General features: G+C 42.0%; 2 protein-coding genes across 4 annotated transcripts; one reads left to right on the top strand and one right to left on the bottom strand.

Annotated features, from left to right (window-relative positions):
- Positions 1-13,469: 13,469 nt before the first annotated feature.
- LOC123756156 (protein CLP1 homolog) lies at positions 13,470-73,757 on the top strand. 3 transcript variants are annotated; one of them, XM_069336576.1, is made up of 9 exons: positions 13,470-13,733; positions 62,504-62,596; positions 64,523-64,684; positions 65,395-65,629; positions 66,564-66,734; positions 68,123-68,310; positions 70,085-70,304; positions 71,097-71,187; positions 72,865-73,757. In XM_069336576.1, the coding sequence occupies exons 2-9, from the start codon at positions 62,507-62,509 to the stop codon at positions 72,974-72,976; spliced, it is 1,269 nt and encodes a 422-aa protein (XP_069192677.1). In that variant the 5' UTR covers positions 13,470-13,733; positions 62,504-62,506; the 3' UTR covers positions 72,977-73,757. The 3 variants fall into 3 exon arrangements, with proteins under 3 accessions (XP_069192677.1, XP_045595178.2, XP_069192678.1); XM_069336577.1 differs by lacking the exon at positions 13,470-13,733 and adding an exon at positions 47,657-47,719; XM_045739222.2 differs by lacking the exons at positions 62,504-62,596; positions 64,523-64,684; positions 65,395-65,629; ... (3 more) ...; positions 71,097-71,187; positions 72,865-73,757 and adding exons at positions 41,756-41,919; positions 42,256-43,402 and having other exon boundaries at positions 13,488-13,733.
- A 21,057-nt stretch (positions 73,758-94,814) lies between these two features.
- Positions 94,815-105,328, bottom strand: LOC123751408 (protein CLP1 homolog). The gene is made up of 8 exons (XM_069336399.1): positions 105,236-105,328; positions 103,153-103,314; positions 102,197-102,431; positions 101,062-101,232; positions 99,483-99,670; positions 97,882-98,101; positions 96,995-97,085; positions 94,815-95,595 (listed from the first exon to the last, which is right to left on the bottom strand). Exons 1-8 carry the CDS (start codon positions 105,323-105,325, stop codon positions 95,484-95,486), a joined length of 1,269 nt encoding a protein of 422 aa, XP_069192500.1. The 5' UTR covers positions 105,326-105,328; the 3' UTR covers positions 94,815-95,483.
- Positions 105,329-121,896: the final 16,568 nt, after the last annotated feature.

Below are 121,896 nucleotides of genomic sequence, written 5' to 3'. Positions count from 1 at the left end.
TGTTACTGAACCAGTATTTACCCAAGTCTTTCCTAAATCTAAACTTATCCAATTTATATCCATTGTTTCGTGTTCTGTCCTGTGTTGATACTTTTAATACCCTATTAATATCCCCCCGGTTATGTCCATTCATCCACTTGTAAACCTCTATCATGTCACCCCTAACTCTTCGCCTTTCCAGTGAATGCAACTTAAGCTTTGTTAATCTTTCTTCATATGAAAGATTTCTAATTTGGGGAATTAACTTAGTCATCCTACGCTGGACACGTTCAAGTGAATTTATATCCATTCTATAATGTGGCGACCAAAACTGAACTGCATAATCTAAATGGGGCCTAACTAGAGCAAGATATAGCTTGAGAACCACACCAGGTGTCTTGTTACTAACGCTGCGATTAATAAATCCAAGTGTCCGATTTGCCTTATTACGAACATTTATGCATTGATCCTTTTGTTTTAAATTCTTACTAATCATAACTCCCAGATCCCTTTCGCAATCCGACTTCGCAATCACAACACCATCTAGCTCGTATCTTGTAACTCTATCATCATTACCTAACCTCAGAACTTTACATTTATCAGCATTAAACTGCATCTGCCAATCCTTTGACCATTTCAAAACCCTATCTAGATCAACTTGAAGTGATAGTGAGTCCTCCTCCGAATTAATTTCCCTACCGATTTTCGTATCATCGGCAAATTTGCAAATGTTGCTACTCAAACCTGAATCTAAATCATTTATATATATTATAAACAACAGAGGTCCCAGGACAGAGCCTTGAGGCACTCCACTTACAACATTTTCCCACTCTGACTTGATTCCATTTATACTAACTCTCTGTTTCCTTTGGTATAGCCATGCTCTAATCCAGCTTAATATAGCACCCCCAATACCATGAGACTCTATTTTTTTAATCAGTCTTTCATGTGGCACTGTATCAAAAGCTTTGCTAAAGTCAAGGTATACAACATCGCAATCCTTACCACTATCAACTGCCTCAACAATGCTAGAATAAAAAGATAACAAATTTGTTAAACATGAACGGCCATTTATAAAACCATGTTGCGACTCAATTATTAATTTATGTTTTTCAAGATGAAGACGAATTTTATTTGCTATTATAGATTCGAGTAACTTTCCCACAATAGACGTTAGGCTAATTGGTCGATAGTTAGACGCAAGTGATCTATCTCCTTTCTTAAAAACTGGTATCACATTAGCAACTTTCCAAAACTCTGGCACTCTGCCTGACTCTATTGATTTATTAAATATGGTTGACAGTGGGTCACAAAGCTCCTCTTTGCATTCTTTAAGCACCCTAGCAAACACTTCATCCGGCCCTGGGGATTTGTTTGGTTTGAGTTTTACTATTTGTTTAAGAACATCCTCCCTGGTAACTGCTAAACTCGTCAACCTGTCCTCGTCCCCACCCACATAGACTTGTTCGGCTGAAGGCATATTGTTAAGTTCCTCTTTAGTAAATACAGATACAAAATATTTATTAAAAATACTACTCATCTCTTCATCACTATCTGTTATTTGACCTGTCTCAGTTTTTAATGGACCTATCCTTTCCCTAGTCTTAGTACGATATAACTGAAAAAACCCTTTAGGATTTGTCTTTGCTTGCCCTGCTATGCGAACTTCATAGTTTCTTTTTGCTTTCCTTATCTCTTTTTTAACATTTCTAACCAGTTGTACGAATTCCTGTTCTAAAGTGACCTCCCCATTTTTAATCCTTTTGTACCAAGCTCTCTTTTTACCTATAAGGTTCTTCAAATTCTTTGTTATCCACTTTGGGTCATTAGTATACGATCTATTCAATTTGTATGGTATACTACGATCCTGTGCTTTGTTTAGAATATTCTTAAATAAGTTATATATTGAATCCACATCGAAATCCCCATTTAAGTCACCTATCGCTGGGTTCATGTCTCGCTCCAAGACCGGCCCACACCCCATACCCAAGCCTTTCCAATCAATTTGACCCAAAAAATTTCTTAGGCTATTAAAATCAGCTTTTCGAAAATCTGGCACTTTAACAGAATTTTCTCCTACTGGTCTATTCCATTCTATGCTAAATCTGATTTCTTTGTGATCACTGCTCCCTAGCTCACTCCCTATTTCGATGTCATTAATTTGCGTTTCCCTGTTAGTTAACACTAAATCTAAAATATTATTTTCCCGTGTTGGTTCCTTAATGTGTTGCGTAAGAAAGCAATCGTCAATTAATTCTAGAAAATCTTCTGCTTCACTATTCCCTGTTTTGTTCAACCAGTTTATTCCGCTAAAATTAAAGTCACCCATGACATAAATACTGTTAGATCTAGATGCTCTAGATATTTCATCCCATAGATGCTTTGCTTCCATTCTGTCTAAATTTGGTGGCCTATATATTACTCCTATTATAATATTATTAGCTTTTTCGTTTAATTCAATCCAAATAGTTTCTGTGTGTGGCTCTGTTTTGATTCCCTCTTTGAGACTACATTTCAAATTGTCCCTAACATATATGGCTACTCCACCTCCTCGTCTAATATATCTATCTGTGTGAAATAGTTTAAATCCATATATTTGATATTCAGCTAATAGTTCTCTATTTTCTACATTCATCCACGTTTCGGTAAGTGCAATAATATCTATTTTTTCTGTGCAGACAAGAGCATTTAATTCGTTAATTTTTTTAAAATTTTAACTCTTACTCACTCTTACCCACTCTCATACTCACTCTGACTCTTGCTCTCACTCACTCTTACTCTTACACACTCTCAGTCACTCTTACGCACTCTCAGTTACTCTTACTCACTCTTACTCTTACCCACTCTTACTCACTCTCAGTCACTCTTACTCTCCATGTCCCTGTAAACCTGTGTCTCAAGAATATATGTTTTTAGTTATATCAAATGGTTTTAAGGGCATCAGAAATACGTATTTATGTCAAAAGTTACAGTATTACCTTTGTAGCACCATTTTAAAACGTCCACAAACGTTTTGTGTTTACTGGGTAGTACATGTTCTCACAATACAAGTACATTAAGTACTAAGTACAATCAGTGTGAATTAATTGAAGCTATTCCATTTGATAGCAAAGAAATGAATATATTGTAATAATGCATATGTATTACTATTATAATACATCAGGCATATAAATGTATACATAGTACATGCCAATACATAAAGTTTGTTATATACAGTAATGCATAGAATTCAATAATATTCATAGAATTCATATAATCATATTTCAAGAAACATTATATTAGGCTATTCTGCCTTATTTTATACAACGGTATGATCACATCATACACCAATCATACTTGGTGTATGTGGGGTCATAACACATGTGCAGAAGCATGTCTAAAATTAGTTAATTCAGCTTGGACTTCTCAAACTACACCTACAGCTTGGAATAGGTCAGACATAGTGCCGATCCCAAAACCGGAAGATCCAGCTAATCCAAGGCCTATCTCTCTCCAAAGCTGTGCAGCCACGACGGCTGACAGCTAAACTGCACAAGGATATGTATGCCTATAGAAAAGGAGTTGGCACAGTAGAATGTATTACAACTCTGTTTGCCTACCTAAATGACAGACCAGGAATACTGATATTCCTGGACCTCGAGAAAGCCTTAATTTGAACTGGCTAGCACCCCAGCTGTCTGCTGCCTCATCGACAAAGAGGTCAAAGGCAAGCTGCTCTTCTGGGCCAAAAACTGTCTCACAAACAGAGAAGCATGAGTGAAACTTCATAGCAGTCTCTGAATACGAAAGACCTGAAAATGGTACTCTGCAAGGAGACATTCTCAACCCCCTTCTCTTCAACTGTTTAATGGAAATAATAATGAAGCTGAAATTCTTACAACACTGCAGGCTGCTAAACAATGCGGACGACTTTGTCATCATCATAAAAGGAAAGGATGCAGCGTGCTTTGCACCCAAATGCTTAGACTGCATAAGTGAAGAGGCAAAGCAGATTAGTATCACACTTAACCCCACAAAGACAAAATCCATGCCCATAAAAATAGTGAGGCCCAATAATCAACTCAAAGTACAGGGTCAGACAATTGAATGGGTGAACACTTATCAATATCTGGTATAATCTTAAACACAAATTTTAATGCTGAGGTCACTTACTTGCGAGAGAGAACTGCGGCCCAGGTGGCAATCCTCAGGTCACTAACCTTCCTCTCTGTAAGTGCCAATCTGCAAGTCCTTCACACAGTCAGATCAGTGATCGACTATGCTGCACGTGGAATCACAAACCTATCACAACAACAGTGGAGAAACGTTGAAGTAGCACAAAACAATGCAGTCCCTGTGGCACAGTGGTAAGACACTCGCTTGGCGTTCCGCAAGCGCTTTGGCCTGGGTTCAAATCCTGGCCGGGGAGGATTGACGGGGCGCCAAATCCTTAACTGTAGCCTCTGTTCACCCAGCAGTGAATGGGTACCTGGTTGTTAAACGATTCGGCGGGGTCTTATTCCGGGGAAATTAGGGTTAAGGACCTGCCCGAAACGCTACGCTACTAGTGGCTTTGCAAGAATGTAAACTCTTGTTGATTGATTGATTGATTGATGAAGATTAAGCCACCCAAAAGGTGGCACGGGCATGAATAGCCCATAAGTGGTGGCCCTTTTAAGCCATTACCAGTATCAAGAGCTGATACTGGAGATCTGTGGAGGTGCGAATGCACCCTGCATGACGGGAGATGTTTCCCTTATGAATGTGTTAAGATGAAGATTAAGCCACCCAAAAGGTGGCACGGGCATGAATAGCCCGTAAGTGGTGGCCATTTTAAGCCATCACCAGTATCAAGAGCTGATACTGGAGATATGTGGAGGTGCGAATGCACCCTGCATGACGGGAGATGTCTCCCTTGTGAATGTGTTAAGATGAAGATGAAGCCACCCAAAAGGTGGCACGGGCATAAATAGCCCGTAAGTGGTGGCCATTTTAAGCCATCACCAGTATCAATAGATGATACTGGAGATCTGTGGAGGTGCGACTGCACCCAGCGTGACGGGAGATGTCTCCCGGACCAAATGGTGACTAAACTCTTGTATGTAAAACTCTTGTATATATGCTATGAGAGCTGCCCTGGGAGCCCTTATGTGGACCAGGCTTGAAACTCTAAGACTGGAAACGGGTTTGCCCTCTCTTCAAGAAAGAATATCTCAAAGAACAAATACTATTATCAGTAAGATAATTGCTTCCCCTGATCCAGTCCCAGTACGACAGGCCTTGGTGGTTGGACTTTGCCAAAACAATGGTAACTCTTGGGCTGTTAGAGCGGGAAAAGTCCTAAACAGACTACAATTAAAAAGCATGATTCTGGATAGAGGTGATCGACCACACCCAAACTATACTTGTTCCCACTGTGGGAACCTACTTTCAAAATAGTAATAGAAGGTCTTCCGATGAAAAGGGCTGCCTATGATTCAACAATTCTAAGGCGCATCATGGAAAAGCACATGAACAGCAATGCAGTAGCAGGAGCCACCCACATCTTCACAGACGGATCGGTTGACACAGAATATGAGAGTGCTGGCGCTGCTCTTTGCACGGATAGCGAGCAGGCATATTGGAGACTGAGAGGACCAGTATCAGCAACCCAAACTGAGCTGTTTGCTATACAACAGTCGCATATGTGATTACTCAAAACACTCAAAAGGCAATCATACACACAGGTTCAAAAGCTGCACTTCAAATATTAGGAAAAAAGCAATGGAAAGATAACGTGGAAATAATTACCACAATTTTGTATCTAGGAGCAGTATCTAAAGGCAAAGGACTCAACATCACCCTAAACTGGATCCTATCCCATGTTGGAATCACAATAAATGAGAAAGCCGATGAAATTGCTAAATTGGCAACTTGTCATCCAGTGATCCACAAAAAAATCCAAGCTAGCCTAGAGTGCATAAAAAACATCATCACCAAAAAACTCGCACACCTCAACAAAGCCTATCTACACCCGACAGTAGCAGAAGGTTCGCCCTCTGCAATATGATATCTTCATGCCACCAAGTTAGACAGGTTAAATATCCCGAAATTAATTCACAGGGAAATAGCAGTTCTGTTATATAGACTTCGTCTAGGTTACAGATTCAACTGAAAAATTAGTGAACCCAGAGAGTGGGAATGCATCTTCTGCCAAACAATCACAGAAAAGTCAATACTTCACTATCTCCTGGAATGTGAAGACACAAGGACCTCTGAAGAGATTAAGAGTCCCTGAATTTTGCAGTAACTACTCCGAAGCCATCAACACTTCCACTCTTCTGGCAATGAAAAGTGTCTAGCAGCTGGACACCCTCATAAATGCTGTCAAACAATATTCTCCGCCGCGATATCAACCACATAGTAAGGGACTGACGATATAAATGCGAGCACAGCACGTATTATATCCTTTCACGACCAAAGATCACATTCACTCCCCAAAAATCTAACACTTATGGCTATTTATGCCCGTGCCAGCTCTTGGGTGGCTTAATCTTCATCAATCAAACAAAAGCCATTCAACATTTGTCTGATCCTAAAGAGACTACGTAGTGGAGTTTCTAACATAACACGATTTATAATTAATCCTTCAGGATGGCAGATATGCCGGATCAACCGTCCATGTTAAAGTATTTGCTACTGAAGGATGAGGAAGACCCTACAGCACACCTCAATAATGACGAGGATGACGACGATTGCGACTGGCATTAACTCTTCATAGCATGCTTTACGTCGAATATTGAACCCCCATCGGAAAGTTAGTATATTTGTGTTTTAATTTTTGACTTATTAATTTTGAGCTTCAATTATGCCACCTAAGGATTTATAATAAGAATACAGGAAAAGAAAACTGTGTTATGATTTGCATCTTTATCTCACTCCGAGGTAATTATGAACTCTCTAAATTATCCCCAGTTATTTCCTCCCCCAAAACCGTGTCTTTTAGTTAGCCAGCCTCAAGTCTAATTTACTGTTTTACAACGTTACGAAAAGGCATTCACGTATGTCAGATATTATAAATTGGCATAGTTTATATTAGAATTCACAATATTAGATTTTTTATGTAGGTTTAACACGTGGTCTCCTCGAGATATTTGAGACGATGACATTGGCGCTGAATGGCCAGCCCAACGATGTTCTACAGGAAACCAATGAGAGCGCCTACACTGTCTTAGAGTCACACAGTTTCCAGTTTAATGTCCGTAGAGAAGCAATCTTGCCAACAATCATCAGTTCTCCAATGTCTTACTAACGTGCATGTCGTTTAATATTCGTTATACATTCAGCAGCGAGCCTATTAAAGTTGTAATTGGTGGGGTTAGTAATGAGGACGTAGTCCAGCAGAGGGCGGACGAAGTCGAGGAGATTGATGACAAAGTGAAAAAGGATGCGGGCAAAATTAAGAAAAGTGTAGCAAGTACAAACAATATACTCACTACAGTCTCTCATTATCTTAATGGCATAACTAATTAGCACTAACTACACAAGCTATAATCCTATCCCTATTTACAAGTAACATTCTTTCCATCCTGGTTGGAGGAAGCTGAGGTGCAGTTACCGAATATAAGCAAGCGAATTGCGAATAGCCAACAGTACAATTTCCACAGTCAAGAATGAAGCACTCGGCGTATGCAGTTCTAATCGACCCCAAGAGGCTACAGCTTCGACACAGAACAGACAGCAGACTAGGACCGCATTGAGCTACAACGCTCTCCCCAACCCGTTCTCGCACTTTTGTATAGTCAATATTGACTTATTAAATATGTGCATATATGACATACTAAACATACTAGTTTATCTTGAAAAGCTTCATAGAAAACCCCGACCTTACCTAACCTTCTTAGTATGTTAAGATAAGCATCTTATTGCTTCGTAATTACAATTATTACTTAACCTATTATAGGTATAGGTTAAGTAATAATTGTAATTACGAAGCAATAAGATGCTTATCTTAACATACTAAGAAGGTTAGGAAAGGTCGGTGTTTTCTATGAAGCTTTTCAAGGTAAACTAGTAAACTTAACCTATACCTATTATAGGTATAGGTTAAGTAATAATTGTAATTACGAAGCAATAAGATGCTTATCTTAACATACTAAGAAGGTTAGGTAAGGTCGGTGTTTTCTATGAAGCTTTTCAAGGTAAACTAGTATGTTTAGTATGTCACATAAGCACGTATTTAGTAAGTCAATATTGACTGTAAGAAAGTGCGAGAACGGGTTGTTCTCCCACATAGAGCTCCCCGACTAATTCGGCCTCATTTAGCTCTCTGCTCTGCTCCAAGCTCGGTCTCAAAGTCTACGACACTGTTGTATCCAAGACTACTAAATAAATATGAAAACCCACTAAACACTGTGTATCTAATCTACTCAAGAACGTGACATAATCATACGTTACACCAGCAAAAACCGACGAACGTCAGTCACCATATCAAATATTTATGCCAGAAAATTTTCTCTCCTGTCCGTCTTGCGGCGTTTTTGTAGCCTCGAAAGGTCACTTGCAGAGGCACCAATCGACCCATGGTGGCAATAAACACTTCAAATGTTCCGTCTGTGACTGTTCCTTTACACGGAGGGAGAAGCTGAGGGAGCATCTTCGATGTGCTCATGCAATAATCCCAAAATCCCAAAAAGTGGATGAAAAATTTATTGATGTTTCATCTCCCAGTGATTTAACTCCGTTAATGTAACCAATTAGTGGCCTATTAGTTCTGATCATGGTACGAACATTACTTCTGTCCATGGTAATATAAGAACATTACTTCTGTCCATGTAATATAGAAGTAATGTAAGAACATTACTTCTGTCCATGTAATATAGAAGTAATATAAGAACATTACTTCTGACCATGGTAATATAAGAACATTACTTCTGACCATGGTAATAAAAGAACATTACTTCTGTCCATGTAATATAGAAGTAATATAAGAACATTACTTCTGTCCATGTAATATAGAAGTAATATAAGAACATTACTTCTGACCATGGTAATATAGAAGTAATATAAGAACATTACTTCTGACCATGGTAATGTAAGGTTCTTCTTCACTTTTGTTTTTAATGGTCCATTTCAAGTCCACTTTCTCTAGAATCTTGACCAGACTATCCGTCCATGCATTTGTTCCATATTGAAGGTTTCTATGAAGCTTTCTGTGTATGTTGTCTTTGATTAACAGTCTGGCGGTGGTTCAAACAGATTTTGTTGTTATGTTGACTATTCTTTGATCGATCCTATTTTCTAAGACTGGTAAGTTGGTTTCCATTCTTAGATTCTCTCGACACGTCCATAAAGGTGTTCCCAGCATTGCTCTGTGGACATCATTTTGTGACACCTCCAGTTTCTCCCATTGGTTATCACTGATGGATGTAAGAGCAGGAGCAGCATAGTAAATGGATGGCCTAGCTGCTTGAACGTAGTACATTTTAATTACTGGTAGAGATGCACCATCTCTAAGACTTGTCACGGATCGCGAAGCTAAGTGTCTGACTTTGCAACGTTGCTGAAGATATTACATTTCTTAAGTGAATTTTAACTGGCTGTCCATTACGACTTCAAGGTATTGAAAAGAGGTAACCCACTCAATTTCTTGTTCTTGTATTGCAGGTCTGATGTCTTGAGTTCTCATTTTAACGGCCATTGCTTTTGTTTTATTGCTGTTTATTTTCACTTCTATGCGTTCCGCTTCCTTGCTGATGATGTCTAGGCATTTTTGTGCATGGTTCGTAGCGCCTTTGCCATTGATGATGACCATAAAGTCGTCTGCAGAGTTAGGCAGCTTGGCATTTGGTAACTTGAGCTTCATGAATTGTTCCATGAGACAGTTGAAGAGGAAGGTACTTAGCATTCCTCCATGCAGAGTCCCATTTTCCAGTCTCTCCGAGGAGGATGTTTTTCCTTGGAATTTGACTTTAGCTTCTCGGTTAAAGATACATCCTTCGGCAAAGACAAGAGCGTGTCCTTTGATTTCCTTATCCACCAGGCAGCACAGTGCAGCTGGAGCATTGGCTAACTCAAAAGCTTTTTCTAAGTACACAAAAATAAAAATTCCTAGTTTGTCCTTGATTTGATCCAGGAGGGAGGTGAGGCATTCTGGGGTTATCTTGAGGTTATCTTGAGATGATTTCGGGGCTTTAGTGTCCCCGCGGCCCGGTCCTCGACCAGGCCTCCACCCCCAGGAAGCAGCCCGTGACAGCTGACTAACACCCAGGTACCTATTTACTGCTAGGTAACAGGGGCATAGGGTGAAAGAAACTCTGCCCATTGTTTCTCGCCGGCGCCCGGGATCGAACCCGGGACCACAGGATCACAAGTACAGCGTGCTGTCCGCTCGGCCGACCGGCTCCCAGGGGAAGCCGTAGGTTTAGGGGCCCCTACACCTTTTATGTAATCAATAATAATTTGGTGCAGTGCATTGTCTTTCCTTTTAATTCGATTAAGACCCATTTTTTCCGAAGTTTTGGCCAGACAGCTTGTTAATGAGATAGATCTTGGATTTGGGTTTTGGAATGGGAACTTTAATTGCACATTTCCAAGAGAGTGGTCGAGTCCTTGTCACCCATTCTCTGTTGATGAGATTCAAGAAGGCTTCTTCGCCATTTTCTTGGCCAGCATGTTGATTTTGTCGTCACCTGGAGCTTGGTTTTTTAATTTTCTTTGTAGCTCTTCTGAGTTCTTTCAGACTGAAAGGTTGGTCTAGTTCGTCGGGTAAGGCTAAGCATCGTCTATTTTTTTTCCATTATGCTGCTTGAAGTCTTTGTTGGTAAGTTGCTTGATGAAGTTGAGTGGAAATGGTTCTTGAAGTAAATAGATTTGCTATGATTTCTGGTTTTTGCTCTGCATGTACATGATGGAGGCGAAGCAGGGGGCGATTTTCCTTTGGCCTTGTTGATCTGCCTCCAGATGTCATCCAAAGACGTATGCTGATTTAGCTTGGCACACCACTCGAGCCATTTTTATTCTTTTATTTTTGCTGTTTCTTCATGTACATGATCTTGGACAGCTTTAAGAAGTTCTTGATTAGCTTGGGTTCTGTCTCTTCTGAAATTCCTTCGCGCACAATTTAGTCTGTTATGAAGTTCTTTGATCCCATTACAGTAATGCCAATGGTCTTTATGTTGTTGGATAATTGTTTTCTTTTATGGGGATGGAGTGATTTGTTGCTCTATGTATTACATTTACTAAATCTTTTTCCATCTCTTTAGCGTTGTCTGGCGGAGTGTAGTTTTGGTGCCAAATTTCAAGAGATTCCTGAAATTTCGTTCGATCTGCTTTGATAAAATCCCATCAGGGCTCGGGAACTGGAGGTCTGGAGCCAGATTCACGAAAGCACTTACGAACCTGTACATCTTTTCTCAATCTTTGGCGGCTTTGTTTCCAATAATTAAACAGTTAATGAGCTCCGAAGCACAAGGAGGATGTTTATAACAATAACAACAGTTGAATGGGAAGTTTTCATGCTTGTAAACTGTTTAATAAATGTAACAAAGCCGTCAAAGATTGAGGAAAGATTTACACGTTCGCAATTGCTTGCGTAAGTGCTTTCGTGAATCTGGCATCTGGGTGGTAGAGCTATATTAATAACTGTTCTTGTATCAATGTGGTCACTAGTCAGTGCGTAGTAAACTGACCAATAACACAACTCATAAATACTGGTGGAGAAAAACGTGAGATCTAGCTTCCAATATGAGTTGTTCCGTCGAGTTAAGTAGACGGACTTCAGGCACTTCATCTAAAAGGTGTTCGATATGACTTCTATTGGCTTCGGTTCTTGGAGAATCACGCAGCAATTTATTATGTGATAATGCGGAATCTCCTTCTTATATGGCAAACAATGATGCGATATTGAATGTTTACCATAAAATTGTTCGGTTTGGTTTTTATGACGTCACTTGCCCGTGACCAAACCACTCATCAGAAGATGACGATTCGGTCCAGAACGAACCGAAACATCGCCGTTTCGTCATCTTCTTATGTGTGGTTTGATTACCATATCTTCAGCCACGTTATTGTGACTCTTCGTCTGCGTCACTTGTCCATGGCCACCGTTAATGTTATAATATCTGTAATTGGTCACCGTAAAATTATAATATCTGTAATTGGTCACCGTAAAGTTATAATATCTGTAATTGGTCACCGTAAAGTTATAATATCTGTAATTGGCCACCGTAAATGTCATAATATCTGTAATTGGCCATCGTAAATGTTATAATATCTGAAATTAAGTATAATGAAACAAAATAATGGAAGAAACGTTTTTATTACAAATTGTTTGAAATCTTTTTACTGTTTGTGAGTTAAAGGCTATCAAATTTGTCATCCGAAGTTTTTAACACATAACAGGTATTTATTGAATTAAATAAATGACTGAGCCATTGTTCAATTTAATTACAACTAATGCTTATTAAAATAATAATAAATTCAAAGGATGAAATTATTCAAAATTAACCTAATTAAATTAAATCACCATCATCAGAGTTTTCGAATTTTTATATCATGTAAGAAAATTTGATATTATTTGTCTCGCCTTTCTAAACATTGGGTACCATAACCTAGGTAATTCTAGCAAATATGACAAAGCTACGAGCAATTGGTACATTTGTTGATACACGACTGTAATGAGCCTTAACTGATCTACCTGAAATAATTTTTTTTGCTTCAACTGAGCTACCAGAGTAAACCACTGAAGCAAAGAAAATGGTCTGTATGCCAATGTTTGGCATGATTTACCTATGCCTAATTATACATAGATATTTAATACAATAACATTGACTTATATGTGAGAATTTTTTTTAATTCTATGTTAAAATTGATGAATGTGTCTCTAAGGGCAGTCCGTCCTCGCATACAAAGATCCAAGCTCGTTAATCCAGTCACCAAACCCCCTGTTTATGAATGAAAAGCAATTTACACATGACTCACAACTGATGAGGTCCGAACACTTCCGGAACAAGTGCTTCATTCACGTCCTCTGTTCGAATTATAATTCTATAAATGCTTCACCCACGTACTTCAAATACATATAATCGCCAACAAAACTTAAACACTTAACCTAACCTAACCTTCGTCTAACTATATATATAATTGTTATGTATTACTATATATATATATATATATATATATATATATATATATATATATATATATATATATATATATATATATATATATATATATATGAGAACAAACCAATTTTTAATATACAGTATGTTAAAATTGCTGAATACGTCTGGGGAGGACGTCCGCTGCTTTAAACAGTCTAGTGTGTGGACGGATGAGAATGTACTCTAAGGTAGTCTCGTTAACGAGCCTGGCCTGAGTATACAGCTTGAAATACAGATAATTGTAAACGGAATCAAAACAACAAACATAATTTAGGCAAACTAAATACCAAAATATAATCATAACATTATTAATATATACGTAGCAAAAATTACGATTTTGAATACACATTATGGAAACATTGATGAGTCTTTGGAATTGGCGGTTGCCAGACAAACCCAGCCCGAGGACGGGTTGGAAGAATGGTCAGTTAGTTACCGGGTGACAGTGTCGCCACATGGTCGTTCTTGCCCGTGACTTTCGGTACAGCAAGACGACCAAGTGGTAGAACGGGCGATCACAAATACAGAGTCGGGCGAGTTCACGTGATCTCCAAAACACGTGTAAGGAGCCAGTAGTTTCTTCATATAATAGTTGAAATTGTCTGGCCATTCCCAACGCCATAACTCCAGCAGGTAATTAGTTCCTTAATATGTATTTGTTTATTCAGAAGTTACTAGACATTAATTCACCCCTCATTTGATGCATTCCTTCCAACTTTTTCATTCTTCCGAATGGTGAGCCCAAACTGTTACTCGAAGTGCACTAGAGCGTGAGAGTCCCCTGGTGTGTACGTGAGCGCCCTGGTACGTGAGTGAGCGCCCTAGTGCGTGAGTGGCCTAGTGCGTGCGTCAGAGTCCTGATGCGTGAGTGAGTGCCTTAGTGCGTGAGTGCCCTGGTGCGTACGTAAGCGCCCTAGTGCGTGCGTGAGTGCCTTGCTGCCTACGTGAGCGCCCTGGTGCCTACGTAAGCGCCCCGGTGCGTGAGTGCCCAGATATGAGCGACCTAGTCTTGGTGCACGAGAGTATTCTTGTGCGTGAGTGTCCTGTTGAATGAGCCCCTTAGTGCGAGAGTATCCTGTTGAGTGAGCCTTTTAGTGCGTGAGTGTCCCCTGGTGTGTGAATAGCCCTGGTGCGTGAGCGCCCTACTGTGTGAGTTTTCTGGTGCACGAGAGTACCAGTCCGTGAGTGACCTAGTCAGGGTGTCAGGGCACGCGCGCCCGTGTGTGCGTGTGTACTCACCTAATTGTGCTTGTGGGGGTTGAGCTCTGGCTCTTTGGTCCCGTCAATCAACAGGTGTACAGGTTCCTGAGCCTACTGGGCTCTATCATATCTACACTTGAAACTGTGTATGGAGTCAGCCTCCACCACATCCTAATGCATTCCATTTGTCAATCACTGACACTAAAAAAGTTCTTTCTAATATCTCTGTGGCTCATTTGGGCACTCGGTTTCCGCCTGTGTCCTCTAGTGCGTGTGACCCTTGTGTTAAACAGCCTGTCTTTATCTACCCTATCGATTCCTCTGAGAATCTTGAAAGTGGTGATCATGTCCCCCCATAACTCTTCTGTCTTCCATCGAAGTTAGGTTTAATTCCCGTAGTCTCTCCTCGTAGCTCATACCTCTCAGCTCGGGTACTAGTCTGGTGGCAAACCTTTGAACCTTTTCCAGTTTAATCTTATGCTTGACTAGATATGGACTCCATGCTGGAGCCGCATACTCCAGGATTGACCTGACATATGTGGTATATAATGTTCTGAAAGATTCCTTACACAAGTTTTTAAACGCCGTTCTTATCTTAGCCAACCTGGCATATGCCGCTGATGTTATCCTCTTGATATGAGCTAAAGAAAACAGGTCTGGCGTGATATCAACCCCCAGGTCTTTCTCTCTGACTCTTGAAGTATTTCATCTCCCAAATGATACCTTGTATCTGGTCTCTTGCTTCTTACCTCTATCTTCATTACATTACATTTGCTTGGGTTAAACTCTAACAACCATTTGTTCGACCATTCCTGGAGCTTGTCCAGGTCTTTTTGAAGCCTCAAGTTGTCCTCCTCTGTCTTAATCCTTCTCATAATTTTAGCGTCGTCAGCAAACATTGAGAGGAATGAGTCTATACCCTCTGGGAGATCATTTACATATATCAGAAACAGGATAGGTTTGAGTACAGAGCCCTGTGGGACTCCACTGGTGACTTCACGCCAATCTGAGGTCTCACCCCTCACTGTAACTCTCTGCTTCCTATTGCTTAGGTACTCCCTTATCCACTGGAGCGCCCTACCAGTTACTCCTGCCGGTTTCTCCAGCCTATTCATCAGCCTTTTATGGGGTACTGTGTCAAAGGCTTTTCGACAGTCCAAAAAAATGCAGTCCGCCCATCCTTCTCTTTCTTGCTTAATCTTTGTCACCTGATCGTAGAATTCTATTAAGCCTGTAAGGCAAGATTTACTCTCCCCTGAACCTATGTTGATGGGTTGTCACGAAGTCCCTTCTCTTTAGATGTTACTCGTTTTTTTTTCACGATCTTCTCCATCACCTTGCGTGGTATACAAGTTAAGGACACTGGCCTGTAGTTCAGTGCCTTTTGTCTGTCACCCTTTTTGTATATTGGGACTACATTAGCAGTCTTCCATATTTCTGGTAGGTCTCCCGTTTTCAGTGACTACTATACACAATGTAGAGTGGCAAACAAAGTGCTCCTGCACACTTTCAATACCTATGGTGAGATTCCGTCCGGCCCAACAGTTTTTCTCACGTCCAGCTCCAACAGGTGCTTCTTGACCTCATCTCTAGAAATTTCGAACGCTTCCTAGGTCACCTGGTTTGCTGCCACCTCTCCTAGCACCGTGACCTCTCCATGGTCTATTGTAAAGACCTCCTAGAACCTTTTGTTGAGTTCTTTACACACCTCTTTGTCATTCTCTATGTACCTGTCCTTACCCGTCCTAAGTTTCATCACCTGTTCCTTCACTGTTGTTTTCCTCCTGATGTGACTGTGTAGTAGCATTGGTTCGGTCTTGTCTTTATTAGCTATGTCATTTTCATACCTTTTCTCGGCTGCTCTTCTCTCACTAACATACTCGTTCCTGGTTCTCTGGTATCTCTCTACTTTCTGGTGTTCTGTTATTACGGAAGTTCCTCCATGCCCTTTTGTTCAGCTCCTTTGCTTTCACACATTCCCTATTGTTATGATCCCAGGCAGCCGAAAAACGAGTCTCCCCTTTGAGAATTATTCTATCAAGCCTGACCTGACTAGAAGGTCTAGGAAATATAGAGGTGAAGATACAGATGTAAAATAGTTGGTTGGATATGATGAACAATTTGAGATTATGGGCAGTGAATAAGAAAATAGATGAATGACTGGTTTGGAGATAAGGATAATTTGCTGGAGGCGTGAGGCTTGCTTCTGGAGGGCTTTCATCTCACTTGAATGCCAGACATCGCAAGGGGAAGCCGTGCTCCATTTGAGCTCCCGTCAGAAAGGAACCCGTAGTGATACATCTCCAAGAGAGAAGTGTGCAGACGTTCCAGCTGTGGAATCGAGCTGGGAACGTTGTGGTCTCAAGTCCTGGACGGCGAGGAGTGTTTATTAAACCGCCCAGAGACATTATCGTGGGCCGTGGGAGTGCCCTGACCAGACTCCGTCAGAGGGAGGAGCGCCCTCGACCAGGCAATTTGTGGTAAGCACGATTTTGAGCCAGTCTATAGCGATTACTTGTAGTTGGTCGTGTGCCTAGCGACAGTAGCAATGTTTATTGATAAGTTAGACATGTTTTGATAAGGCAGAAGGCATAAAATAAGAGACTGGAGAGGGAGGAACGTCCTGGAGGGCGGAGCGACATCCATCTCCTCTGAGCGCTGGCAAGTGACTGAGGGAGCCCAGCTCATCAGGGTTGCCAGATCCAAATTGCTAAAAGTAGCAAGCTGACAGTCAAAAAGTAGCGAATTTGCAAGTAGAGTAGCCCAATTTTTTAGTCAAATCGAATCAAATCAAATGTTTATTCAGGTAAAAGTACATACAAGATGAGTTACAAACACAATGTTAGATTTCTAGATAGCGACAGTACATACAGACAGATGACATTCAAATTTAGTAAGTTTATCTTCCTCCTTTGATAGAACAGACTTGATGCTCATCTGCTGATGACTTACCTCCGATATATTTTGTCTGTGTTTTAATGTTTCACTGTGTTTCTTTAAACCACTTCTATGAGCTCTTATCTCAGTTCTACAAACTTTACAATATGCCTCATTTCCATGTTCTTTCACTTCAGCCAACCACTTTCCAAACACGGGATCATTCAGCCAGGACATCTGAAACGCTTTCTGGTATTTAGACCACTTCCCCATTTTACACTTCTTTATCTTAACACTTAAGCAAATTCTAAAAGTAACAGCAGTAACTTCTTTTCTATATGCGGTAACTTGTGTCGAACTATCCTCCTGGAGGTCAGACCCACACTAACAATGAAAGCACAGATGAAGGTGCCAAGTTCACTGTATGCTAATCCGCTCTAACGACAGTCATTTGATTCTTGGAAACACCTAAAGAGAAACCTAATATTTATAGTAGGCAACAGTGGGAGGTCACTTAACATAGACAGTACCCGGGATGAAGTATTAATGGCAATTAAGGTTGGGAAATATATAGCCCCTGGGGAGGATTATCTTGCCTTGCGGTTACTTTTTCTTTGGGAAGTTCCTAGGATCAACGTTCCCAGGGGATCGGTCTCTGACCTGGCCTCCTGCGGTAAGTGGTCTATTCAATCAAGCTGTTGGACGCGGCTGTGATTTGTACACATGACATTATAAAAAGCATAAAAATCAGCATTGAGTTTCTTAACATTAATAGTCCAAAATAGACCAACTTGTTTTTAAAGTAGCCCAAAAAGTAGCAAGTAGCGAAATTAAAAATTTGGGAGCGCAGGGCTCTGAAAAGTAGCCCAATTCGCTACTTGTAGCCCAATCTGGCATCCCTGCAGCTCATGGCGGTGGAGGACCTTCCCAGAGTGAGTGAGGAACGCCGGCCAAGGCGGAGTATGGACCAGCCCAAAATGGGGAAGTCCACTCTCACAGTATGTAGAGAGCAGATAGATGTTGGAGGCAAACATAGTGTGTGGTCATTTTTCTTTGTGTTTAAGGGGAAACATTTTTATTGGAGTGTCAATGGGTTGAAGGTTTGTCTTTGGGGAAGAAGTTGCCGAGAACTTTGAAGCCAGCACAGAGGGAGTAGTTGATGAGACTCCAAGGTAGTGGAGCAGAGGACCTCGAGCTGTGAGGAGCAGCAGTGAAGAGGAGTGTCACATGCTTCTGTAGAGGTGGTGAAGCACCATAGTTGTTCGAAGAAACTTCATGGTGTAGCAGCCAGGAGAGCTGTGGAGGACCCTAGTAGAAGTGGCGGAGCACCGTAGTTGCTCAAGGAAAACTTCATGGTGTATCAGCCTGGAGGAACTGCAGAGGATCCTGATAGTTAAGCCCAGAAGAACCTGAAGATATCAGGGTAGTGAACTTCCAGATGTGGAAGGGAAGTTCTAAATGATTACTTGTAAGGAGGTGATAGAGCGTTTGGTTGTCATTAGCATGCAAGATGCAGTGAAAGGCGAGTGGTAGTTTGCCATTTTTGTACCAAGGAGTTTACACTGAAGTATAGAGTTACAGTCGTAGGCTGGATTACCTAGAAATGTATGTGTTCTAGGACTGATTGGGTGATCGATTGATCATTGTTGTTTATCAAGGAACATTTATACTGATATGTTATTGCATTCATATGCTGATTTTCCTTGTACATGTTTATAGACATGTATTCTCTTGCTGATAGTGCAACATTGTATTATAGGACTTGACCTACTTGAGGAGGTTGGTAATATTAGGTGGTGAACCAGGAGATAGGATACCACTTGGTAAGCTGATGATAGAGTTCTGATGGTGTTGGAGTGCAACCTGACTGAAACAGTATAGTGTGTAGGATTCATTATTATTATTATTATATGTGTGTATGTGTTTGGTCCAGTAAATGTATTCAAATTTGCTGGTGTTTGCCCTTGTCATAGTGAGGCTTCCGAGGAGGTAGTAAAGGAGGAGAGAGAGAGAGAGAGAGAGAGAACCAAGAACCACTGCTGTGGACAGGGTAGGACGGAAAACTAATAAGTCGAAGGGGATTGAGGAGATCATATCACCTAAGGAGAGAGTGGGGAGTCACAGCGGCTCGAGTGGGTGTGTGCACGTGACAACGAGGCTAAGTTTTGGAGCCGCATCCCCTAAACGTGTGACGTTGAGCCTCTCTCCGAGAGCCAGAAGTGGCCAGTGTGATCTCCTGGTAAAGTATAAGCACTCTACCGAGTTGTGGGTTGGGTTGTCCAGAAAGAAGGATCAACGACAACACCACCAACCCACACTATAATACTATTAAACCACGGTTTCTTCTTTTGCTTCTGTTTTTTTCCTGTCGGGCCGGAACAAACCTGCTTACAGCCTCCTGACACTTTTGGGTGACATAGTCCATTATGTCTTTGTAATAAACCCTAGACCTATACCCTTGTTATAACAATTTCTCCTTGCTTCTCTCAGTTCTTTCATCCAATACCCCAGCTTAACACTGTTACAGTCCAGTATGACACCTCACTGGACTGCCACGAATATAAGCAGAGTATAAAATGAGGAGGACACCACAAGAATAGGGGTTATTAATTTAGAACTAATAATTAAAATCATTAAACACTGCCACCCCCTTCCCGAAACATAAATGTGTCTAAATTATTGCTTCCCCAGGAAGGAAGGGACTCAATAATCATGGAACTCAAAGGGCAAATAAATGAATCTTAATCGATTAGTATCGTAATCATACTGAACTGAAAGGGCGATTCAAGAGCGACTTTAATATTCATAAGATGGAGAACACGGGGGAATTTCTAGCACAGCAAATGAAAATCACAAGAATGAATAAGTCATTAATCAAAGGGAACAGATAACTAAACACAAATACATTAAAATACTCTATTATTGGAACCCGTATATTTAAATCAAAATTGAAAACATAGCCTACTCTAAATCCCTACGAGGCAATGGAATGTAATACTGAAATATACATAAACTCAAGTGCACAATTACCTTCAATACTGCAGCTTGCCAAAGGATGTTGATTGGCTGCCTGCAGGTCACCTGACCTGTACTTCAGTTGAGGCCCCAAGACACACTGACTAATATTTTCTAAAAGCGCTTACCACAGGGACAGGCTCCACCCCCCCTAGTTCCTAGGCCCAAATTAACTCCGCCTATCCCAAGCCTGTGGCCAATGGATTTAAACATAACTAGGTGCTCTAGAATCCGGGGCAAGGGCATGGCTAGGCACTACCCTTTGGGGCCCTGCCTCCACAGGCCTACATGTCTTCAACCAATCCGGATCAGGCTTGACCATAAGGGTCAATTCCTCTTGACAGAAAACTCCAAACACTGGGACAGCACCACGACTTTTCTGTGGGAAAACGCCGGCCAGGCACTCAAGTGTTACTTGAGAGCGAAAGGGGAGGGGGGGGGGGGTACTGGAGCGTGAGGGGGAAGGGCCCCCAGTGCATGATTCGGTCCTAGCTGTAGCGTGTGAGGGTCCCCGGTGCTTAAGGGGGTCCTGCATGGAGCGTGAGGGGGGACCCGAGCATGAGCGTGAGGGGGGTGCTGGAGTGTGAGAGGGGGTGCTGGAGCCTGAGGGGGAGGGGGGTCCCCAGGGAATGAGGTGATCATGGGGCGGGGGGGGGGGTTCCCGGTGCGTGAGTCCTCCCCCCCCCCGGTGCATGAGTGTCCCCCCCCGGTGCGTGAGTGTCCCCCCCTCCCCCGGTGCGTGAGTGTCCCCCCCCCCGGTGCGTGAGTGTCCCCCCCCCGGTGCGTGAGTGTCCCCCCCCCCGGTGCGTGAGTGTGTGTCTTCCCCCCCCCCCAGTGCGTTAGTGTGTGCGCCTCCCCCGGTGCGTTAGTGTGCGCGCCTCCCCCCGGTGCGTTAGTGTGTGCGCCTCCCCCGGTGCGTGAGTGTCTTCCCTCCCCCGGTGCGTGAGTGTCCCCCCCCCCGGGTGAGCGAGTGTCTTCCCTCCCCCGGTGCGTGAGTGTCCCCCCCCCCAGGTGCGTGAGTGTCCCCCCCCCGGGTGAGTGAGTGTCTTCCCCCCCCCCAGGTGCGTGAGTGTCTTCCCCCCCCCAGGTGCGTGAGTGTCTCCCCCCCCAGGTGCGTGAGTGTCTCCCCCCCCAGGTGCGTGAGTGTCTCCCCCCCAAGGTGCGTGAGTGTCTCCCCCCCCAGGTGCGTGAGTGTCTCCCCCCCCCCAGGTGCGTGAGTGTCTCCCCCCCCCAGGTGCGTGAGTGTCTCCCCCCCCCAGGTGCGTGAGTGTCTCCCCCCCCCCAGGTGCGTGAGTGTCTCCCCCCCCCAGGTGCGTGAGTGTCTCCCCCCCCCAGGTGCGTGAGTGTCTCCCCCCCCCCCCAGGTGCGTGAGTGTCTCCCCCCCCCCCAGGTGCGTGAGTGTCTCCCCCCCCCCCAGGTGCGTGAGTGTCTCCCCCCCCAGGTGCGTGAGTCTCCCCCCCCAGGTGCGTGAGTGTCTCCCCCCCCAGGTGCGTGAGTGTCTCCCCCCCCAGGTGCGTGAGTGTCTCCCCCCCCAGGTGCGTGAGTGTCTCCCCCCCCAGGTGCGTGAGTGTCTCCCCCCCCAGGTGCGTGAGTGTCTCCCCCCCCAGGTGCGTGAGTGTCTCCCCCCCCAGGTGCGTGAGTGTCTCCCCCCCCAGGTGCGTGAGTGTCTCCCCCCCCAGGTGCGTGAGTGTCTCCCCCCCCAGGTGCGTGAGTGTCTCCCCCCCCAGGTGCGTGAGTGTCTCCCCCCCCAGGTGCGTGAGTGTCTCCCCCCCCCAGGTGCGTGAGTGCCACCCCCCCAGGTGCGTGAGTGCCTCCCCCCCCAGGTGCGTGAGTGTCTCCCCCCCCCAGGTGCGTGAGTGTCTCCCCCCCCCCAGGTGCGTGAGTGTCTCCCCCCCCAGGTGCGTGAGTGTCTCCCCCCCCCAGGTGCGTGAGTGTCTCCCCCCCCCAGGTGCGTGAGTGTCTCCCCCCCCCAGGTGCGTGAGTGTCTCCCCCCCAGGTGCGTGAGTGTCTCCCCCCCAGGTGCGTGAGTGTCTCCCCCCCAGGTGCGTGAGTGTCTCCCCCCCCCAGGTGCGTGAGTGTCTCCCCCCCCAGGTGCGTGAGTGTCTCCCCCCAGGTGCGTGAGTGTCTCCCCCCCCCAGGTGCGTGAGTGTCTCCCCCCCCCCCCAGGTGCGTGAGTGTCTCCCCCCCCCAGGTGCGTGAGTGTCTCCCCCCCCAGGTGCGTGAGTGTCTCCCCCCCCAGGTGCGTGAGTGTCTCCCCCCCCAGGTGCGTGAGTGTCTCCCCCCCCAGGTGCGTGAGTGTCTCCCCCCCCAGGTGCGTGAGTGTACTCCCCCCCCAGGTGCGTGAGTGTACTCCCCCCCCAGGTGCGTGAGTGTACTCCCCCCCCAGGTGCGTGAGTGTACTCCCCCCCCAGGTGCGTGAGTGTACTCCCCCCCCAGGTGCGTGAGTGTACTCCCCCCCCAGGTGCGTGAGTGTACTCCCCCCCCAGGTGCGTGAGTGTACTCCCCCCCCCTCCCCGGTGCGTGAGTGTACTCCCCCCCTCGGTGCGAGAGTGTACTCCCCCCCCCCCCTCGGTGCGAGAGTGTACTCCCTCCCCCTCGGTGCGAGAGTGTACTCCCTCCCCCTCGGTGCGTGAGTGTCTCCCCTTCCCGGTGCATGAGTACTCACCTACTTGTGCTTGCGGGGGTTGAGTTTTGGCTCTTTGGTCCCGCCTCTCATCTGTAAATCAACTGGTGTACAGATTCCTGAGCCTACTGGGCTCTATCATATCTACATTTGAAACTGTGTATGGAGTCAGCCTCCACCACATCACTGCCTAATGCATTCCATCTGTTAATTACTCTGACACTGAAAAAGTTCCTTGTAACGTCCCTGTGACTCAAGTGGGTACTCAGTTTCCACTTGTGTCCCCTTGTTCGTGTCCCACCCGTGCTGAAGAGTTTGTCTTTGTCCACCCTGTCAATTCCCCTGGGAATTTTGTAGGTGGTTATCATGTCTCCCCTTACTCTTCTGTTTTCCAGGGATGTGAGGTTCAGCTCCTTTAGCCTTTCCTCGTAGCTCAATCTTCTCAGTTCCGGGACGAGCCTGGTGGCATACCGCTGAATCTTCTCTAACTTTGTCTTGTGTTTAACTAGGTATGGACTCCAGGCTGGAGCTGCATACTCCAGGATTGGTCTTACATAAGTGGTATACAGGGTTCTGAAAGATTCCTTACACAAGTTTCTGAAGGCAGTTCTTATGTTGGCCAGTCTAGCATATGCCGCTGATGATATTCTTTTGATGTGGGCCTCTGGGGACAGGTTCGGTGTGATATCAACCCCCAGATCCTTCTCTCTATTTGACTCTTGCAGGATTTTCCCTCCCAGATGATACCTTGTGTTCAGCCTCCTGCTCCCTTCGCCTAATTTCATCACCTTACACTTTCCCGAGTTGAACTTTAGCAGCCATTTTCTAGACCATTCCTCCAGTTTATCCAGGTCATCCTGTAGTCTCTGTCTATCTTCATCCGTCCTGATTCTTCTCATAATTTTTGCATCATCAGCAAACATAGAGAGGTGTGTGCCTCCCACGGTGCGTGAGTGTGTGTGTGCCTCCCACGGTGCGTGAGTGTGTGTGTGCCTCCCACGGTGCGTGAGTGTGTGTGTGCCTCCCACGGTGCGTGAGTGTGTGTGTGCCTCCCACGGTGCGTGAGTGTGTGTGTGCCTCCCGCGGTGCGTGAGTGTGTGTGTGCGCCTCTCGCGGTGCGTGAGTGTGTGTGCGCCTCTCGCGGTGCGTGAGTGTGTGTGTGCCTCCCACGGTGCGTGAGTGTGTGTGTGCCTCCCGCGGTGCGTGAGTGTGTGTGTGCGCCTCTCGCGGTGCGTGAGTGTGTGTGCGCCTCTCGCGGTGCGTGAGTGTGTGTGTGTGCCTCCCGCGGTGCGTGAGTGTGTGTGCGCGCCTCCCGCGGTGCGTGAGTGTGTGTGCGCGCCTCCCGCGGTGCGTGAGTGTGTGTGTGCGCCTCTCGCGGTGCGTGAGTGTGTGTGTGCCTCCTCCCTGCTGCGTGCGTGTGTGTGTGCCTCCTCCCTGCTGCGTGCGTGTGTGTGTGCCTCCTCCCTGCTGCGTGCGTGTGTGTGTGCCTCCTCCCTGCTGCGTGCGTGCGTGTGTGTGTGCCTCCTCCCTGCTGCGTGCGTGCGTGTGTGTGTGCCTCCTCCCTGCTGCGTGCGTGTGTGTGTGCCTCCTCCCTGCTGCGTGCGTGTGTGTGTGCCTCCTCCCTGCTGCGTGCGTGTGTGTGTGCCTCCTCCCTGCTGCGTGCGTGTGTGTGTGCCTCCTCCCTGCTGCGTGCGTGTGTGTGTGCCTCCTCCCTGCTGCGTGCGTGTGTGTGTGCCTCCTCCCTGCTGCGTGCGTGTGTGTGTGCCTCCTCCCTGCTGCGTGCGTGTGTGTGTGCCTCCTCCCTGCTGCGTGCGTGTGTGCGTGCCTCCTCCCTGCTGCGTGCGTGTGTGCGTGCCTCCTCCCTGCTGCGTGCGTGTGTGCGTGCCTCCTCCCTGCTGCGTGCGTGTGTGCGTGCCTCCTCCCTGCTGCGTGCGTGTGTGTGTGCCTCCTCCCTGCTGCGTGCGTGTGTGTGTGCCTCCTCCCTGCTGCGTGCGTGTGTGCGTGCCTCCTCCCTGCTGCGTGCGTGTGTGTGTGCCTCCTCCCTGCTGCGTGCGTGTGTGTGTGCCTCCTTCCTGCTGCGTGCGTGTGTGCGCGCCTCCTTCCTGCTGCGTGCGTGTGCGCGCCTCCTTCCTGCTGCGTGCGTGTGCGCGCCTCCTTCCTGCTGCGTGTGTGTGCGCGCCTCCTTCCTGCTGCGTGCGTGTGTGCGCCTCCTTCCTGCTGCGTGCGTGTCCGTCCGTCCTGGTGCGTGTGCGCGAGTGTGTGTACGTCCATCCTGGTGTGTGTGTGTTTGCCTGTGGGAGTCCGTCTGTCCTGATAAGTGTTCGGACATGTATCAGGACAGGACGGACGGGTGTCCGTCCGTCCTGGTGCGTGTGTCCGTCCGTCCGTCCTGGTGCGTGTGTAATTCCGTCCTTATGAGTGTCCATCCGTCCATCTTGGTGCGTGTGCGTTCGTCCGTCCTGGTGCGTGTTTGTTCGTCCATCCTAGTGCGTGTGTGCGCGCGCGTATGTCCGTCCGTCCTGGTGCGTGTGCACGCGCGTCCGTCCTGGTGCGTGTGTGCCCGTCCGTTCTGGTGCGTGTGTGTGCTCGCGTCCGTCCTAGTGCATGCGTGTCTGTCCGTCCGTCCGTCCTAGTGCGCGCGCGCGTGTCATTCCTGGTGCGTGTGTGTCCGTCCGTCATGGTGCATGTGTGTCCCCGTCCGTCTTGGTGCGTACGTGTCTTTCCGTCCTGATACTCTCCTAATTGTACTCGCCTAATTGTGCTTGTGGGGGTTGAGCTTTTTCTCTTTGGTCCCGCCTCTCAACTGTCAATCAACTGGTGTACAGGTTCCTGAGCCTACTGGGCTCTATCATATCTACATTTGAAACTGTGTATGGAGTCAGCCTCCACCACATCACTTCCTAGTGCATTCCATTTATTAACAACTCTGACACTGAAAAAGATCTTTCTAACGTCTCTGTGGCTCATCTGGGTACTAAGTTTCCACCTGTGTCCCCTTGTTCGTGTCCCACCCGTGCTGAAGAGTTTGTCTTTGTCCACCCTATCATTTCCCCTGAGAATTTAGGAGGTTATTATGTCTCCCTTACTCTTCTGTTTTCCAGGGACGTGAGGTTCAGCTCCTTTAGCCTTTCCTCGTAGCTCATTCCTCTCAGTTCCGGGACGAGCCTGCTGGCATACTGCTAAATCTTCTCTAGCTTTGTCTTGTGTTTAACTAGGTATGGACTTCAGGCTGGAGCTGCATATTCCAGGATTGATCTGACATAAGTGCTATACAGGGTCCTGAACGATTCCTTACACAAGTTTCTAAAGGCAGTTCTTATGTTTGCCAATCTAGCATATGTCTCTGTTGATATCCTTTTTGATGTGGGCCTCTGGGGACAGGTTCGGTGTGATATCAACCCCCAGATCTCTCTCTCTATTTGACCCTTGCAGGATTTCACCTCCCAGATAGTACCTTGTGTTCAGCCTCCTGCTCCCTTTGCCTAATTTCATTACCTTACACTTAACTGAGTTGAACTTTAGCAGCCATTTTCTAGACCATTCCTCCAGTTTGTCCAGGTCATCCTGTTGTCTCTGTCTATCTTCATTCATCTTGATTTTTCTCATAATTTTTGCATCATCAGCAAACATTGAGAGGAACGAGTCTATACCCTCTGGAAGATCGTTTACATATATTTGAAACAGGATGGGTCCAAGTACTGAGCCTTGTGGGACTCCGCTGGTGACATCTCGCCACTCTGATGTCTCCTCACCGTTACTCGCCGTTTCCTGTTACTTAAGTACTCCCTTATCCACCGGAACACCTTCCCTTTTACTCCTGCCTGTTGTTCCAACTTTTTTAGCAGGTTTTTATGGGATGCTGTGTCAAACTTTCTGGCATTCCAGGAAAGTGCAGTCGGCCCACCCTTCTCTTTCCTGCCTATTTTTTGTTGCCTGGTCATAGAATTCTATTAAACCTGTGAGGCTCGATTTACCATCTCTGAACCCATGTTGGTGGTGCGTTACAAAGTTATTTCCCTCCAGATGCTCTACGAGCCTTTTCCTCACGATCTTCTCCATCACCTTGCATGGTATACAAGTTAGGGAAACTGGCCTGTAGTTCAGTGCCTCTTGCTTGTCACACTTCTTGTATATATGGACTATGCTAGCTGTCTTCCAACTTTCTGGTAGGTCTCCTGGTTCCAGTGACCTGTTATACACCATAGAGAGTGGCACACTTAGTGCTTCTGCACCTTCCTTTAGTATCCATGGTGAGATTGTCAGGTCCACCAACCTTTGTCACTTCCAGCTCCAGCAGACACCTTTTGACCTCATCACTGGTGAGGTCAAATTCCTCCAAGGTTGCTTGGTTTGCCTCCTCCTCATCTAGTGCAGGGGTTTCTTTTTGTTCTATTGTGAAGACCTGGAATCTCTTGTCGAGTTCTTCACACACCTCCTTGTCATTCTCTGTGTATCTGTTCTCCCCTTTTTTCAATTTCATCACTTGTTCCTTCACTGCTGTTTTCCTCCTGATGTGGCTGTGAAGCAGCTTTGGTTGGGTCTTGGCTTTACTCGCTATGTCATTTTCATACTGTCTCTCTGCTTCCCTCCTCACTCAGAGGTACTCATTTCTGGCCCTCTGGTATCTCTCCTTGCTCTCCGGTGTTCTGCTATTTCTGTACTTTCTCCATGTTCTTTTACTCAGTTGCTTTGCTACCTTGCTTTCCTGGTTGAACCATTGGTTTTTCTGTTGTTTCTCTCCATTAGGACCGGGATAAACCTGTTTGCAGCTTCCTGGCACTTCTGGGTGACAAAATCCATCATGTCCTGCACATTCTTGTCTCTAAGTTCTGTTTCCCATGGTATTCCCCCTTAGGAAGTTCCTCATCTCGTCATATTTTCTTCTTCGGTAATTTAGTCTTTTTCCCTCCGATCCCATCCTTGGATAGGTTATCCCTACCTCCACCAAGTACTCAAAAGTCAGTACACTGTGGTCACTCATTCCTATGGGGGCTTCAACTTTGACTTCCCTTATTTCTGACTCATTCAGGGTGAATATCAAATAGTCTAGCTGGTTCATCATTGCCTCTCACTCTTCTGGGTTCCCTGACATGCTGGCTCAGAAAGTTCCTTGTTGCCACTTCCAAGAGTTTAGCTCTCCATGTATCTGCACCACCATGAGGGTCCCAATTCTCCCAGTCTATCTTTCCATGGTTGAAATCGCCCATGATTATTAAGAGTCTTGAGCCATTCCTGCAGGCAACTGAAGCTGCTCTCTCTATTATATTATTGGTTGCCATGTTGTTCCTATCAACCTCCTGTCTGGGTCTTGTCCCTCCATGTGTCCGGCCCTCTGTCCTGGTGCGTGAGTGTCCGTCTGTCCGTCCGTTCTGGTGCATGCGTGTCCATTCGACTGTCCGTTCTAGTGTGTGTGCGTCCTTCCTGATGAGAGTGTCCGTCCGTCCGTCCTGGTGCGTGTGTGTGTCCGTCCTTCCTGGTGCGTGTGTGTGTCCGTCCTTCCTGGTGCGTGTGTGTCCGTCCGTCCTGGTGCGTGTGTTTCCGTCCGTCCTGGTGCGTGTATTCTCCTAGTTGTATTCACCTATTTGTGCTTGTGGGGGTGTAGCTCTGCTCTTTTGGCCCGCCTCTCAACTGTCAATCAACTGTTTCTACTACTACTATTTTTTGTTTTCGTACATCACACACACACACACACACACACACCAGGAAGCAGCCCGTGACAGCTGACTAACTCCCAGGTATCTATTTACTACTAGGTAACAGGCGCATAGGGTGAAAGAAACTCTGCCTATCGTTTCTCTCCGGCGCCCGGGATCGAACTCGGGACCACAGGACCATGTGTCCAGCGTGCTGTCCGCTCGGCCGCCGGCTCCCTTGTGTGTGTGTAATTACCCTAGTGTAGTTACAGGATGAGAGCTACGCTCGTGGTGTCCCGTCTTCCCAGCACTCTTTGCCATATATAACACTTTGAAACTACTGACGGTCTTGGCGTCCACCACCTTCTCACCTAACTTGTTCCAACCGTCTACCACTCTGTTTGCGAAAGTGAATTTTCTTATATATCTTCGGCATCTGTGTTTAGCTAGTTTATATCTATGACCTCTTGTTCTTGAAGTTCCAGGTCTCGGGAAATCTTCCCTGTCGATTTTATCAATTTGTTACTATTTTGTATGTAGTGATCATATCGCCTCTTTTTCTTCTGTCTTCCAGTTTTGGCATATTTAATGCCTCTAACCTCTCCTCGTAGCTCTTGTAGTGTGTGTGTGTGTGTGTGTGTGTGTGTGTGTGTGTGTGTGTGTGTGTGTGTGTGTGTGTGTGTGTGTATGTGTGTGCGCGCGCTTGCGCATCCGTCCTGGTGCGCATGTGTGTCCGTTCGTCCGTCCTGGTACATGTTTGTGTGGTGTCCGTCCATCCTAGTGCGTGTGTGTGTACTCACCTATTTGTGCTTGCGGGGGCTGAGCTTTGGCTCTTTGGGCCCGCCTCTTAACTGTCAATCAACTGGTGTACAGATTCCTGAGCCTACTGGGTTTTATCATATCTACATTTAAAACTGTGTCATGGGGGGTTATCTTGAGTCTTATCTTATCTTATCTTGAGTTGAGTTGATGTGTATGGAGTCTGCCTCCACCACATCACTGCCTAATGCATTCCACCTGTTAACTACTCTGACACTGAAAAAGCTCTTTCTAACATCCCTGTGGCATTTGGGTACATTTAGAGTTTCCACCTGTGTCCCCTTGTTCGCATACCACCAGTGTTGAATAGTTTATCCTTGTCTACCCAATCAATTCCCCTGAGGATTTTGTAGGTTGTGATCATGTCTCCCCTCACTCTTCTGTCTTCCATTGTCGAAAGGTGCATTTCCCGCAGCCTTTCCTCGTAACTCATGCTTCTTTGTTCTGGGACTAGTCTAGTGGCATACCGCTGAACTTTTTCCAGCTTCGTGTTGTGCTGGACTAAGTACGGGCTCCATGCTGGGGCCGCATACTCCAGGATTGGTCTTACATATGTAGTATACAAGATTCAGAATGATTCCTTACACAGGTTCCTGAAGGCTGTTCTGATGTTAGCCAGCCTCGCATATACCGCAGACGTAATTCTTTTTATGTGGGCTTCAGGAGACAGGTTTGGTGTGATATCAATTCCTAGCTCTTTCTGTCCGTTTCATTAAGTATTTCATCTCCTATTCTGTATCCTGTGTCTGGCTTCCTGTTTCCACCGCCTAGTATCATTACTTTGCATTTACTCAGGTTAAACTTTAGCAGCCATTTGTTGGACCATTCATTCATTCAGTCAGTCTAGGTCGTCCTGTAGCCTCCTGCTGTCACCCTCTGTTTCAGTCCTCCTCATAATTTTTGCATCATCAGAAAACATTGATAGAAATGAGTCTATACCCTCTGGGAGATCCTTTACATATATCAGAAACAGTATAGGTCCAAGGACTAACCCCTGTGGAACTCCACTTGTGACGTCACACCAATCTGAGACCTAATCCCTCAGTGACTCGTTGTCTTCTGTTGCTTAGGTACCCCCTTATCCAATGGAGTACCTTCCTTTTCACTCCAGCCTGCATCTCCAATTTTTTTCACTAGCCTCTTGTGTGGTACTGTATCAAAGGCTTTCTGGCAATCCAAAAATATGCAGTCTGCCCACCCCTCTTTCTTGCCTAATTTTTGTTGCCTGGTCCTTGAATTCAGGTAGCCCTGTGAGGCAGGACCTGCCATCCCTGAACCTATGTTGATGCTATGTTACAAAGTTCTTTCACTCCAAATATTCCACTAGCTTTCTTTGTGCAATCTTCTCCATCAGCTTGCATGGTATGCAGGTTAGGGATACTGGCCTGTAGTTCAGTGCCTCCTGTCTATTCCCCTTTCTTGTATATTGGAACTACATTAGCTGCTTTCCAATTTTCTGGCAGTTCTCCTGTTGCCAGTAATTTGTTATACACTATGGAGAGTGGCAGGCACAGTGCTTCTGCTCCTTCCTTTAGTATCCGAGGGGAGATTACATCTGGGCCTATTCCCTTTGTCTCATCAAACTCTAGTAAACACTTCCTTACTTCCCCACTGGTAATGTCAAACTCTTCTAGTGGTTCCTGGTTAACTATTCCCTCTCTTATCTCTGGAATTTCTCCTTGCTCTAAGGTGAAGACCTGGAATTTCTTATTCAGTTCCTCACACACTCCCTTGTCGTTTGTAGTGAATCCTTCTGCCCCCTATCCTTATTTTCATTACCTGTTCCTTTACTGTTGTTTTTCTCCTGATGTGGCTGTGCAGCAATTCAGGTTGAGTTTTTGCCTTGCTTGCGATGTCATTTTCGAATTGTCTTTCTGCCTCTCTTCTCATCCTGACATATTCCTGGCATTCTGGTATCTTTCTCTGCTCTCAAGTGTCCTGTTATTTTTATAGTTTTTCCACGCCCTTTACTTTGCTGCTTGGCTAGCCTACATCTCTGATTAAACCATGGGTTTCTCATTTTCATTTCATTGTTTTCCTTTTGGATTGGGACAAACTTGTTTGCTGCTTCCTTGCACTTCTGCGTGATGAGGTCCATAATGTCTTGGGCCGTCTTTCCCCTGAGCTCTGTTTCCCATGTTATATCCGTGAGGAATTTTCTTATCTGCTCAGTTTCCCTCTCGGAATGCCAGCCTTTTGTTTTCAGTACTCCTCCTCGAGTTCACATACCCGTTCCTCAACCAGATACTCAAACGTCAGTACACTGTCCTCGCTCATTCCTTCTGGGGCCTCAAAGTCGATTTCCCTTATGTCGGAGTCGTTCAGAGTGGAGACTAGGTAGTCTCTCGCTGGTTCATAGTTTCCTCTCATCCTAGTGGGTTCCCTGACATGTTGGTTTAGAAAGTTTCTTGTCGCCTCCTCCATTAGTTTGACTCTTCATGTATCCTCTCCTCCATGCAGTTCCTTGTTCTCCCAGTCTATTCTTCCGTGATTGAAGTCCCCCCCATGATGAGCAGATGGGATCTATTTCTACAGGCAGCAAAGGCTGCCTTCTCAATTATAGCGTTAACTGCCATATTGTCATACTCTTGCCTTGGTCTTCTGTCATTTGATGGAGGGTTATATATCACTGCTATTACTACTTTTGGTCCTCCCATTGTCATGGTGCCTGTTATGTAGTCTCTGAATCCCTCGCAGCCCGGGATGACCATCTCTTTGAAACTCCATTCCTTTCTCATTAGTAGGGCCACTCCACCTTCTCCCCGTCCTTCCCTCTCATTCCTTATTACAGTGTAGTGCTGGGGAAACACCGCATTCGTTATGATGCATGAGAGTTTTGTTTCTGTGAGTCCGATTACATCTGGGTTCACGTGTTCTTTCCCGTGGCTCACTTACCTTGCTTGTGATCCCATCTATTTTCGAGTACATCACCCTGAAGCTGACTCTCTTCTGTCCTTCCTCAGATCCTATTGCTTTCCCCTGAAGCAGGGAAACAGGGAGGGACCGGGATGGGAGGGCCTATAAAGGGAGACCTGGGGTGTGCAGGGGCTGGGAGGATCTGGTACAGGGAAGGTGGTGTAGGAGGGAGGGCTTAGGGTGATTGGGGAGAAAAAAGGGCTTGGAGAGCAGGGGAGGCTGGGGAGGGGGATGAGAGGGGGAGGCTTTGGAGAGTGTGGGAGAAGGGGAGGCTTGGAGGGGTATGGGAGAAGGGGAGGGCTTTGGGGAATGGGGGTAAAGGCATAAAAGGAAGGAGGGCCTGGGGAGAGCGGGAGGTTGAGGGGCTAGGGAGGGCCGAGGGGGATGAGGAAGAAGGGAGGGCTGAGGAGAGTGGGGGAGAAATGAGGGTTCAGGAGGGTGGATGATACTGGAGGGTTTAGGGAGGTGGGGGAGAATAGAGGGCTTGGGGATGGGTGATTCTGGGGAATGGGGGGTGCCCAAGGTGGGCACCTTGGGCACCAGGGGTTGGGGCAGGTAGGGCATCTATTGGGTGGAAGATGGCAGAGGTGCTTCTCTCACTGTGTTGAACTGCTTGTGGAGAGTTCACCGCTCCCCTTTGGGATTGTAGGGCTCGGGGTTGTGGCTCCCTGATTTCTTTCTTTCTCCCTGCGCTTCCTCCTTGTGGCTGCTGCCCTCATTCTCTCGTCCCTTGTCATATCCCTCTGTAGGAATACTTTTTTGAACTTCTGAACATTTGCTAGTCCACTCTTCCTTGCTAACAAGTCCTCTTTTGTTCTCTTGCTTTTGAATACCACCTTTATCACTCAGTCTCTGTCCTTGTTGTACTGTCTGATTCTGAAAACCTTTTCACTATCTTGGTCAGCCCTCTTCATCTTTACCCCTTTAAGGATCTCATTAACTTCATTTTTGTCATTGTCTCTCCTTTCCACTGGACCGGTTCCTATTTGCTCCTTAATGCCTACTATTACTACTGCTCGTTTTTGCTCTATTAGCTGGCTAGTACATCTAGCTACTTCCTGAAAAGAAGCCACTTCCATGGCAACTTCCCTAACTGCAGACCTAGCTTTAGGGCTCTTTTTTTAAGCAATTCTGCAAATTAGGGATGTTTTGTAGAGGTTCCCTGAACAGTAGCATCACCATCTCCCTAAGGGATGGTCTGTGTCTGGTATTGTGGAGGAGTCTCCTTCAGGCTTCTTATCTACTCCTTTGCTGCCCTTAGTTCATCCTGCAGGTTGGTTACTGTCTCCCTCATTATCCTCAGCCTTTTACTGAATTCCTCCCACATTTGCTGGAATGTTCCCCTAATCCAGGCTTCCTGTTACTCCCCATCCTCTGAATATGTCCCTACCATATTTGTCTCCCTGCGGTTGCTTCCCCGAGTTAGTCTCCTATCTCCTGTCATGTTTTCTCCCAGAGAGGGAGGGAGGGAGAGGGAGGGAGGGAGAGGGAGGGAGGGAGAGGGAGGGAGGGAGAGGGAGGGAGGGAGGGAGGGAGAAGTGTGTGTGTGTGTGTGTGTGTGTGTGTGTGTGTGTGTGTGTGTGATGGGTTTTGTATGGTAGGGGGGGGATTGGCGGAGTGGTGTTATGACACTACAGTGTAAAGAAGTAGTGCACACATGAGCCGTATCATTCAAGATTATTTACGTTCTTTTGGCTGATATCCAAGACTACTTGTTATGCTAAAACACTGCACACCGTTAATTGACATTAGAGGCTCTTACCAGCCAGCTCAACCACCAGAGCATAATAGGTGAATATGAAGCATCAGAGGCAGCTATTGTTGTTGATGTTGACCACACCACTGCCAGCTCCAAATTTCCTCCCTAGTTGCACAGATGTCGTACTCCTATTTCAGTTGTCCACTTAGCACAATCCAGCACTTCCACTAAATTGCTATTGTCTATGCGTTGTCTTGTACACCGTATTATCACTACACACTGACTATTGTTATGATCCCAGGTAGCTGAAAAACGAGTCTCCCCTTTGAGAAATATTCTATCAAGCCTAACCTGACTAGGAGGTCGGAGACATACAGACATGAAGATACATACATGAAATAGGTAAAATTCGCTAAACAATTTAAGATAATGGGCAGTGAATAGGAAAATAGATAAGTGATTGGTTATGAGATGTGGATAATTTGCTGGAGATGTGTAGCTCGCTTCGAGAGGGCTCTGACCCCACTTGAGTACCAGACATCATGAGGGGAAGCTGCGCTCCATTTGAGCTCCCGTTCCCCTCCATGGTGCCTCCTTGCCGTGGTGAGGGGCTCACGTACACCTCCCTGTGTCGGAAAATCCGACACCATTTTATATCATACAGATAATAGCTGTGTTGTATAAACAAGTTACCCATAGAAAACGTAACTTGTAGTGGAATTACCGTCTAAGGAAAACGGGATATCATCACCACATACTATTATAATTCACCAGCTATTTTGCTGGGAATTGTTCTTAAATACATTAGTCTTTGGACTTTACCATCATAAAACATCTTATATAAATTAACTTAATTATCAATATTAAAGTAGAGTAAATGTGATCCTTCTATCACGTTCTGAAATCTGGACAAGTAGGCCAGGCGTCAGTGGGGAAGGAGGGCAGCCATTGTTGTGTCACCTCCGAGACGTGTGGAGCAAATTCGGCTCCTATCATTCTGGACAATGTCGGCCAGTAACGTCAATAGTATGGAGTGTTAAACAGGCATTGATATACGAGACCAGAGGCTCACACGGGAGCAAATTCGGCTCCTGTTAATTTTACTTGGACGTAGTGTTATGGATACCAAAGGTGTACCATCTGTCAACACGCTGTCAACAAATCAAGTTAAGTGTTCTTTCCGAAACCCATTATTTATCATTAGTGGCCATTAATGTCATTATATAGGGTGACCCGGTTAGATCACATGGAAGCCTCAAACTAAAGGTAATTAAGCCAGGTCTTCATGTTCCATGTACTGTTTTCTCTGATATACTTGTCATATATAGGATTCTGGCTTCACAGCTAGCGCACTTTTGACAGGTCAAGACGAGGATGCAAGATTATGTGCACCAGTTACTGGGTGATAGAAGCTACCTCAAAGAGGATAATTTGGTGTCTACACTCTAGTTATACCTGGTGGACTAACCTGCTGTACTATAAGAGAAGGAACCTCATCAATGTATGTAGCTATTACTGTAGTTTGATTGGCTGCATATATATTAATTTAATAAACCCCCCTAATGTGTAGAGGATCGATTTGTGAGATTGAGATTATTGCAGAAATACAGTCCACTTATCATTATACAAATTGCTATCGAAGTATACAAATTAACGTAAATATAAATTCATATAAATTAAATAAATATAAATCTCACAGGTCGGTTCCCACACCCTGGGACGGGTGCGGGTTGCCTGTGCCCCCTCTTTGGGTGGTGTACGTGCTGAAGGGCACCATGTAGGGGTCTTGTGAGCCATCGGACCACCCGCTGGAGGGGTCGCTTGTGAGAAGCCGCCCTGAGTGGATGGTTGGGTGTCCAGGCTGGGACGACAGGGGGACTGGGGTCTTAGCACCAGTGTGGGAGAATGAACGAAGTAGTAGGACTCCCCTGTTGAAAAGGGGGAGCACCGCTGGGGACGACACACCCTTCCTGCACTGGCCCGTGCTCGGCCTCCCTGGTAGGTGGTATCCCTTGGTTCCGGGTCCCATCCCTTTTGTGTTGGTTTGCTATATGGATGACGACTTGACTACTACTAACCAGGCTCATGGGGTGGGCGACCAGGCCCCTGAGTCGGACCGTCCTGGAAGACCGGGATCTGTAGCCTCCGCTACAGAGCCCGGTTTAGGCCCAGACCGGACTCTTCCTCCCTGCTTCCCTCCCTCCTCTGTGGTTGGGTCGAGCCCCAAGCCTGCTGTGGTGACCGTCTCGTCCCCTTGCACGGCTCCATCTCTTCTTGCGACTACTGAACCTTTCAACCCGTCTCTCTCTACGGGTTCTCATCGCCGTACCCGCCACGGCCGCTCTCGTATGCTCCCTTCCCATCCTCCTTCGTTCTATGCTTTGTTTGGTCCTGCTACATGGACTAAATACTTTGACCTCCAACCTTTGGACTCAACTCCTCCTGATGATTTTTCCCTTCATAGGCATCTTGTCGACTCCATGGATGCCTCTGTCACCTTCAACCCCACTCGTCTTGGTACCCGTGTCGTTGCTGCTCCTTCTCAGGATGCGGCCACTTGCTTGGCCGCCTTATCCTGCCTTGGTGAAACCCCTGTTCAGGCCTCGAAGAACGCCCGGTTGAATACCAGTGTGGGCACTGTTCTCCTCCCGCACCATGTTGCGACAGGTGTTAGGGATCTCGGAAACTGCCACGAAGATATCAAGCATGTCCTCGAGGCCCAGGGTAATTCAGTACTCCAGGTGGATACATTTACTCGTCCCTCTCGTGGTCATTGCCGTCTGCCCCTTAGGGTTGTGAAGGTTACCTTTGATGGTAGGACACTTCCATCCTCTGTTATTCTTGCTGGTGCCAGGTGCTCCGTTCAGGAATATATTCCCTCTCCGAGGCTCTGCGGTAAGTGCTGGAGGTTTGGGCATGGTACCCTCAAATGCTCTAGTCCTGTCTCTCTCTGTCCCCTGTGTGGAAGTGAGGGTCACTCTAAGTTGGAGTGCACTTCTCCCCAGGCCCGCTGCCTCAATTGCGGTGAGGCCCACCCTACCTTCTCCCGTGCATGTATTCGTTACAAACTTTAGGCGGCTGTCCTCAACTTGAAGCACCTGGACCGTTTGTCTTTTCCTGAGGCTCGGCGCCAAGTTCATCGTCTCCCCTCTTTCGCCGGTGTCTCCTATGCTCGCGTGGTGCGCTCTTCCTCTCCTCGTCCTTCCCGCCTTCCTCAGTCTCACAACCGTTTCCGAGCCTTAGACCCGGACACGCCCACCACCACCTCCCCTGTTTCCCTCCGTTCTGTTCGGAAGGGTCCCCCTCCTGGTTCTCTGTCTAGGGCTCCCCTCCTTTCTACCCAGTCTGTCACGTCTCCTGTGTCTTCTATTTCCTCTCCTTCTAGTCCTCCTTCCCGTCCTTCTCCTCCGTCTCCTGGCTCTCCACGCCGCCTGACTGTGTGGGCCGACGTCCATCGCTCTCCTGATGGTTGTGTTGCTCGCTCTCGATCTTCTTCTCCTATCGAGACACTGGAGTCTGTTGCCCAGTACGTTGCTGCTGGGACGCCTGTATCTTTGAGTCAGAAGCGGAAACCTGGCTCCTCTCCTTCCTCCTTCCCTGTCGGTAAGAAAGCTTCGCTTTCTTCTTCACCCCCCTCTCTCTGATTTTATTATTCCTTCCCCTCCCGCTTCGGTGGTGGTGCCCCCTGTTCCTACTGTGGGGGTTTCTTTAGCCCCTGGTTCCATCTCGGTTACTGCCCTTGCTGAGGTGCGCTCCCCTCTTTCTGCCCCCCTCCTCCCCTTCCTTCTCCTCCAGACCCTGCTCGTCCACCTTTGGTCTGTCCTCCTGCTTCTTGCCCTCCTTCTTTACTCAGTTTACCCATGCCCCCTAACCCTGACTTTGCTGACCCTGACCATGACCCTGATCCTGACCCTGTGCTTTTTTAGCGTGCTGTGATCCTTCTTCACCTTTGTTTCTTCTTTGCTCTCTGTTGCTCTCTTCTCTCTATCTTTGCTGATGTCTTTTCTCCAGTGGAACATCCGTGGATTTTACGCCAATTTCCTTGACCTCCAACTTCTAATTTCACAGTTTTCGCCCCTTTGTGTCTGTCTCCAGGAGCCGATGCTTGGTGCTCGTCCTGGTCGCTTCCGTGGCTATTCTTTTCTCCCCCCCCCCCCCAATAATTCTTCTGCTCTCTTGATTTGCTCCGATGTTCCCTTTGTCCCCTTACTTTTTTTCCTCGCCTCTCCACTGTTCTGCTGCCCGTGTCTTTGTGCGTAGATGGTACACGGTTTGTTCCATTTATCTCCCCCCCCCCCCCCACTGTCCCACTTTCTCTTCCCGATCTTAAACACCACCTAGAATTCTTGCCGGAGCCTGTGCTCCTGCTGGGTGATTTCAATTGTCGTCATGCCCTTTGGGGTGATGTGCTGACAAACACCCGGGGTCGCCTCCTTGACCCTTTCATCCTCTCTTCTTCCCTGTCCGCTCTTAATTCTGGTGAACCAACTCATTTGGACTCTCATACTCGCTCCCTTTCCTGTCTCGATCTTTCTTTGTGCTTATCATCCCTTTCCTTAGATTTCGGGTGGCGGGTCCTTGATGACCTTCAAGGCAGTGATCATTTTCCTATCCTTGTTACTTTTTTCTCTTTTTCGCCCTCCTCTCTCTTTCCCTAGGTGGCGGTTTGCCGAGGCGCCTCTTTACTCTGTGCTACTATTTCCGACCTCTGTTCTGCCTCTCCCTCGCGCCCTCCTTCTTTTTCATGACACTCTTTGATGCTGCCCTTCACTCTATTCCTCGCTCTTCCTCTCGGGGAACGCGGAAGTGCGTTCCCTGATGGAATGTGGACTGTACTCGGGCTGTCCACTGTAAGCGTGCAGCCTGGAAGAGACATCGCCGCCGGCAGACGGTTAAGTCTTGTCTTTTGTTTCGGAAGGAGAGTGTGGTGGCCCGTAGGACCATCCGTGCGGCTAAATGTGCTTGCTGGATGTCTTATGTCTCCACTGTTACATCCGAACTTCCTCTACTACTGGTCTGGAAGCGTGTCTGCAAGATTGCGGGTAAGTTCGTTCCCGATGTCTCGCCGGTCCTTCACTTTCATGGTGCTCTTGTGGCGGACCCGTTGCAGGTCGCTACCGAACTGGGTTCCCATTTTTCATCCGTTAGTTCTGGTTTTCATCTTCCCCAATCCTTCCTTCTTCATAAGCCTATTCTTGAATCTTGTCCTAAATTTCTGTACTTATCTTCGCCTTCCCTATAATGATCCCTTCTCTCTCTGAGTTTCAGTCAGCCCTGGCCCTTTGCGGTTCTACGGCGGCGGGCTCCGATGGCATTCATTATGAACTGCTTCGCCATCTCCCTCTGTGCACATCTCACTATTTACTGGGTCTGTACAATCGGGTCTGGGAGTCGTCGTCGTCAGTCTCTAAAGACTGGCTCGATGCTGTTGTCCTCCCTGTTCAGAAACCAGGCTCTCTCGGGTCATCCCCAAAGGACTTCCGCCTTATTGCCCTCACAAATTGTCTGCAAACTCTTTGAACGTATGGTTAACGTTCATCTGATGTGGTTCCTGGCACACCATCTCCTCCTCTCCCCTTCTCAATTTGGGTTTCGCAAGTGCCACAGCACAACAGATGTCCTGGTGAACTTGGAGGTCTATATTCGTACTGCTTTTGCTGCGAAGACCTCCGTTGTTGCCGTCCTTTTTGACCTGGAAAAGGCTTACGACACTACCTGGCGGTATCATATTCTGTCTCAACTTCATTCTTTTGGCCTTCGGGGGAATCTCCTTCTCTTCCTCCAGAGTTTCCTCTCTCGTCGTTCCTTTCGTGTGCGGCTTAGTACCACTCTCTCTGCCCCTTTTCGGCAGTATGAGGGTGTACCCCAAGGTAGTGTCCTGAGCACTACTCTTTTTCTGGTTGCCCTCAACGGTCTTCTTTCCTCTCTTCCTTCTGGCGTCTTCTCCGCTCTCTATGTTGACAATCTCACCCTTTGCTGTCAGGGTGATGATTCGCCGCTGCTACAACGGCGGCTTCAACTTGCGATTGATGCTATGTCGTCTTGGGCCACCGACCTTCAAGTTCAATACGTCTAAGACTTGTGCTATGACTTTTACTCGGAAGCATGTAGTTCTTCTTCCTCCTTTGTTGCTTTATGGTCATCCCATTGTGTACAGGGATTCCGCTAAGCTTTTGGGGTTAGTCTTTGACACTTGTTTGTCTTGGTCAGGCCATATCTCTTACCTCCGAGTTGAATGCTCTAAGGTCCTTATCCTACTTAAGGTTTTGTCCCATATTTCTTGGGGAGCGGATAGGCGCACGCTCCTCTATTTGCACTCCTCTCTCGTCCTGTCTAAACTCGATTATGGTTACCCTGCATAATCTTCTGCTTCTCCTTCTACTCTTCGCCGTCTTGATGCTTTGCACCATCAAGGGTTGCGTCTTGGCTCTGGTGCCTTTCGTTTGACTCCCGCCCTCAGTTTGTATGTTGACACTGGCTTCCTCTCTCTTCAGGACCGCAGTGATCGCTACTGTCTTCGCTATCTTGCGCGGTCCTTACAACATCCTTCCTCTCGCCTCTGTCGTGCTTTAACTTTTACTCCTTCTGTAGCTCCTGTTCCTCTTCATCGTCTCCCTCTTTCTGTTCGGTTAGCTCGCTTACAGGATTCTCTTTCTGTTCATATTTCTAATGTTTCTCCTCATATTGTTCCTTCCTTACCTCCGTGGAGAGTCCCCCTTTCCAAGTTTTGTACGTCCTTGACTTGTATCCCTAAAGCCTTTACCCCTCCTAAGATTCTGAAAAGCCTCTTCCTTGATCACTTTTTTCGCACTCCCACTCTATTTCCATCTTCACCGATGGGTCTGTCTGCGGACGGTGTGGGTTACTGTTGTTTTTCCTGACCGCACTTATGTGTCGCCTCCCTTCGGAGGCTAACATCTTCATAGCAGAACTTTATGCTATTCTCTATGCTCCCCGTCTCTTGCTTTCTCATTGTCATTCCTCCTTTGTGGTTGTATTTGACTCTCGTAGTGCCCTCATGGCTCTGGGGTCCTTTAATCTTGTCCATCCGGTGGTCATCGAGATTCAACATTGGCCGTTTCTTATTTCTAGTAAATTTAAATTGGTAGAGTTTTGCTGGGTTCCCAGCCATATTGGTGTCTCTTTAAATGAGCGTGCGAATGCTGCCGCTAAGAAAGCTATCCGTTCTTGTCCCATCTCCCGTAAAGGACTTCCTTATTCAGACTTTTATCCTGTTATTCATTCCTCCATCCTTGCCCGTTGGCAGGGTTGTTGGTCCTCTGTAGTTAGTAACAAGCTGCGTACTCTCAAATGTAGTGTGTCTCCGTGGCCTTCCTCCTACCACCTTAACCGGTGGTGGGAAACTGCTTTGGCAAGGCTGCGGATTGACCATACTTGCTTAACCCATGGTCACTTACTGGAGCACCGCCTTGCTCCTTATTGTCCAAATTGCATTGTCCCTCTTACAGTTGTGCATATCCTTGTTGAATGTCTTGACTTCCAGGATGAGCGCATGTCTTGCTCTCCGACCGTCCCTCGCGGTCACTTGTCCCTCAATGTCACTTGTCCCTCAATAGAATTCTAGGTGAATCAGATACTTTTGATATCGTTCGCTTTATGCGATTTTGTTCTCGTATTGGCATTCTCGATTATATTTAGCGCCCTCTGATTATTTCGCACTTTGATGGTGCTACATAGCCTTCCCGGTTTGGTGCCTTCTTTTGATAATTACCTTACCTTACGGGCAATTCATGCCTGTGCCAGCTCTAGGGTGGCTTAATCTTTATCAATCAATCAAAAGCCATTCAACATGCCTGTTCCTAAAGAGACTCCGTAGTTTTTAACATAACAAGATTTATAATTAATCCTTCAGGATGGCTGATATGCCAGAACAACCGTCTGTGTTAAAGGACTTTCAACTGAAGGATGAGAAAGAGGAGGAGCCTACAGGAGCCACCAATAATGTCAAGGACAACGGCGAATGGAAAGAAGTCTTCGTGAAAGGCTATGCGCCTGAGAATGAACTCCCATCTGAAGGTTAGTATGTTTGTGTTGTAATATTTATCCTTTTTAATTTTGAGCTTCAATTAGTCACTTAATTGACCTAATGATTTATATTACTATACTAGGAAATACTAGGAAATAGAATACTAGGAAAGTAAACTGTTACAATTTGGATATATCTCAGTCCGAAGCTAATTATGAACCTGTAAATTACCCAAAATATTTCCTCCACAAAAACCGTGTCTTTTAGTTAGCCTCGAGTCTAATTTACTGTTTTACAACGTCACAAAAAGGTATTCACCTATGTCAGATATATTATAAAATGACATAGTTTATATTAGTATTCACAATATTAAATTTTTGATGCAGGTTTATCACGTGGTGGCCACGAGATACTTGGGACGATGTCATTGGCGCTGAGTGGCCAGCCCAACGATGTTCTACAGGAAACCAATGAGAGCGCCAACACTGCCTTAGAGTCACACAGTTCCCAGTCTAATGTCTGCAGAGAAGCAATCTTGCAGACAAGCAATCACCAGTCCTTCAAAGTCTTACAAACAACCATGCGGTTTAAGCATTCCTTATTCAGCAGCGAGTCTATTACAATTACATTTGGCGGGGCTAGTAATGAGAACGTAGTCCAGCAGAGGGCGGACGTAGTCCAGCAGAGGGCGGACGAAGTCGAGGAGATCGAGGACAAAATGAAGAAAAATGCGGGCAAAATTAAGAGAAGCAAAACCGATGGACATCAGTCACCATATTCAACATGTATGACAGAAAACTTTGTCTCCTGTTCGTCTTGCGGCGTTTTAGTAGTCTCGATAGGTCACTTGCAGACAATCAATCACCACTCCTCCAAAGTCTTATTAAACGACATGGAAGTTTGTATTCATTCCATATTCAGCAGCGAGCCTATTACAGGTGTAATTGGTGGGACCAGTAATGAAAACGAAGTCCAGCAGAGGGCGGACGAAGTCCAGCAGAGGGCGGACGAAGTAGAGATGGAGGACAAAGTGAAAAAGAATTCGAGCAAAATTAAGACAAATAAACCCAACGGACGTCAGTCACCATATTCAATATTTCCAGAAAAGAGTGTGTCCTGTCCATCTTGCGGCATTTTAGTAGCTTCGATAGGTCACTTGCAGAGGCACCAATCGGCCCATGGTGCCAACAAACGCTTCAAATGTTCCGTCTGTGACTGTTCCTTTACACGGAATAGTAACCTGAGGGAGCATTTTCGATGTGCTCATAAAATAATCCCAAAATTCACTTGAAATAAGCGGATGAAAAATGTATTCATGTTTCAGCTCCCAGTGATTTAATTCCGTTAACGTAACCAATTAGTGGCCAATTAGTTCTGACCATGGTAAGAACATTAGTTCTAACCATGGTAAGAACATTAGTTCTGACCATGGTAAGAACATTAGTTCTGACCAAGGTAAGAACATTAGTTCTGACCATGGTAAGAACATTAGTTCTGACCATGGTAAGAACATTAGTTCTGACCATGGTAAGAACATTAGTTCTGACCATGGTAAGAACATTAGTTCTGACCATGGTAAGAACATTAGTTCTGACCATGGTAAGAACATTAGTTCTGACCATGGTAAGAACATTAGTTCTGACCATGGTAAGAACATTAGTTCTGACCATGGTAAGAACATTAGTTCTGACCATGGTAAGAACATTAGTTCTGACCATGGTAAGAACATTAGTTCTGACCATGGTAAGAACATTAGTTCTGACCATGGTAAGAACATTAGTTCTGACCATGGTAAGAACATTAGTTCTGACCATGGTAAGAACATTAGTTCTGACCATGGTAAGAACATTAGTTCTGACCATGGTAAGAACATTAGTTCTGACCATGGTAAGAACATTAGTTCTGACCATGGTAAGAACATTAGTTCTGACCATGGTAAGAACATTAGTTCTGACCATGGTAAGAACATTAGTTCTGACCATGGTAAGAACATTAGTTCTGACCATGGTAAGAACATTAGTTCTGACCATGGTAAGAACATTAGTTCTGACCATGGTAAGAACATTAGTTCTGACCATGGTAAGAACATTAGTTCTGACCATGGTAAGAACATTAGTTCTGACCATGGTAAGAACATTAGTTCTGACCATGGTTAAGAATATTAGTTCTGACCATGGTAAGAACATTAGTTCTGACCATGGTAAGAACATTAGTTCTGACCATGGTAAGAACATTAGTTCTGACCATGGTTAAGAATATTAGTTCTGACCATGGTAATGTAAGAACATTAGTTCTGGCCATGGTAATGTAAGAACAATACTTACTTACTTTCACAATATGTACATATTTTACTTTTTTTGAACCGGTGAATAACATTTTGATATTATTTGTACATTAATTCTGAGCCATTTTTAATTTCTACCTTCTTTAGCATTGTTCTGTATATAATGTTTTTTATGACTTTCTGTATGGCTTCACAATATGTATATATTCTGTTTATTATATCTTGAAAGTTCAAATAACCAAATATTGTGTACTTTCAATTAAAATCGAATCTGCATTTTAATCTCTCGACAAAGTAATAAAGGTTACTGATGTACAAAACGGCGTCTAATTTTATCCATCCAAAGTCATACATATATCTTAAATAATCGTGAAACGTATATTACATTGCAATTTGTTCCTGCCCCCCTCTTTGGGTGGTGTACGTGCTGAAGGGCACCGTGTAGGGGCCTTGTGAGCCATCGGACCACCCGCTGGAGGGGTCGCCTGCGAGAGGCTGCCCTGAGTGGATGGTTGGGTGACCAGGCTGGGGCGACAGGGGGACTGGGGTCTTAGCACCAGTGTGGGAGAATGAACGAAGTAGTAGGACTCCCCTGTTGAAAAGGGGGAGCACCGCTGGGGACGACACACCCTTCCTGCACTGGCCCGCGCTCGCCCTCCCTGGCTGACCTGGTAGGTGGTATCCCTTGGTTCCAGGTCCCATTTCTTTTGTTTGGTTTGCTGTATGGATAATGACTTGCCTTCTATTACCCAGGCTCATGGGGTGGGCGACCAGGCCCCTGAGTCGGACCGTCCTGGAAGACCGGGATCTGTAGCCCCCGCTACGGGACCCGGTTTAGGCCCAGACCCTCTTCCTCCCTGCTCCCCTCCCTCCTCTGTGGTTGGGTCGAGCCCCAAGCCTGCTGAGGTGACTGTTTCGTCCCCTTGCACGGCTCCATCCTTTGTGACTACTGTACCTTTCGTCCCGTCTCTCTCTAAGGGTTCTCATCGCCGTCCCCGCCATGGCCGCTCTCGTATGCTCCCTTCCCATCCTACTTCGTTCCATGCTTTGTTTGGTCCTGATACGTGGACTAAATACTTTGACCTCCAACCTTTGGATTCAACTCCTCCTGATGATTTTTCCCTTCATAGGCATCTTGTCGATTCCGTGGATGCCTCTATCACCTTCAACCCCACTCGTCTTGGTACCCGTGTCGTTGCTGCTCCTTCTCAGGATGCGGCCACCCGCTTGGCCGCCTTATCCTGCCTTGGCGAGACCCCTGTTCGGGTCTCGAAGAACGCCCGATTGAATGCCAGTGTTGGCACTGTTTTCCTCCCACACCATGTTGCGACCGGTGTTAGTGATCTCAAGGACTGCCACGAGGATATCAAGCATATCCTCAAGGCTCAGGGTCATTCTGTACTCCAGATGGATACATTTACTCGTCCCCCTCGTGGTCATCACCGTCTGCCCCTTAGGGTTGTGAAGGTTACCTTTGATGGTAAGTCCCTTCCGCCCTCTTGTCATTCTTGCTGGTGTCAGATGCTCCGTTCAGGAATATATTCCCTCTCCGAGGCTCTGCGGTAAGTGCTGGAGGTTTGGGCATGGTACCCTCAAATGCTCTAGTCCTGTCTCTCTCTGTCCCCTGTGTGGAAGCGAGGGTCACTCTAAGTTAGAGTGCACTTCTTCCCAGGCCCGCTGCCTCAATTGCGGTGAGGCCCACCCTACTTTCTCCCGTGCATGTATTCGCTACAAACTTGAGGCGGCTGTCCTCAGCTTGAAGCACAGAGACAGTTTGTCTTTTCCTGAGGCTCGGCGCCAAGTTCATCGTCTCCCCTCTTTCGCCGGTTTCTCCTATGCTCGCGTGGTGCGCTCTTCCTCTCCTCGTCCTTCCCGCCTTCCTCAGTCTCACAACCGTTCCCGAGCCTTAGACCCGGACACACCCACCACCACCTCCGCTGTTTCCCTCCGTTCTGTTCCGAAGGGTCCCCCTCCTGGTTCTCTGTCTAGGGCTCCCCTTCTTTCTACCCAGTCTGTCACGTCTCCTGTGTCTTCTATTTCCTCTCCTTCTAGTCCTCCTTTCCGTCCTTCTCCTCCGTGTCCTGGCTCTCCACGCCGTCTGACTGTGCGTGCCGACGTCCATCGCTCTCCTGATGGTTGTGTTGCTCGCTCTCGATCTTCTTCTCCTATCGAGACACTGGAGTCTGTTGCCCAGTACGTTGCTGCTGGGACGCCTGTATCTTTGAGTCAGAAGCGGAAACCTGGCTCCTCTCCTTCCTCCTCCCCTGTCGGTAAGAAAGCTTCGCTTTCTTCTTCACCCCCTCTCTGATTCTATCATTCCTTCCCCTCCCGCTTCGGTGGTGGTGCCCCCTGTTCCTACTGTGGCGGGTTTCTTTAGCCCCTGGTTCCATCTCGGTTACTGCCCTTGCTGAGGTGCACTCCCCACTTTCTGCCCCCCCCCCTCCTCCCCTTCCTTCTCCTCCAGACCCTGCTCGTCCACCTTTGATCCGTCCTCCTGCTTCTTGCCCTCCTTCTTTACTCAGTTTACCCATGCCCCCTAACCCTGACTTCGCTGACCCTGATCCTGACTCCGTGCTTTTTTAGCGTGCTGTGTTCCTTCTTCACCTTTGTTTCTTCTTTGCTCTCTGTTGCTCTCCTCTCTCTCTTTGCTGATGTCTTTTCTCCAGTGGAACATCCGTGGATTTTACGCCAATTTCCTTGACCTCCAACTTCTCATTTCACAGTTTTCGCCCCTTTGTGTCTGTCTCCAGGAGCCGATGCTTGGTTCTCGTCCTGGTAGCTTCCATGGCTATTCTTTTCTCTCCCCTTCCCCAGCTGTCGCTGGGGTCCATAATTCTTCTGCTCTCTTGATTCGTTCCGATGTTCCCTTTGTCCCCTTACTTTTTTCCTCGCCTCTCCACTGTTCTGCCGCCCGTAGGCGGCAGAACAGTGGAGAGGCCTCATGGGAGAGGCCTACTCTGGAAGTGAAAGATTTGTGTAAACCTGGGGTAGTATTTGCCAGTGTTTTGGGTATCCCTAAGAGTTGTGTTGTGTTAGGGTACCACGTGGTCTCACTACCCTAAGCTGACTCAAGCTTCAAGTTCTTCCCTAGTAGTACTTTACCTTAGCTTGTTCTCAGTGTAAACCTTGTATCCTGCTTATGTGGACCAAGGCTTTTAACGTAAGATAGTGTGGTAAAGTAATTATTATTATTGTTATTGGTGAGAATGTATATGGGGGTTGTTAATGGGTTAATAAGTAAGTTAGTTGAAGGAGTATCCATTCTTCCTGTGTAGGAGATATATGATCAACCTCTAGACTGACATTATCTTGTAGCCAATTAATATTCACTGTGGATATTTTATTTTGGGGGGCCGGGCCTTTTAGATCTCCCATATTTGATAACTCTTAATGCTAACTACTGCCCCTACATCCATTTATACCAGATCCCCCATAGTACAGCCCGCTATTTGTAACAGACTGCTTCATGTCTGGCAATTTTTTCCTGTGTCTTACGACAGATGAAACCATGGCTGCCGTATTGGTCTTCCTGTGCATGGCTGCAAATACACCGGTGCTCGGTGGAGGTAGGCGGCAAGGCGCAGGGCAACACCAATACTTAGGGTCCGATGATCCAGGCGGGTGCCCAAGGCGGAATTAGGGACTGCCAACAGGAAGTCCCTGGCATGGGGCGCTTGCACAGCTAGGAGACGCGCTCTGTCCTTCCTGGAAGCTGCCTCCAGCAATGATGTAGCGATGTTCTCCACTTTGGGGCTATCCCATTTGGACTGTTTGCAGTCATTTAGAAAAGTCAGTCGAGGGTGAGAGTTGACAAGAGTGTCCCACTGATTGGCTCCTTTCGTGAATTTGGGATCATGAATCCCAATGGATCCTCTTAGGTATTCCGGTAGTATTTCCTTAACTAATTCACCTGTAGCACTGGTCGAGGATAAGACTGCCGGCAATGTTAACTGTGTCGCCTTGCGAATACCTATACCCCCCGAGTCTAACTGGGAGCGTTGCTTGGTCCCATTGGTCATCTTACAGGGAGAGGTTTAACACTTTCACGGTTATTGACCTTAGGAGTGAGTCATATTCTGTTAATTTTGGGCTATCGAGGGAGGGAGCACACCTTAGAAAATAGGTCAGTCTTGGCAAAGTAAGGCACCTTGTGAGAAGGTACAAAGCAACGTTCACTTTCTTTCATATTTCTCTGTGGATTTTCCGCATATATATATATATTTATATATATATATATATATATATATATATATATATATATATATATATATATATATATATATATATATATATATATATATATATATATATATATATATATAATATATGTATGTCGTACCTAGTAGCCAGAACGCACTTCTCAGCCTACTATGCAAGGACCAATTTGCCTAATAAGCCAAGTTTTCATGAATTTTTTGTTTTTCGACTACCTAACCTTACCTAACCTAACTTTTTCGGCTACCTAACCTAACCTATAAAGATAGGTTAGGTTAGGTAGGGTTGGTTAGGTTCGGTCATATATCTACGTTAATTTCAACTCCAATAAAAAAAATTGACCTCATACATAATGAAATGGGTAGCTTTATCATTTCATAAGAAAAAAATTAGAGAAAATATATTAATTCAGGAAAACTTGGCTTATTAGGCAAATCGAGCCTTGCATAGTAGGCCGAGAAGTGCGTTCTGGCTACTAGGTACGACATATATATATATATATATATATATATATATATATATATATATATATATATATATATATATATATATATATATAATTATATATATATATATATATATATAAATATATTATATATATATATATATTATATATATATATATATATATATATATATATATATATATATATATTATATATATATATATATAATTATATATATATATATATATATATATATATATATATATATATATATATATATGTCGTACCTAGTAGCCAGAACGCACTTCTCGGCCTACTATGCAAGGCTCGATTTGCCTAATAAGCCAAGTTTTCCTGAATTAATATATTTTCTCTAATTTTTTTCTTATGAAATGATAAAGCTACCCATTTCATTATGTATGAGGTCAATTTTTTTTTATTGGAGTTAAAATTAATGTAGATATATGACCGAACCTAACCAACCCTACCTAACCAACCCTATAACCTGTTGTTATATTATCATAGCAATATGGAAGTTGTAGTTAAGGACCTGGTGACTCTAGTGGGAGCCCTGAGGACAGAGTTGGACTCTCTGCGGGAGGAGGTGCGTCAGCTTAAAGAACAACGAGAAGTAACGATGGAGGAGACCAGTAGTAAAGGGACCTCGTCTTGGAGAGTTGTGAAAGACAGGGGCCTTAAGAAGACTTTGATAAAGCCGCCTTCAAACGCCATAGCAACTTCTAATTCATTTGACGTTTTGGAGGACGAGTGCTGTGGTGAGACTGCGGATCGCGCAAAAGGGAAAGCAACGAAGAGAAAGGAAGCGCAGGCCCCTCAGAAAGTAAAGGTACCTAAGCAAACATTAGTTGTGGGAGATTCCCAGATAAGGTATTTGGATAGAGCGTTTTGTGCTAGAGATAGGGGGAACAGGTTAAGGGTTTGCTATCCCGGAGCTGGCATTGGTGATATTATAAACAACATGAATGATATTATGGCTGGTAATGGGAACAATCCCATTATTTGCATTAGCGTGGGAGGAAATGATGTTGGTCGAGTTAGGAGTGAGGAACTGATTCAGAGGTATAAAACAGCCATAGAATTAGTTAGGAGCAAGGGAGGAATCCCGATCATATGTGGCATTCTTCCAAGAAAGGGAGTGGGAAATGAATGGATATCGAGGGCACTTGGTGTCAATTGCCGGCTGGAAAGATATTGCAAATCAAATGCAATATCTTTCATAGACAACTGGGAACACTTCTGTGGAAGAAATGAAATGTATGCTCGTGATGGGGTGCATCTATCGAGAGCTGGGGTTGTTGCTGTTGCGAACTCGTTGGAGGAAGTGGTTAGAGGTGTTTGTTTGGGTTTAAACTGTTAGTAGATAGAGGTATGGGAATTGATTTGGAGGAAGGAGGTAATAAAAGTATGTGTTTGTGGGAGAAAGGAATTGGCAAAACGATCAGGGAAAGAGAAGGTCCGCAAAATAACAATTCACTTAGGGTATATTACACTAACAGTAGAAGTCTAAGAAATAAAATTAACGAATTAAATGCTCTTGTCTGCACAGAAAAAATAGATATTATTGCACTTACCGAAACGTGGATGAATGTAGAAAATAGAGAACTATTAGCTGAATATCAAATATACGGATTTAAACTATTTCACACAGATAGATATATTAGACGAGGAGGTGGAGTAGCCATATATGTTAGGGACAATTTGAAATGTAGTCTCAAAGAGGGAATCAAAACAGAGCCACACACAGAAACTATTTGGATAGAATTAAACGAAAAAGCTAATAATATTATAATAGGAGTAATATATAGGCCACCAAATTTAGACAGAATGGAAGCAAAGCACCTATGGGATGAAATATCTAGAGCATCTAGATCTTACAGTATTTATGTCATGGGTGACTTTAATTTTAGCGGAATAAACTGGTTGAACAAAACAGGGAATAGTGAAGCAGAAGATTTTCTAGAATTAATTGACGATTGCTTTCTTACGCAACACATTAAGGAACCAACACGGGAAAATAATATTTTAGATTTAGTGTTAACTAACAGGGAAACGCAAATTAATGACATCGAAATAGGGAGTGAGCTAGGGAGCAGTGATCACAAAGAAATCAGATTTAGCATAGAATGGAATAGACCAGTAGGAGAAAATTCTGTTAAAGTGCCAGATTTTCGAAAAGCTGATTTTAATAGCCTAAGAAATTTTTTGGGTCAAATTGATTGGAAAGTCTTGGGTATGGGGTGTGGGCCGGTCTTGGAGCGAGACATGAACCCAGCGATAGGTGACTTAAATGGGGATTTCGATGTGGATTCAATATATAACTTATTTAAGAATATTCTAAACAAAACACAGGAACGTAGTATACCATACAAATTGAATAGATCGAATACTAATGACCCAAAGTGGATAACAAAGAATTTGAAGAACCTTATAGGTAAAAAGAGAGCTTGGTACAAAAGGATTAAAAATGGGGAGGTCACTTTAGAACAGGAATTCGTACAACTGGTTAGAAATGTTAAAAAAGAGATAAGGAAAGCAAAAAGAAACTATGAAGTTCGCATAGCAGGGCAAGCAAAGACAAATCCTAAAGGGTTTTTTCAGTTATATCGTACTAAGACTAGGGAAAGGATAGGTCCAGTAAAAACTGATACAGGTCAAATAACAGATAGTGATGAAGAGATGAGTAGTATTTTTAATAAATATTTTGTATCTGTATTTACTAAAGAGGAACTTAAGAACATAAGAACATAAGAACAAAGGTAACTGCAGAAGGCCTATTGGCCCATGCGAGGCAGCTCCTATTCTATAACCACCCAATCCCACTCATATACTTGTCCAACCCGTGCTTGAAACAATCGAGGGACCCCACCTCCACAATGTTACGCGGCAATTGGTTCCACAAATCAACAACCCTGTTACTGAACCAGTATTTACCCAAGTCTTTCCTAAATCTAAACTTATCCAATTTATACCCATTGTTTCGTGTTCTGTCCTGTGTTGATACTTTTAATACCCTATTAATATCCCCCCGGTTATGTCCATTCATCCACTTGTAAACCTCTATCATGTCACCCCTAACTCTTCGCCTTTCCAGTGAATGCAACTTAAGCTTTGTTAATCTTTCTTCATATGAAAGATTTCTAATTTGGGGAATTAACTTAGTCATCCTACGCTGGACACGTTCAAGTGAATTTATATCCATTCTATAATATGGCGACCAAAACTGAACTGCATAATCTAAATGGGGCCTAACTAGAGCAAGATATAGCTTGAGAACCACACCAGGTGTCTTGTTACTAACGCTGCGATTAATAAATCCAAGTGTCCGATTTGCCTTATTACGAACATTTATGCATTGATCCTTTTGTTTTAAATTCTTACTAATCATAACTCCCAGATCCCTTTCGCAATCCGACTTCGCAATCACAACACCATCTAGCTCGTATCTTGTAACTCTATCATCATTACCTAACCTCAGAACTTTACATTTATCAGCATTAAACTGCATCTGCCAATCCTTTGACCATTTCAAAACCCTATCTAGATCAACTTGAAGTGATAGTGAGTCCTCCTCCGAATTAATTTCCCTACCGATTTTCGTATCATCGGCAAATTTGCAAATGTTGCTACTCAAACCTGAATCTAAATCATTTATATATATTATAAACAACAGAGGTCCCAGGACAGAGCCTTGAGGCACTCCACTTACAACATTTTCCCACTCTGACTTGATTCCATTTATACTAACTCTCTGTTTCCTTTGGTATAGCCATGCCCTAATCCAGCTTAATATAGCACCCCCAATACCATGAGACTCTATCTTTTTAATCAGTCTTTCATGTGGCACTGTATCAAAAGCTTTGCTAAAGTCAAGGTATACAACATCGCAATCCTTACCACTATCAACTGCCTCAACAATGCTAGAATAAAAAGATAACAAATTTGTTAAACATGAACGGCCATTTATAAAACCATGTTGCGACTCAATTATTAATTTATGTTTTTCAAGATGAAGACGAATTTTATTTGCTATTATAGATTCGAGTAACTTTCCCACAATAGACGTTAGGCTAATTGGTCGATAGTTAGACGCAAGTGATCTATCTCCTTTCTTAAAAACTGGTATCACATTAGCAACTTTCCAAAACTCCGGCACTCTGCCTGACTCTATTGATTTATTAAATATGGTTGACAGTGGGTCACAAAGCTCCTCTTTGCATTCTTTAAGCACCCTGGCAAACACTTCATCTGGCCCTGGGGATTTGTTTGGTTTGAGTTTTACTATTTGTTTAAGAACATCCTCCCTGGTAACTGTTAAACTCGTCAACCTGTCCTCGTCCCCACCCACATAGACTTGTTCGGCTGAAGGCATATTGTTAAGTTCCTCTTTAGTAAATACAGATACAAAATATTTATTAAAAATACTACTCATCTCTTCATCACTATCTGTTATTTGACCTGTCTCAGTTTTTAATGGACCTATCCTTTCCCTAGTCTTAGTACGATATAACTGAAAAAACCCTTTAGGATTTGTCTTTGCTTGCCCTGCTATGCGAACTTCATAGTTTCTTTTTGCTTTCCTTATCTCTTTTTTAACATTTCTAACCAGTTGTACGAATTCCTGTTCTAAAGTGACCTCCCCATTTTTAATCCTTTTGTACCAAGCTCTCTTTTTACCTATAAGGTTCTTCAAATTCTTTGTTATCCACTTTGGGTCATTAGTATTCGATCTATTCAATTTGTATGGTATACTACGTTCCTGTGCTTTGTTTAGAATATTCTTAAATAAGTTATATATTGAATCCACATCGAAATCCCCATTTAAGTCACCTATCGCTGGGTTCATGTCTCGCTCCAAGACCGGCCCACACCCCATACCCAAGACTTTCCAATCAATTTGACCCAAAAAAATTCTTAGGCTATTAAAATCAGCTTTTCGAAAATCTGGCACTTTAACAGAATTTTCTCCTACTGGTCTATTCCATTCTATGCTAAATCTGATTTCTTTGTGATCACTGCTCCCTAGCTCACTCCCTATTTCGATGTCATTAATTTGCGTTTCCCTGTTAGTTAACACTAAATCTAAAATATTATTTTCCCGTGTTGGTTCCTTAATGTGTTGCGTAAGAAAGCAATCGTCAATTAATTCTAGAAAATCTTCTGCTTCACTATTCCCTGTTTTGTTCAACCAGTTTATTCCGCTAAAATTAAAGTCACCCATGACATAAATACTGTTAGATCTAGATGCTCTAGATATTTCATCCCATAGATGCTTTGCTTCCATTCTGTCTAAATTTGGTGGCCTATATATTACTCCTATTATAATATTATTAGCTTTTTCGTTTAATTCAATCCAAATAGTTTCTGTGTGTGGCTCTGTTTTGATTCCCTCTTTGAGACTACATTTCAAATTGTCCCTAACATATATGGCTACTCCACCTCCTCGTCTAATATATCTATCTGTGTGAAATAGTTTAAATCCATATATTTGATATTCAGCTAATAGTTCTCTATTTTCTACATTCATCCACGTTTCGGTAAGTGCAATAATATCTATTTTTTCTGTGCAGACAAGAGCATTTAATTCGTTAATTTTATTTCTTAGACTTCTACTGTTAGTGTAATATACCCTAAGTGAATTGTTATTTTGCGGACCTTCTCTTTCCCTGGTCGTTTTGCCAATTCCTTTCTCCCACAAACACATACTTTTATTACCTCCTTCCTCCAAATCAATTCCCATACCTCTATCTACTAACAGTTTAAACCCAAACAAACACCTCTAACCACTTCTTCTAACGAGTTCGCAACAGCAACAACCCCAGCTCTCGATAGATGCACCCCATCACGAGCATACATTTCATTTCTTCCATAGAAGTGTTCCCAGTTGTCTATGAAAGATATTGCATTTGATTTGCAATATCTTTCCAGCCGGCAATTGACACCAAGTGCCCTCGATATCCATTCATTTCCCACTCCCTTTCTTGGAAGAATGCCACATATGATCGGGATTCCTCCCTTGCTCCTAACTAACTCAATGGCTGTTTTATACCTCTGAATCAGTTCCTCACTCCTAACTCGGCCAACATCATTTCCTCCCACGCTAATGCAAATAATGGGATTGTTCCCATTACCAGCCATAATATCATTCATGTTGTTTATAATATCACCAATGCCAGCTCCGGGATAGCAAACCCTTAACCTGTTCCCCCTATCTCTAGCACAAAACGTTCTATCCAAATACCTCATCTGGGAATCTCCCACAACTAATGTTTGCTTAGGTACTTCCTTTACCCTCTGAGGGGCCTGCGCTTCCTTTCTCTTCGTTGCTTTCCCTTTTGCGCGATCCACAGTCTCTCCACAGCACTCGTCCTCCAAAACGTCAAATGAATTATTTGAATTATTGATACTTAACAATATGCCTTCAGCTGAACAAGTCTATGTGGGTGGGGACGAGGACAGGTTGACGAGTTTAGCAGTTACCAGGGAGGATGTTCTTAAACAAATAGTAAAACTCAAACCAAACAAATCCCCAGGGCCGGATGAAGTGTTTGCCAGGGTGCTTAAAGAATGCAAAGAGGAGCTTTGTGACCCACTGTCAACCATATTTAATAAATCAATAGAGTCAGGCAGAGTGCCAGAGTTTTGGAAAGTTGCTAATGTGATACCAGTTTTTAAGAAAGGAGATAGATCACTTGCGTCTAACTATCGACCAATTAGCCTAACGTCTATTGTGGGAAAGTTACTCGAATCTATAATAGCAAATAAAATTCGTCTTCATCTTGAAAAACATAAATTAATAATTGAGTCTCAACATGGTTTTATAAATGGCCGTTCATGTTTAACAAATTTGTTATCTTTTTATTCTAGCATTGTTGAGGCAGTTGATAGTGGTAAGGATTGCGATGTTGTATACCTTGACTTTAGCAAAGCTTTTGATACAGTGCCACATGAAAGACTGATTAAAAAGATAGTCTCTCATGGTATTGGGGGTGCTATATTAAGCTGGATTAGGGCATGGCTATACCAAAGGAAACAGAGAGTTAGTATAAATGGAATCAAGTCAGAGTGGGAAAATGTTGTAAGTGGAGTGCCTCAAGGCTCTGTCCTGGGACCTCTGTTGTTTATAATATATATAAATGATTTAGATTCAGGTTTGAGTAGCAACATTTGCAAATTTGCCGATGATACGAAAATCGGTAGGGAAATTAATTCGGAGGAGGACTCACTATCACTTCAAGTTGATCTAGATAGGGTTTTGAAATGGTCAAAGGATTGGCAGATGCAGTTTAATGCTGATAAATGTAAAGTTCTGAGGTTAGGTAATGATGATAGAGTTACAAGATACGAGCTAGATGGTGTTGTGATTGCGAAGTCGGATTGCGAAAGGGATCTGGGAGTTATGATTAGTAAGAATTTAAAACAAAAGGATCAATGCATAAATGTTCGTAATAAGGCAAATCGGACACTTGGATTTATTAATCGCAGCGTTAGTAACAAGACACCTGGTGTGGTTCTCAAGCTATATCTTGCTCTAGTTAGGCCCCATTTAGATTATGCAGTTCAGTTTTGGTCGCCATATTATAGAATGGATATAAATTCACTTGAACGTGTCCAGCGTAGGATGACTAAGTTAATTCCCCAAATTAGAAATCTTTCATATGAAGAAAGATTAACAAAGCTTAAGTTGCATTCACTGGAAAGGCGAAGAGTTAGGGGCGACATGATAGAGGTTTACAAGTGGGTGAATGGACATAACAAGGGGGATATTAATAGGGTATTAAAAGTATCAACACAGGACAGAACACGAAACAATGGGTATAAATTGGATAAGTTTAGATTTAGGAAAGACTTGGGTAAATACTGGTTCCTTACCACTATCAACTGCCTCAACAATGCTAGAATAAAAAGATAACAAATTTGTTAAACATGAACGGCCATTTATAAAACCATGTTGCGACTCACTTATTAATTTATGTTTTTCAAGATGAAGACGAATTTTATTTGCTATTATAGATTCGAGTAACTTTCCCACAATAGACGTTAGGCTAATTGGTCGATAGTTAGACGCAAGTGATCTATCTCCTTTCTTAAAAACTGGTATCACATTAGCAACTTTCCAAAACTCTGGCACTCTGCCTGACTCTATTGATTTATTAAATATGGTTGACAGTGGGTCACAAAGCTCCTCTTTGCATTCTTTAAGCACCCTAGCAAACACTTCATCCGGCCCTGGGGATTTGTTTGGTTTGAGTTTTACTATTTGTTTAAGAACATCCTCCCTGGTAACTGCTAAACTCGTCAACCTGTCCTCGTCCCCACCCACATAGACTTGTTCGGCTGAAGGCATATTGTTAAGTTCCTCTTTAGTAAATACAGATACAAAATATTTATTAAAAATACTACTCATCTCTTCATCACTATCTGTTATTTGACCTGTCTCAGTTTTTAATGGACCTATCCTTTCCCTAGTCTTAGTACGATATAACTGAAAAAACCCTTTAGGATTTGTCTTTGCTTGCCCTGCTATGCGAACTTCATAGTTTCTTTTTGCTTTCCTTATCTCTTTTTTAACATTTATAACCAGTTGTACGAATTCCTGTTCTAAAGTGACCTCCTCATTTTTAATCCTTTTGTACCAAGCTCTCTTTTTACCTATAAGGTTCTTCAAATTCTTTGTTATCCACTTTGGGTCATTAGTATACGATCTATTCAATTTGTATGGTATACTACGTTCCTGTGCTTTGTTTAGAATATTCTTAAATAAGTTATATATTGAATCCACATCGAAATCCCCATTTAAGTCACCTATCGCTGGGTTCATGTCTCGCTCCAAGACCGGCCCACACCCCATACCCAAGCCTTTCCAATCAATTTGACCCAAAAAATTTCTTAGGCTATTAAAATCAGCTTTTCGAAAATCTGGCACTTTAACAGAATTTTCTCCTACTGGTCTATTCCATTCTATGCTAAATCTGATTTCTTTGTGATCACTGCTCCCTAGCTCACTAGGGAGCAACCAATTGTGGAACCAATTGCCGCGTAACGTGGTGGAGGTGGGGTCCCTCGATTGTTTCAAGCGCGGGTTGGACAAGTATATGAGTGGGATTGGGTGGTTATAGAATAGGAGCTGCCTCGTATGGGCCAATAGGCCTTCTGCAGTTACCTTTGTTCTTATGTTCTTAAGAACATAAGAACATAAGAACAAAGGTAACTGCAGAAGGCCTATTGGCCCATACGAGGCAGCTCCTATTCTATAACCACCCAATCCCACTCATATACTTGTCCAACCCGCGCTTGAAACAATCGAGGGACCCCACCTCCACCACGTTACGCGGCAATTGGTTCCACAAATCTACAACCCTGTTACTGAACCAGTATTTACCCAAGTCTTTCCTAAATCTAAACTTATCCAATTTATACCCATTGTTTCGTGTTCTGTCCTGTGTTGATACTTTTAATACCCTATTAATATCCCCCTTGTTATGTCCATTCACCCACTTGTAAACCTCTATCATGTCGCCCCTAACTCTTCGCCTTTCCAGTGAATGCAACTTAAGCTTTGTTAATCTTTCTTCATATGAAAGATTTCTAATTTGGGGAATTAACTTAGTCATCCTACGCTGGACACGTTCAAGTGAATTTATATCCATTCTATAATATGGCGACCAAAACTGAACTGCATAATCTAAATGGGGCCTAACTAGAGCAAGATATAGCTTGAGAACCACACCAGGTTTCTTGTTACTAACGCTGCGATTAATAAATCCAAGTGTTCGATTTGCCTTATTACGAACATTTACATAAGAACATAAGAACAAAGGCAAATGCAGAAGGCCTATTGGCCCATACGAGGCAGCTCCTATTTATAACCACCCAATCCCACTCATATGCTTGTCCAACCCGCGCTTGAAACAATCGAGGGACCCCACCTCCAGCACGTTAAGCGGTAATTGGTTCCACAAATCAACAACCCTGTTACTGAACTAGTATTTACCCAAGTCTTTCCTAAATCTAAACTTATCCAATTTATACCCATTGTTTCGTGTTTATGATGTTGGACGAGTTAGGAGTGAGGAACTAATACAGAGATTCAGGACAGCCATTGAATTAGTTAGGAGCAAGGGAGGAATCCCGATCATATGTGGCATTCTTCCTAGAAAGGGAGTGGGAAATGAATGGATGTCAAGGGCACTTGGTGTCAATTGCCGGCTGGAAAGATATTGCAAATCAAATGCAATATCTTTCATAGACAACTGGGAACACTTCTATGGAAGAAATGAAATGTATGCTCGTGATGGGGTGCATCTATCGAGAGCTGGGGTTGTTGCTGTTGCGAACTCGTTGGAAGAAGTGGTTACAGGTGTTTGGATTTAAACTGTTAGTAGATAGAGGTATGGGAATTAATTTGGAGGAAGGAGATAATAAAAGTATTTGTTTGTGGGAGAAAGGAATTGGCAAAATGATCAGGGAAAGAGAAGGGCCTCAAAATAACAATTCACTTAGGGTATATTACACTAACAGTAGAAGTCTAAGAAATAAAATTAACGAATTAAATGCTCTTGTCTGCACAGAAAAAATAGATATTATTGCACTTACCGAAACGTGGATGAATGTAGAAAATAGAGAACTATTAGCAGAATATCAAATAAATGGATTTAAACTATTTCAAACAGATAGATATATTAGACGAGGAGGGGGAGTAGCCATATATGTTAGGGACAATTTGAAATGTAGTCTCAAAGAGGGAATCAAAACTGAGCCACACTCAGAAACTATTTGGATAGAATTATACGAAAAAGCAAATAATATTATAATAGGAGTTATATATAGGCCACCAAATTTAGACAGAATGAAAGCAAAGCATCTATGAGATGAAATATCTAGAGCATCTAGATCTAACAGTATTTACGTCATGGGTGACTTTAATTTTAGTGGAACAAACTGGTTGAACAAAACAGGGAATAGTAAAGCAGAAGATTTTCTAGAATTAATTGACGATTGCTTTCTTACGCAACACATTAAGGAACCAACACGGGAAAATAATATTTTAGATTTAGTGTTAACTAACAGGGAAACACAAATTAATGACATCGAAATAGGGAGTGAGCTAGGGAACAGTGATCACAAAGAAATCAGATTTAGCATAGAATGGAATAGACTTGTAGGAGAAAATTCTGTTAAAATAAGAACATAAGAACAAAGGTAACTGCAGAAGGCCTATTGGCCCATACGAGGCAGCTCCTATTCTATAACCACCCAATCCCACTCATATACTTGTCCAACCCGCGCTTGAAACAATCGAGGGACCCCACCTCCACCACGTTAGGGGAATATGTTGCGTTGTTATATGTTGCGACTCATATATTAATTTGTGTTTTTCAAGATGAAGACGAATTTTATTTGCAATTATCGATTCAAGTAACTTTCCCACAATAGACGTTAGGCTAATTGGTCGATAGATTGACGCAAGTGATCTATCTCCTTTCTTAAAAATTGGTATCACATTAGCAACTTTCCATAACTCTGGCACTCTGCCTAACTCTATTGATTTATTAAATATGGTAGACAGTGCCTCGGAAAGCTCCTCTTTGCATTCTTTAAGCACCCTGGTAAACACTTCCTCCGGCCATGGGGATTTGTTTGGTTTGAGTTTAACTATTTGTTTAATTACATCCTCCCTGGTAACTGCTAAACTAGTCAACCTGTCCTCGTCCCCACCCACACAGACTTGTTCGGCTGAAGGCATATTGTTAAGTTCCTCTTTAGTAAATACAGATATAAATTATTTATTAAAAATACTACTCATCTCTTCATCATTATCTGTTATTTGACCTGTCTCAGTTTTTAATGGACCTATCCTTTCCCTAATCTTTGTCCGGTATAACTGGAAAAAAACCTTTAGGATTTGACTTTGCTTGCTCTGCTATGCGAACTTCATAGTTTCTTTTTGCTTTCCTAATCTCTTTTTTAGTATTTCCAACCAGTTGTACGAATTCCTGTTCTAAACTGACTTCCCAATTCTTAATCCTTTTGTAAACAAAGATTAACAAAGCTTAAATTGCATTCTCTGGAAAGGCGAAGAGTTAGGGGTGACATGATAGAGGTTTACAAGTGGATGAATGGTCATAACAAAGGGGATATTAATAGGGTATTAAAGTATCAACACAAGACAGAACAGGAAACAAATGGGTATAAATTGGATAAGTTTAGATTTAGGAAAGGCTTGGGTAAATACTGGTTCAGTAACAGGGTTGTTGATTTGTGGAACCAATTGCCGCGTAATGTGGTGGAGGTGGGGTCCCTCGATTCTTTGAAGCGCGGGTTGGACCAGTATATGAGTGGGATTGGGTGGTTATAGATAGGAGCTGCCAATAGGCCTTCTGCAGTTACCTTTGTTCTTATGTTCTTATGTTCTAGACTGGCCGACAGGCCAGCCCGGCTGACTCCCGTGGCATTTAGCTGTGAGCGACGCCTGTACCCCACCAATTCACCGGTCTGACCAGCCCTATCTTCTTGTATTGGCGCGTCCACCGACCAATCATCCCCATATCTCCAGTACCAGCTATTGTTACTGAAAATGGCTCCAAAGAGCCTCCGCTTACGGACTCATCATAGCCCGTGCTACACGGAAATTTTGCTTCAGTAGCTGAATCTACAACAACAACATATAGGTGCTCCTATATATGCTTGGGAGCGGCTTCGTGTTGACCAGTTCAACTGCTGCAGATCAAACTTTTCATGTCACCAATTTCTTGATATTTTCGCGGTCGTTGGTGAACTCCGGAAGATCAATGGTGTGAGACGGTGAGGTGTTTGGGGTATAAAAGAGTTGTTAGTTCGCGAAAAGGACAGTTTGATCTGTGTTGTGTTTGTTGTGTCAGACCGGAAAGTCTCCTCGAAATCTGAACAACAACAAAAATACGGTCGTTGATGAACTCCGGAAGATCAATGTTATGAGACAGTGAAGTGTTGGGGGTATAAAAGAGTTGTAAGTTGGCGAAAAGGACAGTTTGATCCGTGTTGCGTTTGTTGGGTCAGACCGGAAAGTCTCCTCGCTATCTAAACAACAGCAAAAATACGAGTTTAAGGTAATGACAATAATTTTTAGTATAGACATTAGGTGCTTACGTTTTTGTTGTTTTAGATTTATGAACGAAATGTCCATGTTGCTCAGGCTATAGTGAGCCCGTAATTAAGTTCGGTTATTCGCGATAAAATTCATACTGTGATATTTGGGTCAAAGTCAACCACCCCCCAACCCCAACCCGGGGTTGCGAGGTTTCTCCCGCCTCAAGCCACAATATATGACCTGGGCGTGGATCACCTAATTCCACCATACTCTAGTGACAGCGCAAGAGAGACAAAGTCAGAGTTGGATACCATATTGTTTCTGGGGACCCCTCTCTTTTAGTGTAACTTGCGAGTATCATGGTCCTACTCCTTCCCGCTCCTGGGGTCGGTGACTAAATTAATGGAACATTATCAGCCACATTTATTGTGACTGAGAAATAATTTACAATGATATTTATCTTTAAAATTTATATAGTTGAGATTTTCTTATATCCGTTATGTAATTTGAACTGTACATGAATTATTGTAAATTTCTAAGCCTCACATCGAATTAAGTACAAATTTTGAAGTCTTTTCCTAATCATTTTATCTTTATCAACAGGTCATGGCAAAAGTTGATGAAAAAGTGTTCAAGCTGGAACCAAATTGTGAACTTCGGTTTGAAGTAGAAGGAAAGGAGCCAGTTGGCGTAAAGGTAAAATGTTTTCTGGTATATTATTGCATTAATATAAAGTTTAGCATGATGTCTTACAGGGAATCTTCGTGATAGTGAATTAGTGGCACAAACTCGTTGTGACATGATAATTTTCCGACAATGCTAGTGTATGCAACCTTTAACACTAGTAATATGATTATCATTATTACTCACTTTCCACCGTCATAGGATAGGGATGAAACAACTCGCAGGACCTTATATACCAAACTGTAACGTTGGAACAAAACAATATAATTACTACGAAATTAGGTATGCCAAGAAAATGTAGGGAATCCTTGTATATTGCGTGCAATTAACGGAATAAATCACGCTCTTTCATAATTATATGTTTACATAAGAACAAAGGCAACTGCAGAAGGCCTATTGGCCCATACGAGGCAGCTTCTATCTATAACCACCCAATCCCATTCATACACATGTCCAACCCATGAAACCCATGCCTAACGCTTGAAACAATCGAGGGACCCCACCTCCACCACATTATGCGGTAATTGGTTCCACAAAACAACAACCCTGTTACTGAACCAGTATTTACCCAAGTCTTTCTTAAATCTAAACTTATCCAATTTATACCCATTTGTTTCGTGTTCTGTCTTGTATTGATACTTTTAATACCCTATTAATATCCCCTTTGTTATGTCCATTCATCCACTTGTAAACCTCTATCATGTCACCCCTACCTCTTCGCTTTTCCAGTGAATGCATTTTAGGCTTTGTTAATCTTCATATGAAAGATTTCTAATATGGGAAATTAACTTAGTCATCCTACGCTGGACACGTTCAAGTGAATTTATATCCATTCTATAGTACGGCGATCAAAACTGAACTGTATAATCTAAATGGGGCCTAACCAGAGTAAGATATAGCTGAAGAACCACACCAGGTGTCTTGTTACTAACACTTCGAATAATAAATCCTGGTGTCCTATTTGCCTTATTGTGAACATTCATGCATTGATTCTTTTGTTTTGAATTCTTACTAATCATAACTCCCAGATCCCTTTCGCAATCCGACTTCGCAATCTCAACACCATCTAGCTCGTATCTTTTTAACTCATTCATCATCATTACCTAGCCTCAGAACTTTACATTTATCAGCATTAAACTGCATCTGCCAATCTTTTGACCATTTCAAAGCCCTATTTAGATCAACAGTGATAGTGAGTCTTCTTTCGTGTTAATTTCCCTACCGATTTTTGTATCATTTGCAAATTTGCAGATGTTGCTACTCAAACCTGAATCTAAATCATTTATATATATTATAAACAACAGAGGTTCCTTGAGGCACTACACTAACAACATTATCCGACTCTGACTTAACCCCATTTATACTAATTCTTTGTTTCCTTTAGAATAGCAATGCCCTAATCCAACTTAATATAGCACCCCCAATACCATGAGCTTCTATTTTTTTAATTAGTCTTTCATGTGGCACTGTATCAAAAGCTTTGCTAAAGTCAAGGTACACAACATCACAATCCTTACCACTATCAACTGCCTCAACTATGCTGGAATAAAAAGATTGCAAATTTGTTAAACGGCCATTTGTAAAACAATGTTGCGACTCATTTATTAATTTATATTTTTCAAGATGAAGACGAATTGTATTTGCAATTAACGATTCAAGTAACCATTACTGTCTCGCCCGTTTCTGAAATAAATGGCTTTGAGTATTATACAAAAATGACGGATCTGCATGGCCTAATGGTTCATAAATGGTTGTTCAGATTATTTCATGATACAATGTATGGAATCTGATATTATAATTTAATGAAATATTGTAGTAAAACCTAGACATTCATGAGCAACTGAGCTTTCTAAATTTTTCATTCATTCTCTTTTTCATTTTAATTTTAATTTTCATTTCAATCATTCATCATTCTCTAAAGGAACTTCATATCAACAGTTAACGAGTGGGAAAGCCGAAGTGTTTGGAACAGAGCTGGTTTCAGACAAGCGCTATACTTTCCTCTCTGGGGCTTCAGTTGCAGTTTACACATGGCATGGTTGTACGCTCAAGATCACAGGAAATACACAAGGAACCTACATTGCCAATGACACTCCAATGGTTAGTAATTTGTGTAAAAGTACCATTGCATTTTCAATTTGTGTAAAAGTACCATTGCATTTTCAATTTGTGTAAAAGTACCATTGCATTTTCAATTTGTGTAAAAGTACCATTGCATTTTCAATTTGTGTAAAAGTACCATTGCATTTTCAATTTGTGTAAAAGTACCATTGCATTTTCAATTTGTGTAAAAGTACCATTGTAACAATGTAAAGTACGTTAAGCAGACCACATACTAGAAGGTGAACCATTCTCAAGTCGATTGTCGACTTGAGAATGGTCCAGGACGTACCGAAACGTCGTCGTCCCTTAACCTTCTTGTGTGTGGTCTGGTCAACTTACTTTAGTCACGTTATTGTGACTCATCGCCTGCAATGTAAAGTATCATTGTAACAATGTAAATTGTTAAAGTACCTTTGTAACAATATAAATTGTTATAGTACCTTTGTTTTGCAGGCGATGAGTCACAATAACGTGGCTAAAGTAAGTTGACCAGACCACACACTAGAAGGTACAGGGACGACGACGTTTCGGTCCGTCCTGGACCATTCTCAAGCCGATTGAGAATGATCCAGGACGGACCGAAAGGTCGTCGTCCCTTCACATTCTAGTGTGTGGTCAGGTAAACTTACCATTGTTATCATTGTAATGATACATGATCAATATATGTTAACGTGTCACGTAACTTATGATGTACATACATTTTACAGGTTATGTACTTAAACACACATGCGTGTTTAGAGCGATTACGAGAACATGCGGATGATGGACTGAGTCGTGGAGAAGATAAAAGAGGGCCCGTTACAATGATTGTGGGACCGGCAGATGTAGGAAAATCAACGTTGTGCCGCATCCTTCTTAACTATGCTGTACGTATGAGACGCAGACCAATCTTTGTGGACTTGGATGTCAGTGACGGATCTATTGCAATTCCAGGTACTATAGGTAAGCTCGATGAGAAGTTACTGTAATTTCTTAATTGCCTCATTGTATAGTAATACATAAAACTATTTCTTACTAAAAAAATTATTACCCAATAAAAAGCCAGCAGACATTGTTCAGTAAGGAGACCGATACAATGACTCTTACAACAGACATACAAGACAACCCATATTGTTGCATTTATTAATATTGACAATCGACTTGAGAATGGTCCAAGTTGCACTGAAACGTTGTCGTCCTTAAACTTTCTAGTGTGTGGTTTGGTCAACATTTATTAATATTATTAGATTGCATTTAATTAGATGTCATAATAAATATTATTTCATTTAATATTCGTTTTTTTATATATTTATATTTATATACAATTTTTGTAACAAAAAGTGCATTGAACAAACAAAATGGACGAACTTTATAATTTTTTTTCATATTTTGCGGATACGGACATTTGCGCTTCATTATTTGTGGATCTTACGTTTTTACTTGTTTACTGTCTAAAAGCAAATTTAAAAAACCTGCCTTATACAGTAGTCTTTTTGACCATAGTTATGAGAAGCCAAAGTTATTAAGTTGCTTAAACAAAATTATCTTGTCACCAATTACCATTATATTCTTGTCTCTAGTGATCACAACCTTGTGTATGACGAGGACATACGTAAAACACTAACTACACCATTAACTCTCACTAAAGATAGTTTCATTTAAAAAAATAAAAAAATTAAATACATAATTTACTAATACTGTAAACTTTAAATATACTTCTTATTAAAGCTTCATTTTCTTCAGTTGTCTAGTGACTAGGTGGTGATTATTAAGTAATAGTTTAGTAATACTTTTAAAATCAGCTACTTCAAATGGGAGAACAATTCTAAAATTGGTGGTAAACTTATAAGTAATATTCTTTAATGTGATGATATACATGTGTACTTTTCTACTTTAGGGGCACAACTAGTTGAGCGTGCTTTCAGCGTGGAAGAAGGATTTTCTGAAGAAGCTCCCTTGATCTACAACTTTGGACACTTGGCCCCACATTCCAACTTGACACTGTACAATATTTTGGTTTCTAGAATGGCAACCACAGTTCAAGGCAAAATGGGTGGCAATAAAAAGGGTAAGTATGACGGAATTATTTCTTAAGCTTAGACATTTAAATTTTGACTCATAGAATGAATTTTATGCGTTATTTTTTTTTTATTTTAGATTTTTATAAAAAAAATATTTACTTTTATGCTTATAAAACGATTATCAGTTCTCACTGAATAAATAATCTTCACAATTATATTTGTTATTAGCCACAAGAGGCATGGATGTCATTGAGAAAGGAGAAAAGCCTAATATCTATGTTTTAAAAGAGACTATCTGTCTGTTTGTCTTTGTCTGTCTGAGGCTAAAGGTCAAATGCTTGGGGCTAGCCTCACCCACCTTTTCAAGATCAAGCCCTTGCGATCTAAAGTTGGAGATGTTTTTCCATAGAGATATTTAAGGGATTTTCAGTTCTTCATAATAGATTAAATTTTCCGAGAGAGAGAGAGAGAGAGAGGGTAAGGTAGGACCGTGCAAAGTGAATTGGTCCGAGAATAGTCAGGAGCCCTCTCTAGCTATATATATAAATATGTGGCTAAATAACTTATAACTTTGTAAGTGCACTTGTTGTTTGTTGTTGTTGTTTAAAATTCAGCTACTCAGAATGAAGTGTCCAAATAGCACGGGCTATGGTGAGCCCGTAAATGAGTTCGGCTATTCGCAATAACCTTGTTTCTGTGATATTTGGGTCTAAGTTTAAAATGGAGGAGGGGATTCCTCATTTTTCCCAGTTTATTTATCGCTTCTGTTTTAGTGCACTAGTTTTAGGCTTGTTTTATTAACATTATCTTGGAGGCGGATGTAGATGCAGAATGCTCACTAGTGAGTCCCATTCCTCAACAGCTTTTCTAATCATTGTAGTCGCAGTGGAAAGTGCATCTAATGCAGCTGATGTCGTTGGATTAATGTTGAGTTTGATGCGCAGGGCTTCAGTAGCTTCACATTCCAGTAAGTAGTGCAATAGTGGCGCCTCTGCTTCTATTTCACAGATGTGAAAGTCTTTTACTATTGGGTTCATTACCTCCCAGCAGCACTTATAACCAAGTCTGAGTCTGTGTATGGCTACTGCAATGTCTCTGGATATCTTATTGCCAGGCTTGAAAGAGGAGTAATCAGTGGCTTGTTCATATTGTACCATATCGCAGTTGATCTTCCTTCCGCTACTTTGGCTCTGTGACGACTTTTGATAGTTGAGAATATTTTCTTCTTGATTTGCTCCTAAATCTGTGAGAAACTTGGAGGTATTTGAACCTGTACAAGAGTGGCTGTTTTTGCTAGTGAGTGTACTTGTACACACACTTGTACACTTATAGAACAGTGTACTTGCTCTCTTGTCTATTAGTTAAGTTTGATGTATATGTTAATAACATAATAATTATATTCTGCTAATATTGTAATTTTGTCTGTTTTCTATAGTTGCAGCTTCCGGTGTGGTGATCAACACTTGTGGTTGGGTCAGAGATGAAGGTTACAAGAGCTTGGCACATGTTGCTCAAGCATTTGAAGTTGATGTTATTATTGTACTCGGCCAAGAGAGATTGTACAATGAACTCGCCCGTGAAATTTCTTTCATCAAAATTGTCTTCCTGCCGAAGAGTGGAGGGGTAAGAACTTTTATCATTTTTGTTAAATTATTTCCGTACTTTATTAAAAAACAGAAATTGAGTATGACAAATATATTAATAATTACTCTGAATAATTACTTTTTATCTAACGAAAATAACCGCTGAATTCTTAGGCCTTTAACCTATCACTTATGCTCTATTCATAAACTTCATCTCACTTTATCATTTATCTTATGTTCCATTTGTGAACGACTTTGTACTTGTTGTCTTAACATGTGCTTGTTGACTTACAAAACTGGAAAGTTTATCTGGTACACTATTGTCTTCACAATAAACAACATTATGTCACATGAAGATTTAATACAGCATTCACTTGGTAGACATTTCTATATGACATTAATTTTTAACCTCCTTTTGGTGGCCTTCCTTCAATAGATTCAGAGGTTTATGAATGCAGTTTTGAGATATTTGTTCCTGTCCTTAAATTCCGGATTCAGGACTGTACAATCACTTCTTGATATTACATCACTTACTAGATATTACATCACTTCGTCCTGTGTTGTTCATTTGAGGTTCAACCTATCTGTGATCCTTCTGTGCCTCTGAACATTTGCTCTTTCTGTTGAGGTTCCATGTTAGGTATCTTTATTTGTGTGGTCTCCTTATTTGTTAGGTCTCTATATGCTGTATTTTGCATTTATGCATTTATTCTGTTCGTTATTACCAGCTACCTGTCAATGGTGTATATATTAAATGGGACTAAATTAGTAAGTCTAAGTGCTACATAGGGAATTTAACATAACCACAGTGGTGAGAACATCTCATGTATATATGTATTGAGAGATCAATATAACAATGCATTTATAGTTTGATTATTGTAAATAGCTTATACATACTTGTCCAAATGCCAGATTTACAACTTGATAATAACTGAACTAAGACATGATAATATTGCAAGGCCCAACCATATAAAAACATGAAAATAATACAATTTGTAAAGCCTTAGAAGTAAATTTCCTCGTTATAGTTATAGCGTTTTGCCTTGGAGTCTAGTAAGCTCAAACATTAGCTTCCCTGGAATTCTTGGTATGTACGAAGGTTATTAACGGTAAAGAACGAGCCTTTGTATGGGGAATTTACCTTCCATGGTTAATTACGATATGTCATAACTTTCCAAAGTACTGCAGATGCAGTACAAAGACTTACTAAATATCTGGTGTACTTCATTTTGTCATTCGAGTGTCAAAAGTTATGTGGCAACTATACTGTTAAGTGAAAAAGTTTTTTCAGTTTTTAACTGTTTAAATCTATTTATATACAAGTTTTCACAGTGGTTTTTGTCATGTGTGTATAAACAGTAGTTAATACTATTACAAATAAATTATTGTTTCCTTTAACTATATCTAACATCTATAAGCTGTTGGATCCGCAGTACACACAAAAAAATCTTCATTGTTTAAAATGTTTACGTAACTTTGCTTGTTTTACTGATAACAAATTCAAGCACCACCTCCCACTACCCCCATCAAACTACATGATGTTATTTTCCCTATCACCTAATTATTCTTCCCGTCCAGAAGTTGCAGGACATTGTAATCATTCATTGCACCTTTGCCCTCATTTTATTAAAATCCCTCAACACCATATTTTTCATACACGTTGAATTGGTGGTCTGGGGATGTATCTGTGTTGATCGAGTACGTTAAAAAAAATATCAAGTGCATATTTTAATTAAAGAAATCACGAGGCCAGTGCTATGAGCTTACATTTTTCATCTATTATATAGGCATAAAGGTACTTCTTTCTTTGTTAGGTTGTTGAGAGGACCCCAGCATTGAGAGCTGCTGCTCGAGATAATCGCATCCGCCACTATTACTACGGTCTTCATACCAAGTATCACTCACACAGCTTTGAGGTGAAAATGAGTGACCTTACGATATATAAGATTGGCTCTCCAGCGATACCAGACTCCTGCATGCCAGCAGACTTCAAACATGACGACCACGTGACGAAACTTGTGCCAGTTGAACCAGGTAATATACATATACATATTCAGGTCCCTACCTGAATGAAAGCATGTATGATTTGATTCAATAGAGGTAAAAAGATCTTGATAGTATGCCAACTTTTGGGGGACCTGCTAGAGGTGAGATCTTCAGTGAAGAATCTAAAATGGGAGAAAGTTGTAGGTATTTATTAGATATTTTCAGAACAGAATAAATGCAACGGAAAAATGAATGCTGGAAGTTGGAATATTTGCCAGAAAGTATAGGTTAGTGGTGCTGTTCTGGTGTAGTGAAAAATGCTAGCTTGCTACCAATGTATAAAAATAATAGAAAAAAAGTCAGTCTTCGAAGTATCGAAGCAATAATTTATTAGTGTTAAAGTTAAAGTCGAAGTAACGACACGTGGCAGATTTAGAAGGAAGTGGGTATGCATAGTGTGTGAGCGACTAACTCACGTGATTTGGTAAGTGACATTGATAGGTGGGGAACAGTTTGTGAGGAGGATGTGAATGTTTTCTCGTACTGTGTAATATATACTATAATAATAAGATGCCTGTACACCTGGTCTCACGAGGATGACTGTTGGGGTGTGGTGGTATATGATTACCTGGGATGATATATAATATGCACTAAAGTGAATAAAAGAGGCGTTTAATATCTAGTCATTTTATACTCTAATGAATAATTTTAATATTAACATGCACCAAGTATATAGGGTAGTATTAGTAATATGATATGCGTATTTTAATTTAATATATTACTTATACTTATGCATACTAATATACAAATTACTTATGTTCATTTTATTAAAATCCCCAGGTGTAAAGCTGAAGCACCATATATTGGCTGTCAGTCTGGCAACTAAACCTGAGAATCTTCTAACATCTAATGTTGCTGGCTTTATCTGTGTGTAAGTAAAAAAAAAGCAGAGAATTCTAGCTTTTTGGGTGAAATTATTTTATGTAATTGAAAAAGGAAAAATGTCTGTATTTGTGAGATAACAAAAATTGAATTAATGTGACATCCACAAATGAGCCAGAGGGATAGGATACATGGGTAGAGTACATGCCTATATAAAATCAGTGGGAACCATGAGGAGGATACGAACTCACTCAGTTGGAACTAGCTCTTCCGACTGAAACACTGATTGGAATTCAGTTGGAAGCCTTAGGACCCCTAGAGGATTTAGTGGAATTCTAGGTTGCATTGTTTTTTACCATGTCGTGGTGAAGTGGCACAGAGTGTGTGTTTGGGTTTACCAAGAGATAAGGTTTCCTGGTGAAATAAGATAGATGGATAATAGGAGACTTTGATGTATGGTTAGATAATTAGACATGAATGGATAGATGGACAAACGAAAAACTAGTGTAACATTATGGTCAAGTATGTTAAGGCAGATATATGGAAATTACTAAAATGCTGGTTCGGATCACTCCAATGCCTCAAAATGGTTTTAATTAATATATCACGCCATTGCGATTTCATTGTGATCTGAGTGTGAACGCTATTAGCATAGGCCAAAGTGAAGTCGGGTCTACTTTAAAATACTGGTTGAACTCCGGTTTGGGACCTCTAGGACTTCCCAGAGAACTCGGCATTTCCGGGTTGGTCGACTTTTGTACCATCGTGGTCGAGTCGGTTAAACTAGGTGTCTGGGAATCATCAAAACGCAGGTTAAAGTCACTCCATTGCCTCAAAATAATTTTCGTTGCTATATCATGCAATTGCGATTTCATTGCAATTTGTACATTGTTTGACTGCAAGCAATTTGACGCAATCTGATGTCTTTGTTTCTTTGCAATCGCAATCTGATGTCGCAATCTTTGTTTCTGATGCAACTTATGCATAGAAAACTTGCAGATCTTCATTCATGCTGTCTTTTTATCAAAATCAAAATAGAAATAAATCGAAATCTATGAAAATTCAACTAATCAACGCAATCGGAAACATTTATATGGAATCGTAATATATTTAGTCAAGCATATGTTGCTATTATGTGCAATAGATGGCGCTGTAAAAAAAAAAACATGTTTTACCTGTCACAGGTGTGGTATCTATATAGTGGGTGCATTAAAAAATGCGCATATTTTTTTATTTTTATTTAAATGCGTTCCATTTTCGAATGGAACGTCGTGTCAAAATTTAAAAAGCAATCAGTGAAGAACTTTCGGTGATTAGCGATTATGAACAAACGAACATTTACATTTTTATTTATATAGATAGTGCGATGGTACAGTTGTGAGAGTGAATATCTTTTACACGTTTTTTATGTATTGACTTGTACTGAAGAGCGCTTCCCCACAATATGAAAATTGCAAAAACATGAGAAGTATTGTCAATATATTATTATAATTTTAACATGTGTGTGTAATGGTATATAAGAATGGTATATACGATTTAATTCAGAAGAACACATGGAAGTTGCTTATCTTAAATAATAGTTCCAATAAATAACAGGTGAATGAATAATTGGTCATCCATTGTTGTATTTATGAACAATTATAGTCATACCATGTGTACTTCTGAAGAAAATGTATTTTCCTCAGTATATGTTTGAAATATTTATATATTTATTTGTACGTTACAGGTTAGATGTTGACGAAGAGAGCAAAATGCTGAAGGTGCTGTCTCCACAACCAAAACCGCTACCCAAAACTATATTACTTCTAACCGAAATCCGGTTCATGGATTCTAATTAAAATTGTGTTTGGCAGTTTGTTCATTTGGCAGAATATTTGTTTTTTAGAGGCAGTAATAATAGCTTTACCTTGAGTTTTGTTATACCAACGTTTAACAGTCATTTACCAATTTAGTACATGTACATAGTTCGAATCCTCATCATGGCTCATGTGTACTTTCTTATTGATATAACTTATTATGTGATTTATCTGTGTATAATTGAGTATCAAATCAATAATTTGAGATTTCAGTTAAAATAGCATGCAACGCATCGTAATAAAAACATCGGAACATCAAGGTTTCTAATGTCATAATTGCTTAATGCTAACTGTCCACTAGAAAGGTGTGCTTCTTCATTTAATTAAAAACAGAGTGAGTAAAGAGAATCAATCTGTTTGCTTCCTGCTTTCAGCCATGTATTTGAATTGTTTCCATAATCTGATATCTCATTACATAGTACGGCTAAATTTTCCGGAAATCGTTGTGTTCATTACTAGCAATTCTCCAAGATCATTCTTGCATGTCATCAATTTACCAGAAATGCTCAATTTAGATATTTAAAGATGCTACCTAAAACTACCTAAAGAACTAATCCTTAAGTCAAATCAAATTAGCTAATCAAAGAGCGTTGCTAGTACAGGTAATCATATTTTACATGAACAAAATATTTGTAACGTGTATTACAGCTATTTCCCAAACTGGGGCCGCAAATGTATTTTTCACCAACAAAAGTGGTTATGCTGATTCTATAAGGCTCATGTACTGTTATGTTGATTTAAATAAACACAAATATTCAAAATCTATATGTTTTCTCTACCCAAAAAAGTTCTGTATATATAATAAGCTTCAACTGCTCCTGCTCACTACCAACAATGATTAATTTACATCTTGATGTTGTTCACGTTTGACCCAATATACATTATGGAACTCATTTATATTATATTATGGAGTTAGACAGCTGTTACGGGATGCTTCCTGGGTATGTGTGTATGTAAAATTTTTTGTTAGTAGTTCATAACAGTTGATTGACTGACAGTTGAGAATTTTAGTTTTAGTTTAGTTCATTTATTATGCACCCCATACCTATCCCGTGGACGGTAGTGGAAAGGGTTACAGAGGCACATAATAAGCTCAGGGACTGAACCCCACAATTCATTTAGATGATCAAGTTAATCTTTATGAGATAGTTAAAAAATTCAGTATAAGTCGTGACATCAACAATGGGTTCGAGATCAGCCACAAGTACTGTTCTGATGTTCTGGCTAACATCAGAACAGCCTTCAGAAACCTGTGAAAGGAATCATTCAGAACCTTGTATACAGCATATGTAAGGCCAATCCTGGAGTATGTAGCCCCAGCATGGAGTCTGTATCTTGTCAAGCACAAGACGAAGCTGGAAAAAGTTCAGAGGTATGCCACTAGACTAGTCCCAGAACTACGAGGCATGAGTTACGAGAAAAAGGGTGCGTGAAATGCACCTCACGACACTGGAGAACAGAAGAGAAGGAGGAGACATGATCACTACCTACAAAATTCTCAGAGGAATTGACAGGGTAGATAAGGATAAACTTTTTAACATACGGTACGTACGGTACGGGCGGTACGAGAACAAGGGGACAGGTCGAGACTGAGTACCCAAATGAGCCACAGGGACGTTAGAAAGAACTTTCTCAGTGTCAGAGTAGTTAACAAATGGAATGAATTAGGCAGTGATGTGGTGGAGGCTGACTCCATACAGTATCAAATGTAGATATGATAGAGCCAAGATGGCTCAGTTATCTGTACATCAGTTGATTGACGGTTGAGAGGCGGGGGTTAGAGCTTAACCAGAGCCAGAGCTTAACCCCCGCAAGCACAATTAGGTGAACCCACACACACACACAAGGGCCTGGTAGGTGAGTGGACAGCGTGGAAGACTCATAACTCTGTGGCCTGTGTTCGATTCCCGGACTACACAGAAACAAATGGGCAAAGTTTCTTTCACCCTGATGCCCCTGTTACCTAGGAGTAAATAGGTACCCCGGAAGTTAGACAGCAGTTATAGGCTGCTTTCTGGGTGTGTGGGTGTGTATGAATGTGAGTAGTGGTTTTAGAGCAAGATAGGGCCACTTATCAGACAATGGAATCAGAGGCGAGGTGAAAGATAGAGCCACCTATCAGACAAAGGAATCAGAGGCAGGGAATCAGATAGAACCATCCATATTAGGTCATCAGAGGTGGGTGTGGCAGCCTCCAAAAACAATGTAGATAGGTATCCATTATGTTATGACCATGTTCTTTATACAGCAAAGTATGGAGATATGTATATAAATGTATATTATAATACACAGGGGGTGCCAGTTGCAACCACCACCAGCAAAAAGTGGTTCAGTAGGGTGTCTCTATGGACAGGTGTAAAAAACAGGTTTCACACAGTAGGGTGGTCGCCCCCTCCCCCCCCCCCCCCCATCAAGTGGGGTTAAAGGGACATATTCAAGGTTACATATACTGAAGAATAAGAGAATGTAAAAGAAATAGCCGTTATGTTTTATAAATTATATTAACAAAGAACATAAGGTCTAACATAATCATATTATATAATATCATAATCAAAATCCCCCTCCCATTCCCCATAATAGTGTCTGACAAGACCTCTTCTCTTTGCCCATTGGTCTGATGTGGGCTATTCCTCCTCCTGGGTTGAAGATGATGACTCATCATCTGGTGTGTGAATGGAGTAGGGCGTTTCTTCCCAAGGTAGGGAAGTCATGTCCCTCACTCTCAGGGGTGGGGCGTCGTTCTTCCTCGCTTTGGGGTACATTGACGTCATCACTTTCACTCTCGGAGTCCATCCCTCGAGGAGAAGTGTTGGGAAGGGTCTCCTACGGTATGTCTGGGTGTCCATAGGCTAAACTGTTGTATTTATTTATGTAAAAGTGCTTATCATCAAATGCACTTAAACCTCTCTTAGTGTTGAAAGTTGTAACCATCTGCTCTCCAACACTCCTAATTTGAGAATATTGAAAAGTATTTACTATTCCATTACTGTGTAGGCTTTCATTAAAATGGTTATGTGTTAAAGATCTTTGCACAGTGCGGGGGATACCCTTAGCGGTAATGGAATTGGAATTGTTGTGCAAAAGCAAACTATACATTTTGGGTTTGAGTGCAACCACCTCGAGGATATGGTGGTCTGAAACCTCTAACTTTAAAAGTCCTAAAACACCCTTTTTAGAAGGATCATACAAGGGAGTGAGTTTCAGGGAAGTTGCTGGTATCCATCCATGACTTAAGAGGTTCTCTCCCCATCTCGTTAAAGACCATCTGTCAATAAACTAAAAATGAAGCAGTCCATATCACTGTACACCAGTTGTGCCCTATCTGTATAGTGCTTCTTAAGTACCCTGTACCAATAATGGTCAAACTGTATTTTGCTAGCTCAAGAATCTGGAACCCAATGTAATTAGGATAAGTAATTTTAATGAATGGTCTGGAACTGATGGACAATAATTTATTGTCACCTAAATGTACCATACGTTGAAGCGTGGATTCTTCACCTCCCGTAAAAAGACCTTGGCAGAAGTCACTAGTTTGGTGTCAGTGGCATAACGGGCTGGGGTCAGTAGTGTTTTACTAAAAACACTATTTGTTAACAGTTTAAATAGTGTTTTCCTATCCTGGCTAGTGGAGACATTTCTATTGTTAACGTTGGTGTTAACAAATTCTGTCATAAAATCTGACTGGTGGAACTCATAAATAGTATGTATAATCTCCTTACCTCCTTGAGGTGCTTCCGGGGATTAGCGTCCCCGCGGCCCGGTCGTCGACCAGGCCGCGGTCCGGCAACCAGGCCTCCTGGTTGCCGGACTGATCAACCAGGCTGTTGGACGCGGCTTCTCACAGCCTGACGTATGAGTCACAGCCTGGTTGATCAGGTATCCTTTGGAGGTGCTTATCCAGTTCTCTCTTGAACACTGTGAGGGGTTGGCCAGTTATGTCCCTTATGTGTAGTGGAAGCGTGTTGAACAGTCTCGGGCCTCTGATGTTGATAGAGTTCTCTCTCAGAGTACCTGTTGCACCTCTGCTTTTCAACGTGAGTATTTTGCACATCCTGCCATGTCTTCTGGTGTCATGTGATGTTATTTCTGCGTGCAGGTTTGGGACCTGCCCCTCTAATATTTTCCACGTGTAAATTATTATGTACCTTTCCCGCTTGCGCTCAAGGGAGTACAGTTTTAGGCTCTTTAGTTGGTCCCAATAGTTTAGATGTTTTACTGAGTGGGTTCTAGCAGTAAAGGATCTCTGCACGCTCTCCAGGTCAGCAATTTCTCCAGCTTTGAAAGGGGCTGACATTGTGCAGCAGTACTCCACTCTAGAGAGCACAAGCGTTTTGGAAAGTATCATCATCAGTATAGCATCTCTAGTGTGAAAAGTTCTTGTTATCCAACCTGTCATTTTTCTTGCAGTTCTGACGGCTACTTTATTGTGTTCTTTAAAGGTAAGATCTTCCGACATGAGTACACCCAGATCCTTTACATTGCATTTTCGTTCTATGTTATGATTTGCCTGAGTTTTGTACGTGGTTTCCGTTTTTATATTTTCATTTTTTCCATAGCGCATGAGCTGGAACTTATCTTCGTTAAGCACCATATTATTTTCTGTAGCCCATAGAAAGACCTGGAGGTTTGCCGTGTCCTCTATGTTGCCTACTCTCATGAAGATCCTAGTGTCATCTGCAAAGGATGATACAGTGCTATAGGTTGTGTTCTAGTCTATGTCCGATATGAGGACGAGAAAAAGTACTGAAGCAAGCACAGTACCCTGGGGGACTGAGCTCTTCACGGTTGATGGGCTGGATTTTATTTTGTTAACTATTACACAAGGGGTTCTGTTGGTCACGAAATTGTAGATCCACCTGCCTATTTTTCCGGTAATTTCTTTTGAACGCATTTTATGTGCAATAACACCATGGTCAGATTTATCAAAAACTTTTGCGAAATCTGTGTAAATTACATCAGCGTTTTGTTTGTTTTTCATAGCATCAAATGCCTTATCATAGTGGTCCAGCAACTGCGACAGGCAAAAGCGCTCTGTTCTGAAACCAATTTGTCCGGGGTTATGGAGGAGCTGTGATTCCATGTATTTTGTGATCTTACTTCTTAGCACTCTCAAAATTTTTTATATTGTGCGATGTTAGTGCTATCGGTCTGTAATTTTTTGCCTCTGCCTTATTTCCTCCTTTATGAAGTGGTGCTATCTCTGCTGTTTTTAGTATATCAACCAGTATCTAGGCTTTGTCTCCACAGAATGTGGAGGGCCTGCGATAGTGGTTTTTTACAGTTCTTTATGAATATGGAGTTCCAAGAATCCGGGCCTGGTGCAGAGTGCATAGGCATACTGTTTATGGCTTCTTCAAAATCCAGTGGGGATAGGGTGACGTCGTCTGATATATGATTTCATGTTGGTATCATATCCATGAAAAATTCATTTGGGTTATCAATCTTTAGTGTGTTTAATGGCTCGCTGAAAACAGAGTCGTACTGCTTCCTCAGTAGCTCGCTCATTTCTTTGTTGTCATCGGTGAAAGTTCCATCTCCCTTTCGCAGGGGCCCGATACTAGATGTGTTTTTTTATCTTGAGTTTGCATAGGAGAAAAAAAATTCGGATTTCTCTCTATTTTACTGATGGCTTTTTTTGCTCTCTTTGCCTCTCCTGGGTTTTGTATGATTCTTGTAGCGTCCGTTCAATTGTTTCTATTTCTCTACCTAACCTTCTTTGCCGTTCTTGAGATAGGGTGCGACTCTCAAGTTGTTCCGCGATTCGTTTTCTTCGCCTATATAGGGAACGACGTTCCCGTTCCAATATGCATCTCTTCCCCTTTTTTCTTAGGGGTATGCGGTTTGAACATATTTCTAGTGCTACTGAGCTTATTTTTTCCAGGCACTGGTTCAGGTTTGCATTTTCTAGCTGTTCTTCCCAGTTTATTTCTGTGAAGTCCTGGTTTATTTGCTCCCAGTTTATCTGTTTATTATTGAAGTTGAATTTGCTGAAATCTCCTCCACCGGGAATCTGGACTGGCTTTGAAGGTCTACTCCCCATGGTTGTCATAACTTCAATTAAGTTGTGATCTGAGTAACAGGTATTTGTAATCATTATGTTCCTGATCAATTCATCATTATTAGTGAAAATGAGGTTCAGCGTGTTCCCCTTCCTAGTTGGTTCTACTATTTGCTGGTTTAAGGCAAACCTGTCGCACATCCGTAGTAGGTTGTTATAAATGATATGAGTGGGGCTTCTATGGGGTACTGGTACTATTAAGGGGTATAGGTAGTTAGAAGACAGGAGTATCAAATATGGGAGAGCTAAAAGGCCCGGCCCCCAAAATAAACTGTCCACAGTAGTAATAACTTGCTACAAGACCAAATATGTTCGTCTAAGGGTTGATCACTGCGCTCCCACCTTGGAAGAAGAGATACTCTGTAATTCATGTACTTATTTATTAACCCGTTAACAACCCCCCATATACACTCACACCAATAACAATAATAATAATAACTTTACCACACTATCTTACGTTAAAAGCCTTGGTCCACGTAGGCAGGATACAAGGTTTACACTAATAACAAGCTAGGGTAAAGTACTACTGGATAAGCACTGAAGCTGGATGCAGCTTAGGGTAGTGAAACCACGTGGGACCCTAATACAAAACACAACACTTAGGGGTACCCAAACACTGGCAAAATACTATCCCCAGGTCTCCCCAATCGTTACTACCAGAGTAGGCACACTTACACCATATAATACTTAACTTAAGGGTACAGGAACTTCAGGTAAGGGAAATAAGTAAGAGGAGAAGGAAGGAGAGTAGGGATACAGCCACAGAGTAGGTCTTAACCTCACGCCACCAGCCAAGAGAAGACCGAGCTAGCCACCAGCTGCCTCCCTCATGTCGTGGTGCCGGGAGGAGCCTAATTGATCGTGCAGCTAAGCACATTAAAGATCTTCCCCTATGCAACGTATTGTTACTTTATGAATGATTAGAAAGTATTAGTAAGCAAAGTTGGTGCCTATGTTATTATTTAATAATCAACCCCCAGCTCAGTCTTTAAATGCTCTTTGAGAAACAATAATAGTCTTACGTCTGGCAGGGAAGATACAAACAATTGACATTCTAGATGCCCAACTGTGCTACCAGGAAGTTTAATAGCTCAATTTTGACCTCTGGTTTCCACTGGAGAACCCAGGGTCGTAACACTCCTCCCACCTTCAGAGAAAAAAAAATGTGACTACTAGAATAGTAGTCATATTTTTTTGTAAGAGTATACAGAGAACAAAAAGAAAAACACATGACAAAAACAAAAAATCAATCAAAAGCAATTTCTTTGCAAAAAAAAAAAAAAATACAAAGGAGTTCTCTGAAAGAAAAAAAAAAAACATACACAAAAAAATAAAAGAACAGGGAAGTAAATAAATTGGACACGGAATATTTAATGTCACAGGAGAACCTAAAAAAAATTAACTAAAGCATGACAGTTGGTAAATGGCTTTCTGTGGCTCAGATGAATGTTATTCAGGCAACCGGGACAGAGCGTCGGCTATCACGTTGAGTCTGCCCGGTAGGTGGGTAATGGAAAGATTGAAGTCCTGTAGGTACAACGCCCACCTGAGGATGCGTTTATTCTTACCCTTCATCTGAGTCAGGAAGACTAGTGGGTTATGGTCCGTGTACACTTCCACTATATTACCTGTGAGGTAAACTTCGAACTTTTTACATGTTAACACTAGCGCCAACGCTTCTTTTCCTACCACTGAATAATTGCGTTGCGCCTTGTCGAATTTCACAGAGTAATAATATACTGGGTGTTCCACCTGATCATCCCCAGTTTGCAACAACACTGCACCAGCACCCGAGTCAGACGCGTCAACATGAATTTTAAACTGTCGGTCGAACCTTGGACTAGCAAGCACTGGGGCGGAAGCTAAGATCAATTTCAAATTTTTAAATGCCTCTGCACAGTCTGATGACCACTTAAATTTAACGGCTTTCCGCAACAAGTCTGTGAGAGGAGTGGCAACACTGGAAAAGTTCTGACAAAAACGTCGATAGTACGCACACATACCGATAAATCTTTGAACGTCCTTTTTAGACTTTAGTACTGGATACTCCAGAATGGCATTGATTTTATCTTGCCGAGGTAACACTTTTCCTTGGCCCACTTCATAACCGAGGTACGTCACTGTGCCTTGGCCAAAATGACACTTTTTAGCATTTAAGGTAAGATTTGCCCTTTTCAAGATGGCAAACAACTGGCGTAACCTAGCTATGTGGTCAGCCCAATTACTGTCAAACAGCACGATATCATCTAAATACGCCCGACAATTTGGCACCTTAGCGAGTAGAGAGTTCATGAGTCTCTGGAACGTGGCAGGGGCATTACGCAAGCCGAACGGTAACACCTGATACTCAAAAACACCCTCGGGTGTCACAAACGCGCTGAGCTGTTTAGCACGTTCAGTGAGTGGGATTTGATAATACCCCCTCGAGAGGTCGAATTTCGAAACGTACTTGGCATTTCCCAACTCGTCAATGCAGTCCTCGAGGAGGGGCAGCGGATAGGCATCCACAATGGTCACCTTGTTGAGCGGTGCATAATAGTCGGTGCATAATCGCCAGGAGCCGTCTGGTTTGGGGACCAAAAGGCAGGGCGAGCACCAAGAGCCCTGGCTCGGCCGGATGAGGCCGTGCTGGAGCAAGAAGTCGACCTCCTTCCGTACGATGGCCTTCTTTTCTGGACTCATCCGATAGGGTTGAAGGCGAATGGGAGTGTAGTCCGTCAACTCGACATCATGGCAAATGGCATCAGTCTGGGTCGGGACCTCCCCGAACAGACTGGAGAATTCATCAACCAACGACTGCACCTCTTCACGTTGGGCCATCTGCAAATGGGACAGTTCCTCCACAGCATTCACAGAACTAGAATTATTGAAAATGAGATTAGTTGGGTCCCCAGAACAATCATCCCCTCTCTCACTGGAAATGGAAACATTGGTTAGTGCAATGGGCCTGGGGCCCTGGAACTTCTTCAGTCGATTTACATGTATGAGCATTACCTGGTTACGTTTGTCAGAGTGCCTCACTTTGTACGTGAGGTCCCCCGTCTTTTCTGTCACAATGTAGGGGCCTTCGTACTTGTGGGACATAGTGTTCCCTAGTCGAGGCTTTAATACCAGGACAGGGTCGCCAGGCTGAAATACCCGTAACTTAGATTTAGCATCGTTACGTTCTTTCATCTTTTCTTGGGCCTTGCCAAGATACTTAAATGCAGCCGCCTTGCAGTCCTTGAGTCTCTGGTGGTGTTGCGCAAAGAAAGCCGAACCTTCGGATAACGTTACGTTCCCTAACAGATTCTCCTGTAACATTTGCAAGGGTCCACGAACTTTATGACCAAAGACTAACTCAAAAGGAGAACAGCCCAGTGAACTTTGTAATCCCTCTCTAGCCGCAAACAAAACATACGGTAAATTCTCATCCCAGAAGGTGTGGGAACTCTCGCACGATGTCTTCAACATCTGCTTCAGAGTTAGATGGAAACGTTCAATTACCCCCTGACTCTGTGGATGGTATGGGCTGGAAACCTTATGAGTTATTCCATGTTCCTTACAAAATTGCTCGAAAACATCAGACTTAAAATTAGTACCATTGTCAGTTTGCACGACCCGAGGCAGTCCAAAAGTGGAAAAAAATTGCAACATACGAGCAACAACAGTTTTTGCTCGGATGTTCCTTACAGCAAAAGCCTCTGGGTAACGAGTAGTGATACACATCATCGTGATTAGGTAAATATTACCAGACTTAGTTCTAGGTAATGGTCCAACACAGTCCATTACCACATGAGAAAATGGTTCCTCTGGCACGACAATAGGCCTTAGAGGAGCTTTAGGTGGAGTCTGGTTTGGTTTCCCAACCAGTTGACAAACAATACACGCATTACAAAATTTTGCCACATCGCTTTTCAGCTTGGGCCAGAAAAAATACTTTAAAATTTTGTGATACGTAATATTAATACCTTGATGTCCCCCCATAGGATCATCATGAGCAGCTGCCAAAACTCTTTCTCTATAGCAGGTCGGCAACATAACCTGGTGGACTACCTCCCACTCATTTGACAAGGGAGCACTCTGTGGTCTCCATTTTCTCATCAAAATCCGATCATTGTAGTAGTACCCAGTTGCTGCGTCTACAATTTCCTCCATAGAGACGGCTGTTTCATGACAATCTGCAAGAGTGGGGTCAGCTTTCTGTAACTCACTCAAGGAGGCATCTAGGCCTTGGTCAGATGCCATTGGCCGAGGCTCAACAGTGTTCTCCACCTCCCCACTACTCTCGGTAGATGGCGGTGGCAGGCTCTCCACAATGTCCTCGGCCACGTCATCGAGTCGGGCCATGAATGTGTCCGCGAGGTCCACTTGGTTTTCACCACTCGGAAAGCTCCTCGTGACCTCGGGATTTACCACCTTGGCAAGCACAGGGCTGCCCTTACATTTAAGTCCCATAGACCTGGTCACCGCGCACGCAGGGTACACAACATTATCCTCTGCAGCGGGTGGATCCTGGCAAACCTTAGGGGTAGGCAACATAATAGGCAGTCTGGAGTCCCCTACCTTATCCCCTGCTAAATCATTACCAACTATTACATCAACATTAGGGAAAGGTAGGTATGAAGTGACTCCGACTGTACAAACACCCTTGTGGAAATCAGATTCCAGGGTAACCTTATGGAGGGGTACTGCCCGAGTATCACTAGTGACACCCTCGACCAGTACCACCTCTCCAGTGTCGAGAGTGTTGGCACCTTGCAATGCACTCTCTAAAATTAAAGTCTGGATGGCACCGGTGTCTCGGAAGATCACCACGTCCTTCCAGGAAGAACCCTCAGACAAAAGTAGTCTCCCTTTCGATAAGAATGGGGTAAGCAAGTCCAACCACTGTGGGTTGGAGGTCTTACTCCCTAACCCTTCCGAAGGCCTCAAGCCCTGTGTCACAACTAGAGCATTGGGTCTTTTTTCTGGGTACAGTTGCCAACAACGGCTAATATTGTGGTTTGAACGATTACAGTGACCACAAAAACGTCGGGGAGAAGAGACATTACTAACAGAATTACCCTTCGGTTCACCTTTAGGTGCCGTTGGGCTAGACACTTTAACAGGGTTAGTTATGTCTGAAACAGAAGGTGCATTAGGTAAAGGGTTAGAATGAGCTGGTCTGGACTGGCTGTGGGTATAAGGTTTGCTACTCTGTGGGGTATAATTATTTTTATTGGGCCTTTTGCCCGCCAATTGGTAGTTTTCTGCCAACTTGGCCAAATCCCCTATTTTAGAATTTAACTCTATCCTTCCTTTAATGTATTGTGATACGTTCTCTGGCATAACATCTATAAAATGCTCCATTAAAATTAAGTTCCTGAGAGCCTCGTATGTTTCGGCTTTCGCCGAGCGAATCCATCTATCAAATAATCGAATTTGATCATTCACAAATTCAGTGAGCGGTTGGTTGTGAGTAGGCCTAAGGTTACGATAAACTTGGCGGTGAGCTTCAGGAGTAATTTCATATGCCCGCAAAATACATTCCCTGACTTTATCATATTCGAAACACTCGTCGTCAGGCATGTTTATAAAAATATCTTGTGCTTTACCCCTAAGTCTTCCCTGTAGGATTTTCACCCACTCTTCCTTTGGCCAGTTCATGGACGTGGCCACTCTCTGAAAATGGTTGAAAAACCTTTCAGGGTCAGACTCTGAAAATTCAGGCAAATTATGCTTTTTCTCATAATGCCTGGGGTTTGAATCCCCGGCAGGTGGAGTTCCAGTGGCATTCGCTCTAATTCTAGCCTCCTCGGTTTTGAGTTTTTGCTCCTCTAATTTTATTTTTGCTAACTCTAAAGCTAATTCACTTTCCCTATGAGTTGCACTTTCTGCTTGGCTAGGTTGGCATAAAGGTGTATCACTTGCCAATAGTTGTTCATCAATACAATGTTGTAATATTTCATTCACCAAAGTCCACTTTTTATCTGCGACATTTAATTCTAGGCCAAATTCCTGGCCTAACAATACTAAATTAGACTTTTTAAGTTTCTTTATCTCTACCACTGAAGGCTCCCTTGCCAGGTTTTGCATTTCAGAAGACATCACTAATAATTTTAGCTCCCAGCCAAAGAAAAAATTAAAAAATAAAAATTGGAAAAAAAAAACAAAAATTTGCACGGCCCCTAACACAAGGCCACACTAACCTTAATCGTGAAGGGATCCAGCTGGGTGTCCAGTCAGTGCAAGAATGTCCTTTGCTAGATGAGCTGGACCCTAGGCTAGCACACAACCGTTCTGCGGAAATAAAAAATTTTAATTTTGGCACTCAAGAATCTAATTTTTTACACTTATAATGTTCCTCCCGGACTGGCCAACCACTTGTTATAACTGATATGAGTGGGGCTTCTATGGGGTACTGGTACTATTAAGGGGTATAGGTAGTTAAAAGACAGGAGTATCAAATATGGGAGAGCTAAAAGGCCCGGCCCCCAAAATAAACTATCCACAGTAGTAATAACTTGCTACAAGACCAAATATGTTCGTCTAAGGGTTGATCACTGCGCTCCCACCTTGGAAGAAGAGATACTCTGTAATTCATGTACTTATTTATTAACCCGTTAACAACCCCCCATATACACTCACACCAATAACAATAATAATAATAACTTTACCACACTATCTTACGTTAAAAGCCTTGGTCCACGTAGGCAGGATACAAGGTTTACACTAATAACAAGCTAGGGTAAAGTACTACTGGATAAGCACTGAAGCTGGATGCAGCTTAGGGTAGTGAAACCACGTGGGACCCTAATACAAAACACAACACTTAGGGGTACCCAAACACTGGCAAAATACTATCCCCAGGTCTCCCCAATCGTTACTACCAGAGTAGGCACACTTACACCATATAATACTTAACTTAAGGGTACAGGAACTTCAGGTAAGGGAAATAAGTAAGAGGAGAAGGAAGGAGAGTAGGGATACAGCCACAGAGTAGGTCTTAACCTCACGCCACCAGCCAAGAGAAGACCGAGCTAGCCACCAGCTGCCTCCCTCATGTCGTGGTGCCGGGAGGAGCCTAATTGATCGTGCAGCTAAGCACATTAAAGATCTTCCCCTATGCAACGTATTGTTACTTTATGAATGATTAGAAAGTATTAGTAAGCAAAGTTGGTGCCTATGTTATTATTTAATAATCAACCCCCAGCTCAGTCTTTAAATGCTCTTTGAGAAACAATAATAGTCTTACGTCTGGCAGGGAAGATACAAACAATTGACATTCTAGATGCCCAACTGTGCTACCAGGAAGTTTAATAGCTCAATTTTGACCTCTGGTTTCCACTGGAGAACCCAGGGTCGTAACATAGGTCATTTGCATGTGCCTGTTCATTTAGGCTACTTCCTGGTATTCTTTCTGATATTACTGTATTAGCCAGGTGCTTCCATTTCAGGTGCTGTAGGTTGAAGTCCCCAAGCAGGATGATGTTCGGAGCTGGTTTTGTGAGGTTTTCCAAGCAATGTTCTATTTTCATTAGTTGGTCTTTAAACTGCTGTTATCCAATGTTGTCTTTTCCGGTACAGGTGACCTCTTGTTGTCCCAGGTTGATGACACCAGTTTCCAGTTACTCGATTTATAACCACTGATGCCGCCTCTTGCCACTATTCTATATTTCTAGTATTCTATATTTATAATATTCTATGCACGATTTTCCTTCACTTCCAACTTATATGTTGTTGTGATACCCGTTCCACACCACTGTTCCACGAATCACCGCTAAGTACCTGACATAAAGTTTGAACAAAATAACATACATAATATTACAAATATACGGTAAACATATAATATTATAAATATTAAACATATAAATATATACATATAATTTTATAAAGAGTTAAAAGGACTGACATCCATACAGTGATCCATACAGTGAACCTCAAATACAATACATCAGACAATGGAGAGGTGTGGCGAGTGTTCGGGAGTACTGGGAAAACGTAATGCAGGCGTCCAGTGTTGCATCTGTAACATAAGATTTCACCTGGGCTGTACAGAATTAGCTCCAGGATGCACAAAAAGGCAAGGAAATTACTGGGTTTGCAAAGATGACAGATTAATGTTAGAGAACATAACTAAATTGATGAAAAACATTCCCGAGTCACAGAGATTATCATTCACAGACAGGCTACCAGTGATATATGCGGACTGGGAAAAGACAACATTGGATAACGATAGTTTAGAGAACCGCAGCAGTAGTGTGGATGAAGAGGCTATTGTGGTACAAAATAACAGCAATATTGCAGACCAGGGATGCTCTTATAAACGATGAGAGCAACAGTGAAACAGAGTGCATAGATGAAGGAATTGGGACGAAAAACGGAGATGGCTCCAATAAAGAGGTAGACAAGACAGTCACAGATATAAATACCTTGAAAAACGCAAAACCGGAACACATTTGCAAATTCTACGCTAAAGGAATATGCAAATATGGAAAATTAGGAGCAAAATGCCATTTTCTGCATCCTCGAAAATGCAGGAAAATGTTGGAGAGGGGTACATGCCCTTTTGGAACAGGGTGTAGATACTTCCACCCTAAATTATGTCAATTTTCAATTAGGGACAAAAAATGCTACAATCTTCAGTGTCCGGAATTCCACGTGAGAGGTACACAGAGGTCCCGTTATAGACAGGAAGATCAATATGACACTACTGGAAATTTTTTAGAGGAAGGCAGAAACAGAGTAGTAAATATAAAAGAGAACAGTCAGATGGAACCACTACAGGATTACAGAGGGGAACGGAGATACCCACAAGACTGGAATACAAATTATCAACAAGCACACAGGTACTACACCCCACAACACCCGACCTACTACCAAAACTGGACGAATCACTTCCAAAACAACACACCCTGGACGCAAACACAGTGGCCTCCTTACCAGAGCCTCAGATATTAACACCAAGTAAGGCTTCCAGCACTACCACTAACACGATAACATCATTTATATTTGCCAACATCCAGGGTATAAAAACACGAAAATCCAACAAAGTTCACTTTATAGAGGGTCTCCTTCATGAGGTAAATGCAGTGTTTGCAGCCCTAACAGAAACCCACACACAGGACTACCATGAGGGTGAAATATGGATCTCGGAGTACAATCTTTTCAGATGTGATAGGAAACACTGGCTTCAGGGTTATCTTGAGGGGGGAGGGAAGGAGACCATCTTGAGAGGTTATCTTGAGATGATTTCGGGGCTTTAGTGTCCCCGCGGCCCGGTCCTCGACCAGGCCTCCACCCCCAGAAAGCAGCCCGTGACAGCTGACTAACACCCAGGTACCTATTTTACTGCTAGGTAACAGGGGCATAGGGTGAAAGAAACTCTGCCCATTGTTTCTCGCCAGCGCCTCGGGTGGGGTCAGCCTCTACATCAAAGACACACTCATCTGTACTGAGCTGCTAAACACCTCAAATGATATGGTGGAAGTGCTGATAATCAAAATAGTGATTATAAATGTAGTTATTGTAGTATCCCCTTGTATATAAGTCACCGGAGGCAAACCCTCGGCAGTTTAAAGACCAACTAATGAAAATAGAACATTGCTTGGAAAACCTCACAAAACCAGCTCCGAACATCATCCTGCTTGGGGACTTCAACCTACAGCACCTGAAATGGAAGCACCTGGCTAATACAGTAATATCAGAAAGAATACCAGGAAGTAGCCTAAATGAACAGGCACATGCAAATGACCTGCTACGGATGTGCGACAGGTTTGCCTTAAACCAGCAAATAGTAGAACCAACTAGGAAGGGGAACACGCTGAACCTCATTTTCACTAATAATGATGAATTGATCAGGAACATAATGATTACAAATACCTGTTACTCAGATCACAACTTAATTGAAGTTATGAAAACCATGGGGAGTAGACCTTCAAAGCCAGTCCAGATTCCCGGTGGAGGAGATTTCAGCAAATTCAACTTCAATAATAAACAGATAAACTGGGAGCAAATAAACCAGGACTTCACAGAAATAAACTGGGAAGAACAGCTAGAAAATGCAAACCTGAACCAGTGCCTGGAAAAATAAGCTCAGTAACACTAGAAATATGTTCAAACCGCATACCCCTAAGAAAAAAGGGGAAGAGATGCATATTGGAACGGGAACGTCGTTCCCTATATAGGCGAAGAAAACGAATCGCGGAACAACTTGAGAGTCGCACCCTATCTCAAGAACGGCAAAGAAGGTTAGGTAGAGAAATAGAAACAATTGAACGGACGCTACAAGAATCATACAAAACCCAGGAGAGGCAAAGAGAGCAAAAAAAGCCATCAGCAAAATAGAGAGAAATCCGAATTTTTTTTCTCCTATGCAAACTCAAGATAAAAAAACACATCCAGTATCGGGCCCCTGCGAAAGGGAGATGGAACTTTCACCGATGACAACAAAGAAATGAGCGAGCTACCGAGGAAGCGGCTCTACAGTACGACTCTGTTTTCAGCGAGCCATTAAACACACTAAAGATTGATAACCCAAATGAATTTTTCATGGATATGATACCAACATGAAATCATATATCAGACGACGTCACCCTATCCCCACTGGATTTTGAAGAAGCCATAAACAGTATGCCTATGCACTCTGCACCAGGCCCGGATTCTTGGAACTCCATATTCATAAAGAACTGTAAAAAACCACTATCGCAGGCCCTCCACATTCTGTGGAGACAAAGCCTAGATACTGGATATACTAAAAACAGCAGAGATAGCACCATTTCATAAAGGAGGAAATAAGGCAGAGGCAAAAAATTACAGACCGATAGCACTAACATCACAATATAAAAATAGCACAATATAAAAATTTTTGAGAGTGCTAAGAAGTAAGATCACAAAATACATGGAATCACAGCTCCTCCATAACCCCGGACAAATTGGTTTCAGAACAGAGCGCTTTTGCCTGTCGCAGTTGCTGGACCACTATGATAAGGCATTTGATGCTATGAAAAACAAACAAAACGCTGATGTAATTTACACAGATTTCGCAAAAGCTTTTGATAAATCTGACCATGGTGTTATTGCACATAAAATGCGTTCAAAAGAAATTACCGGAAAAATAGGCAGGTGGATCTACAATTTCCTGACCAACAGAACCCCTTGTGTAATAGTTAACAAAATAAAATCCAGCCCATCAACCGTGAAGAGCTCAGTCCCCCAGGGTACTGTGCTTGCTTCAGTACTTTTTCTCGTCCTCATATCGGACATAGACTAGAACACAACCTATAGCACTGTATCATCCTTTGCAGATGACACTAGGATCTTCATGAGAGTAGGCAACATAGAGGACACGGCAAACCTCCAGTCAGATGTAGATCAGATCTTTCTATGGGCTACAGAAAATAATATGGTGCTTAACGAAGATAAGTTCCAGCTCATGCGCTATGGAAAAAATGAAAATATAAAAACGGAAACCACGTACAAAACTCAGGCAAATCATAACATTCAAATCATAAGAACTTTTCACACTAGAGATGCTATACTGATGATGATACTTTCCAAAACGCTTGTGCTCTCTAGAGTGGAGTACTGCTGCACAATGTCAGCCCCTTTCAAAGCTGGAGAAATTGCTGACCTGGAGAGCGTGCAGAGATCCTTTACTGCTAGAACCCACTCAGTAAAACATCTAAACTATTGGGACCGACTAAAGAGCCTAAAACTGTACTCCCTTGAGCGCAGGCGGGAAAGGTACATAATAATTTACACGTGGAAAATATTAGAGGGGCAGGTCCCAAACCTGCACGCAGAAATAACATCACATGACACCAGAAGACATGGCAGGGTGTGCAAAATACTCACGTTGAAAAGCAGAGGTGCAACAGGTACTCTGAGAGAGAACTCTATCAACATCAGAGGCCCGAGACTGTTCAACACGCTTCCACTACACATAAGGGACATAACTGGCCAACCCCTCACAGTGTTCAAGAGAGAACTGGATAAGCACCTCCAAAGGATACCTGATCAACCAGGCTGTGACTCATACGTCAGGCTGTGAGCAGCCGCGTCCAACAGCCTGGTTGATCAGTCCGGCAACCAGGAGGCCTGGTTGCCGGACCGCGGCCTGGTCGACGACCGGGCCGCGGGGACGCTAATCCCCGGAAGCACCTCAAGGAGGTAAGGAGATTATACATACTATTTATGAGTTCCACCAGTCAGATTTTATGACAGAATTTGTTAACACCAACGTTAACAATAGAAATGTCTCCACTAGCCAGGATAGGAAAACACTATTTAAACTGTTAACAAATAGTGTTTTTAGTAAAACACTACTGACCCCAGCCCGTTATGCCACTGACACCAAACTAGTGACTTCTGCCAAGGTCTTTTTACGGGAGGTGAAGAATCCACGCTTCAACGTATGGTACATTTAGGTGACAATAAATTATTGTCCATCAGTTCCAGACCATTCATTAAAATTACTTATCCTAATTACATTGGGTTCCAGATTCTTGAGCTAGCAAAATACAGTTTGACCATTATTGGTACAGGGTACTTAAGAAGCACTATACAGATAGGGCACAACTGGTGTACAGTGATATGGACAGCTTCATTTTTAGTTTATTGACAGATGGTCTTTAACGAGATGGGGAGAGAACCTCTTAAGTCATGGATGGATACCAGCAACTTCCCTGAAACTCACTCCCTTGTATGATCCTTCTAAAAAGGGTGTTTTAGGACTTTTAAAGTTAGAGGTTTCAGACCACCATATCCTCGAGGTGGTTGCACTCAAACCCAAAATGTATAGTTTGCTTTTGCACAACAATTCCAATTCCATTACCGCTAAGGGTATCCCCCGCACTGTGCAAAGATCTTTAACACATAACCATTTTAATGAAAGCCTACACAGTAATGGAATAGTAAATACTTTTCAATATTCTCAAATTAGGAGTGTTGGAGGGCAGATGGTTACAACTTTCAACACTAAGAGAGGTTTAAGTGCATTTGATGATAAGCACTTTTACATAAATAAATACAACAGTTTAGCCTATGGACACCCAGACATACCGTAGGAGACCCTTCCCAACACTTCTCCTCGAGGGATGGACTCCGAGAGTGAAAGTGATGACGTCAATGTACCCCAAAGCGAGGAAGAACGACGCCCCACCCCTGAGAGTGAGGGACATGACTTCCCTACCTTGGGAAGAAACGCCCTACTCCATTCACACACCAGATGATGAGTCATCATCTTCAACCCAGGAGGAGGAATAGCCCACATCAGACCAATGGGCAAAGAGAAGAGGTCTTGTCAGACACTATTATGGGGAATAAGAGGGGGATTTTGATTATGATATTATATAATATGACTATGTTAGACCTTATGTTCTTTGTTAATATAATTTATAAAACATAACGGCTATTTCTTTTACATTCTCTTATTCTTCAGTATATGTAACCTTGAATATGTCCCTTTAACCCCACTTGATGGGGGGGGGGGGAGGGGGCGACCACCCTACTGTGTGAAACCTGTTTTTTACACCTGTCCATAGAGACACCCTACTGAACCACTTTTTGCTGGTGGTGGTTGCAACTGGCACCCCCTGTGTATTATAATATACATTTATATACATATCTCCATACTTTGCTGTATAAAGAACATGGTCATAACATAATGGATACCTATCTACATTGTTTTTGGAGGCTGCCACACCCACCTCTGATGACCTAATATGGGTGGTTCTATCTGATTCCCTGCCTCTGATTCCTTTGTCTGATAGGAAATAGTTGGCTCTATCTTTCACCTCGCCTCTGATTCCATTGTCTGATAAGTGGCCCTATCTGGCTCTAAAACTACTACTCACATTCATAGACACCCACACACCCAGAAAGCAGCCTATAACTGCTGTCTAACTTCCGGGGTGCCTATTTACTCCTAGGTAACAGGGGCATCAGGGTGAAAGAAACTTTGCCCATTTGTTTCTGCGTAGTCCGGGAATCGAACCCAGGCCACAGAGTTATAAGTCTTCCATGCTGTCCACTCACCTACCAGGCCCTTGTGTGTGTGTGTGTGTGTGTGTGTGTTCACCTAATTGTGCTTGCGGGGGTTAAGCTCTGGCTCTGGTTAAGCTCTAACCCCCGCCTCTCAACCGTCAATCAACTGATGTACAGATACCTGAGCCATCTGGGCTCTATCATATCTACATTTAATACTGTATGGAGTCAGCCTCCACCACATCACTGCCTAATTCATTCCATTTGTTAACTACTCTGACACAGAGAAAGTTCTTTCTAACGTCCCTGTGGCTCATTTGGGTACTCAGTCTCGACCTGTCCCCTTGTTCTCATACCGCCCATGTTAAAAAGTTTATCCTTATCTACCCTGTCAATTCCTCTGAGAATTTTGTAGGTAGTGATCATGTCTCCTCCTCTTCTGTTCTCCAGTGTCGTGAGGTGCATTTCATGCACCCTTTTTCTCGTAACTCATGCCTCGTAGTTCTGGGACTAGCCTAGTGGCATACCTCTGAACTTTTTCCAGCTTCGTCTTGTGCTTACAAGGTACAGACTCCATGCTGGGGCCGCATACTTCAGGATTGGCCTTACATATGCTGTATACAAGGTTCTGAATGATTCCTTTCACAGGTTCCTGAAGGCTGTTCTGATGTTAGCCAGAACATCAGAACAGTACTTGTGGTTGATCTCGAACCCATTGTTGATGTCACGACTTATACTGAATTTTTTAACTATCTCATCAAGATTAACTTGATCATCTAAATGAATTGTGGGGTTCAGTCCCTGAGCTCATTATGTGCCTCTGTAACCCTTTCCACTACCGTCCACGGGATAGGTATGGGGTGCATAATAAATGAACTAAACTAAAACTAAAATTCTCAACTGTCAGTCAATCAACTGTTATGAACTACTAACAAAAAATTTTACACACACATACCCAGGAAGCATCCCGTAACAGCTGTCTAACTCCATAATATAATATAAATTCAGCTTACCAATCTGAAATTCAATGCCAATCCTGATCTCAAAAGCTTCATAGAAGGTTGTATCAGAACCCATGAGCATCACACCAGAAATAAATACAGTTTTGATATTCCTAGAGTACGACTTAATCAAACTAGAAATGCTGTACAAATCAAGGGGCCCAGAATGTGGAATGACTTTCCCAACCATGTTAAAGACTGTACCTCTCTCAACCAGTTTAAGTTAAAAGCGAAGCTATACCTAATAAATTCCCTGTAACCTACCTTACCCTTCTATTGTCAACCAATGTCTGTTTTTTTCTTTAAAGAGCGCTGTTTGTCGACATAATTGTATTTGTGCTGCTTTTTCATCTATGTTTTCATTTCTTGTTTTCATTCTACTCATTATGCTCAATTAGTATTAAGCTTGTTATTTAAGTTTATCATGCCCGAAACGCTTTGCGTAATAGTGGCTTTAGGCATTGTATGTACTAGCTCTACCTATAAGTCAACCAATCCTTGTAAAAATTTATTGTATGTATGTACCTTACCTAAATAAAATTGTATTGTATTGTATTGTATTGTATAAATGAGTTCCATAATATATATTGGGTCAAACGTGAACAACATCAAGATGTAAATTAGTCATTGTTGGTAGTGAACAGGAGCAGTTGAAGCCTATTATATATACAGAACTTTTTTGGGTAGAGAAAACATATATAGTTTTTGAATATTTGTGTTTATTTAAATCAACATAACAGTACATGAGCCTTATAGAATCAGCATAACCACTTTTGTTTGTGAAAAATACATTTGCGGCCCCAGTTTGGGAAATAGCTGTAATACACGTAACAAATATTTTGTTCATGTAAAATATGATTACCTGTACTAGCAACGCTCTTTGATTAGCTACTTTGATTTGACTTAAGGATTAGTTCTTTAGGTAGTTTTAGGTAGCATCTTTAAATATCTAAATTGAGCATTTCTGGTAAATTGATGACATGCAAGAATGATCTTGGAGAATTGCTAGTAATGAACACAACGATTTCCGGAAAATTTAGCCGTACTATGTAATGAGATATCAGAATATGGAAACAATTCAAATACATGGCTGAAAGCAGGAAGCAAACAGATTGATTCTCTTTACTCACTCTGTTTTTAATTAAATGAAGAAGCACACCTTTCTAGTGGACAGTTAGCATTAAGCAATTATGACATTAGAAACCTTGATGTTCCGATGTTTTTATTACGATGCGTTGCATGCTATTTTAACTGAAATCTCAAATTATTGATTTGATACTCAATTATACACAGATAAATCACATAATAAGTTATATCAATAAGAAAGTACACATGAGCCATGATGAGGATTCGAACTATGTACATGTACTAAATTGGTAAATGACTGTTAAACGTTGGTATAACAAAACTCAAGGTAAAGCTATTATTACTGCCTCTAAAAAAACAAATATTCTGCCAAATGAACAAACTGCCAAACACAATTTTAATTAGAATCCATGAACCGGATTTCGGTTAGAAGTAATATAGTTTTGGGTAGCGGTTTTGGTTGTGGAGACAGCACCTTCAGCATTTTGCTCTCTTCGTCAACATCTAACCTGTAACGTACAAATAAATATATAAATATTTCAAACATACACTGAGGAAAATACATTTTCTTCAGAAGTACACATGGTATGACTATAATTGTTCATAAATACAACAATGGATGACCAATTATTCATTCACCTGTCATTTATCGGAACTATTATTTAAGATAAGCAACTTCCATTTGTGTTCTTCTGTATTAAATCGTATATACCATTCTTATATACCATTACACACACATGTTAAAATTATAATAATATATTGACAATACTTCTCATGTTTTTGCAATTTTCATATTGTGGGGAAGCGCTCTTCAGTACAAGTCAATACATAAAAAACGTGTAAAAGATATTCACTCTCACAACTGTACCATCGCACTATCTATATAAATAAAAATGTAAATGTTCGTTTGTTCATAATCGCTAATCACCGAAAGTTCTTCACTGATTGCTTTTTAAATTTTGACACGACGGTCCATTCGAATATGTGCATTTTTTAATGCACCCACTATATAGATACCACACCTGTGACAGGTAAAACATGTTTTTTTTTTACAGCGCCATCTATTGCACATAATAGCAACATATGCTTGACTAAATATATTACGATTCCATTTAAATGTTTCCGATTGCGTTGATGAGTTGAATTTTCATAGATTTCGATTTATTTCTATTTTGATTATGATAAAAAGACAGCGTGAATGAAGATCTGCAAGTTTTCTATGCATAAGTTGCATCAGAAACAAAGATTGCGACATCAGATTGCGATTGCGAAGAAACAAAGACATCAGATTGCGTCAAATTGCTTGCAATCAAACAATGTACAAATTGCAATGAAATCGCAATTGCATGATATAGCAACGAAAATTATTTTGAGGCAATGGAGTGACTTTAACCTGTGTTTTGATGATTCCCGGACACCTAGTTTATCCGACTCGACCACGATGGTACAAAAGTCGACCAACCCGGAAATGCCGAGTTCTCTGGGAAGTCCTAGAGGTCCCAAACCGGAGTTCAACCAGTATTTTAAAGTAGACCCGACTTCACTTTGGCCTATGCTAATAGCGTTCACACTTATAAATCACACTTATTTGACGACATGGTCAAAAACAATGCAACCTAGAATTCCACTAAATCCTCTAGGGGTCCTAAGGCTTCCAACTGAATTCCAATCAGTGTTTCAGTTGGAAGAGCTAGTTCCAACTGAGTGAGTTCGTATCCTCCTCATGGTTCCCACTGATTTTATATAGGCATGTACTCTACCCATGTATCCTATCCCTCTGGCTCATTTGTGGATGTCACATTAATTCAATTCTTGTTATCTCACAAATACGGACATTTTTCCTTTTTCAATTACATAAAATAATTTCACCCAAAAAGCTAGAATTCTCTGCTTTTTTTTTTTACTTACACACAGATAAAGCCAGCAACATTAGATGTTAGAAGATTCTCAGGTTTAGTTGCCAGACTGACAGCCAATATATGGTGCTTCAGCTTTACACCTGGGGATTTTAATAAAATGAACATAAGTAATTTGTATATTAGTATGCATAAGTATAAGTATTTGAATATTAAATTAAAATACGCATATCATATTACTAATACTACCCTATATACTTCGTGCATGTTAATATTAAAATTATTCATTAGAGTATAAAATGACTAGATATTAAACGCCTCTTTTATTCACTTTAGTGCATATTATATATCATCCCAGGTAATCATATACCACCACACCCCAACAGTCATCCTCGTGAGACCAGATGTACAGGCATCTTATTATTATAGTATATATTACACAGTACGAGAAAACATTCACATCCTCCTCACAAACTGTTCCCCACCTATCAATGTCACTTACCAAATCACGTGAGTTAGTCGCTCACACACTATGCATACCCACTTCCTTCTAAATCTTCCACGTGTCCTTACTTCGACTTTAGCTTTAACACTAAATAAATTATTGCTTCGATACTTCGAAGACTGACTTCTTTTCCATTATTTTCATACATTGGTAGCAAGCTAGCAATTTTCAGTACACCAGAACAGCACCACTAACCTATACTTTCTGGCAAATATTCCAACTTCCAGCATTCATTTTTCCGTTGCATTTATTCTGTTCTGAAAATATCTAATAAATACCTACAACTTTCTCCCATTTTAGATTCTTCACTGAAGATCTCACCTCTAGCAGGTCCCCCAAAAGTTGGCATACTATCAAGATCTTTTTACCTCTATTGAATCAAATCATACATGCTTTTATTCAGGTAGGGACCTGAATATGTATATGTATATTACCTGGTGCAACTGGCACAAGTTTCGTCACGTGGTCGTCAGGTTTGAAGTCTGCTGGCATGCAGGAGTCTGGTATCGCTGGAGAGCCAATCTTATATATCGTAAGGTCACTCATTTTCACCTCAAAGCTGTGTGAGTGATACTTGGTATGAAGACCGTAGTAATAGTGGCGGATGCGATTATCTCGAGCAGCAGCTCTCAATGCTGGGGTCCTCTCAACAACCTAACAAAGAAAGAAGTACCTTTATGCCTATATAATAGATGTAAAATGTAAGCTCATAGCACTGGCCTCGTGATTTCTTTAATTAAAATATGCACTTGATATTTTTTTTAACGTACTCGATCAACACAGATACATCCCCAGACCACCAATTCAACGTGTATGAAAAATATGGTGTTGAGGGATTTTAATAAAATGAGGGCAAAGGTGCAATGAATGATTACAATGTCCTGCAACTTCTGGACGGGAAGAATAATTAGGTGATAGGGAAAATAATATCATGTAGTTTGATGGGGTGGTGGGAGGTGGTGCTTGAATTTGTTATCAGTAAAACAAGCAAAGTTACGTAAACATTTTAAACAATGAAGATTTTTTTGTGTGTACTGCGGATCCAACAGCTTATAGATGTTAGATATAGTTAAAGGAAACAATAATTTATTTGTAATAGTATTAACTACTGTTTATACACACATGACAAAAACCACTGTAAAGTGGTGTCAAGTTGTAAATCTGGCATTTGGACAAGTATGTATAAGCTATTTACAATAATCAAACTATAAATGCATTGTTATATTGATCTCTCAATACATATATACATGAGATGTTCTCACCACTGTGGTTATGTTAAATTCCCTATGTAGCACTTAGACTTACTAATTTAGTCCCATTTAATATATACACCATTGACAGGTAGCTGGTAATAACGAACAGAATAAATGCATAAATGCAAAATACAGCATATAGAGACCTAACAAATAAGGAGACCACACAAATAAAGATACCTAACATGGAACCTCAACAGAAAGAGCAAATGTTCAGAGGCACAGAAGGATCACAGATAGGTTGAACCTCAAATGAACAACACAGGACGAAGTGATGTAAAATCTAGTAAGTGATGTAATATCAAGAAGTGATTGTACAGTCCTGAATCCGGAATTTAAGGACAGGAACAAACAACTCAAAACTGCATTCATAAACCTCTGAATCTATTGAAGGAAGGCCACCAAAAGGAGGTTAAAAATAAATGTCATATAGAAATGTCTACCAAGTGAATGCTGCATTAAATCTTCATGTGACATATAATGTTGTTTATTGTGAAAACAATAGTGTACCAGATAAACTTTCCAGTTTTGTAAGTCAACAAGCACATGTTAAGACAACAAGTACAAAGTCGTTCACAAATGGAACATAAGATAAATGATAAAGTGAGATGAAGTTTATGAATAGAGCATAAGTGATAGGTTAAAGGCCTAAGAATTCAGCGGTTATTTTCGTTGGATAAAAAGTAATTATTCAGAGTAATTATTAATATATTTGTTATACTCAATTTCTGTTTTTTAATAAAGTACGGAAATAATTTAACAAAAATGATAAAAGTTCTTACCCCTCCACTCTTCGGCAGGAAGACAATTTTGATGAAAGAAATTTCTCTGACGAGTTCATTGTACAATCTCTCTTGGCCGAGTACAATAATAACATCAACTTCAAATGCCTGAGCAACATGTGCCAAGCTCTTGTAACCTTCATCTCTGACCCAACCACAAGTGTTGATCACCACACCGGAAGCTGCAACTATAGAAAACAGACAAAATTACAATAATTAGCAGAATATAATTATTATGTTATTAACATATACATAAAACTTAACTATATAAATAGACAAGAGAACAAGTACACTGTTCTATAAGTGTACAAGTGTTTTTTACGAGTGTTTTTGCCACTCACTAGCAAAAACTGCCACTCTTGTACAGGTTCAAATGCCTCCAAGTTTCTCACAGATTAAGGAGCAAATCAAGACGAAAATATTCTCAACTATCAAAAGTCGTCACAGAGCCAAAGTAGCGGAAGGAAGATCAACTGCGATATGGTACAATATGAACAAGCCACTAATTACTACTCTTTCAAGCCTGGCAAAAAGATATCCAGAGACATTGCAGTAGCCATACACAGACTCAGCCTTGGTTATAAGTGCTGCTGGGAGGTAATGAACCCAATAGTTAAAGACTTTCACATCTGTGAAGTAGAAGCAGAGGCGCCACTATTGCATTACTTACTGGAATGTGAAGCTACTGAAGGCCTGCGCATCAAACTCAACATTAATCCAACGACATCAGCTGCATTAGATGCACATTCCACTGCGACTACAATGATTAGAAAAGCTGTTGAGGAATGGGACTCACTAGTGAGCATTCTGCATCTACATCCGCCTCCAAGATAATGTTAATAAAACAAGCCTAAAACTAGTGCACTAAAACAGAAGCGATAAATAAACTGGAAAAAATGAGAAATCCCCTCCTCCATTTTAAACTTAGACCCAAATATCACAGAAACAAGGTTATTGCGAATAGCCGAACTCATTTACGGGCTCACCATAGCCCGTGCTATTTGGACACTTCGTTCTGAGTAGCTGAATTTTTAACAACAACAACAAACAACAAGTACACTTTCAAAGTTATAAGTTATTTAGCCACATATTTATATATATAGCTAGAGAGGGCTCCTGACTATTCTCGGACAAATTCACTTTGCACGGTCCTACCTTAACATCTCTCTCTCTCGGAAAATTTAATCTATTATGAAGAACTGAAAATCCCTTAAATATCTCTATGGAAAAACATCTCCAACTTTAGATCGCAAGGGCTTGATCTTGAAAAGGTGGGTGAGGCTAGCCCCAAGCATTTGACCTTTAGCCTCAGACAGACAAAGACAAACAGACAGATAGTCTCTTTTAAAACATAGATATTAGGCTTTTCTCCTTTCTCAATAACATCCATGCCTCTTGTGGCTAATAACAAATATAATTGTGAAGATTATTTATTCAGTGAGAACTGATAATCGTTTTATAAGCATAAAAGTAAATATTTTTTTATAAAAATCTAAAATAAAAAAAAAATAACGCATAAAAATCATTATGAGTCAAAATTTAAATGTCTAAGCTTAAGAAATAATTCCGTCATACTTACCCTTTTTATTGCCACCCATTTTGCCTTGAACTGTGGTTGCCATTCTAGAAACCAAAATATTGTACAGTGTCAAGTTGGAATGTGGGGCCAAGTGTCCAAAGTTGTAGATCAAGGGAGCTTCTTCAGAAAATCCTTCTTCCACGCTGAAAGCACGCTCAACTAGTTGTGCCCCTAAAGTAGAAAAGTACACATGTATATCATCACATTAAAGAATATTACTTATAAGTTTTACCACCAATTTTAGAATTGTTCTCCCATTTGAAGTAGCTGCTTTTAAAAGTATTACTACTTTTAAAAGTATTACTACTGGTGATTATTACTTAATAATCACCACCTAGTCACTAGACAACTGAAGAAAATGAAGCTTTAATAAGAAGTATATTTAAAGTTTACAGTATTAGTAAATTATGTATTTAATTTTTTTATTTTTTTTTAAATGAAACTATCTTTAGTGAGAGTTAATGGTGTAATTAGTGTTTTACGTATGTCCTCGTCATACACAAGGTTGTGATCACTAGAGACAAGAATATAATGGTAATTGGTGACAAGATAATTTTGTTTAAGCAACTTAATAACTTTGGCTTCTCATAACTATGGTCAAAAAGACTACTGTATAAGGCAGGTTTTTTAAATTTGCTTTTAGACAGTAAACAAGTAAAAACGTGAGATCCACAAATAATGAAGCGCAAATGTCCGTTTCCGCAAAATATGAAAAAATTGATAAAGTTCGTCCATTTTGTTTGTTCAAGGCACTTTTTGTTACAAAAATTTTATATAAATATAAATATAAAAAAAGTAATATTAAATAAAGTAATATTTATTATGGCATCTAATTAAATGCAATCTAATAATATTATTAAATGTTGACCAAACCACAAACTAGAAAGTGAAAGGACGACAACGTTTCGGTGCAAATTGGACCATTCTCAAGTCGATTGTCAATATTTATAAATGCAACAATATGGGTTGTCTTGTATGTCTGTTGTAAGAGTCATTGTATCGGTCTCCTTACTGAACAGGAGTCAGTGTCTGCTGGCTTTTTATTGGGCAATAATTTTTTTAGTATGAAATAGTTTTATGTATTACTATACAATGAGGCAATTAAGAAATTACAGTAACTTATCATCGAGCTTACCTATAGTACCTGGGATTGCAATAGATCCGTCACTGACATCCAAGTCCACAAAGATTGGTCTGCGTCTCATACGTACAGCATAGTTAAGAAGGATGTGGCACAACGTTGATTTTCCTACATCTGCCGGTCCCACAATCATTGTAACGGGTCCTCTTTTACCTTCTCCACGACTCAGTCCATCATCCGCATGTTCTCGTAATCGCTCTAAACACGCATGTGTGTTTAAGTACATAACCTGTAAAATGTATGTACATCATAAGTTACGTGACACGTTAACATATATTGATCATGTATCATTACAATGATAGCAATGGTAAGTTGACCTGACCACACACTAGAATGTGAAGGGACGACGACGTTTCGGTCCGTCCTGGACCATTCTCAATCTTGAGAATGGTCCAGGACGGACCGAACGTCGGGACGGGTGAAGGGACGGATGTCGTCGTCCCTTCACCTTCTAGTGTGTGGTCTGGTCAACTTACTTTAGCCACGTTATTGTGACTCATCGCCTGCATAACAAAGGTACTATAACAATTTACATTGTTACAAAGGTACTTTAACAATTTACATTGTTACAAAGGTACTATAACAATTTACATTGTTACAAAGGTACTTTAACAATTTACATTGTTACAATGGTACTTTGCATTGCAGGCGATGAGTCACAATAACGTGGCTAAAGTAAGTTGACCAGACCACACACAAGAAGGTTAAGGGACGACGACGTTTCGGTACGTCCTGGACCATTCTCTTCGACTTGAGAATGATTCACCTTCTAGTATGTTGTCTGGTTAACGTACTTTACATTGTTACAATGGTACTTTTACACAAATTGAAAATGCAGTGGTACTTTTACACAAATTGAAAATGCAATGGTACTTTTACACAAATTGAAAATGCAATGGTACTTTTACACAAATTGAAAATGCAATGGTACTTTTACACAAATTACTAACCATTGGAGTGTCATTGGCAATGTAGGTTCCTTGTGTATTTCCTGTGATCTTGAGCGTACAACCATGCCATGTGTAAACTGCAATTGAAGCCCCAGAGAGGAAAGTATAGCGCTTGTCTGAAACCAGCTCTGTTCCAAACACTTCGGCTTTCCCACTCGTTAACTGTTGATATGAAGTTCCTTTAGAGAATGACGAATGAAACGAAAATGAATATTAAAATGAAAAAGAGAATGAATGAAAAATTTAGAAAGCTCAGTTGTTCATGAATGTCTATGTTTTGCTACAATATTTCATTAAATTATAACATCAGATTCCATACATTGTATTATTAAATAATCTGACCAACCATTTATGAACCATTAGGCCATGCAGATCCGTCTTTTTTGTACAATACTCAAAGCCATTTATTTCAGAAACGGGCGAGATGGTAATGGTTACTTGAATCGTTAATTGCAAATACAATTCGTCTTCATCTTGAAAAACATAAATTAATAAATGAGTCGCAACATGGTTTTACAAATGGCCGTTCATGTTTAACAAATTTGCTATCTTTTTATTCAAGCATAGTTGAGGCAGTTGATAGTGGTAAGGATTGTGATGTGTACCTTGACTTTAGCAAAGCTTTTGATACTGTGCCACATGAAAGACTAATTAAAAAAATAGAAGCTCATGGTATTGGGGGTGCTATATTAAGTTGGAATAGGGCATGGCTATTCCAAAGGAAACAGAGAGTTAGTATAAATGGGGTTAAGTCAGAGTCGGATAATGTTGTTAGTGTAGTGCCTCAAGGCTGTCCTGGGACCTCTGTTGTTTATAATATATATAAACGATTTAGATTCAGGTTTGAGTAGCAACATCTGCAAATTTGCAGATGATACAAAAATGGTAGGGAAATTAACACGGAAGAAGACTCACTATCACTGTTGATCTAAATAGGGCTATGAAATGGTCAAAAGATTGGAAGATGCAGTTTAATGCTGATAAATGTAAAGTTCTGAGGCTAGGTAATGATGATGAATGAGTTAAAAAGATACGAGCTAGATGGTGTTGAGATTGCGAAGTCGAATTGCGAAAGGGATCTGGGAGTTATGATTAGTAAGTATTTAAAACAAAAGGATCAATGCATGAATGTTCACAATAAGGCAAATAGGACACCGGGATTTATTATACGAAGTGTTAGTAACAAGACACCTGGTGTGGTTCTTCAGCTTTATCATACTCTGGTTAGGCCCCATTTAGATTATACAGTTCAGTTTTGGTCGCCGTACTATAGAAAGGATATAAATTCACTTGAACGTGTCCAGCGTAGGATGACTAAGTTAATTTCGCAAATTAGAAATCTTTCATATGAAGATTAACAAAGCCTAAAATGCATTCATTGGAAAAGCGAAGAGTTAGGGGTGACATGATAGAGGTTTACAAGTGGATGAATGGACATAACAAAGGAAGAAAGGATATTAAAAGTATCAGTACAAGACAGAACACGAAAAAAATGGGTATAAATTGAATAAGTTTAGATTTAGGAAAGACTTGGGTAAATACTGGTTCAGTAACAGGGTTGTTGTTTTGTGGAACCAATTACCGCATAATGTGGTGGAGGTGGGGTCCCTCGATTGTTTCAAGCGTTGGGCATGGGTTGGACATGTGTATGAATGGGATTGGGTGATTATAGATAGAAGCTGCCTCTTATGGGCCAATAGGCCTTCTGCAGTTGCCTTTGTTCTTATGTAAACATATAACTATGAAAGAGCGTGATTTATTCCGTTAATTGCATGCAATATACAAGGATTCCCTACATTTCCTTGGCATACCTAATTTCGTAGTAATTATATTCTGTTTTGTTCCAACGTTACAGTTTGGTATATAAAGTTCTGCGAGGTGTTTCATCCCTATCCTATGACGGTGGAAAGTGAGTAATAATGATGATCATATTACTAGTGTTAAAGGTTGCATACACTAGCATTGTCGGAAAATTATCTTGTCACAACGAGTTTGTGCCACTAATTCACTATCACGAAGATTCCCTGTAAGACATCATGCTAAACTTTATATTAATGCAATAATATACCAGAAAACATTTTACCTTTACGCCAACTGGCTCCTTTCCTTCTACTTCAAACCGAAGTTCACAATTTGGTTCCAGCTTGAACGCTTTTTCAACAACTTTTGCCATGACCTGTTGATAAAGATAAAATGATTAGGAAAAGACTTCAAAATTTGTACTTAATTCGATGTGAGGCTTAGAAATTTACAATAATTCATGTACAATTCAAATTACATAACGAAATTACAAATTACATTATAAGAAAATCTCAACTATATAAATTTTAATGATAAATATCATTGTAAATAATTTCTCAGTCACAATAAATGTGGCTGATAATGTTCCATTAATTTAGTCACCGACCCCAGGAGCGGGAAGGAGTAGGACCATGATACTCGCAAGTTACACTAAAAGAGAGGGGTCCCCAGAAACAATATGGTATCCAACTCTGACTTTATCTCTCTTGCGCTGTCACTAGAGTATGGTGGAATTAGGTGATCCACGCCCAGGTCATATATTGTGAAACCTCTCAACCCCGGGTTGGGGTTGGGGGTGTGGTTGACTTTGACCCAAATATCACAGTAAGAATTTTATCGCGAATAACCGAACTTAATTACGGGCTCACTATAGCCTGTGCAACATTTCGTTCAAAATCTAAAACAAAAACGTAAGCACCTAATGTCTATACTAAAAATTAAACATTGTCATTACCTTAAACTCGTATTTTTGCTGTTGTTTAGATAGCGAGGAGACTTTCCGGTCTGACCCAACAAACGCAACACGGATCAAACTGTCCTTTTCGCCAACTTACAACTCTTTTATACCCCCAACACTTCACTGTCTCATAACATTGATCTTCCGGACTTCATCAACGACCGTATTTTTGTTGTTGTTCAGATTGCGAGGAGACTTTCCGGTCTGACACAACAAACACAACACAGATCAAACTGTCCTTTTCGCGAACTAACAACTCTTTTATACCCCCAACACCTCACCGTCTCACACCATTGATCTTCCGGAGTTCACCAACGACCGCGAAAATATCAAGAAATTGGTGACATGAAAAGTTTGAGCTGCAGCAGATGAACTGGTCAACACGAAGCCGCTCCCAAGCATATATAGGAGCACCTACATGTTGTTGTTGTAGATTCAGCTACTGAAGCAAAATTTCCGTGTAGCACGGGCTATGATGAGTCCGTTGATTTGTGGAACCAATTGCCGCGTAACACTGTGGAGGTGGGGTCCCTCGATTGTTTCAAGCGCGGGTTGGACAAGTATATGACTGGGATTGGGTGGTTATAAAAAGGAGCTGCCTCGTATGGGCCAATAGGCTTTCTGCAGTTGCCTTTGTTCTTATGTTCTTATAATATTATTTGCTGTTTCGTTTAATTCTATCCAAATAGTTTCTGTGTGTGGCTCAGTTTTGATTCCCTCTTTGAGACTACATTTCAAATTGTCCCTAACATATATGGCTACTCCCCCTCCTCGTCTAATATATCAATCTATGTGAAATAGTTTAAATCAATTTATCTGATATTCAGCTAATAGTTCTCTATTTTCTACATTCATCCACGTTTCGGTAAGTGCAATAATATCTATTTTTTCTGTGCAGACAAGAGCATTTAATTCATTAATTTTATTTCTTAGACTTCTGCTGTTAGTGTAATATATCCTAAGTGAATTGTTATTTTGAGGCCCTTTTCTTTCCCTGATCATTTTGCCAATTCTTTTCTCCCACGAACACATACTTTTATTACCTCCTTCCTCCAAATCAATTCCCATACCACTATCTACTAACAGTTTAAACCCAAACAAACACCTCTAACCACTGGTTCCAACGAGTTCGCAACAGCAACAACCCCAGCCCTCGATAGATGCACCCCATCACGAGCATACATTTCATTTCTTCCATAGAAGCGTTCCCAGTTGTCTGTGAAAGATATTGCATTTGATTTGCAATATCTTTCCAGCCGGCAATTGACACCAAGTGCCCTCGACATCCATTCATTTCCCACTCCCTTTCTTGGAAGAATGCCACATATGATCGGGATTCCTCCCTTGCTCCTAACTAATTCAATGGCTGTCCTAAATCTCTGTATTAGTTCCTCACTCCTAACTCGCCCAAAATCATTACCCCCTGCACTAATACAAATAATGGGTTTGTTCCCATTTCCCGTCATAATATCATTCATGTTTTCAACAATATCACCAATTCCAGCTCCCAGATAGCAAACCCTTAATCTGTTCCCCCTATCTCTGGCACAAAACGTTCTGTCTAAATACCTCACCTGGGAATCTCCCACAACCAAAATTCGCTTCGGTACCGCCCTAACTTTCTGAGCAGCCTGAGGGGCCTGCGCTCCGCCGTTCCTCGCTGATTTCATCGCTGCAGGTGCACTACAGCACTCGTCCTCCAACAAGGCAAATGAATTTGCCGTCCTTAGGGCGTCTGTAGGCGGCCTTGTCAAGGTCTTCTTAAGACCCCTGTCTTTCACTACTCTCCACGATGAGATCTCGTCAACACTGGTCTCCTCCTTCGTTTCCTCTCGAAGTCTCAGCCGTCGTACCTCCTCCCGCAAGGAGTCCATCTCTGCTCTCAGAGCTCCAACCAAACTCACCAAATCATTTACTAATCCTTCAATTATTGCAATAATAATATTACTCCAGAGCTCCAGCTAACACAACCTCTCACTGTGACCGCACCTGACTGACAGAACACGAAACAATGGGTATAAATTGGATAAGTTTAGATTTAGGAAAGACTTGGGTAAATACTGGTTCAGTAACAGGGTTGTTGATTTGTGGAACCAATTACCGCGTAACGTGCTGGAAGTGGGGTCCCTCGATTGTTTCAAGGGCGGGTTGGACAAGTATATGAGTGGAATTGGGTAGTTATATACAGGAGCTGCCTCGTATGGGCCAATAGGCCTTCTCAGTTGCCTTTGTTCTTATGTTCTTATCCTTTTGTTTTAAATTCTTACTAATCATAACTCCCAGATACCTTTCGCAATCCGACTTCGCAATCTCAACACCATCTAGCTCGTATCTTGTAACTCTATCATCATTACCTAACCTCAGAACTTTACATTTATCAGCATTAAACTGCATCTGCCAATCCTTTGACCATTTCAAAACCCTATCTAGATCAACTTGAAGTGATAGTGAGTCCTCCTCCGAATTAATTTCCCTACCGATTTTCGTATCATCGGCAAATTTGCAAATGTTGCTACTCAAACCTGAATCTAAATCATTTATATATATTATAAACAACAGAGGTCCCAGGACAGAGCCATGAGGCACTCCACTTACAACATTTTCCCACTCTGACTTGTTTCCATTTATACTAACTCTCTGTTTCCTTTGGTATTACCACAAGAACATAAGAACATAAGAACAAAGGTAACTGCAGAAGGCCTATTGGCCCATACGAGGCAGCTCCTATTCTATAACCACCCAATCCCACTCATATACTTGTCCAATCCGCGCTTGAAACAATCGAGGAACACCACCTCCACCACGTTACGCGGCAATTGGTTCCACTAATCAACAACCCTGTTACTGAACCAGTATTTACCCAAGGCTTTCCTAAATCTAAACTTATCCAATTTATACCCATTGTTTCGTGTTCTGTCTTGTGTTGATATTTTTAATACCCTATTAATATCCCTCTTGTTATGTCCATTCATCCACTTGCAAATCTCTATCATGTCACCTCTAACTCTTCGCCTTTCCAGTGAATGCAACTTAAGCTTTGTTAATCTTTCTTCATATGAAAGATTTCTAATTTGGGGAATTAACTTAGTCATCCTACGTTGGACACGTTCAAGTGAATTTATATCCATTCTATAATACGGCGACCAAAACTGAACTGCATAATCTAAATGGGGCCTAACCAGAGCAAGATATAGCTTAAGAACCACACCAGGTGTCTTGTTACTAACGCTTCGATTAATAAATCCCAGTGTCCTATTCACCTTATTACGAACATTCATGCATTGATCCTTCTGTTTTAAATTCTTACTAATCATAACTCCCAGATCCCTTTCGCAATCTCAACACCATCTAGCTCGTATCTTGTAACTCTATCATCATTACCTAGCCTCAGAACTTTACATTTATCAGCATTAAACTGCATTTGCCAATCATTTGACCATTTCAAAACCCTATCTAGATCAACTTGAAGTGATAGTGAGTCCTCCGAATTAATTTCCCTACCGATTTTCGTATCATCGGCAAATTTGCAAATGTTGCTACTCAAACCTGAATCTAAATCATTTATATATATTATAAACAACAGAGGTCCCAGGACAGAGCCCTGAGGTACTCCACTAACAACATTATCCCACTCTGACTTAACCCCATTTATGCTAACTCTCTGTTTCCTTTGGAATAGCCATGCCCTAATCCAAGTTAATATAGCACCCCCAATACCATGAGCTTCTATTTTTTTAATTAGTCTTTCATGTGGCACTGTATCAAAAGCTTTGCTAAAGTCAAGGTACACAACATCACAATCCTTACCACTATCAACTGCCTCAACTATGCTGGAATAAAAAGTTAGCAAATTTGTTAAACATGAACGGCCATTTGTAAAACCATGTTGCGACTCATTTATTAATTTATGTTTTTCAAGATGGAGACGAATTGTATTTGCTATTATTGATTCAAGTAACTTTCCCACAATAGACGTTAGGCTAATTGGCCGATAGTTTGACGCAAGTGATCTATCTCCTTTCTTAAAAATTGGTACCACATTAGCTACCTTCCATGACTCTGGCACTCTGCCTGACTCTATTGATTTATTAAATATGGTAGACAGTGGCTCGGAAAGCTCCTCTTTGCATTCTTTAAGCACCCTGGCAAACACTTCATCCGGCCCTGGGGACTTGTTTGGTTTTAGTTTTTCTAATTGTTTAATTACATCCTCCCTGGTAACTGCTAAACTAGTCAACCTGTCCTCATCCCCACCCACATAGACTTGTTCGGCTGAAGGCATATTGTTAAGTTCTTCTTTAGTAAATACAGATATAAAATATTTGTTAAAAATACTACTCATCTCCTTGTCATTATCCGTTATTTGACCTGTCTCAGATTTTAATGGACCTATCCTTTCCCTAGTCTTAGTTCGATATAACTGAAAAAACCCTTTAGGATTTGACTTTGCTTGCTCTGCTATGCGAACTTCATAGTTTCTTTTTGCTTTCCTAATCTCTTTTTTAACATTTCTAACCAGTTGTACGAATTCCTGTTCTAACCTGACTTCCCCATTCTTAATCCTTTTGTACCAAGCTCTCTTTTTACCTATAAGGTTCTTTAAGTTATTTGTTATCCACTTTGGGTCATTAGTATTCGATCTATTCAATTTGTATGGTATACTACGTTCCTGTGCTTTGTTTAGAATATTCTTAAATAAGTTATATATTAAATCCACATCGAAATCCCCTTTTACGTCACCTATCGCTGGGTTCATGTCTCGCTCTAAGACCGGCCCACACCCCATACCCAAGAGTTTCCAATCTATTTGACCCAAAAAAATTCTTAGGCTATTAAAATCAGCTTTTCGAAAATCTGGCACTTTAACAGAATTTTCTCCTACAGGTCTATTCCATTCTATGCTAAATCTGATTACTTTGTGATCACTGTTCCCTAGCTCACTCCCTATTTCGTTGTCATTAATTTGTGTTTCCCTGTTAGTTAACACTAAATCTAAAATATTATTTTCCCGCGTTGGTTCCTTAATGTGTTGTGTAAGAAAGCAATCGTCAATTAATTCTAGAAAATCTTCTGCTTCACTATTCCCTGTTTTGTTCACCCAGTTTATTCCACTAAAATTAAAGTCACCCATGACATAAATACTGTTAGATCTAGATGCTCTAGATATTTCATTCCATAGATGCTTTGCTTCCATTCTGTCTAAATTTGGTGGCCTATATATAACTCCAATTATAATATTATTTGCTTTTTCGTTTAATTCTATCCAAATAGTTTCTGTGTGTGGCTCAGTTTTGATTCCCTCTTTGAGACTACATTTCAAATTGTCCCTAACATATATGGCTACTCCCCCTCCTAGTCTAATATATCTATCTGTGTGAAATAGTTTAAATCCTTTTATCTGATATTCAGCTAATAGTTCTCTATTTTCTACGTTCATCCACGTTTCGGTAAGTGAAATAATATCTATTTTTTCTGTGCAGACATAAGCATTTAATTCATTAGTTTTATTTCTTAGACTTCTACTGTTAGTGTAATATATCCTAAGTGAATTGTTATTTTGAGGCCCTTTTCTTTCCCTGATCATTTTGCCAATTCTTTTCTCCCACGAACACATACTTTTATTACCTCCTTCCTCCAAATCAATTCCCATACCACTATCTACTATCAGTTTAAACCCAAACAAACACCTCTAACCACTGGTTCCAACGAGTTCGCAACAGCAACAACCCCAGCCCTCGATAGATGCACCCCATCACGAGCATACATTTCATTTCTTCCATAGAAGCGTTCCCAGTTGTCTATGAAAGATATTGCATTTGATTTGCAATATCTTTCCAGCCGGCAATTGACACCAAGTGCCCTCGACATCCATTCATTTCCCACTCCCTTTCTTGGAAGAATGCCACATATGATCGGGATTCCTCCCTTGCTCCTAACTAATTCAATGGCTGTCCTAAATCTCTGTATTAGTTCCTCACTCCTAACTCGCCCAACATCATTACCCCCTGCACTAATACAAATAATGGGTTTGTTCCCATTTCCCGACATAATATCATTCATGTTTTCAACAATATCACCAATTCCAGCTCCCGGATAGCAAATCTGTTAATCTGTTTAAACCTTAATCTGTTCCCCCTATCTCTGGCACAAAACGTTCTGTCTAAATACCTCACCTGGGAATCTCCCACAACCAAAATTCGCTTCGGTACCGCCCTAACTTTCTGAGCAGCCTGAGGGGCCTGCGCTCCGCCGTTCCTCGCTGATTTCCTCGCTGCAGGCGCACTACAGCACTCGTCCTCCAACACGGCAAATGAATTTGCCGTCCTTAGGGCGTCTGTAGGCGGCCTTGTCAAGGTCTTCTTAAGACCCCAGTCTTTCACTACTCTCCACGATGAGGTCTCGTCCACACTGGTCTCCTTCGTTTCCGTCGTGCCATGCCCTAACCCAGCTTAATATAGCACCCCCAATACCATGAGACTAACTTTCTGAGCAGCCTGAGGGGCCTGCGCTCCGCCGTTCCTCGCTGCAGGCGCACTACAGCACACGTCCTCCAACAAGGCAAATGAATTTGCCGTCCTTAGGGCGTCTGTAGGCGGCCTTGTCAAGGTCTTCTTAAGATTCTGTCTTTCACTACTCTCCACGATGAGGTCTCGTCAACACTGGTCTCCTCCTTCGTTTCCTCTCGAAGTCTCAGCCGTCGTACCTCCTCCCGCAAGGAGTCCATCTCTGCTCTCAGAGCTCCAACCAAACTCACCAAATCATTTACTAATCCTTCCATTATTGCAATAATAATGTTACTCCAGAGCTCCAGCTAACACAACCTCTCACTGTGACAGCACCTGACTGACAGAACACGAAACAATGGGTATAAATTGGATAAGTTTAGATTTAGGAAAGACTTGGGTAAATACTGGTTCAGTAACAGGGTTGTTGATTTGTGGAACCAATTACCGCGTAACGTGCTGGAGGTGGGGTTTCTCGATTATTTCAAGCGCGGATTGGACAAGTATATGAGTGGGATTGGGTGGTTATAAATAGGAGCTGCCACGTATGGGACAATAGACCTTCTGCAGTTGCCTTTGTTCTTATGTTCTTAAGCTTTGTTAATCTTTCTTCATATGAAAGATTTCTAATTTGGAAATTATTAACTTAGAATTAACTTAGTCATCCTACGCTGGACACGTTCAAGTGAATTTATATCCATTCTATAATATGGCGACCAAAACTGAACTGCATACTCTAAATGGGGCCTAACTAGAGCAAGATATAGCTTGAGAACCACACCAGGTGTCTTGTTACTAACGCTGCGATTAATAAATCCAAGTGTCCGATTTGCCTTATTAAATGCATAAATGTTCGTAATAAGGCAAATCGGACACTTGGATTTATTAATCGCAGCGTTAGTAACAAGACACCTGGTGTGGTTCTCAAGCTATATCTTGCTCTAGTTAGGCCCCATTTAGATTATGCAGTTCAGTTTTGGTCGCCATATTATAGAATGGATATAAATTCACTTGAACGTGTCCAGCGTAGGATGACGCTGGACACGTCAGTTAATTACCCAAATTAGAAATCTTTCATATGAAGAAAGATTAACAAAGCTTAAGTTGCATTCACTGGAAAAGCGAAGAGTTAGGGGTGACATGATAGAGGTTTACAAGTGGGTGAATGGCCATAACAAAGGGGATATTAATAGGGTTTTAAAAGTATCAACACAAGACAGAACACGAAACAATGGGTATCAATTTGATAAGTTTAGATTTAGGAAAGACTTGGGTAAATACTGGTTCAGTAACAGGGTTGTTGATTTGTGGAACCAATTACCTCGTAACGTGCTGGAGGTGGGGTCCCTCGATTGTTTCAAGCGCGGGTTGGACAAGTATATGAGTGGGATTGGGTGGTTATAAATAGGAGCTGCCTCGTATGGGCCAATTCTTCCGTGTTAATTTCCCTACCGATTTTTGTATCATCTGCAAATTTGCAGATGATGCTACTCAAACCTAAATATAAATCATTTATATATATTATAAACAACAGAGGTCCCAGGAACATGGTGCGGCGGAGCAGGAGACGATTTTCCTTTGGCCTTGTTGATCTGCCTCCAGATGTCGCCCAAGGACGTATGGTGATTTAGCTTGGCACACCACTCGAGCCATTTTTCTTCTTGGATTTTTGCTGTTTCTTCGTGCACATGATCTCGGACAGCTCTAAGAAGTCCTAGATTAGCTTCGGTTCTATCTCTTCTGAAATTCTTTCGTGCACGATTTAGTCTGTTATGTAGCTCTTTGATCCTATCACAGTAATACCAATGGTCCTTGTGTTGTTGGGTGATTGTTTTCCTCTTGGGGATGGCGTGATTTGCTGCTCTATGTATTGCATTTACTAAATCTTTTTCCATTTCTTCGGTGTTGTCAGGAGGAGTGTAGTTTTGGTGCCAAGTTTCGAGAGCTTTCTGAAACTTCGTCCAATCTGCTTTGATAAAGTCCCATCCGGGCTCGGGAGCTGGAGGTCTAGGAGGTAGTGCTATATTAATTGTTTTTGTGGCAAAGTGGTCACTAGTCAGAACATGATCCACTGACCAATGACACAACTCATAAACACTGGTGGAAACAAACGTGAGATCCAACTTTCCCCCACCAGTGTGGGTTGGTTCCGTCGAATTAAGAAGACTGATTTCTGGCACTTCATCCAAAAGATGTTCAATATGTCTTCCGTTGGCGTCGGTTCTTGGTGAATCAAGTAGTAATTCACTATGAGCGTTGAAGTCGCCAGAGATGATAGTAGGTGTAGTGACTGCTATTTCAAAGATTGTTGAGAGATCCATGTCATGTTCTCTCTGGCTCTTGTATACATTGAAAATGGACAGCGTTGAGTTCCTCATAGTGAGCTTAACTCCCATAATTTCGACGTTCTCGCCACAGTTTGGCAGGTCTGTGATTGCCGTGGCATTGATATGATTTCTTACTAGAATTGAAATGCCTCTGGTGCCACCTTGTGCCATAGGGCAGTGGAATCCTTGATATTCTGGGATATTGATGAATCTGCCAGTCCTGGTGAGTGTTTCTTGAAGTAGAACAATATCAATGCTATCCTTGAGAAGCATTGCTCTGAGTATTTGTGCTTTGCTTTTGAATCCTTGAATATTCCATTGTATTATTTTGAGATTGTCCATTTTTCCGTTTATAGTGGAATCATTGAGTCCATGGTTTTCCCGACCGTTTGTGTCTTCTTGGCTAGAGTGGAGACTTCCTTCTTGGCGGGTGAGGAGACTCCTGGTTGGGCCGAAGCGCCCCTGCTACATCCAGCCACTGAGGCACCCGATGATGCTGGGATCATCATTCCTGCCTGGGAGGTCCCGGAGGCAACGGCAGGCATGTTCGCCCTGCCGCTCCGATCCATTCTGTTGCTGTCTCCCAGTGGAGCAGCGCCCCCCTGCCCCCTCCAGTTGTTGGAGGCCCCGTCCTTGCCCAGACTGGAAGGACCTGGCGCGCCAGACTGTTGCTGATCTTCATTTATTCGGACTTGCCGAGGGGGTGTACCACTGGCTTTTTACCGAGGGTCTGGTCGATTGGGGTCTCGAAGTAGTTACTTTGGGTTGCTGGGTTGATCCGAAAGCTAGTATTCTTTTTACCCTTTCTGGACATCGTTTGTTCCAGGCGTGAAGTATACCCCCGCAGTTCGGGCATTTTGCTTTCGTTTGTTTGCCTTCTTTGTGCAGATTCTTGCATATGTCGGTAATTTGGAGCTCGCTACATACACCACATCGTTCCGGGCCTCTGCAGCCATCTTTGTGGTGGCCGAAGCGCTGACATCTGTAACAGCGCATGGGTTTTGGGTTGTACAGTCTCAGCCTGAATTGACCATAGATGCCAACACTCAGAGTGTTGATGCGAGGTCCTTTTATTGTTACAAGAACCTGTCTTGTTTCGATATTGTTGTGCTTGCATCTTTCCGCCGTTGTGACATTTGGGCATTCTAGGAGTCTGTTTGCATGAACTTCGACCGGGAAATTTTGAACTATCATTTTGGTGATTTTTTCTTCTGGTTTCAGTTCAACTAGGTGTTCTGTGTTCCTGAGGTTTGTGATTATATCCGGATTAGCTGTGGATATGTTATATGTACCTCTAATGTCGGGCTTGGCTCTAAGATCTGATCCTAGATTATTCTTTTCCAGTGCGGCAATGAAAGCATAAGTGGGACCATCCACTGGTGTTTTGGTCTTGAATATGGTCCTTGGCATTGGTTTGGGTGCTGCTCTTGAGTTCTGGTTGGCTTCTAGTTTGGTTTCTTTGGACGTTTCTTCGGTTCTTCTTCGTTTGTTTGCCTTTCCGTTGCCTACAAGTTGCCACGGTGCTTCGTTTAGGGTTGGGTCGTCTTTAGCAATTTTCCTTGCTCTTGCTACTATATCACTGTGTCCTTCTGACGTTAATAATTCAAGAAGGATGGTTAGGAAAGTCATATCCTGGGGAGACATGGCTACACTGTACTAAAAGAGTAACTGAGGGAGTGACTGTAACTGTGTACTGCTACACTAAGCGACTGAAGCAGAAAGGCTAGCAAATCTATTTGCTTCAAGAGCCAGTTCCACTCAACTTCCTCAAGCACCTCTGACTCACCAACAAAGACTTCAAGCAGCAAGATGGAAAAAAATAGATGATGCTTTAGCCTTACCTGACGAACTAGACCAACTTTTCAATCTAAAAGAACTCAGAAGTGCTACAAAGAAAACTAAAAATACAGCTCCAGGCGAGGACAAAATCACTTACAACATGCTGGCCAAGCTAGGAGAAAAGGGTGAAGAAGCCTTCTTGAATCTCATCAACAGAGTATGGGTGACAAGAACCCGACCACTCTCCTGGAACAGTGCAATTATAGCTCCCATTCCAAAACCTAAAGCCCCAGGAAATCCAAGACCAATCTCATTAACAAGCTGTCTGGCTAAAACTGCAGAAAGAATGGCTCTTAATCGAATTGAATGGAAAGCCAATCCACTACACCAAAATATGTTTGCTTACAGAAAAGGTGTTGGAACCACAGAATGCTTTACCTCCCTCCTGGATAAAATCAATGACAAACCTGGAATCCTTATTTTTCTAGACCTTGAAAAAGCCTTCGAGTTAGCCAGTGCTCCAGCTACACTGTGCTGCCTTGTGGATAAGGAAATCAAAGGACACGCTCTTGCTTTTGCCAAAGGAAGCCTGCTTAACCGAGAAGCTAAAGTAAAATTCCAAGGAAAAACATCGACCTCAAAGAGGCTGGAAAATGGAACTCCGCAGGGTGGAATACTAAGCCCCTTCCTCTTCAACTGTCTCATGGAACAATTCATGAAGCTCAAGCTACCAAAAGCCAAACTTCTTAACTATGCAGACGACTTTGTGGTCATCAATGGCAAAGGTGCAAGGAACCATGCACAAAAATGCCTAGATATTATCAACAGGGAAGCGGAACTCATAGCAGTGAAAATAAACAGCAATAAAACAAAAGCAATGGCCGTTAAAATGAGAACTCAAGACATCAGACTGGCAATACAAGGACAAGAAATTGAGTGGGTTACCTCTTTTCAATACCTAGGAGTCATAATAGACAACCCGTTGAAATTCACTCAAGAAATTGAATATCTTCGGCAACGCTGTAAAGCCAGAAACTCAGTTTTGCGCTCTCTGACCAGTCTTAGAGAGGGTGCATCTCTACCAGTACTCGAAATGTACTACGTTCAAGCAGTTAAGTCACTCATCGACTATGCGGCCCCTGCTCTTACATCCCTCAGTGATAACCAATGGGAGAAACTGGAAGTGTCTGAAAATGATGCTCTGCGAACAATGCTGGGAGCACCTATATGGACGCGTAGAGAGAACCTTAGAATGGAAACAAATTTACCAGCATTAGAAAACAGGATGAAACAAAGGATAGCCACCATAATAGGAAAACTTACTGGAACAACTGCCAGGCTGTCAATCAAAGACAGCATACAGAGATCCTTTCAGAAAAACCTACAGTATAGAACAAGCTCATGGATGGATATTGTGGTCAAGATTTTAGAGAAAATGGACATGAAATGGACCATTAAAAACAAAGGGGAAGATAGACCATATCAACACTTTCGACAGCCTCCTCCATGGGAAGAATCGACTCTAAAGATAATCATTGAAAGATTATCAGTTAAAAAATCAGCATGTGACCCGCAGAGGCTCAAGGAAGTAATAGAACAACAAATGGAAACTATCTCTAGACCCACAACGACTCACATCTTCACAGACGGATCAGTTGATCAAGAAAAAGGTTCTGCTGGGGCAGCAGTTTACACTACCAACCATGAAGCTTACTGGAGCATGAATAGTGGGTGCTCAACATTACAAACATAATTATATGCCCTGAAGGAGGCAATAAACTATACAATTGAGAATAATTTACATGATGTCATCATTCATACAGACTCTAAATCTTCGCTCCAGGCAATGTTATCCAGTCAGCACAGAGATAATATACATCTCCTCACAGAAATTCAACATATAGGAAAAGATGCCCATAATCGAGGGCTGTCAATCACCCTAAATTGGATACCAAGTCACATTGGCATAAAGGGTAATGAAAAGGCAGACTCACTAGCAAAAACTGCCACTGCTCTACCTGTTGTAAAGGTTCAAATCCCTCCAAGTTTCTCACAAATAAAGGAGCAAATCAAGAAGAAAATATTCTCAACTATCAAAAGTCGCCACAGAGCCAAAGTAGCGGAAGGAACATAAGAACATAAGAACAAAGGTAACTGCAGAAGGCCTATTGGCCCATACGAGGCAGCTCCTATTCTATAACCACCCAATCCCACTCATATACTTGTCCAACCCGTGCTTGAAACAATCGAGGGACCCCACCTCCACAATGTTACGCGGCAATTGGTTCCACAAATCAACAACCCTGTTACTGAACCAGTATTTACCCAAGTCTTTCCTAAATCTAAACTTATCCAATTTATATCCATTGTTTCGTGTTCTGTCCTGTGTTGATACTTTTAATACCCTATTAATATCCCCCCGGTTATGTCCATTCACCCACTTGTAAACCTCTATCATGTCACCCCTAACTCTTCGCCTTCCCAGTGAATGCAACTTAAGCTTTGTTAATCTTTCTTCATATGAAAGATTTCTAATTTGGGGAATTAACTTAGTCATCCTACGTTGGACACGTTCAAGTGAATTTATATCCCTTCTATAATACGGCGACCAAAACTGAACTGCATAATCTAAATGGGGCCTAACCAGAGCAAGATATAGCTTAAGAACCACACCAGGTGTCTTGTTACTAACGCTTCGATTAATAAATCCCAGTGTCCTATTCGCCTTATTACGAACATTCATGCATTGATCCTTTTGTTTTAAATTCTTACTAATCATAACTCCACGATCCCTTTCGCAATCCGACTTCGCAATCTCAACACCATCTAGCTCGTATCTTGTAACTCTATCATCATTTCCTAGCCTCAGAACTTTACATTTATCAGCATTAAACTGCATTTGCCAATCATTTGACCATTTCAAAACCCTATCTAGATAAGAACATAAGAACAAAGGCAACTGCAGAAGGCCTGTTGGCCCATACGAAGCAGCTCCTATTTATAACCACCCAATCCCACACATATACATGTCCAACCCATGCTTGAAACAATCGAGGGACCCCACCTCCACAATGTTACGCGGCAATTGGTTCCACAAATCAACAACCCTGTTACTGAACCAGTATTTACCCAAGTCTTTCCTAAATCTAAACTTATCCAATTTATACCCATTGTTTCGTGTTCTGCCTTGTGTTGATACTTTTAATACCCTATTAATATCCCCTTTCTTATGTCCATTCACCCACTTGTAAACCTCTATCATGTCACCCCTAACTCTTCGCCTTTCCAGGGAATGCAACTTAAGCTTTGTTAATCTTTCTTCATATGAAAGATTTCTAATTTGGGGAATTAACTTAGTCATCCTACGCTGGACACGTTCAAGTGAATTTATATCCATTCTATAATATGGCGACCAAAACTGAACTGCATAATCTAAATGGGGCCTAACTAGAGCAAGATATAGCTTGAGAATAACACCAGGTGTCTTGTTACTAACGCTGCGATTAATAAATCCAAGTGTCCGATTTGCCTTATTACGAATATTTATGCATTGATCCTTTTGTTTTAAATTCTTGCTAATCATAACTCCCAGATCCCTTTCACAATCCGACTTCGCAATCACAACACCATCTAGCTCGTATCTTGTAACTCTATCATCATTACCTAACCTCAGAACTTTACATTTATCAGCATTAAACTGCATCTGCCAATCCTTTGACCATTTCAAAACCCTATCTAGATCAACTTGAAGTGATAGTGAGTCCTCCTCCGAATTAATTTCCCTACCGATTTTCGTATCATCGGCAAATTTGCAAATGTTGCTACTCAAACCTGAATCTAAATCATTTATATATATTATAAACAACAGAGGTCCCAGGACAGAGCCTTGAGGCACTCCACTTACAACATTTTCCCACTCTGACTTGATTCCATTTATACTAACTCTCTGTTTTCTTTGGTATAGCCATGCCCTAATCCAGCTTAATATAGCACCCCCAATACCATGAGACTCTATTTTTTTAATCAGTCTTTCATGTGGCACTGTATCAAAAGCTTTGCTAAAGTCAAGGTATAGAACATCGCAATCCTTACCACTATCAACTGCCTCAACAATGCTAGAATAAAAAGATAACAAATTTGTTAAACATGAACGGCCATTTATAAAACCATGTTGCGACTCAATTATTAATTTATGTTTTTCAAGATGAAGACGAATTTTATTTGCTATTATAGATTCGAGTAACTTTCCCACAATAGACGTTAGGCTAATTGGTCGATAGTTAGACGCAAGTGATCTATCTCCTTTCTTAAAAACTGGTATCACATTAGCAACTTTCCAAAACTCTGGCACTCTGCCTGACTCTATTGATTTATTAAATATGGTTGACAGTGGGTCACAAAGCTCCTCTTTGCATTCTTTAAGCACCCTAGCAAACACTTCATCCGGCCCTGGGGATTTGTTTGGTTTGAGTTTTACTATTTGTTTAAGAACATCCTCCCTGGTAACTGCTAAACTCGTCAACCTGTCCTCGTCCCCACCCACATAGACTTGTTCGGCTGAAGGCATATTGTTAAGTTCTTCTTTAGTAAATACAGATACAAAATATTTATTAAAAATACTACTCATCTCTTCATCACTATCTGTTATTTGACCTGTATCAGTTTTTAATGGACCTATCCTTTCCCTAGTCTTAGTACGATATAACTGAAAAAACCCTTTAGGATTTGTCTTTGCTTGCCCTGCTATGCGAACTTCATAGTTTCTTTTTGCTTTCCTTATCTCTTTTTTAACATTTCTAACCAGTTGTACGAATTCCTGTTCTAAAGTGACCTCCCCATTTTTAATCCTTTTGTACCAAGCTCTCTTTTTACCTATAAGGTTCTTCAAATTCTTTGTTATCCACTTTGGGTCATTAGTATACGATCTATTCAATTTGTATGGTATACTACGTTCCTGTGCTTTGTTTAGAATATTCTTAAATAAGTTATATATTGAATCCACATCGAAATCCCCATTTAAGTCACCTATCGCTGGGTTCATGTCTCGCTCCAAGACCGGCCCACACCCCATACCCAAGCCTTTCCAATCAATTTGACCCAAAAAATTTCTTAGGCTATTAAAATCAGCTTTTCGAAAATCTGGCACTTTAACAGAATTTTCTCCTACTGGTCTATTCCATTCTATGCTAAATCTGATTTCTTTGTGATCACTGCTCCCTAGCTCACTCCCTATTTCGATGTCATTTTTTTGCGTTTCCCTGTTAGTTAACACTAAATCTAAAATATTATTTTCCCGTGTTGGTTCCTTAATGTGTTGCGTAAGAAAGCAATCGTCAATTAATTCTAGAAAATCTTCTGCTTCACTATTCCCTGTTTT

This window comes from Procambarus clarkii, chromosome 36 (genome assembly GCF_040958095.1).
Source record: "Procambarus clarkii isolate CNS0578487 chromosome 36, FALCON_Pclarkii_2.0, whole genome shotgun sequence".
Taxonomy (NCBI): Eukaryota; Metazoa; Arthropoda; class Malacostraca; order Decapoda; family Cambaridae; genus Procambarus; species Procambarus clarkii.
The sequence above is the reverse complement of the archived record's forward strand: the minus strand, read 5'-3'. Positions and strand labels throughout refer to the sequence as shown.

Excerpts from the sequence above, each read along its gene's own strand:
- LOC123756156 (XM_069336576.1), top strand. The coding sequence starts at position 62,507 with ATGGCAAAAGTTGATGAAAAAGTGTTCAAGCTGGAACCAAATTGTGAA. Across the intron at positions 70,305-71,096 it reads ACTTGTGCCAGTTGAACCAG|GTGTAAAGCTGAAGCACCAT; the intron begins GTAATATACATA and ends TAAAATCCCCAG. Across the intron at positions 71,188-72,864 it reads GTTGCTGGCTTTATCTGTGT|GTTAGATGTTGACGAAGAGA; the intron begins GTAAGTAAAAAA and ends TGTACGTTACAG.
- LOC123751408 (XM_069336399.1), bottom strand. The coding sequence starts at position 105,325 with ATGGCAAAAGTTGTTGAAAAAGCGTTCAAGCTGGAACCAAATTGTGAA. Across the intron at positions 102,432-103,152 it reads TTGCCAATGACACTCCAATG|GTTATGTACTTAAACACACA; the intron begins GTTAGTAATTTG and ends TACATTTTACAG. Across the intron at positions 101,233-102,196 it reads TGCAATCCCAGGTACTATAG|GGGCACAACTAGTTGAGCGT; the intron begins GTAAGCTCGATG and ends TTTCTACTTTAG.